The sequence below is a fragment of the Cinclus cinclus genome, chromosome 2, assembly GCF_963662255.1.
Source record: "Cinclus cinclus chromosome 2, bCinCin1.1, whole genome shotgun sequence".
NCBI lineage: Eukaryota > Metazoa > Chordata > Aves > Passeriformes > Cinclidae > Cinclus > Cinclus cinclus.
This window is the reverse complement of record NC_085047.1, coordinates 14,707,484-14,836,512: the sequence shown is the minus strand read 5'-3', so window position 1 is coordinate 14,836,512 and position 129,029 is coordinate 14,707,484. Positions and strand designations below refer to the sequence as shown.

The window sequence follows — 129,029 nt, the reverse complement described above, 5'->3', positions numbered from 1 at the left end:
TTGGCTTTACCCAGAGGACTTGTCAGGGGAGGCTTTCTGGCCCTGAGACACAGCAAGCTCAGGAAACCTGGAGATAATGCATTCCTCACTATTCCCTCAGATTTCTCTCTTATTTGTCTCCACAAAAAGACATTTTTAAAGATGCTGGAACTGTGAGCTTAGACACTGCTGTGCTGGTCAGACGTTGAAACAAGCAGCAGGGATGTTCTTCCCCCTACATAAACGTGTAAATGACCAAGTTTGAAATGCCTTAATGCCTCAACAAGAAAATGTGTAGGGATCCTGTACCTGTGGAGGAATAGCCCCAAGTAACAGCACGGGCTTGGGCTAATCTGCTGGACAGCAGCTGTGCTGATAAGAACATGAAGGACATGGCAGTCTTGGTGGGGGACAAGTTAACCATGATCCAGCAGTGCCCTTGTGGCCAGGAGGGCCAAATCTATCCTGGGATGCCTTGTGAAGAGTGTGGCCAGCAGGTCAGTGGAGGTGATCCTTCCCCTCTACTTGGTCAAAGTGAGGCCATATCTGGAGTGCTGCATCTAGTCCTGGGCTCCTCAGCACAAGGAGCTACTGGAGAGGGGCCAGTGGAGGCCACAAGGCAATGTAGCCCCCCATGCTGCTACCAAAACCTTGCCATGCAAACTCAATACAACCTGCCACCCTGTTACTCTCATCTGTAGAGGGAATGCTGCAGTACCCTGAAGCAAACAGACCCCTTTTAAGGCGGTTTGATTTTTTTCAAAAAAAGAACTGAGAAGCAATATGCTCAGCCTGTTGCCTTGGGAGCAGTAAGTAATTCTCTGACTAAAGAAAGGCGGCAGGTCAAGGAAAATACATGGGCTGGAGAGTATGAGAGTTTTCCCTGATCCCAGCATTGGGATGACTCATTTTTGAGATGGGGTGGGGACAGAGCTGCAAAGATTGATATATCTTTAGGCAAGTGGGGAGCACCTGAAAGTGGAGCTTCCCTTCAAGAGCTTAGGAGAGAGTACATACTTCCAGGGATCACATGCAAAAACCAAAGACAGAGGGTAGACTGCTGCTGGCAGCTACCACAGCCAGAAGCCACATGCCCTCTCAGGCAGGGAATGGTATTTTGCTTTGGGAATGGGCTGGGCAGAGAGGAGCAGTGACCCTCCTATCCCTTACAGCCTGCGTGTGCTCTTCCCTGGCATGCTGACTCTCCAAAGAGCTGATCACTTCACAAACAATTCCAAAGGGAAGGGGAATTAGGGGGTTGACCTTATCTGGCTAACAGATGTCCAACCCATCATTCTTTCAGTCCCCTTCCTCAACAGGGCATGGGGAGAAAAGATGAAAAATCTCAAGGGCCAAGATAAGGACAAGGGGATCACTTACCAGTTACATGGACAAGCAGTAATATAATTTATTGATGGTTGAAATATAATTGGATTATGAAGAACAAAGCCAAAAATTAGAACAACTCTTCCCCCACCGTTTGTTCCCAGGATCAACTTTACTCCTTCATCCCCAACTCCTCTTCCTCCTCCCTCTCCAAGTGGTGGAGAGGAACAGGGAATGTGGGGCTGCAGTCAGTCCTTAATGGCTTCACTTTGCCACTCCTTTCTCCCTACAGTCTCTCTCACTGCTCCAGCATGGGCTGTCCATGGGCTGCAATCCCGCAGGAAACACCCACCTGCTGTGGCATGGCATTTCCCATGAAATCGGGTGTGTGGAGCACAGCACATGCACTTCCTCTCCTAGGGATGCTGCACATTTACCTTTATCTCAGAGCACTTCAGAGAGGTGACAAAAGCCTCTGAGAAGTCCAGATCAAGGTTTTCTTGGTAAAGTATTTCCGCTTTTGGAAAACAAGAAAGAGATGTCATTGGGAAAGAAAAAGTGTCCAAATCCATATATTTTTTTTCAGAAAATAAAACTTCTGTTAGCAAAACCCTAATTATGACTAAAAGCTCTGCCAATATTGATGCTGTCATGGAAAATTTTCTTCTTTGCATTTTGGTCATGTCCTTTTATCCTCTAACTCAGAAGGATGAGGTATAAAATGTCTCTCACTCTGTACAGTCTTGAATAACTACCAGAGAGATGTATAATGAGGTTTATTTAGCAGACCCCTTTGTGCTTCAGATGTTTCCACAGCCAAGTGAGCACGTGGAATCCATCCATTTCACAGGAAGTCCATAATACCCACTTGAATTTCAAATGCACACTTAAGGAAAAAAATTGCACTGGATCTTCATAACTGCAGGGGACTTTGGAGGTGACAAACATGAGAAGACAAGTGGTTGTGTTATCATCAGGCATTAAGTGCCTTTGATGAGGTCTGGCAGTACACGGTGGTCCTTTACCTGTTGTGTCAAAATGTTGATTTTGGAGCTTTCCTGACCAGAAAAGAACAGCTGTAACAATGTATTGCAATTTTACTAACGAAGCAAACACACACTTGAGGCTGTAATTTTCACTAGCAACTCATTAATGCCTTTGGTAAAGTCTCATGCACAGTGCCAGGAGGGGATTAAATAGTAACTCAGAGTACAAGCAGAGGCTTGTTTGTGTACCTTCAAGGTGACCCATGTAGCTGCCAAGTTCCACATCAGAGTGAGGAGAAAAGAGAAAAGGAATAGCCAGGTAAGCTCAGTCATCTGTGCATCATTTTGTCAAGAGATTTCTGATGGCATCTCTTTATTTACAAAACTACTGATTTTTTCTTTCTCCTTGATGGTTTTCATGAGAGCTAGATATGGGAAAAACACTCTGTAGTGGGTTGACCACTGGCCAAACGCCAGCGCACTCACAAAAATCATCTTCTCGTCCTCCTCTGCTATAATTGGGCAGAGGAGGAGAAAAAATCCTGTTAAAATAAAGCTCACAGGGTTGATATAAGGACCAGGAGAAAGCAGTTTAGGGGCAAGACAGGCTCAAAACTTTAAAAGGTAAAAAGAAATCTTTATTAGCAGAATTAAAAGAGGAATGATAAGAACTAAAATGAACCTTCAGAACATCTTTCCTCCCCCTAGCCCCTCTTTCCTTCCCACCAGCAATGTAAAGAGATGAAATGTGAGATTTTGAGTCAGTTTACTACTTCTGAAAATAAATATTTCTTCATTTCACTTAGGGAAAGGAGTCTCTCATGCCATGCCACAGGAAACATGGCTAAACATTTCATGGCTAAACAATCCACCCGGCACCTGCTTGCATGTGGAATCCCTCCCATGGTCTGGCAGTCTTCCCACAATTACCATTTGTGGCCATTGCGGATAACGGGGTACAATTTTAAAGGGTGAGCTGTTCTTATATAGAAGCGAAGGGTCCTCTTCTTCTATCTCTGAAAGCAAAAGCTCTCCCTCTCTCTTCAAGTCAGATCACAGCTTTTTCAGCATCTACATTCTTCAGCTGTCACTGGCTGCGGGTGGGCGCTGCATCGAACACTTTACGAATTACAGGGAAATAGTCTGGTGTATTATAGTCTTCACCACCGTTTGTAGAGGAATTTCAGCTCCGAGGTCTGGAGCATCTCTTCTTCCTCCTCCCTCTTCACCGACTTTGGTGTTTCCATGTTGCTCTGCTCTCCTCCGATTCGGGAGAGAACTGGCTTCTGTAGGCTGGTCTGTTTTCAAGCTCTGTCAATTGAAAAGATTTTGTAGAGCCCTGCAGCGCTGAAAAGGTTAATCCCCTCCGTGCCTTGCACGGGGGAATCGCCTCTCGCTGTTGCTCACACGATCCCTGCCAGGCACTGCCCGTGGGGGGAGCGCTCCCGGGGCCGCCCGCGTTTTCCCAAGGCAGGCGAAAAGGAACATCCCGCGGTTTTTTCGTTCTTAAAATAGGATCCGTAGAGGCGTCTCCAGCCTTCCCAATCGGTTTAGCAGTGTGCCGATTCTCAGAGCCATCCATCCACTGCTTCCGTAGCTGATTTATTCCTCTTCACCAAAGACGGAATTAATAGAAAACCAGGACACACTCCTGTCATCTTCACGCACCCACGTGCCTCCCAGTGGGGCTGGGAGATGCGTGTGAAGGCAGGACACGGCTTCCACAGAGCACCCCGCCACAGAAGCAGCCAAGGGCACCTGCATTGCCCAGGTGCAGAGCCCCTTCTCAGGCTGAGGTCACTTCTTCCATTACCCTTGGCACTGCCTGAAAACCTGCTCTGTTTGCAGTCTGCAGAAATATTCCCTGGCTGCTGCCTGAGACCATGGCAGGGCTCTCCTGTATCAGTTGGAGGAAATGTTGTTAGGAGTTATTTCTTTGGCAACCTCTACTTATTGTCCTGTTTTCATGTGATTTACCATCTTTTAAGCATTATTCAATGGATGCTCATTTGATCTTGGTTACAAACCTTTACATCTAAATAATTTGTATCTTTCTTTTCACTAATATAAACAAATTCCAGAGCAGGTATCACAGCATAATAATTGTTATTAAATAGGTGGCTTGTGTGTGTAGGAGAATATTTCATTATGCCTTTAGCTTCTTTTTACTCTTAAGACAAAAGATGGAGGGATCAGACTATCCCACTGTCTTTAGGAAGCATGAGCAAAGATTTTGCTAAGAAGCCTCTACTCAGGCACTTGGCAGTAGGTTGCTAAGACAAAATATTTGGGTTTCTCTTCTTGGCATAGACAGGGGAAAGCTCAGAAGGCTTCAGGTACTTGCTGACTTTCACCCAGGCATCAAACTTGTCAGAAATAACAGGCTTGTAAGAAAACAAGGATAACCTTGCCTGGATATTGCTTTCTCTTTTAGGGTTGAATAGTGTTGTTATTGTTGCAGGCAGAATGGGAGCCTCAGACGAGGCTTATCAGGGAGACCCTCTCGTTGAGTCACAGGGTGTTCCCTTGATTGTTAGTCTTCAAAGATGAGCCTGGATGCAGCTAGATCCAATTCGAATCACAAAAGGATCAAAAGGATTATATAGATGCACTTGAACCTTTATATGACTTTGTTCCACATGACCAAGGATAGCAACTCAAATATATTTATATAAACAAAGCTTTATCATTACAATGGCTATTATTATCATAAAATATCTTAATCAAAATAATTTACTTCACAGTATAGGTAACTATAAGTGCTACTGTAGTGTACTATTTTTTAAGCAGCAGGAGACTGGTGTTTCACACCACTGTACTACCCAGTCACAGTTGAAGAGGAATAAGCTTCACCTTGACACCAGCAGCTCGAGCCTACAGAGAGGTTCAGCATGATTGCAGACACTGGTGGGAAGCCTCTGAAAATGGAAAATATCATAGTTTTTACAGAATTGAGGACCAATGTGGTGCTTGAAGGAAGTGGGGGGAGACTTTCTGCCTTGTTAAACAAAATGTTAGACTCCTGTGTCTCTAAATTACTGCTTATTGAGGCACTTCACTGAATCAGTCTCTGCAAATAGCTGTCCCACTTTAACTTCTCTCTAGGCACCCACCAACCCAGCCTCCTGCTCTGACTCTGAAGGCAGGAAGTAGCTGCCACTGGCTACTGAACTGTAGACTCCAGCATCATCACAGTGACATTTCATAATACAAAAATTAGCCTCAGTTTAAAATGGGGAGGGGGGAAGGAGAAAGCATCTGAGGAGAGAAGGATGTTTTTTCCTTCCAGTTGTTGTACACATGGCAGCATGGCACCCTCTAAAGCAGCATGAGCAGGACTTGGTGCCAACACACTGAGACAAACCACCTACCACTTCTCATGAAAATGGAATTGAGAAGTCTTCCCTCCAGCTGTCAAGCAACACCACTGGTCCAGTTACTGCAGTTCAAGTGTAATTTTAGCAGCTGCTGGCATTCCAGAGACATGGGCAGTGGTGACATACTAATGGCAAATATTGGTGTTGGCTGATCTTTAATTTCTCTTTTTAAATTACACCTTCAGTAAACTGAGAAAATAAAGTTTTAAGCATCAGGTCTAAGAGAGCTCAAGGCCTCAGCCCTTGAGCCACCTCTCAGGCACTGATCCCAGGGACACTGCTACTGGTGGCAAACACAAGCTGAGAAGGGTTTGTCAGATGCAGGTACATGCTTCTGTCCCCATGCAATCTTCTTTGCTGAGGTTTTACAGCAGCTTATGGGGACACAACACTGAACTGATCCTGAAAATAAACATATCAAAACAACTACAAGGATTGTTTTAAACAATCCGTCTATTCTAGGCAAATACTAGAAAAATGTAATCATAGGTTATGTCATATAAAATTGCTATGCGTGTTTTCCTACAAGGAAATTTTTTCAGAGAGAAATCAGAGTGCAGGGATTGAATTTAAACCTTTGGATGGATTGAAGTATATTGAGCCACTCACACATAAAGCAGAGATGTAAATTTAAGTTTTAGAATAAGCAAGCAAGTAAGTAAAAATAAGCTTTAAGTGCTTTAAAGAATAAAGGTCTTAGGTAGCAGTGTAGAAATGCAAGTTCTAGTGAAAGCTGAAAAAACATACATAGTGTTTCCATAGAGGCTTCAGGAACATAGTTTTAGACGAAATAAAACTATAGTAAGAATATTGCTGACATTTTTCAGATAAAACAAGATAGACCATATGCATCGTTTATACATAACCTGTCATGATAAAAATCTAGAATTCTAATAGGTTAAGAAGTAATGGTTTGAGTTTGTGTTTTTAGCTTGTTGGGCAATTTGTATATAAAAATCATGCATTGAGGAGAGATTTTGCTTTTGCTCTCGTTCTTGCTCTCTCGCTTTTCTTCTGTCCTCACCCCATCACCAACACCCAAGAAGAAGATAAGAGCTGTCACAACAACATTGGCCCTCCCAGGACCTCGACAGGAGCAGCTTCTACTTCTAATTAAGACTTTACTTCTATTTAGAACTCTACATGAAAAGCTTTAGCATGGACTTTAACGCTTGTGACTCTTTGCCTTTTGAAACTGATGTGCCTTTACAATAAACAACTTTATAGCAACTAACAGCTGCTTGGCTCTTTAAAGAAAACAACCACAACCCAACATGCCTGTGTGTTAATGCTTCTCCCTCCTGCAACCCCAGGACATGTTGTCTCTGTTCAGGAATGTCACTAGATTTTATAAAGAGTGCTGGTGATCTCTGGTGTGCTTGAATCTATTGTCAGAGTGACATCAGCTGGAAAATGCTGGTAGTGGAGCAACACGTGTTTTTTTAAGAAATATCTTTCCACCCAAAAGCAAGTTCCCCCCTACAGTGCCCAGAAAACCACCTCAGTTCTTCTGAAATAAAAAAAAAAATCCAAGAAAGTTGTAACTTTCCATGATCTGAAAGCAAGCAATTACCTCCCTCTTCAAGACCATTACTCAGATTAATACCCAGTGAAGTTGTATTTTAATTATTTCTTATCACTGTAAATTTTTCATAGATGAAATGAGCAAGAGCAAAGTGGAACACAGCAGTGCAGCTGAGACACGGACCTCAGCACAGTGGAGTTTTCTCTTTTAGTCATACAGGAATGAAGCTTTAGCATCAGCTCTTATGGGGGCTGGAGGTGACAGCAGTCATACTGGAACAGCTGGCTGCTGGGAATGTTTTTTTTTCCTGGTTCTTCTGGTGATAGTAATTGTATTTTAATTTACTATTAAGACTACAGGTTCCTCATTAAAAGGCAAAGCAGTTACAGAACAACACTAAGTCAATATGTTTGTAGTAATTGTTGTCACAGGCTGCCAACATGTATAACTATGCAAGAACTTAATGAGTTTCATATGATTAAGGCATAAAGCACAATTGTATTTCTTTCCTAAAGGTATCAAGAACTGATGTAGAGTACCATGGTGTTGGGGGTTAGTTCTCTCCCTTTTTTCCCCTCTGTGGAATTTTCCCCATTGTCATGCTAAGATACCTGTTCACTGGGCCCTGGTGACAAGGGGGAGGGGACGGGAGGGAAGAGGGAACCCCTCGAGATTCAAACAGCCAGAAGAGGAAGCGGAAGGCTGGGCCTCGGCCCATTTCCCCCGCGGAGTTCGGACGAGAAGGACGATCGCCGTCTGTGTCCCATCCCAGCGTTGGGAAACCACCATCGGACCCTGCCCGGCTGTCTTCTCGCTGTGAACTACCACCATCCAGCACTCTGCTGAGCACCAGGACCCACACCGTGAGCGGAGAGCTCTCTCTCCATCTCTCTCTCCCCCTGGGACAGCTCTGCCATCACCCCCAGCCCTCCTGCGGCTCTGCGGGACCCGCCCGCCCCCAGCACCGGGAACTGCAGCTCAGGGAAAAGGTGCCTGCAGCCAAAAAACACTGGGACTGAGTTACTGTTCTGTTTGTGGGTAATTTCATAGCTGTTGTTGTTCTTGTTTGTCGTGTTAGATACACTAGTAAAGAACTGTTATTCCTACCCCCATATCTTTGCCTGAGAGCTCTCTTAATTCCAATATTATAATAATCGGAAGAATCACTTTTTTTTTCAGTCCAAGGGGAAGCTTCTGCTTTCCTTGGCAAACACCTGTCCTTCAAACCAGGACAGATTTTGGCCACCCAACGTGCGGCCCGAGGGCATTGAGAGAAAAGGGTGAAAAAGGAATAACAGTTCTTGAGTTACCTCAGTTTTGTGTTAGGTGGCATCATGTTGTCCAGCTTACCGTGGTTTGGGCTCCATGTGGCCACAGCTTTATCTCTCCCATTTGCAATCCCTTACTTGAACATGGGTCCTATAACTCAGGCTGCTGTAACTATTATCCAGTTCCTTTTGTGGGCTGATAACGTGAGAAATTCATGGATTTTTAACTTCCTCTGGAAGGTGGGCACATGGATTCGGAGCTATCACACTCTAACTGTATGTTTTTGGGGTTACTTTAATAATGGTACATACTGTGAGGATATGACACCAGGGAAAATTTTGTCCCAACCCCTTACACAGTTTTTTGGGTCTGCTCCACCAGCTTTTGAGGGGTTCAAATCTCTTCTAAGCAGTAATGATATCATACAGTGGCTGACATTGCTAATAGGCCTTGTAAACCTGTTCTATTTAACATTCCGAGATGAGGGGAGATTGACTTGGATGACAACCCTGATACGTCCCCCAAGGAATAGGGATCCTGCCCCAGAGCCTGGCCCTGCCCCAGAGCCTGGCTCTGCCCCAGAGACTAAGGATTCTGTCCCAGAGCCTGACTCTGCCCCTGCCCCAGAGACTAAGGATTCTGCCCCAGAGACTAAGGATTCTGCCCCAGAGGTTAAGGATGTTGCCCCTGAGCCTGATTCTGCCCCAGAGCTCACCTCAGAAAAGAACCATCCAGAGTGGGTGGGGTTTCTAGTGAAGGAGATGGGCCAAATGCTGAAGGAGGGAGTACCTTTCCCCAGCTTTTGAGAAACTCTCCCCCTGCCTTAAAGAGGGAGAACCTGATGGTGCAGCAGTGGAACCCACAGATATTACATCTCTCCAGGCTCCAGCTGAACTGCAAGGGCACTCACAGCCAGCAGTAGTTGCCCCTGTGGAAACTAGAAAGTCTAAGGTGAAAACAAAGCACCTGGATAATAATGATCAGAAAGCAGGGCCCTCACAACCAGCAGGGGAGCCAGAGGTTGAGATCGGCACAGAGTCCCTGTCATACGAGAGTCTCCGTAATCTTCGTAAAGATGTTGTACGAAGGGGCCGTGAGGCTTTTACAACGTGGTTACTGTGGGTCTGGGACCTTATGGGTACAGGTGTGCAGCTGGATGGTACTGAGGCAAGGAATTTGGGACCCCTAACCCAGGACTCAGGTGTGGATCACATATTCGTAAGGGAACCAGGCCCCCTTTCCCTCTGGGAGCGGCTTTTAATGAGTGTAAGAGAGAGGTTTGTCCATAGAGAGAGCAGGAGCACCACCATAGAATGCGCTGGAAGACCGCTGAGGAGGGGATCCAACAGCTGAGAGAAGTGGCAGTACTGGAGATACTCTTTGGGAGGGGTGGACAACATGACAATGACCCCAACAAGGTCAGGTGCACAGGGCAGATGTTGTGGAATCTGGCACACCTGGGGCCATCTCAATACACCACATTCATTGCAGCCATTAATGCTGACACCAACCACGAGACAGTGGGTTCTGTTGCCAATAGGCTCAGGAATTTTGAGAGTATAATGAACGGCCCAATGCAGGCTCAGGTCTCTGCCGTGATTAGGGAACTCAAAGAGGAGATGAGAGAGATGAGGGAGGAGATGAAGAAGATCAGTACAGCACCAGTGCAAGTCACAGATGCCAGAATTAGAGCCCAACGCCCCCCAGCTAGGGATAGAGGGTACACCCCACGAGCTGACCTGTGGTTCTTTCTGCGTGACCATGGGGAAGACATGAGGAGGTGGGATGGGAAACCCACTTCTGCCCTGGCAGCGCGGGTGCGTCAACTCAGGGAGGGAAACACTAACCAAAAGAGCTCCATTAAAGTGAAGGTAGCCTCAACTTCCCATAACCAAGATGCAGGGTACTACAAAAGGGAGGATGATTTGTCAGATCCCCTTGAGGGAACCTCCAACATGTATGCCCAGGAAGGAAATAATAACCAGTGCTAGAGGGGCCCTGCCTCTAGCCAGGGAGAGGCACGGGAAAACCGGGTCTTTTGGACGGTGTGGACCCGATGGCCTGGCACATCAGAGCCACAAAAACATAGGGCATTAGTTGACACTGGTTCACAGGTCACCCTAATACCATCAGTACATGTGGGGGAAGAGCCTGTTCCTATTGCTGGGGTGACAGGGGGATCACAGGAATTGACTTTGCTGGAGGCTGAGGTGAGCCTGACTGGGAAGGAGTGGCAGAAGCATCCAATTGTGACTGGCCCAGAGGCACCGTGTATTCTAGGTATAGACTTCCTGAGGAATGGCTATTACAAAGACCCAAAGGGACTCGGGTGGGCTTTTGGAATAGCTGCTGTAGAGGCAGAAAACATTAAGCAATTGAACACCTTGCTTGGACTGTCAGAGAACCCATCTGTAGTGGGACTCCTGAAGGTGAAGGAGCAGCAAGTGCCAATTGCCACCTCGACAGTGCACCACAGGCAGTACAGGACAAATCGAGATGACGTGATCCCCATCCACAAGATGATCCGTGAGCTGGAGGGCCAAGGGGTGGTCAGCAGAACCCACTCACCCTTCAACAGCCCCATCTGGCCTGTGCGCAAGTCTGACGGAGAATGGAGATTGACTGTGGACTATCGTGCATTGAATGAAGTGACTCCACCGCTGAGCGCTGCCGTGCCGGACATGCTGGAACTCCAGTACGAGCTGGAGTCCAAGGCAGCAAAGTGGTACGCCACCATTGACATTGCCAATGCATTTTTCTCCATTCCTCTGGCAGCAGAGTGCAGGCCTCAGTTTGCTTTCACCTGGAGGGGCGTGCAGTACACCTGGAACCGACTGCCCCAGGGGTGGAAACACAGCTCCACCATCTGCCATGGACTGATCCAGACTGCACTGGAAAAGGGTGAAGCTCCAGAACATCTGCAATACATTGATGACATCATTGTGTGGGGGAACACGGCAATGGAAGTATTTGAGAAAGGAGAAAAGATCATCCAGATTCTGCTGGGAGCCGGTTTTGCCATCAAGAGGAGCAAAGTCAAAGGTCCTGCCCGAGAGATCCAGTTCCTGGGAGTAAAGTGGCAAGATGGGCGGCGCCAAATCCCCACTGAGGTCATCAATAAGATCACCGCAATGTCTCCACCAGCCAACAAGAAGGAAACACAAGCTTTCCTAGGTGCCATAGGCTTTTGGAGAATGCACATTCCTGAGTACAGCCAGATCGTGAGCCCTCTCTACCTGGTCACCCGGAAGAAGAACGAATTCCACTGGGGCCCTGAGCAGCAGCAAGCCTTTGCCCAGATCAAGCAGGAGATTGCTCATGCTGTAGCCCTCGGCCCAGTCAGGACGGGACCAGAGGTGAAGAATGTGCTCTACTCTGCAGCTGGGAACAAGGGCTTGTCCTGGAGCCTTTGGCAGAAGGTACCTGGTGAGACCCGAGGCCGACCTCTGGGATTCTGGAGCCAAAGTTACAGAGGGTCTGAAGCCAACTACACCCCAACAGAGAAGGAGATCTTGGCTGCTTATGAAGGAGTTCAAGCTGCCTCAGAGGTGATTGGCACAGAAGCACAGCTCCTCCTGGCACCCTGACTACCAGTGATGGGGTGGATGTTTAAAGGGAAGGTCCCCTCTACCCACCACGCCACCGATGCCACATGGAGCAAGTGGATTGCCCTCATCACACAGCGCGCCTGTATCGGAAACCCAAATCGCCCTGGGATTTTGGAAATAATTACAAACTGGCCAGAAGGTGAAAATTTTGGTCTTGCCGATGAAGAGGAGCAAGAACAAGTGACCCGGGCTGATGAAGCCCCGCCATACAACCAACTGCCAGCAGATGAAACTCGCTACGCTCTTTTCACTGACGGTTCCTGTCGCATCGTGGGGATGAACCGGAAGTGGAAAGCAGCCGTATGGAGCCCCACACGACAGGTTGCACAAGCTACTGAAGGAGAAGGTGGATCAAGTCAACTTGCTGAACTCAAAGCTGTTCAGCTGGCCTTGGACATTGCTGAAAGAGAGAAGTGGCCAAAGCTTTACCTTTACACTGATTCATGGATGGTAGCCAATGCTCTGTGGGGTTGGTTGGAAAGATGGAAAAAAGCTAACTGGCAACGTAGGGGAAAACCAATCTGGGCTGCTGATGAGTGGAAAGACATTGCCAGTCGGGTAGAGAAGCTACCCGTAAAGGTCCGTCATGTAGATGCCCATGTCCCCAAGAGTCGGGCTAATGAGGAGCACCAACACAATGAGCAAGTAGATCAGGCTGCAAGGATAGAGGTGTCACAGATAGACTTAGACTGGCAACACAAGGGAGAATTGTTCCTGGCTCGATGGGCCCACGATGCCTCAGGTCACCAAGGCAGAGATGCTACCTATAAGTGGGCACGAGACCGAGGGGTGGATCTCACCATGGACAGTATTTCCCAGGTTATCCATGACTGTGAGACGTGTGCTGCCATCAAGCAAGCCAAGCGAGTGAAGCCCCTCTGGTATGGGGGGCGGTGGTCCAAATATAAGTATGGGGAGGCCTGGCAGATTGACTACATCACACTGCCTCAGACACGCCAAGGCAAGCGCTACGTGCTGACCATGGTGGAAGCCACCACTGGATGGTTGGAGACCTACCCTGTGCCTCACGCCACTGCCCGCAACAGCATCCTGGGCCTGGAAAAACAAGTCCTTTGGAGACATGGTACCCCTGAGAGAATTGAGTCAGACAATGGGACTCATTTCAAGAACAGCCTCATAAGCACCTGGGCCAGAGAACACGGCATCGAGTGGGTGTACCACATTCCTTATCACGCACCAGCGGCTGGGAAAGTGGAACGGTGCAATGGGCTGCTTAAAACCACCTTGAAGGCACTGGGTGGGGGGACTTTCAAAAACTGGGAGATTAATCTACCAAAGGCCACATGGTTAGTGAACACCAGAGGTTCCACTAATCGTGCAGGCCCTGCCCAGTCTGAGCCCTTGAGAACACCAGATGGGGACAAGGTTCCAGTGGTGCACATGAGAGGTATGCTAGGAAAAACTGTTTGGGTGAACCCTGCCTCCAGCAAAGACAATCCAATTCGGGGGGTGGTTTTTGCTCAAGGGCCAGGGTGTACCTGGTGGGTGATGCAAAGGGATGGAAAGACCCGATGCATACCCCAAGGAGACCTTGTTTTAGGGTGAACTACCTACAATACTGTGCCTGTATCTGTAACTGTATGGATGTCTATAATTTGAAGATTTTTAATTTGATTTAGCGTGATGGTAGGGGAAAATTCGGGGTGGATAATGTTGGGGGTTGGTTCTCTCCCTTTTTTTCCTCTGTGGAATTTTCCCCATTGTCATGCTAAGATACCTGTTCACTGGGCCCTGGTGACAAGGGGGAGGGGACGGGAGGGAAGAGTGAAACCCCTCGAGATTCAAACAGCCAGAAGAGGAAGCGGAAGGCTGGGCCTCGGCCCATTTTCCCCGCGGAGTTCGGACGGGAAGGACGATCGCTGCCTCTCCTCCATCCCAGCGTCGGGAAACCACCATCGGACCCTGCCCGGCTGTCTTCTCGCTGTGAACTACCACCATCCAGCACTCTACTGATCACCGGGACCAACACCGTGAGCGGAGGGTTCTCTCTCTCCATCTCTCTCTCCCCCTGGGACAGCTCTGCCATCACCCCAGCCCTCCTGCGGCTCTGCGGGACCCGCCCGCCCCCAGCACCGGGAACTGCAGCTCAGGGAAAAGGTGCCTGCAGCCAAAAAACACTGGGACTGAGTTACTGTTCTGTTTGTGGGTAATTTCATAGCTGTTGTTGTTCTTGTTTGTCTTGTTATATATACTAGTAAAGAACTGTTATTCCTACCCCCATATCTTTGCCTGAGAGCTCTCTTAATTCCAAAATTATAATAATCGGAAGAATCACATTTTTTTTTTCAGTCTAAAGGGAAGCTTCTGCTTTCCTTGGCAAACACCTGTCTTTCAAACCAGGACACATGGACAATTCTAGAATGCACAGATGAGTGGGAAATGTATTAGGATTTCTTCTTTGACAAGAAAGAATGCATATTGTATTTCTGAATGTGTGATAGGTGCGGGTGGTGGCTCAGATCAGCATTGAAAACAGGTTTCTTTTCCTTGGGGCAGGAGACTATTTATTAATTCTTTTTAGCCAAAAATCTCTATAGGTACAGCTGAGCTCATCTTTTGGGAAAGAAGCTGTATGAGATCTTGCTTGGTAATATCTATGTTTGCTTCTCTTACACCTGTTACTGGTTTGCTGAACCACTAAAACCAGTGTTTTAATTAAGATTTTGTTTAATGACTAAAGATTTACAGTTCCAGCAAGTGACAGGCATTTTTTAATTGTCTAAGTTAAGCCTTGCAAAGGGAAGTTGCCTCTTTTCCGTACAGAAAACTAATTGCCCTGAAGGGCATAAAGAAAAAATGCATTTTCTAGAAACAAGCTCATTTAAAAGATGATGAAAATATCACCTGAAAACCAGTCTGCACATACAGCATGTCTTTTGGAAGAAAGGAAAAAGCTGAGCTACCCAGGAGAGAGTGACTTCTGGACTTTGGCACAAATGCCCCTTGGCATAAAGGCAGGTGCTGAGCTAGCACACTCCCTGAGACCACTGGCAGAAAAAAGGAATTCTTTTGTCTGCTGTACTTCCACTTCATTGAAGACTTTCAAAGGTCATACAAGTAAAAGGAAGGAGAAAAGTGCTCCTTAAATAAAGTAAATAGCTCCAGTAATTCCCAAATTATTTATGAGTAATATTGAGCTGGTATGAAGTTTGCGAGTTTCTCTGCAGTGGACAAATTTTATTTTGTTCCTGGTTGAAACAAAATTGTCATCAGTAGCTCAAGCAATGGAAAAGGGTAGAGCATTACAGTATACCTTCCTAGTGAGAGCTCCTATGTATTGGTTTGCCTCAGCCTGGTTTCTGGAATCCACAGAGGTGGTTCCTGTGATAAGCTGCTGGGAGCTTCCACCAAGCCTGCCAGAGCCAGGGGCTGATGGCTCTGAAGATGGACATGGTGCTGGACAAAACTGTGCTAATGAGAGAGGCTGGTAATGTCCCTGTGATAACATATTTAAGAAGGAAATCAAAACAAAGTCACAAAGCTTTTGCTTCTAGCCAGAGAAGAGGAGGAGAGAACATGCGAGGGAAATGACACAGAGACACCAAGGTCAGTGGAGAAGGAGGGGCAGGAGGTGCTCCAGGTGTCAGAGCTGAGATTCCTCTGCAGCCCATCGTGATGACCACGGTGAAGCAGCTGTGCCCCTGCAGCCCATGGGGATCCATGGGGGATGCTGAGATCCACCCACAGCCCATGAGGGATCCATGGGGGATGCTGAGATCCACCCACAGCCCATGGGGATCCATGGGGATGCAGAGATCCACCCACAGCCCGTGGGGATCCATGGGGATGCAGAGATCCACCCACAGCCCATGGGGATCCATGGGGGATGCTGAGATCCACCCACAGCCCATGAGGGATCCATGGGAGATGCTGAGATCCATCCACAGCCCATGGGGATCCATGGGGGATGCTGAGATCCATCCACAGCCCATGGGGATCCATGGAGGATGCAGAGATCCATCCACAGCCCATGGGGATCCATGGAGAATGCAGAGATCCACCCACAGCCCATGAGGGAGGTGCCCGTGCTGGAGCAGGTGGATGCCTGGAGGAGGCTGTGATCCAGTGGGAGACCCAGAGGAGAGAGGGGGCTCCTGCTTCCAGGCTGGAGCAGCCTGTGGTTTTAGGACTGCACCCTGTGGATGAATGACCCGTGCCACAGCAGTTCTGGGAGGAATGTTTGTCCATGGAAGGGACTCATGCCACAGCAGTTTTGGGAGGACTGTCTGCCTGTGGGGGTAATTCACGCTGCAGCAGGTCTGGTTTGGCTGCTGCTCATGAGAGTGGACTCACATTGGAGAATTTCACAGAGAACTGTCTCTGGTGGGACGGACCCCATGGTCTCACAGGGGATGGACTCCTCTCTCTGAGCAGTGGAAGAAGATCTGGGGTGATGAACTGACCAAAACCCCCATGCCCTGTCTCCCTGTGGTGTTACTGGGAAAGAGAGAGGGGCTGGGGGGGAGGGGAAGGTGTTCTAAGGGCTTATTTTACTTCTCATTATCCTCCTCTGAGTCTGTTAATAATAAATTCACTTTGTAACTAAAGCTGAGCCTGTTTTGCCCTTGAAGTCTTTTCTCCTGGTTCTTAACTCAGGAATCCTTCATTAACTTTTTCTTTTCTTTTCCCTCCTCTGCCCAGCTGTGCCAAGGGAGGGTGAGCGAGCAACTCTCATGGGTACCTGGCATTGGGCCAGTGTCAAACCATGACATCCTATGTCATCACGAGGCCAAATAGAGTTAAAAAAAATGAAATACAAGATTCCCCAGCAGGCAGAGGCTTCAAGATCAAAATCCTTAAATAGGAAATTTAAAATGCTTAATTGAATAACACTGTAATACAATAGCCTGTTGGAAGCTGCTCCCCAGAATCACTGCTTACAAGACATATCTGTTAGCTGATACTGAAAACAATTCTGCATAGGACACCCAAAGTTTAATAAGGGTAGGTTTTTCAGACCCTTCACTGAAACTCTGATAATGTGAGATGACATGTTTCTAGATGTGCACTAATGAAAATGCTAAGAGGAAAAACTGCATTTATCCATTTCCTTCCCAGCCCAAGGGGATAATCAATGCCAGTTGCTTCGATCAGCAGCTGGTGAGGATAAAACCAAGAACTACCCTGACACCATCTGGTTTAGTTAGAAAGGTTCTGGGAGAGAGGGAGCCAAGAGAAGACAGTCCCTTGGCACACCAGGCTGCTCCAACCTACAGCTCCAGCTCTGAGTTTTTCTCATAGCTACTTTAGCTGAATCAGACAATTATTTGCTTCCCTGCACTTTTGTTTCTCAGTGATGGCTCTGTTTTCATTCCCTCTGGCTTGCCTGCACCTTCAGCCAATGTCAGTGCTTTACCCACATTTATTATTACCTGCAGTCTATTTAATAGCTCCTCCAGCCTGACAGGTGGCATTTCAGAACAGCTTTTCTCCTCTAATGAGAAAGTTTTATTTCTTCCCTCCATTTGCTCTTTTCAGACAGGTCTTAAGAATAAACAAAAAATTAAAGCACTCACCCATTTCAGCTTTCTCTACAGCACGAAGTCAAAAGCACTATCTGATCAAGCAAACTTGAAGGGACACCCCTTGCCCTGTATATATATGTATTTATGTATTTTTATAAACTTGCGACAGCATTTTTCTGTCAGGACATATTCAGTCCCTCAACACAAATCAGTCTTGGACAACACCCCTTGATTACCTGGGCAGAACACCCAGGCAAATGTCATCTATCCTCTTTCTACCTACCAAAATGGTCTAGTCTGCCTTCTGGTCTAAGGCAAAACTCTATTGCCACCTGTCTGGTTTTGATAACATGAATTCATATTGCTATTTCCAGCTTAATGCCAGTTTAGCATCCTAAACCAGCTATGGGTACAGTACTGTGCTCTGTCTGGTTACCACCTCTCGTTGAAGAACTAACCTTTTGACAAAATATTACAGGAGCAACAATTAAACTGACTGTTGAAACCTGTTTTCTAAAATAATTGAGGCTTTTCCATCCTGACACAAGCAGGCCCAGGAATAACAGCTCCTTGTTTTTTTACCAGCTTCTGCAGCTGAGCAAAGCTCAGCAATTGGCCAGTCTACATCATCATGCTGTCTGTTGCAAAAAGGCTGAATTACACTTTACTTTCCTAGCTGGGCACACTAATTTGGGCATGGTGCACTGGCCCAGCTCTTCAGTTTCACAGAACTTGTGTTTAGTGCTCCTAACACTTTAGATGTAACTGACCCATTGGTTGAGCAAGAAAGACACAAATTTCTCCATAAAAACTGCTCTACTCTGTAGCTATCCCCCCGGGTGATTTTTTTTTTTGTTGTTGTTTTAATTTGTACAAATCTCACTTTAAGCTTGATGAATTATGCCTGAGGATAAGTTCAAGCTCCTGTTACAGCTTCTAGTTCCTTTTTGGGTACAGTTCAGATCACCTTGTTAATTTATGGTTGTTAGCCAAACTGCTTCCCAATTGGTTCTGCCTCCCTCAGCTCTTTACACAGGACAAGGGCCAGCAACAACTCGAGTTTCACAGTGAGCTCTGACTGTCCCTAACCTCTCACTGCTCTCACTGGGGATATCAAAGTGGGTACTACAGATTTTGACATGAGGCATTTTCTCTGAAGCCCAAAAGGCTGGCACGCCCTAGGATGTGGGAATAACACAGCTCTGAGTTTCTAGAATAAAACACTGCTTTCATGGAAGAAAAAAAACAAATTATCTTTTCTATCCTAACCCTGTAGTTTAAAGAACTGCACCCTGCAGGTGTCTAATAAATGCCTAGTAATTTCAATGAATCTCATCTCTTGCATTCTCACTTTTCTAGACTCACTTTTTCCATGCACGGTTTCAAACTTTCACCCTGACAAGATTTGTATAAAGCACGCTGGTTTCTCACTGTCTTCTGTAGCTGCAGGTTTATGCAAACCAGTTCCTATGAAGCAGTTCCTGCAGAGTCCTTGAAAATGAGAATATTGAAAAACCAAAGCTCACAAGGATGAAGGGGGAAGCTGCTAACTCACATTATTTCATCCTAAATTATGTTTCCCTAACAGGGAGAAATTTCAAACAAATAATAAATCTTCTAAGAAACAGGTTTTTTTGTGCCATCTATGTTTGCTTCCATTATAATCAGTAATTGATTATACTCATATATAATTCACGGAATTTGCTTTTTGTCCACTGAGATGGGGGTATTCTACCCTGACTAGTGAATTCTGAAAGGTAGGTCCCATAGGACTAGAAATATGGCTCTTAAAAGCTAATTTCACACATTTAGGTTAAAAGGCAGGTTGCAGAAGTAAGAAAAAATAAGTGAATCTCAAGATTTCAGACCTATTATGGATGGACAGTGTAAGTTTTTTATTATGTGAGCTCACTTAGATCATTGGTAACAAATACGTGAAGTAATTCAATAGACAAAATCAAACATTTCCACAAGTTTTCACACTCCCCAAAGCTGTGCTAAACTAAACGAACATTTTCTCTGGTTTTTTTTCTGAACAACTATTTCAACTCCTGTAACATGAAAATTACCATAAACTTTTTTTTTAAAACTATTTTATGCCCAGCAACTGTTTCAGAAGTCAAGCACTGCTGGACTATGAAAAACTAGTGCCCTGTAGGGAGTTTCAGCTTTTTCTGGTAATAATTATTTGCATGAGGATTCCAATTATTTCTTCATAGTTATCTTCTCTTTTAAACTGACAATTTCAATTAATTGGCTGGACAAGTAAGTTGTTTAAAACTATGATCAATTACTTCTTTGGATTCTTTCTTTTCCATCACAGCTGGTTACAGTGACACCACCTACAAAGAGAAGTTACATGGACATTGTGTGCCACAAACCACAAAAAGAACATCCAATTCCTCTATCTCTTCAAAGGAAATGAGAACTGTTCTGTGGCTTCCAGACCCATCTTCTGATGCAACTCCCATTAGAACCATTTCATTTTGGTTTTCAGAAGCCCAGTTTTACAAATAAAATTTGTTTCTCCCTCCTCAGCATCTTTAAACCTTTTCAAGGTTTCAAGCTATAAATCAGTAAGATGTCAATACTCTAAAATTACAAGATGGTAAAATTTCAGTTTGGTGCGTGATTAGATTCTGTGGGCTCCAACCATGAAATAATGAGGCAAAATGTAATGGAGTAATAATGTATCTAATGCACAGGGTTCCATGTTACAACCCTCAAAACCAATAAATCACTAATTCCCTTCCCTTAATTAATTTCTTGTTTAGCATAAGTCATATTAAGAATTACTTTTCCAAAAGAAAAAAAATTAAACAGTATCAACCCAAGTATATTTTAACAGTCCTGATATAGCAATATTAAATCCACAACCTTTAAGAATATGTATGATCTTGAAGAACAAGACACCCCAGTCCATTCAGTAAAAACATTCCCCACAAACCTGTATTGATGGACCATATAACAATTTCTTGATCAGGCAGTAGAGCCCCACCTCAGCTTATCTTGATTAAGAAAGACACTGCAACCTGTTAGTTGTAATTCCCTACATTGTTTCAGTACTAATTTCTGTATGATAGGAATCCCAAAAGAAACTTACACTGGATATATACTATTATCTAGAAGCCCAAATAATAGGTCCTCCATTAATATGATACTGGAACACTTGCAAGTGAGCATTAAAATCATAGACTCATTTAAGTTGGAAAAGACTTCTAAGATCATCAAGTCCAACAAGTTACTGAAATGTCTGAAAACCAGTATTTGCAGTCCATTACATGTTGTTGCTGCTAAGCTAAACATAAACATTTTGAAATCAAGTGATGTGGTAGGTTTAAAGATGACAAAATATTTCAGTCTTGAATTTGGCAGTCCAGATGGAGGAGTTCAGAAGTACAATGAGAATATTTTTAAACTGTGTCTCAGTAGAAATAAAGTAAGAGCAGTGCAATCAGAATTTTATCTTGATTTTTAACATGGACAGTACTAGCAGTTTTGTTAGCAGAGCCACATGAAGTAAATGGGGTCACCTGCAGGAATGAAATGTCCAAAGTTTACAGGTCAGCATGAACCTTTCTGACTTAAACACTGCTAAAAGCATAAACTGGATCATTTTACAGGGCTCCATTCTGTCCCGCTACTGAGTTTTCATCACTTGTTTAATCTAAGCACCATTCTGAGATTTACAGTTAAAATTATAAAAAAAGCTGCTACAGAAATAAAGGACACTGAGTCAGTTCAAAAGTAGAAACACATAGTCAAAGATGCATCTTCAGAATATAAGCTGAGTTTGCCTTCTTTCTGTACTGAGCTTCTGACTTTAAGAGAAAAGAGAATAAAGGGCAGGTATTCATCTTTGAACTGCTTGTCCCTGAAAGACATTACAAATGTCTGAAAAATTAAGAAGGCAAATTAGCTATATAACATTTTTATTTTACTATATTGACATTTTATGCACAAATACTTTATCAGAGTAAAAATAGAAAATAATTGTTTTGTGTAAAATTACATAAAAAAAGCAAACCACAAAAGAAATATGTAATTATTAGCAGAGTATAAGTGTCTTTATTTAAAGAGTAAAAAGTATGCAAAAACCCTTCTGTTTTACAAAAATTGGGAATATTCTGTTTTCCTCCTGGCAGCAACAGCAAATCCTTTGACAGTATATTCTACATATTTTCTTTTACTGAAGACATCAAGTTAGTCACAGATCTCTCCCTCAACTACAGAGAGTGTGATAGTAATTTTATACTGCTTGAAAGGTTCTTTCTTTACTAATTAGAACCCGGTGGAAAAGCAGATGGAGCCACAACAGAGAACTCCAAGGAGCATCACTCCTACTGAAAGGCAGCAAAGCAACAACAGGATCTAATCATAAAGGGTGGGAGCAGAAGTTTCCCCCACGGGACTTACCATGTAACAAGGAGAGATAGGGGAATGAAGCATTGATACCACTTTTCAATTTTGTTGTGTGTTTACCCACAGTCCCCTTTGATCTAGAAAGCCGCTATTTAAGCTTCTTTTCATTCTGTATTTTAACTAAAAAGGCCTCTCAAGAACTCTGCTAACTACAACTAGTGACTTGTACTGGACTTGTGTTTAGTCACAGAATGTTGTTACGTGCAGAATTGCTGCCCTCAAATACCAGCTTCACATAATTCTTGGTCAGCAAACCTGCATCTCCTGCACAAGCCACCTCCAACACTTGCCAATCAGTGACATCAACTGTAACAGCAAGAAAAGGGGTGATGTTGACCTTTTGTGACAGATATATTTACATTCTTTGCTCAGGGCTTACAATTATTATTAAAAGCAAAATTACATCAGCATGCTCAGCAGATGGGAGTGTTGTAAGAACTCAAGGATGAAAGCAACAGCAAGACTAACCAAAAGAATCCAGCAAAAACTCTTTGATTTTATAATCACGTCAGTGATGAAAAAACACAAGTTAGAACTATATGCAAGACATCCAGTCAAGCAAAAACTATCTGCAGATGAGCATCCACCTACAAAAAGCCTTGTCCTCAACACATCTTTAGGGTACACACAAGTCTGTAGGCCTGCTGCCTACAAGTGTAACCATTGCTGCTTGGCTCAAGAGCAGCAGCCCAGTGCTCTCACTGCTCAGCACAAACACACTTTATGTCCAGAACCCCACTGTTCAAGGACTTTGGATTTAAGGTTTAAGAGTAGCTCAATCCCCAACAGAATTAAAGGTCTTTCTTTGCAATTGTTAAGTGTTACCAGAGGGGGTTTAATTTATGAAAAGTTGGTTAGCATCAATGGTGACATAGCAATTATGCTGTTTGTTAACATGAGGAGGCAAAAGCAACCCCCAAATCATACCGTTCTCAGACATGAAAAGAAGGAGTCTAACAGGCACCACTACAGAAACTCAGAAGCTGAAGCCTACTTTTTACTGCATAGGTAAGTTTGCAAGAAGCACTGAGTAGCTCAGAATTCAGGATACATCCCAACTATTTCTGACTCTTCTTCCAGACTTCAAATTGCACCCAGCGCTGGAGCATGCATTTGGCTTAAGAAGCTTCAAAAATATCACTTGAAGTTCACAGAGAATTTAATTTTAAATAAAAAGTACCTCTTCGTAGTTAATATACCTTAGACTGTACAATGATTGGGAAATTAAACTTCAGTTCTCTGTCAAACTATTTCCAATTTGCTTTCTCTTCCTAACCAGGGACTACTGACTGTGATTAACTTAAGTCTTCGGACACTAAGGTTGACTACTATGCAGGTATAAGCACCTTGCAGAACACAGCATTAATACTTCCCACCATAACAATATACTCTTTGGGTGAGGGCTGTTTTTTCAAGTTTTTTAATTACCTGATGGGGGATGGCAGTGGGGGAAGAAGTTCGCCTTTGCTTTCTGCAAAATGGCTAATACCAACTACATATTTCAAGACAGGTATTTGCCCTCGTATATGTATAGAATGTGTATATTACAATGAAATACTCATAACTGGCTTTTCACCTAAGCCATATCTAAACCTGGATCTCCTCCTTCAGCACTGATCTCCAGTTAACTCTAGTCTTAAGTTTCCTTTGCTTTTAAACACAGAAGCGACTTTAAGAACTTGATGCTTTGTAACACTTGTCTTTCAACTCCACTTGATTAACAGAGTAACAAATACATTGTAAACTTAGAAAGCATCAAATGCCATTTGGTAGTTCAGCAGAGAACAAAAGACTGAAAAAGGCTGCATTCACAGAACTGGTCAGCCTGGGGACTACAGGGACTTCATTTTTGTTAAAAGTGTTGCAGAAATTATTTTGCACAGCTTGTGGTCACAGTGCTGAGTGGCTCCACCTCTCACTAGCTGCAGAAGTTGGGGTGATCCCTTTACTTACGTTGAAATATATGCTGTTAAAAGATCCAAATTTATGCGAGTCTGAGTTCTTTATAGAAACCCATGCTCTACAATGTACGGTCAAGAAACAAAAGATGTTTCCAATTGTGATAAAGGTAAGAGCACCAACTGCTCTGGTTATAGAGGAAAGGCCTCAGGCTCCCACTTACAGGTCCCAGTGCTTAATTATCTTTCTCTGCTTGCAGGGATGCTGTAGCCAGTGCCACTGCTGTGACTGGCTGTGCAATGCCATGGAGCTGCATCTTGGCCAGTTTCTTCTGCTCGCACTCCGTGACCAAGCGGTTCAGCTCTGCTGCGCTGTACCCAATCAGAGTCTTCAAGTCACACACAAATTTGTACACAAACCTCTTGCCTTGCACCTTGCAGATCATGTCTCCATCATAGTAATACCTGCAAAATAGAAATCGGCAACAGAGAGTTTCAACATCTGTAATTTTCATATGCATCCATTACTTACTTAAGGTCACTAGAGGCTAAAATATTCTTCTTTTTCTCATTGAGATTCTCATAATTTCATATACGAAGATATTGTTTAGGCATTTTCTTGAGAAAAGGGAAGTGTTGAAAATTGTCTCTGTACCTTAGTATATTAAGGAGAAACAAAATACAGTAATTATTTTACAGGACACTGGAAGCACCAGTTCAGGAATAAGTCGTAGAGCAGTTTAAAAACAGCTTGGCAGGGAACACGTCTTGTATATGGTGCTTTGCCTTAATAAGAAAATACTGTCTTTCCCCTTATTATTGTCCTTTGCTTTGCTTTTCTGAAGAAAAAATATTAATGCTGGAAACAGGTTGAAAATTACCAAGCAGTTTTTATGATATGAAGGCCGCTATTCTCCCCATACTGTCTTCAAAGATGGAAATAGAACTATAAAGGCATGGGTTGGATTTTTGGGGTTTAGTCAGTTTAGTCTATGTTTGTTTGTTTTCATTGGGGTTTTTTTGGTTGCTTTGTTGGGGTTTTTTGTTATAATTCATATGCTGACAAAACTACATCTTTGCCTTTATTTACAACTAAAAGTGAGTTCTCTAACTATAAATATCTTTGCTATTGTGTGACAAAAGAATTATCAGATTGGGCAGAAATACAGTGAGATAACACGGTCTACATGAACCCCCCCTTACTCCAGAGACAGTTTAGGTTACAGCAATAAAACAGAAATAAGAATTTTGAAGTTCTGTTGCTGTTCTTCTCTCACTACAAGCTTCAATAGAATGCGTATCACATTTCTCATTAAGGAAACTTAAGTGACTGGGATGTAACTTGCATTTGATGAGCTTGACAAGCTTGTATATATTTGGAAAATAATAAAAATTCAACCAACACAACCCACACGATATAATTTCCTCAAAACCATCATGCAAATGTAGAACAAATGAACACAGATTTCGTGACTGTCTAAAACTCAAGCCTGTGACAAGTTCATAAAGCAAAGATGATTCTTGTTCACCAGCAAAATTAAGTCAATTAAAAGACAAATTTCTGAGTCTCAGCTCTAAGGGAAAAGAGGTAAGTAACTAGAATCCAAGCAAATTCTTCAGACATCTCAAGTTCCGGAAAAAAAAAGCATTTCAATTTCTTACTTTTGAGGGTCAGGATCAAAGCAGAAGTACCAAAGGCAGATGAGAGACAGGCTGTGTCTCTCAAACAATGTTGGATACTGAGATCATGCAAGAAGCCACAGAGGTCTCTCATGGAGTACAGGAAGTGTCAGAATAGCTTATTATTGCTCTGGGTGTAAAGATAGTGTGGTTTGTTTGCTAAAGCTCTCATGAGTTTATGACATACAATTATAAAAAAGCTTCCTTTTCAGTCCTTCTACTCACTCTACCCCTCAAACTACCACCTGCCTCTCTCAACTCCTGTTTCCTTCTCTGCAACTCTACTTATTCTTGGCTGCTACTACAGCTTCCACCCAGCAATTCTCCATGACAGCTCTGTCCTCCAAAACATCTCAGCACCAGCTGAAGGAACTGCTGTGGAATGGTGTCCAGCACTTCCAGCCTCTCACCGAGGTTTAGTCGTTGTGGGTTGAATGAACTCTGTAACCATGAGGGTGGGATGATAACTTATGTTCAGCTTTGAAGTAGAGTCTTGTACTACTGGGCAGAATTGGGGAAGGATGAGCAATGTGTGTGAAAAAATACAGAGAGCTATAAATAAATAAAATTAAATACCCATGCAAGTTCTCAAAGTTACCCAGAACATAAAAGTTTCAAAGTTCCAAGACACACGGAAACTTTGTTTCAGAAGAATACAGGAGATTAATTATTTTTCTTCAAGTCTCACCTCCCTACCGGATAACTAAACAGACCTGGATTTTTAGAACACTTACCAGGATATGTATAATAAAAAAAAAGTTGCTCTTCCCTTTCTGCCCCTCTGCCCTAGTTTCTATATGCCTGCTTTTCCTACAGCTGGGCAGAAGAGCCAGCATGTTTCTCAATAATACCAACAAAATTTCCTGTACTAATCAATAACTGACGCAGCGATTTCAATACATTAGTAAACAAAACACATAAGCATTTATTAAACTTTAGCTTGGCAACACTGTTTATCACAGGAGTAGCAAGAGGCATTAAATATCCCTTCAGACATTAAACTGTTAGAAAACATGCCAATATTGATGCAGCTGCCAAAATGACACCACTTTCAGGAAATGTGATTTCTGTAATTCTGTGACTAAAATATAAATGCAAAACTTTTCTAATAGTGATTTATGCACATTGGTGTTTAATATCCCACTGATAAGAACATTATTCCAAAGTTCTTCGGCTGCCTTTGGCATCTTCTGTGGAGCTTGTTGATGAAACCTGAAAACATCAGCATGGTTTACATAACTTTTATGTATCAGAAGGTTTTTCACATATGCCTTTAGTACATAGACTCAGAGATACACATAGGCTGGAAACATAGGAATGGTATTGGAACAATACAAGCTAGGGAAGAGCTCTACTGGAAAGGTCCTGTTTTGGGCAGGAGATTCATCCAGAAACCTGCAGCCCCTCTAACCCAAGAGAGTCTGTGATCCTATGGAAAAAATCAACATTCTAATTAATATATAAATAATGCAAGAACAGCCATGTAAGACTGGACTAAAGATCCATCTAGAACACGAACAGATTCCAAAAACAGACTGAAACCTAACACCTAAGGAAAATGAGAGTAAGCATCTACCAATGCTTCTCCTTGCTTTTAGTGACCTGAGGCTCAGGAACTCTTAGAAGTTGCATCTTTCAATACCTAATACCTTTCAAAATATTTTTTCATTAAACTTTCCATTTGTCTGTCAAACACATAAAATAATTCTGGCATCCACAATACTGGTGCCTAAGGAAGTTATAAGACAAACAAAAGGATATAGTTTAGCTGTGTATCTTGTGCCTGTCAAATGTTAATTAAATCCTCCCTAAAAGGGTAAAGAAAGCCAGAATATGATAATTTACCATCATTCCTTACAGAGGTATTTTTAAATAGAAGTTGATATTTTTATACAATGCTAGAGGGGTTTACTTCAAAAAAAAAAAAAAAAAACAACCTACCAAGCAAACAAAATGCATTCAGAAGTGAAAATGCTAGTAAGTAAAAAACAGACTTCAATCAAAATTCAACTTCACTCATACAAAAAATTTCTGCTTGAATAATTTGCAGGATTAGGCAAAAAAAGAAATCTTTCTTGAAAACAAATCAAGAGAAACATATTTAATGATATCAGAATAAGAAATCAAAAGTTCACTCTCAATGAATTTTCAAATTATTCCAAAGACTAAAATAATCAGGGAAAAGTAGTCTAAAATTTAGGTACTTGCATTCCTCCCCCTCCTCAAGTACCTCACAGTGAATCAATAACACAAGTCCCTTTTATCAATGTCAAACTACAATATCACAATGTAATTCCAGTGAAGACACTGAAACACTTTAATTTCTTCAGATCCCCGTGATGCTGGAATTGCGACTATTGAAACATAGCTGTCAACTGTATTTTTCAATTTAAGATCCACACAATAAGAGCAATGAAATGAAACAGTTATTATTTGGAGTTAGAAAAGGTTCTTAACTACTGGTTAGAAAACCATTAACAATTACAGAGTAGTATCTGCTTTATTCCATAACAAGAACAAGAAGAACACAGAATGCAGAGCATAAAAATAAGTTAGTAATTCACATATTTCTGTACCTTTCACCAATAATCAATATTGTTTGGCATGCTACTAAAACCATAAATATTGAAGATAAATAAAAAAGAGTCATATTTCTGGAAGTGAGTGACCCAAATTAATGAGCTTGAAAAAAATCTATTTTCAAGAAGTTATTCTACTAGCTTCATTAAAAATGAAAATAAAAAAAAAAAATACAAAACAACAAAACAAAGGCAAGAAGCCCAGAAAACACCTCTCCCCTAAGACTAGCAGGATCTCATTGCAAGGACCAGCTTCAGAACATTTGGTTACACCTTTGCTAAAAAAGCTGCAAGTTTTGCATTATGTTAATTAAAAATGAAGTAGCCAAATTAAAGCAAATCATACCCCATGAGTTCCTCAAGTTCCTTACCTCAAAGCCCGACTAAGCTTCTCATAGTTCATTGTGGGCTTGTTCTTGCGTTGTCCCCATTTCTGTGCAACCAGTTCAGGTTGATTCAATTTAAACTCTCCTTCATCACCAACCCAAGAAATACAGTCCCGAGCATCTTTGTCAGTGAGAAGTTCTAATAAAAACTGCCACAGCTGGATCTGGCCGTTGTTCCCTGTTAAAAAAGGAATAGCAGGTTTCAATTCAACTTGTCCTTTTTATATTGCACTCATGGCTAAAAACTTGCAACAAACATATTAAAGCAGACCAGCACAGACTATATCATGAAAGGAAAACTTCCACTTAATTAATCTTTTCTAGCGATTCTTTCGCAAACACTTCCCTGTCACAAAGTAATCAGTACACATTTTTATTAAAAAAAAGATGAATACAGGAAAAAATTAATCAAGATTTCACATAAATCTTCCCCTAGAATTTAAGAAAACCCAACCCCCCAACATAATTATTTAGATGCATATCTGTCTTTAAAACAGAATAGATTTAGCAAGAGCTGCTTATTCCTTTTCACACACACACATATGTATAATAGAAGCTGTTTTTAGAAAAAAATTTGGTCTCAAATTTTCAACATGAAATACGAGAAACACACAAGAAACCCCCAAACTTCAGCTTACATCAGTGTAGCATCTTTCACATCCAATCACTAAGATTTCTTTCTAACTCAAGTACCCACAGCTCAATTCCTAAATTCTCAACGAGGTACAGAGAGCAGATCTGATGACTAAAGAGAGAAACAGAGTATTCCTCACTAATGTCAGCCAATAAAACCTTGGCCTTAAAATTCTGAAGGACATCATTAGAGGCCTTTATAGAGTCTACAACAAATAAAAAGTTAAGGAGGAAGAGAAGGAAGGATTTAACAGAAAAATTCATAACATTAAAGAGAAGCAGAACAAAAACGACTGCAAGAAAAAATAAAGAAATTAATAATCTAGGAGTATGTACAAATAACAGTAATTCCAAAATAAAACTGCAAATTTAGTGCACAGTTTTCCAGACAAGTATTCATTTAACTAAACAAGAAAAATGAAACTTTATCAATTTTGAAGTCATCAGACCGGGGAAAAACAGAGGAGTGCAACAGACAGTGTGAGTAGCAGCTAGGCTACATTTTACAACAGGAGTTTATTTTCTTCCGCTTCTGCAAGTAGAAAAAAGTTAAAAGCTTGAATAAACGCTATACAGTGGTTTGAGAGGACAGACTGTTAAGTGATAGGGAAATCTATGCATTTTATTTGCTGCAGGCTGGAAAAACTGCAGCATCATATTGACATGGTGCTTGTGTGAGCTGACCAGCCTGCTGGGGCTGCCTCTGCTTACCTCAGATCTTTGTACTCATGGCTCCCTTCACACCACACAGACTCCTACAAACCTCACATTTGGAGCTACAAAGACGTGTTTCACCAAACAGTAATTCAAACTAATGGGTCAGTGTTCAGTGCATTAGCATGTAAAAATAATGGAGGCAATACCTGTTCTGTTCCCAGGGGAACTCCTATCTTCCCCAGAGATCCTTGGAGCTCTCTGTACTTTAGCTGCCTTTGCACTGCTGTTTATCACTTTGATGGTGGTTGGGGTAGCAGGCTGTACAGATGCTGGTATAATCTGCACAGCTGTAGAGCAGAGAATGTTGCAGAACATCAATTATAAATTGCTGGCACAGAAATAGGCATATTTTATTTATTACCTGTATTATCATAACATCTATAAGCTAGATTTTTTCCTTTGCTAAAAAGCCACACTGCATTAAGTCACAATGCTAACAATAATTTTAAGACCTCTTTACCTCTTATATGAAAATTGTAGTTTTAGACTCATTGCAGAAGTGCCACATTACAGATAAAACACCAGCTTTAGTTTATCATGTGCATTACATGCTTCCACAAAAAGATCCCAAACTCTCTCAAGCCCTTGTTTTCATCTTCACGCTGTTCCCACATGATCTGCCCTAATGCACTTTTCTCTACAGTCACTGCACAACCTCCATGCCTAATATTCAAACAGCAAACACCTTTTATTGCAATAGTGTTGCAGGATGCTGATGACCCACTCAAGCTGGCTTTAATTAGACACAACCATAGGATGTAATAAACAGTCTATCTAATTAACATACAAGATGCTTATAAGTCTTCTGAAAATTGATTCATTTTAATAATTGATGACACTGCTTAGCTGAAAGAATGAGCTTCAAATAACTGGAAAGTTAACTTTAATGTATTATTTCTAATACTGGTTTCTAAGCAAGTCATCTCTTCCACAGAACCCTTCAGTTTTCGAAAACACTTTTTTATTTGAAATTAATATTTAAATAGATCAATTCATTAATGCAATATATAACCTAAAGCCCTGAAACAACTAAAAACCTCAAATATGTATCCTAGATAGCTTATTTCAAGAAAGTGGAAAATCTACCATCCAAAATGAAAGTTATAAACTTCCATAGCTCAGGTGAAACACTACCTTTCAGCCAGTAACAAAATATAGACAAAATCAATGTTATGTTTTGAAGTTTAAAATATATCCTCCTCCCTTCCTCAAGGAAAAATACTCTCTTGAGTGATTTTCCATATGTTGTACTATCATACTGCTGAACCACAGCACAGTGTTAAACCTGCAAACAGGGAATTATGTGAATTAACGCTGACAGAAATACTTACGCTGATCAATTGTAACAGTTGCTATTTCTCCAGAGTGTTCTTGGCTAGCCAACACATCTACAAATTGGAAAAAAACCCAGCAGTTTCATATTTAACCAGCAAATAAGAAGTCATCTGAAGATCAAAAACTTTAATATTTCATAGAGAAAAAGAGATAAAAATTTGGTATCAGTCTGCAAGAGACATGTATAGCTCCTGGTCTTACAAGTGGAGGCATTTAACATCTGTCATTCAATTTTTAGAAGGGTGTACCTGGAAAATTTCCACTACCTTATCTGTTCTCCATCCCCAAAAACCTTCAGCTATATTTTGTAAATGAACACAGAAATAGTTATTAGTCTGGCAAGTTATATCCAAGCATGGTACACCTGAAATTCACATATACGTTACTGTATTCTGCACATACAATGCATCACTTAGCAGCTGTACCATCTAAGGATTTCACCTCCTGGGCTTAATGATGTACACTTCAGTATGACACAGAAATGCACATTTAATAACTCACAATGTTTAATTATAGAACTAACAAATTCAGTAGATGCACAAACTATGAAGCTTTATAAAAAACAAAGGTGGAATAATCATTCACTACCTTCTACCAGTTATGAGGTTTGATAAAAGACAGGCAGTGTTTAGTATGCAGATGATGTTTTATGGCAGCAGGTATTGTAATACCTCCTTTTATCTTATATTGATATCCTCATTTTTACCCCCAACACCGAGTAAAAGAAAAATGACTGCTCATAATTGATTTCATAGTTCAAGAAAAAAGTCTAAAGAAAAAAACCAAACTGCCATACACTTTCGAAGAAGCTCCAGGTGGCTCCAGAGGATTTCTCCCCGTGGGACACGCTGGAAGAAATCTTCTTGGTTGAGGTTGCAGAGGTCCCGCCCAGGAATGCTGAGTGCATTGAGGTCGATGTCAGTCATGCTGAACTCCTTCATCACCCACACCACCCAGTGGAGCACCTGGTCTGTCGACCACTGAACTGGGTCTGGAAAAGATGGATGAAACTACAAATCACCTCATCATACACTGCAGGGTTCCTCCTCGATTATACAATAACTTAAAAAGCCCAACATCAAGGAGCAGAGTTACTGAGACAAAAATCTGCCTGGAAAGTCAGTGACTGCACTTAAAAGGGTGATGGAATGGTGTGGGTTGGTGGGGTGATGGAAAGAATGATTTTCTTTAGAGAAAATTTTGACATCAGAACTATGCTTGAAATATTGAGACACACAAAAAAAAAATCTTCTTCCACAGGTCTTTAGCTTTGACTCTTAATATCAACACATCCTGTGTTCTGAAAGGATTCAACAAATAATTTTAGACTATAATGTAGAAACTAAGGGCACCTTACTTCAGCCCAAGTCCTTGTAATGTCTACTCAGAAAACATTTAAAATGTAATTCTTTCTAGGAGAGTAATTTAGCACATTCTTTTGATATCATGAGAACACTATTATTCGTAATCCACAGATCTCTGTCAGAATGAACTAATATGACCTTCCTGAAAAATCTGCACTCCTATGGCCCACAAATCATTAAACTTTTAAAACCACAGTTGTAAGTTATAGGGTTTTCTTAAAGAATCAACATTATTAAAGTTTATTTAAACTATTACTCAATATAACAACATTGGTTTAAGCAGTTTTTTTCTAATATTAATGTGATAGCATGATGAAAAGTATTAGTCTGCTTCTGATAATACCTCACTTTTTTCCAAACATGCCTCATCAAATCCCTGATTATCAACAGACATAACATGAGGAAACTATTTTTGAAGCTTAACAATGAGAAAATTAGAAAGCAATGAAAAAGCCCTTGCTGTAGTTATCAAAAATAGGCTCAAAATATTGGAAAGCTACGTGTCCTGCAAAGACCTGGGACTTGACTGGAATTCTTAAACCCTTCCAAACATCCCCCTTGCCAAATACATTCCAGCTTTACAGCTCACATAAACAGCTTCCTGAATATGCCTTGACAGTACATTTCTGCCAATCATAAGAAGCAACTCAGCTAGATAATCTCCCAAACATGATATAAGTCTACATCCCACAGTTCCAGTTCAATCTTAAAAAACATCTCTGAATGTCTGTTTAAGCCAACATTAAAAAAGCAACCTGCAAAGTAACAACACTAGCTCAAAAAAAGATTATCATCTAGAAGAATATTTATTTTCAGTTCTGAATCATCTTCCTCCAGTATGATGAAGTCCAGTACAGCTTCTCATACAAAATCTGATTTAACAGAATGTTCAGCATCCTCCAGTCCATGAACAATTTGTTTCAGCAACTTTACAGGCAATGCCCCAATACCGAGTCTGTTCAATTCCTGAAGAGCTTTATCACTAACACATACATTTTTAAAGAGGGCAGGAAGGAAAGTGCTTTCTAAAAACTGCATTGACAAGGTAGTTATGGCATGAAAGCACTCATTTAATGAAACTATTATGAGCATTCATTTTACTTCTCCTTGGTTTTTAGATCAGGTACTAGGAAAAAATTCTTCACTGTGAGGGTGGTGAGGCTCTGGCACAGTGCTCAGAGAAGCTGTGGCTGCCCCATCCCTGGATGTATTTGAGGCCAAACTAGAAGGTGCTTGGTGCAACCTGGTCTAGTGGAAGTCGTCCCCTCCAATGGCCAGGGATTGGAACTAGATGGTCTTTAAGGTCCCCTCCAATCCAGGCCATTCCATGATTCTACAATTCTTTCATGAAGATTATTTGCACTGCACTAACCCATACCACAGGTTTCCTTCACTGAGGTCCTTGAGCACCAAGCCCAGACAGAACACAAGAGCCCAGTCCCAGCTGAACACACCCATATTACCCCAAGTAAAATGTGCACTATTACCATAAGGTATTCCAAGGCGCTCCTGCTCCTTCCGGTAGCCTTCCAGGGCTGCAGCCCATCGTGTCACTTGCTCAGATGTTTCATCTGAAATTGTAGCAATATGTTTTGTTCCATCCAAGGTTATCACTTGAGCTTCCTCAACAAGGTGAGCTTCAGCTTCTGCATGATGAGCATCTGGATCAATCACAACCTCCACAGTCTCCACAGGCTTCACGATTTCCAGGATGTTCAACTTGGGCTCTATCCCTAAACATGGAAACAACATAAAACTTAAAGACAGTAATGCAAATATGACAAAAACATTGTTTTAAAGCTTTCTGATTAGTAGGGTTAGCAAACACAGGAAAGAAGTAGGACACAAAACTGTCATTAAATTTCTGTGAGTGTCCTAAATTAGAATGACATACTCTATTATAGACCATATACTTTAGTAAGGTGAATAACAAAGCTGTCCCTCCTTCTTCCCCCAGCTTCCTGTTCTATTTAAGCGATCTATTTCACAGATCTTGAACAGAATGTTCAGCATGTGAGCATAAAGTACAGGTATTTTGGCCTGTAAGAAATATAACAAATAGAAAACCCCAAAGTAAATAGAAAAAGCAACTTCCAAAAGGACCCAGAACAAGTATCCAGCTTTACTCCAACCATAAGGCATTTCTTTCAGCTTTTACAATACTTCCCTAGTATCTCTAGGGTCTACACAGACCAGTTAACATTTTCTTTTAGCACTCTGCAGCAGGCACTGTGTTAAAGAGAAAGTTAAAAGAAACCTAGAAAATTCTTCACATTTTAGGCTTCACCAGCTATTCATGTTTTGGCTTTATGTCTGTCATTTCAGATATTAGATCACGGAGCTAGCAAGATACCTTTGTATCTATTCTGCAGCAAGAAAGAACACATTCACTAATGCTTCGCATCACCACCTTCTCTGGTGTCTTTCGAGGTATTTTGTCCATCTGGTACCTCACCAACTTTCAGACATTGCACAGAAGATTTTTCAAAATTATTTCAATTTTTGTGACATGCAATTTTCATCATTATGTCAGCAACCACACTTATTTTAAGAGATTTTTATCAAACATATTTTCACATTAAAAAAGAATCTTTACAATTCTGTTTTATCATGAGCTGGAAAACCTTGACTATGGTGAAGCTGATGAAAGTAGGGTTCACAGAACATCATATGGCCATAGTAACTTCAGTATCTTGTACCATAAAGATATTACTTTGTGTCCTTCCTGTCTAATCTGTACTAAAGCATAGCATGAGATGGGTCTGCAGGTTAACAGTCTTCAATTCTAAATCCACAATCCAGTCATAGTTTGTGAAGGAAAACTTATGGAGTATGTACCTATATAAAAAGTAAGAAAAAACAAGTCTTTTTCAGACAAGTATTCCTCTAGATTTTAAAAGGCATTCAGCTTGAAAAAACATTAGGGATGGAACAAACATTACAAAGACCCTAGACTACAAAACTCAGCAATGTGAAATCAATGACGTGAAAACAGATGTTGATAACCAGTAAGTGGCTGATTAGATGAAGAAGCAAACATGAAGAAAAAGGAAACAGATACCTTACTTAGGAGAGCGTTTTATCTAGGCCATGAAAAATTAACATGCACAATACAGGCTTCTTTCAAAATCATACAAAAATGGGTAAGGGAAGCCACTAACGGTTAAGATTCTATTTTTGATCTTCAAAAAAGAAAGTAAAGAAAAAAGCTTCTAGAGAGGTACAGTTCATTATTGCTCAACAAAATAATTCACTGTGTGTCATAAAACTAGATGTCAAAAGAACTTTGTGCTTTATCCACAATACCAACATGGAGATCAAAGCAATGAGTCTCTGTAGAGAAAACACCTTGTAAGTAAAAATGTGAATTAGCACTCTGCCATCTAACTTTCTGCAACACTAGATTGACATTAATTCACTGGGTTTGTCTGCATCTCTCCTCACATCTCTTCTCCCTTTACCGACTGCATAAGAGAGAAATAGTTCCTGATTCCCATTCCTCCAACCAGACAAAATGAGCTAGGGCAAGGCAAAGCATCGTAAGTCTTACTAGTAAAATGAAAAAAATAGGAATGGTATTTTATCTACTGTAGAATGAAATGCTGTAAAAGAACTACACTCAAGTTCAACTGTAGAGGAAGATCTATATTTCACCTGTTGTCTTTGAATTTAAAGCCAGCTGATTAAAATTTGGTAGAACATTTGAACTAACATAGCAAATTTGCTTTCAAGAAATAAGAGAGTCCAATCCACCACAAGGATTAGCATCGCTGATTACTCCCAGCTGAATTCTGTATGTTACACAAGTAAGGGAAAAATAAACATAAGTAAATTGAAAATCTCTCAAAACCTCATTCATGCAAGTAAAATATGAAGATGGAGTAAGAAGTTGTTTTTCCCCATCTCAAAGGGGTACAGTGGTCAAGAGTAACAAGTCCATTTTCATGTTAGTGATCCAAATTATCTTCCTTTTGTTTATATGCATGCTATTTATCTTCTGATATTCTACCCTGCCATATTTTACATGCCTTCAACAAACAGATTTCTTATAAGTTGCTTAAGTATCAATGCCTGAAAAACAACACTGAGAAGTGCTCCAAAGTGACACAGAAGTACTTAATATTCAAGTGTTTATTTTAAGACAGGAGGTGGGGAGGGAGAGGGACAAAGTGAGGAAGAGAAGGTGTGATGGGGGCAGAGAGCAAGAAGCTCCTTGTACTATGTGTTTATGAACCTCAGTTTTACATTAAAGGGAAAAAAACAAAATACGGGAAGAACATGGAAGATAATACTAAAGATATTAATCACTCATATCCTTTTGAAAATGGAAGTCTGAGTACTGAGTACTAGAAGTTACTGGGCATGAATTAAGAGCAGTTATTTTAGTTCCCTGAAAGATATTTCCATTCTATTTTATAAGCAGAAAGGTAGCAGTACACTTCCCATTACATATGGGGAACTGAGGACTCAATCTAGCACTAGTCACCTGACACTTAGCATTAAATGCAAATTGTGTCCTACTGAAGCCTGTTAATACAAAGCAGAAAAGTTTTCTTCTGTTTAATCTACAATGAAGCCACAAGGAAACAAAAAGTCATCCCCAAATTTTGCTTATTTGCTTTGCTGATGTAACTCAAAATAGATAACTTATGTATTCTTGTACGAACTTGTCCCTGTTTAAAAATTCAGAAATAACCACCTGTAGCTCCTCCTACAGCCCAATATGTACTTTGTCTTGAAAGAGTGGTGGCTGTCCTTCCACTTAAGAGGTATGGAGAGGGCAAAGCAGAAAACTAGGACAAAAAGCAAAACAGTGAAGCTGCTAGTTCCTGAGAATTTGGCAAGGGGAAATCCTGTCATACCAAATAAGACAAACTGCCCCAACAAATCTGTATCCAATTGGTTAATGTTTCTCTTACACAATGGTTTATTCTGACTTCCCATCTGAAGAAAACAGACAATAGACAGTGATCATGGACTTTGATAAGGATTTTCAGTTAGCTACATTTCAAAATGTACTTTCGAAATGTAATTGTTCCTACAGCACACAAGGTCACTCACCTCACAGGGATGAAACTGTCACCTACCTACACAAAAATCTTTTGCCTGTGTTGATACTCGGTCTGATATGAGTAACTACTCAACCTTGAGGAAAACCTCATACTGTAACTCAACGAAGAGGTGTTTGTGTTCTGGATTTGTGTTTAATTTTGTTGCTTATAAAAATGATATGAAATTCCTTTAAAAACATTTCAAATAGCATTAGTCCGTGACACTTATTTTAACTTTACTACTTAAAACTACAGTATACAAAGAAAAAGACATTCTGAAGTTCTGTGACCATTCATTGATTTTCTCAATTTTACTGCTAGGAAGAGGAGATTAGGTTTGCTCACAAGTATTCCAGTAATATTAGTTTATCCATACAACAAATGTAACTGCTTACCTTGCCTTGATATTACTTGCACACTGAGTTGTACTGTTCCATCTGTTTTCACTCCTTGATCAAAAAGGCTTCGATCTGGGTCCAGCTTGATAAAAGCATTAAAAATTAAAAAAAATAAAAAATAAAAACATGTATTAGTCTCATATTTAAAATAAACCTTTTCTCCTTTAAACTTCAGAAACATTTGGTGCCCATGGCAAATTTTCTGAATTAGTATGCAAATATTTTTAGTACTGTGTAGACATACTACATAATAGAAAAAATTTGATCGTATTTGAAACTTGCCATGCTATTCTATTTAAGATATTTTCACCTACAGGGACATTTTTTGACCTGAAAAAAGCAATGCAATATGGGAGGTACCTTCACTACCTGAAAACTATCTACAGTTCCTTCTCTAAATTTTTAACACCTTCATAAAAAGTCTTATCGTTATAACAATATTCTCCTGCTGTTTTTGGAAAAGCCACAGATATCTGTAACTTCAAATAAAATATGTTGCTAAATGAAATGCAAAACAATTATACTGTATAACATGTGGCAATGCCTGCAAAAATAGGGGGGGATCTCTTGAGTAATGCTTTGCTACCTCTATACCTCAGTAATAAAGAAAGCTCATTTAGATTCAAAACATTATACTTATGGAAGATCCAGCAGCAACAAATGATGTGGGCTACCTCAAGACAAAGTAGTATGGTCATCACCCTGTTTCTTCTTTCACTTCCAAGGTGGTTTCTTAACTTCACATCAGGAACTCCAAGAATATTTTAATTGTATTCACACTGAACTAGCGTGTATATATTAAATGGTCTGATGATAATGAACCTGACATGAAATTAAACTCTTAATTGTAGTCAATATTTCACATTAAGCATGAATTCCACAGACAATGGAAAAAAGGGGAAAAAGCATGTAAAACACGTCTCCATTATGAAGTTAAATCTTACATAACCTTTCAATTTACCTGGATATCTTGGAGACAAATCTCGTGTGCATCCAAGGAACATTGCAGTCTGGGTTCCAGCAACTTCTTAAGATTTCCAATGGGTTCACTGATGTCAATAGCCTGACTCACAAATTCTGCGGTGGTGTAGGTTTGCTCAACAATGCTTAAATAGCAAATTAATATAATAAATCACTACCTACATGATAATACAGCAGATATAGGAAAGCTTAATAAAAGTTAGAATTAAACTATATAAAAAGTAATACTGAGTCTGAAATCTTAATATCATGCAGCATTAATTTGAATACTCTTCATTTGAGAGCCGATTGCTAAACTGGGTTCTCATTAATTTTAGAGTTGTATAACTCTTCTTTCACCCTGTCACCACTAAAAAGCTCAGGTAAATACCAAGATTCAGATCACCTTTTTCAAGAGAGTAAACCATGGTTAGCATATTATATATTGTTAACTTGCATGTAGAATAAAGTAATTTTATTTGCTTTGCCTGGACTGTATTTAAAAGATATTCAAGTTAAAAGCAAACATAGAAACTTAACAGACAGGGAAAACAGAAGGAAAAAAATGCTCACACTCACATATAGCAACTTTCCATGTATTTTCACCAGTCACCACAAGAATAACAAGCTTAACACGTAAAAGGGACAACCAGAAGGAAGTAGAGCAACATGGAGCCTTGAAGGAACTATGTATGAGTCACATGATAAGGTTGTCCTGCATTACAACAATGACAGTATTGGCACAGGCATTCAGAAATGACACTGTTATGGGACTCATGCTATAACAACGACCTTACACAGTTGAGCTCTCTTAATTTAGACAGAAGGAAACCAGAACGTACACAGATTTAGTCTGTAAGTGGTAAAAATACACCAGGAACTTAGAACAATAAGAAACAAGTAAGTGGCTTTGAATCATTTCTTCAGAGTAGGTTCTAAAAGAGTAGCTATCCTAACCAGCCTCAGTGTTTTCTACCTGTCAGAGACTGAAACGTTATGGTTTTTGGCTTAAACATCTTTAAGAAGGACTTTTGCCTGTTACAGCAAAAGCGGGGGGGGGGGAACAAGAGCTGCATGGAAGACCACTGCACCCTGAACGGGCCTCCTGACTGAGGCCCTCGACTGCAAGTTAATAGAGATAAGATAACTTGAGCCTAGTCTGGGCTGAGGGAAAAGAATACATTCACAAGAGGATTAAGCCCAGCACATTTCAGGTGGAAGCCACAGCCCCAGGTTTCTCTGTTGCCAGGCTCACACAGTTCCCTGTACCAAACGAGGGAAGGAGAGGTGGCACAGCCTCTGGCCAGATGCAGTGAACACCCATCCTCCACTGGGCAGACTGGTCCAGCTGTGGGGCCTCCCACCCCTGGAAGGACACATCTGTGTGAGGGACAACAGAGGGGGTGTCATGGCCCTTTTTTATCAAAGGCTCCCCAAAGGGGTCCCCAGACCCTGCACCAGAGCACTGCAGCTGATCTTACATGGTGTAACAGATCCACAGCCTTGCAAGGGACAGTGTTTAACTGGTCCCCCCCAGGGAGGTACCTGTGTGCTCCCACCTGCCCAAATGGATATTATTTAACTGGTCCCCCCCAGGGAGGTACCTGTGTGCTCCCACCTGCCCAAATGGATATTAATCCATGGGATTCTCTGCTTTTCAGCAGGGACCCTCACCACCAAGACCACCAGAAGGAGGGAAGCAGTGAGATGTCATTGGGACCCTTGGAAGGGTGATATGATCTACTTAATACTGACCACTCTCCCTGACCTTCTTTTTCTCTTTATTTTTTCTTTCTTTTCTCTTTACCTCTTCTAGTATTAAATAAAATGTATCAATTTTTTGGTATCAACATCCAACCTCATTTGGTTTTAATCAAGTTTTGGGGTTCGATCTGTTTTATTCACAGAGGATTAGTTTTCTTTCCTCTTCTGTGCTTAGACCAGATTGCAACACTACCCCACACATTAACTGATGCTCTGAGCTTCCAAACACAGTAGTGAAAATTAGAAGGGAAGCATTGGAAACTAAAAATCCAGGTTGACGTAATTAAATCAGAGGGTAACCTACCTCAGTAGGTACGGTTTCAATGGCCCTAACAACAATACAGTTGATATTGAGCATCATTTCTGCTCTGTTAAAAACAAATCATCCTGTATAAATCCTGTATAATAGTAAAGCAAAGGACTGGAGATATAGAAAGGCCCACCTCAATTACAGAAGGATCCACTAAAGTTGAAAGGTTTGCAGCAAACACACAGATAGACTACTACAGACATGAACATAGGAAAAATAAAGTACTAATAATGTAGCAAGAGATAACCAAAACAGTTTGGGATTCAGATAACTAAGGCTGAGGTTGACAACACTATACTGATTTCTTATAGTGGCTACATTTTAACTTCTGGAAAACTGCCATTTAATTAGACAAGAAACAGAAAAACTAATTACCTAATTAATTGCTGCCTAAGGATCCCAAAAAGCAAAGACAGTATGTACCTTTCTTCAGTGCATTCCTGTTTCTCAGTTCCATCAATTTCAATTTCTATCAGCTCCTCTGCTTCCCTCTTAGTCATGGCTGCAATGTCTCAAGAACAGAACTACAAACAGAAAAGAATTTTTTTTTGGTGTAAATCACAGACCAACAAGACTAGACAATGTTTTATGTCCTATCACATATTTTTAAATCAAATACCAGAATAGCCTTTTAAAGCCAAGAATTCATCTAAAAAAATAAACCCAAAAGCTAATACAGATTTCACAAAATATATTACTATACCTGTCTTCAAACAAATGTTCTAGAAGCAAATATGGGACTATTAATCCATCTGCACGGAGCCCAAAGCCTGATTCTCTTGGAGGTACCCAAATTTAAGTAATTTTTGTTGTTGTTGCTACAGACCACCTATAGCAAAGCACATCTGAAAATTCAAACTAACTTCCTAGCATGGCTGAAAGAGACTTATAAATTTAAGCAGCATTTTGCACTAAATGCTGCAGGAGGCAGTTAGGGAGAAGATCCATTATTTCTTCACAGGTAAATAAAGTCAAATACAAAGTGCTGACTATCCCATTTTTCCACCCATGCCTCTCACAGGTGAAGAGTTGATGACATGAGCACAATAAACCTATCTTGTGAAGTCCCAAACTAAAGCAGGATGTTAGTAATGAAAGGAAAAGCTATTCTGTGATGACATTCTCACTAACACTGCAGATTTTCATGCCCTGTAGAATAGAACACTGGAGTCTGTTGGGAACATAAGTGGGAAACAAAGAATTACAGCATTTTGGTCTGTAAAGACATAGTTTGTCTGTTATTACTGTTTTTCAGTAATCAGCAGATATACCATATATGAAATACATATGATAAAAAACAAGCCAAATTATATTAACAGTTTGCAATAAATAACATTATGAACTCACAACAAAAGAAGCAGGAAATAGAAGTACAGAGGGAAAAAAAAAACCACTGGAGAAAAAGCAAAAGATGAGTACTATTTAAATATCCAAAATAGAACAGAGATTTCCAAGATTTCCATCCTGGAATCATCCTTTCCCAGGTACTACTTCATCTCAAACCCAACTGTTAGCTCAAGTATCTACTGAAGACAATATAATAAGGATAAGACCTCTCAGAAGTAATGGTAACCAACTATGTTTTACAGCTGCTACATAACCTGTCTAAAGAAATTCAAACTATTAATCATCTCCTCCAAAAACTATTTTGTAAGATCAGTAATGAATAAATCAAGTGCTCCACGTGGTTCCTTTTGTAAGAAGCTACCTTCCTACCAAGGTTAGGAAGTAAAAAATCACCTTATCAATATCTCACCACTAGAAGCAAACCCAGAATATGTTCACAGATCTGGCTCCCTGAAAATCTCCAAAGGGCCAGTGCAGTATCCACTGAATAGCGCCCCAAGAGTCCAATTCCTGTATCACTTAATCTTGCATATTATTCTCATGATAAATGGGAAAGACTGAAACACAACTTCTGAAGAATGCAGACAGACTTAAATATCCAAATGCACTGACACCTCCATGGTTACAGGTGATCTGTCAGACTGCTAAAAAATATTTCAAAACCAAGATTCTGAGCAATGTCTCTTACTGAAAATTCCCGAAGAAGCAAACTGGTATGATAAAAAAGGGGTCAGTGTCTTTTCTGTATTAGCAACCAGATTAAAAACACAAAACAAAGGTAAATTGTCTTTTTTTTTTTTTTTTTTTTTTTTTTTTGTCATGAAGGGAGTTTACCAGTAAGGTCACAAAGGGGTTGGGCTGGGATTTCTGTTCTTTGACATATTCATATGTTATTCACTGAGAAAATAGCTCAAACTTACAGAAATAACTCACCATCTTGGTAGATTTTTGGCAGAAAATACTCAAAAATGCAGAGTGAGAAAATATTACTTCCCATAGTAACAGTATGGAATTAGGTAAGACATTTAGAAGTCCCTATGGACTGGACTCCAAACTGGCAGCTGGACTAGTAATTGTTCACTGCCCCTTCAAAGGCAGTTCATGGTTGAATCTCTCAGGCTTTACTATATTTTTGGACCCTTGGAGGGGCAGGAAAGAGCAACCCAGGCACAAAGAGCAGGTGCACAAAGAGCAGGTGCACAAAGAGGAAGAAAGATGGCTCTGCTGAGCACAGATACAAAGATGGGAGATGGGTATAAAGAGTAACAACATAATGTAAACACATAAATTCACTAAAGTTCATAGAAGCCTAAAGGGGGAAACTATTCAGTCTTCCCTACGCTAGCATAAAGAGACTTATGATATAAATATTTCACATGAAGTCTAGCAGTTTGTTCCTACAGGATGATGCAGAGTTTGAAAGAGAACATAGGTTCAGATGGGACTGAGCTACCTGACCCTTCCCTGAAGGCTACTGAGAGACAAGAAGGTTCAAAGAGTCTGGCTTGCCTGGAGGGTTCATGTGGCAGGAACACTGCAACAGCAGCATTTGTTCAAAGGAGCATAAAAACTGTGGTTGATTCCCGGAAGGTTCAGCCTATGGGTTTCTGCTTGTTCCTACTTTTTCCTTCAACCTAACAAGCTCCAAGACTTACCTGTTAGCCAAGAAGAAATCTGACCTCCACTAACATACAAGAATGCACTTGTCAACAGAGTCCTTCTCCCTTCTGTGACAGCCCAGTGCTACTCCAGTATCTTTTACAGTAAGGAGAGTAGCCCCTTTGTTCTGATTAAGATGTATCTCTTCCCTAGAACACAAGGAGTTAATCAAGGAATGAGCCCACTGTGAAATGGGCACAAACTCTCTGAGTGGAATTATGTTTGCTATGCCACCAGGTAATCATGAAATTGAATACAGTTCTGGAGCTCATATACATCATCAGCTGATACTGAAGCCCAGACACTGGAGTTATCTGTGTGCCAGAGAAGCTTTGGCGTGTGCAGCACATGGCTCCTATCTATTTGTATTATCCAAATTATAAATGCCAACAATAAGGCAGATAACAAAGCAGATAGCTTGTCCATTGCAGGTCAGCTTTTACAACTCATGAGTCAGTTCAGTTTTATGATGGAGATAATGGAGCACTGAACAGGGTGGGGGGAAATCACACAAGATTTGATGTGATTATCTTCCCTATTAACAGCTTGAAGTGAGAAAATGAAGCGAAACTGGGAGCTGTGGCTGTGCAGCATGTACCTGCTCGAGCACTAGGAAGCAAACTATGCAAGATCATGGGATCAATTAGATTGGAAAAGACCTTCAAGATCATTATGACTGAACACCACATCAACTAGAGCATGGCACTAAGTGCCACATCCAGTCTTTAACACATCCAGGGATGGTGATTCCACCACCTCCCTGGGCTGCCTGTTCCAATGTCTAATCACCCTTTCAGTGAAGAAATTCCTCTTCGTTTCCAACCTAAACCTCCCCTGGCACAGCTTAAGACTCTTATTACCAGTTTGCGGAGGAGTAGAGCCCGACCCCCACCTGGATGCATCCTCGTATCCGGGAATTTTAAAGAGAGATGGGGTACTCTCCGGGGCTCCTTTTCCCGGGGATGCGTCCCCCCAGCTCCTCCTCATCAGAGCTGAACTCCAGACCCTCTCCCAGCTCCGCTGCCTTACTCTCGACTCGCTCCAGCCCCTCTACGCCCTTCTCAGAAAGAGGGGCCCAGAACAGGACACATCACTCGAGGGGCTTCTCACCACTGCAAGGGGAGAACCACAGGACGCCACATCCTGTCACGTTTTCACCCAAAACAAGGTTTTTACAAGCGGGTATAAATTTTCAGGCGCCGGGGAGGCCCCGCGAGCCCCGCGCCGGGAGTACTCGAGCCTGGATCCCGGGGACCCTTCCCCGCCACCGCCGAGACGCCACCTTCCCGTGGGCCCCGCTTCCCGCGGCGCCTCCGCCTCGTTGTTTGAACCCGAAACGGAAATAGGACCGCGGAGCCGCCAGGGGAGAAACGGAAACAAAACACGGGCCGGGCCGCGCTCACCCGCCGCCGCCACCGTCCGTCCGTCCGTCCGCCCGCCCAGCCACACCGACACGTCCCGCCGTCCGTCCGCGTCCGGGAACTCCCCCAGCTCCGGGTCCAGGACCAGCTCCGGGAGCGGGTCCAGGAGCGCGCTGCGCCAGGCTCGGAGCGGCGCGCAGGCCCAGCGCGGGGAGAGCGCGCCACACCGCCGCGCCCCCGCACGAACTACAGCTCCCAGCGGCCCCCGCGCGGCAACTACGGCTCCCGGCAGCTCCCGCGGCTCCGGAAGGCCCTGAGGCGCTTCCCTTCGCTTGGAAGTGGCTGTGTGCGGGCACGGTGGGTGCTCGGCTGCCCCGGGGCTCTTCCCGCGCTACCCCAGGTCCCGGCGGGCGCTGTGTGTGGGGATGGGGGAGCCCCGGGTGTGCGCGGCGGGAGGGGAGGGGGGCTGGTGTGGTGCTTCCCGGCGCGCACCGCGAGGGGCCGAGCGGGGGGGCGGTGGTTTGGCCAAGGTGACTCTGGGGAGCTTTGCTGGGTTGACATTGTCACCTTCTTTCCTACTTAAAACAACGCGAAGAGCGGAATTCGCGGTTTGTCTGGGTTGCTCTGTCGCGGTTCCGTACCGATCGGGCCGCGGAGCTGCACCCGTGGGATCACGGTGCCCTCGGGTTCGGTGGCTGCTGGAATTTCCCCTCCCCCAATGGTCTTTTAAATAACCTTTGAATACCTCTCTGCTTTAAAGTTCAGCTCCAAAGTACATTTTTCTTTCTTCTTTATGCACTTATCTTATTAATATATTAATGGAAGGAAATATCTTTTAAATATTTTTTTCTGACTTCAGCTCCAAGCTATTTTTTCCCCTGCTTTTTAAAATGCGTTGATTATATAGCTGTGGCTAATTCTTTATTGCTGGCTTGGTGTTTTTTATTAAAGGCTAAAGCAGCGTGCCATCATGATCCTGCGACAGATCTTGCGGCTTTCCTCCCTTTTCCGCTCCGCTGTGTCCATTCACGCGCGCAGGAACATCGGGCTCTCTGCGATTGTCTTCAACAAGACCAAAGAACTCGACCCGGTTCAGAAGCTCTTCTTGGACAAGATCAGAGAGTACAACACGAAGAGCAAGTAAGTAACGGAAGCTGTCCTAAGGAGGGGGCTGATGGCAGAAGGGAAAAATCTGTTGATTTTGACATAAAAACATCAGACGTGTAATGTTTGGTTTTTGACAATTCGATAGTTTTGTAGGCTGGTCTGTAAATATTTAAGGTGTGTTTTCCTGCAACACTTAGTGTTGGTTTCACTAGTGGGAATGCTTGTTCTTGCGTATGTATTTGAAAATATAAGTTTTTTTTCCCTTAAGAAAGAAAAAAATCTGATGTAATTTTTTTCTTGGGCAGTTAGGACACACAGTTACGTTCTCTTCCACACTGTATGAATGTTAATTTTTTTCCATCTACATGCTCTATATAGGGGGGGAAAAGCCAAACTAACTTTTTTTTTTTTTTTTTTTTTTGGCTGGAGAAGACAGTTATTTTGTACTCTTGTTTCCAGAAGCTGAATGGAAATAGCCTCCAAAAGCAATTGAGAATTAATGGAATTATCAGGATGGTTCATTTAACATCTTCAGTTAAAAAGTAGTTCTTTCAAATGAAATCTTAGATTCTTGTAATGTTTGAACGAACTACTGCCCAGGAAACTAAAGCTATTGTAATTCTGTGTAATTTATTCTTGGGAAGTATTCCTGGGATGGAATAAGATGCTTCTTAGCTCTATTGGTGGAAGATGTGTGTATCCTTACCTACAAACCCATCTGTGTAGGGAGGCAAATGTTTGGTGGTTTTACCAATGCTCAGCATGGATCCTGTGCTCTTACAACTGAGTGCTGGCAAACTAAAGAGTTACTGTTTTAGTTATCTGGTGTTTGAATCCCAAGAAGCTCCTGTTGTGGTGGTTTTTTTGCTTCTTTAGCATTCAAAATGCATTCTCTTGGCAAGAACAGTTAAGATTTGCTAATTGAGATAATTAATTCAGAGATAGAATAGGTGCAAATCACAATTTTGTTAGGAATTCACACCTGGAACAAATAAAACTAAAAGCCCTGAGAGCCTCCATACTCATCAGTGTTTTTTGCCTCATAAGACCATCCTCTGTCTTAAAAGGCTTGGATTTTCATCCCTGATAGTTGGAGTTTCATCACTGATAGCAGAAAAAATTTACCCTGAGAATCTTGTTTATGTGTAAGGTAAGGAGGTCCTAAGGTGTTATATCTTGAGTTTTGGAAGTATTTTAAACTGTTTCCTTTGGCTGGTTGTTGAAAAGGTTTTACTTCCTAAGTGGGCTTGAAAGCGTTGAATTTTCCAAGTGAAATGTTAGAACTGAGTTGGTAATCACAACTTTTAATATTTATTAGGCAAGCTGGAGGACCTGTTGATGCAGGACCCGACTTTCAAAAAGACATTGATGAATCCCTTGCAAGACTCCAACGGGCATATGGTGAGGGAGATCTTACGAAGTTTCCAGAATTTAAATTTGAGGGTGAGTTTTGTGTAAAATGCTCTCTGGGAATCTTATGTTTTTGCACAGTTCACATGTGTTTCCATGTGATTCCTGTTTTGATTCTTTGCCTTTTCCATTGGAGATGTGGTCTTCCTTATACTAACGATTAACAAAACTTGCAGTCAGATTGGGCTATCTTAGTTGTCCTTCAGACACCCCAAAGAAAGAGCTCTAATAGAAATAGCCTAGGGTCTGTATTTTTCTCACCTTGCAAAAGATACCAGTATACTACAATGTGTCTTAACATTGTTCATACTGTGATTTTTTTTGATTTTGTAAGCTCCTCTGGAAAGCTACTGATTTCAGAAAACAAACATAGGACTTAACTTCCTTACTTATGAGTATTTTGTGGCTAAATTATATTAAACTTCTTCAGCTATCTGGATATGACTTCTGTTTAACTGCTCTAGGTTTGTTTTAGCATGGAAGGGCACACAGCATGAGGCTTGGTAGGTATCTGGCAGCCAGCCAAGGCCAAGCCACCATAGTCAACAACTTGTAGTTCTGATCAGACTGTCTGGGACTTCTAATTTGGACTAGGAGCACACCTGAAATAATTTTGGCAGGAATACTACTGAGGCTTAGCCTTTATACATAAGTCCCTCAAGGTGAAAAAGGCCTGTCTCCAGCCTAGTTACTTTTTACTGCTGCCCACATTTAATCAGTAAGTGGGGGTGTAGACTGTAATGTACTGCTTTAGCTTGCCCACGTAATGGCTAGTTTTCTTTGAATTACTAATTAATTGTGGCATTTGAAGATGGAATAAAAAGAGACTAATAGGAATTTCCTCTTTCCCATTCCTCTTGTAGAGCCCAAGTTTGAGGAGACTCCGAAGTGATCTCTGCAGCTTGTACACTGAACAGCGATGTACAGCCATGGAGTTGATGAACGTGGCACAGTTGTAATTTAATAAATGTAATGCTTCAGTTTGGTTTCAGTGGTGTGAAGAAGCTCTTAACTGCATGGTGAGCGTAGCTAGCTGTGATCATCAACTCTTACTTGGCAGAGGCAGCTGAGTAGTGCTGCTCAATGTTAACTGCAAAACTCCTTTGTGTGCTATGTTTTAATACTTAGATTTTATAACACTCATAATAATATACAGGAAGGAACTATTTGTTCTGTTGAGTTTATCCAAAAAGCTTCTACAGAAAAAAAAATTCACAAGCCTTGAGCCTTAAGCCTGTAGCAAAGCCCTACAGTAGTGATGGAGCTGCACAGCCAAAAGCATAGGCACAAATGCCCTAATTCTACACTGCATTAATGAACACAGAGGTGATGAAGTTAATCTTCCAGAAGAAACTGAAATCTGTGAAAGAGGTTTTGCAACTCAACAGTTGACACAAACACTTCAGCTTCTGCAGAGCTGTTTATTTATAATAATTATTATCTGAGAAACTACATAAGCACTTCAGCAGTTAGAGTCTGCATACTACAGTTTGATTTGTCTTTACATGATTTTTCTTTAAAATGAATCTATGTATGCAGCCTACAGACAGAGAGAGACTTCCACATTAAACAGTTAAACACTGCATGAGCTTTAATTACAGGAAGATTCATTTTGTCAGCATAGTGAGTTTACTTCTGCACAGCTACACACTTTGAAATTTTATCACATTTGCCAAAATCATCTCTAAGTCCTAGTAAATCAGAATTGCATGAGAAATTGAGCTCCTGACAATGGCTGAGACCAAGTAGTGAGGTCATCTGTGAAGGTTATTTGAGTACGTTGTTCCAAGCTGCAAGAGTGAATCTTGTATTGCTACATGTACATATGAACAAAATGAGAAGCTTTCACACAGAACTAAATTGAATATACAAGTTAATTTCTCTTTTAAGTTTTTTGGGGGGTTGGTTTCTTTTTGAAATGCCATTACAGCTAGGTTGACTAAATATTGGCACTTTCTGCATGTAAGACATGGAAACAATATTTACAGAACAGAGGTTAAAAGATCCCTTGGTGTTGTGGTTTAACGCCAGCTGGCAACTAAGCATCCCATGGTTTCTGGCTCACTCTCTGTCCCCTCCCGCTACTGTAGCAAAGGGAATTGGAAATAAAACTCATGGGTTGAGATAAAGCAGTTAAATAATTGAACCAAAGTAATAATAAGGGAAGGGAGGGAGGGAGAACCTGAGAAGCACAGGTGATGCAGAGCCCAAGTGCTCATCACTGCTTGCTGACTGATGCCCAATATGTTATCCAGCAGCAACTGGCCTCTCCCATCCAACTTCCCCCCAGTTTATATACTAGGCATGGTATTATAGATCCCTTTGGCTAGTTCAGGTCAGGGTCCCGGCCCTGCTCCCTCATGGCTTTAGCACCTCACTAGCAGAGCATCAGACCCTGAAAAGTCTCTGACTCAGAGTAAGCACTGCTGAGCAACAACTGAAACATTAGTGACACTGTTCTTGTGCTAATTAAAAAAACCCCAGCTCTGTACCAGCTACTAGGAAGAAAATTCACTCCCAGCTGAAACCCAGAAAGTACCAGCTGCTTATTCCATACCATTTGTGCCATGCCAGACCCACACTTCCTGATACACCACCACCTTTCCTGTCTTTTTACAGATGCACACACAGATACCAGTTCCTTTATTTATAGACAATCCCCATAGAAGTGTACTGAATTCATTTAGTCCATGACTTCTGGCTTATGACAGTGGTGACTTATGACTGTCATGAACAGTCTTTCAGGGCAGGAAAGAGGCTGTCTGGTGTTGGACTGTTGCATGTTGAAGCCAGTTCTGACTCCATCACTGCTCTGCTTGTCCAGTTACATCCAAGTTCATTGTTAACATGGCAGTTTAAGGGGAGTTGGGTTCAGATCCCCAAAGCTGGAGGGGTGGAGACAGGCACCATGAGGTGCCCAGTGCAATGGTGGGCATGCTGCTGACAGAGAAGTGCTAATACATAGTATTATATGGCAATTAACATCACACAATTCACTGGGTATTCAGTCAAATCCACTCAATGCACAAACCAGGCTCGCCCATCCAAGTGTTCCCAGGTCCTTGAGCAAAAGCAGTCTCATAGATGAGTTTGCTTTTGCCCAAGGCAGGAATAACTCATACTGTCTTCTGCTGCACATTTTTGATGTGCAGTACAAGAACTTTATTCCCTTCTACAGTAAAAGCTTTGATTGAGCAGGGCCAGCCCTCTTGGCAGGTCTTTTAGTACTGACTCACCAGGTGGCCTTTGCCAATGTGCATCCCAGTGTTTGAAGGTTCCCCCCTGCCCAATGCTGTCAGTGTAGTCTAACAGTCCATTGGACCATTTGGTTTTCTCAGCTGGTACATGATAAAATATACCCACTAAATGCCATGTGCTTTCGCCCAAGCATCTGAGTGTTTTCCAAGTACTTCTAGTTTAATCTGTTCAAAGGCTTGGTGTTGCTCAGGGCCCCATGTGAAATCATTCTTCTGAGTCACTTGATAAAAAGGACTTACAACCAGACTAGTTTGGAATATCTATTTTCAAAAAAACCCCACAACATCTAAGAGAGCTTACTTTTTGAAGAAATGGATTAGAATTTCTTTCCGTAGGATCAGGAGTAAATTCAGCCCTTCCACTCTGCCTGGGAAAACATCCACTGGAGACAAGGACTAGCAGCTTTCCTGGAAGAACCCCCATATGGGATTGTTTTCCTTACAATTCATACACCCATGTCTCTAGGGTCAAGGTAGATCTTCCATCCCAAGTCTTCATGCCCCCTCCATGGCCTCTCAGCTAAACCTACAGGGTATCCCATGGTGTCTACCTTCCATATCCTCCCTCTTCAGCCAACATTTACTGTCATTAGCATGGGTCTGTAGCGGTGGGGAATAGAACATATCCTCTTTGAACTGCTGAAACTCCTTGGACAGTTTATCTGATAAGTTTCTCCACAGATGAGATGAGAGAAGTAGAGAGGTTGTCTTCAAATTCCCAGAGATTGCAAGCCACTGCATCCACAGATGGTGGTATGATGTCCTTCCAGATTAACATTGCCAGTGGGTTGGTGTGTGCTCTTGGTACGCTCTACAAACTTCCCCCACATGGGTCATGGGCAGAGGAATTGGTTTGGATTTGTGAGGAACTTTGTATTGTTGAAATAATCTCTAGCACAGCTAATCCCTTCGAGTATTGGATATCTTTCCACTTGCCTGGTGACATGTAACATCATTCTTGTTGGAAGGACACCTTTCCTTCAGGCTTGACAGTCAATTCAAGAGGCTGAGTACTTGTGTCTCTCTTGCAATCACCTTGTCAATGCCAGCTTTCGTAGAAAGTGATTCCTACCTTCTGATTCCAATCCATTAGCCCAGGTGGTAGTATGCTCATCAGGACAACAACTGAAATATTTATGTGTGTCCTGCAGCTCACTTAGGAGTAAGGATTGAGTGGTTGCCTCTTTTTGGCCTGTCACTGAAGTTTGTATAGACACAGTATGTGTTGGTGGTAGCCACCGATCTTTTCTTAACCCTAAACAAGGCCTGCACCATATCCAACAACATACTGATTATTACCAAAAGGATCAGGTTGGTTTCAAGGGTAGTTACAGGATATGCCAAGTCTTTAAATTTCTCAAATACTACTGTAATCATCCTGGAGGGGAAGGAAGGTGTTTTTCCCATGGGTTGGCTCTCTGAGGGTGAAAGGCAGTAGATGTAACTGTGGATAGTTTCCACCAGATGGCTCCCAAAGGACGGTGGGGACACACACGCCAGGCAGGCTCATGACCAGCCGTTCTATCGTATCACAAGCCAGTACAACACGGAACAACACAGTGATAACCTTAGCCCAGGCCTAGAGCAAATGAATCAATATGGTGACCAGCAGCTATTAAACCAATACAATGAAGGCTTATAACAAACTTGTTTTAACATGCTCAGTCAGATCTGTTTTTATCTCAACCTTTTGAGTCCCACATTGGGTGACAAAAAGGACTGCTCATCCCATATGGCTGCTTGCTCACTGTCCTCACCCCAGCCCAGTGGGAGAACTGGGAAAGAAAAGTAAAACCAGTAGGTTGAGAGAACAACAGTTTAATAATTGAAACAAAATAAAATAAGATAATAATGACAATAATAACAACCATAGAGAGAGAGCAAAAAATGAGAGAGGAGTAAATCCCAAGAAAGACAAGTGATGCGCGACAGTTTCTTACTACCCACTGACCAATGTCCAGCTGTTCCCCAGCAGCAGTTCACTCCTCCTGGCCAGCTTCCCCAGTTTTTCCCCATTCCCCACTGGGCATGATGTTCTGGTGTAGAGGTGGTCACCAAGCACCAAGCCTGCTTGAGTTCCAGAAGTCTTTGGACAATGTTCTCAGGCACATGGTGTGATTTTTGGGGTGTTCTGTGCAGGGCCAGGAGTTGGACTTCATTATCCTGATGGATCCCTTCCAATTCAGCTTATTCTATGATTCTGTGATTCTATGCATATCCCTTTGGACAGCTCAGATCAGCTGTCCCAGCTGTGCTCTGTCCCCGCTTCTTTTGCACCTCCTCACTGGAAGACCATGGGAATCTGAGGGCTCCTTGACTTGGAATAAGCACTATTCAGCAGCAACTAAAACATCAGTGTGTTACCAACTTCATTCTCATATTAAATTCAAAACACAGCTACTATGAAGAAAATTATCCCAGCTGAAACCAGGACACTGATACTTTTGTATAACAAGTAGTCATTTGATGTCCCTCACAGAGGCTGAAATCTTCTAAATAACAAAGGACTTGGTATGCTTGAAATCCTAAATGAAGCAAACAAGATAATGTAAATGATAGTTCAAAGATTTTAAGCAGGTTAATATTTAGTGTACATTTCAGCAGAAACAAAGTCATTCAGCTTGTCAAGAAATGTGTCTGATGCACTGTTATTAAATCTTTATTCTTTTCTGGGACAGGAGTTCTACAAAATGCACTCTACACAGAAGTAGTAACCTATTCATAAATACAGGATCAAATAGCTCTATTCAGTGTCTGATTTTTGAGTGCATTAATAATGATAAACAGATAATACAGCTTTTCAAAGCTTTATCCTTCTCATTCAGAGCAAACAGGTAGCTGGTCTCAGGAAGTTCCTTATATACATACATACTAGGTCAAGGAATAATCTTACGCAATTCAGTGTGTTTTGTTTTGATTAAGGAAATGGTGGTGTTTCAGGGATCTTTTAAGGTTACATCAGTGTTATTCATGCTACTTAAACTCCTAATGTCCTTAAACTGTAAATAGTGATATTAAGTCACTCCTAGTTGAAGTTTTACTTAGAACTCTATTCTTTTTGCACCAATCTGAAAAGCTGGAGCGATGTAGTTGTAGTTAAAGACCTTGAGCCCACTCAAGGAAGTGGGAGTGGAAGCAGTACATTCAGTTTCCATATATAGTCAAGTCTTTTGACCCACATTATTGTTAGAAGAGTTAGGGCCCAATCTTTCTCTCATTGCAGTCTTGGACTGTGTCTCATTTAATCAATATGTACAAGAAGATGCAAAGTATGGAGCAAGGTGCTGTAGTTGTGTGGCACTTGTGACTGTGCAATAGGAAGCTGTAAATGCAGACAGAGATAAAGTGTCTCCAGGTACTGGTGCCAGGCATGGCACGACAAGAGTGAGGAGTTCGTGTACATGTGCAAAGATATTGCAGATCTAAGGAACTCTGAAGATATCTAAATCTTTTAAAACAAACTAGTGAACACAAAAGACTTGCCTTTTCACTTGTAGATTGATAGTTTGTCTTCTTTCTGTTAACAGAGCAGGAAAGAAATATAGGTTAAATAGCGACTTTCCCAGTGTTGGGTTTACCCCTTTGGGAGCCTTATACATGAATGCGTTTTTCCAGATTTCCAGCAATCCTCAGGGTTTTTCCCCCTCCTCTTAGAAAAAACGTACAATAACAAATCCATTGAATGATTTTAGACATCAGTCATTATCTCATAAAGCACTGCCAAACACCTTCTCTAGCTTGTCTTTTCAAGTCTTCCAGTTACACTTTTTGTCTAGCTCATGGCCAGAACTAAAATAACTTGAGGAATTCTGACTTGCCTCTAAGAAATATGACCAAAATAAATACATATCAAAGGAATAGACCAGGCACTGTCAGAAAGTTTCCACCAGTTATATTTTTACAAAACACTTCCTGAAATAACCTGTAGATATGGATATGAGAGCAGTTCAGTTTGGTTCTGATTGTCTTTGGTCTAGTTTGAAGAGGAGACACATGAATGCCTATAGCTGAGTTAGGGGTGTAAGCTATAACTATGTAAAAATACACATCTCTGTGTATTTACCACAGGAGTGTAATGATTCACTTTCTAACCAGCACAATGGTTTCTAATAATGAAACCAGTTAGTGTGTAGGATCAGGTTTATCTCAGTGTCAAGAAAGCTATTGCACAAGAATCATGTTAGAAAGACTGTAAAAAATCATTACAGTTACTAAATCATCTGAAATGTAAATGAAGTTTGCAGTGATTTATGTACTAGCGTCAAGATACTTACTGGGAAGAGCTTTCCTCTGAAAAAGAAAGAAAGAAAGAAAAAGAATTACCACAAGAACAGTTTCCTTAGCTGATTTAAAGTTCTTTGAAATAGTTATTCCTAGAATATTCAGCTCTTCAATTTCTAGAAGTTTCTGAACCAAATGCCTCTTTTTGGTGTAGTGAGTTTAGGCAGAAGAAAGATTAGGTTGCTTTCAAGGGCAAATGAAGCTCCAGGTGAACTCTAACGAGCATCTCTGTAGCCTCTGGTAATTTCAGGCAGCTGACCTTTTCAGATCCCTGTGTTTGGCATCCGTTGCTGCTGTGCTCAACCCTACAGGTACCAATGCAAAGGCTACAGAAAAGGTTGCTGGGTGTCAAGCTTTATGCAGCAATCCCTAAAAGCAAATTTTTTCCATGACCCAGAGGAAGAAGAGAGTTAATTTAGTTTTCCTTTCATCAGAACTTAGCTGATCAGGCAGTGTAGACTAAAATTGATTTGTTTTTATGTTGTCTTTCTTAGGCATGCCTTATCAAAACTAGGGTGGAGAGGTTCCAGCAACCAGAGTCTAGCTCATTGCTTTCCCTAGGTTGTTGTCTGGTAGCCTTAATCAACTGCACATACATCTCCATGTCATTTTCAAAGTACCTTTTATAGTAGATGTTGGCAGAATAAAAATGTCTGCACAAAATGTTCCTGTTTTAATACTCTCCAGCTTTAGTACCATGGAGTTAAAACCTTCATGGAAAGGAGGACATGTCATCAGAAACCTAAAATTGTGGAACAGTTTGGGTAGGAAGGGACCTTAAAGATCACCTAGTTCCAACTCCCTTCCATGAGCAGGGACACCTTCCACTAGATCAGGTTGCTCAGAACTTTCACCAACCTGCCCTTGAACACTTCTGGGGATGAGGTATCCACAACTTCTCTAGGCAAGAGTGTTATGGAAACTCTGCTAAATAAAGACATTGTTTGACACAAGGAAGGAGTGACTTTGTTCTACTTACTTGCAAAGTAGCCCTTTTTTTGGGCGTAGAATACTCCAAGGCCACACAGTACCATCACCAGAGCCACAAATACTACAGCCACAATGATAGCGCTTACATTAAGGTCATCTGTAATTATAAAGCACAAGTCCTATGTTCTAAATGGTAAAAAATTTCCACTGTCTGGATTTTTCCCTAATTACCACAGGCATTTTTTGTATCTATAGGTGGTCTTTGGTCCAAGATGCATGAAGTTAATTACTAACACTTAAATTTATTTAACCAGTAAAAAAGCTCTAATGTGCCCCACCCACTTTTAACAGAAGTGCTTGGTACCCATCAACTAGTTAGTTTGGGTCAAAAGCAAGGAAAGAATAAGAAGGACCAAGGGATACATACTCCTCATCATACTTACCCCAGATAAGTATTACCCAAGTCATAAGTCTCTGAGGAAAAATATCTTTAAATCTTTGTAAGTGTTAAAGCAAATTTTTTCATATAGTTAATTTGCTTAACACAACTGAAACAGCTGATGGCAATTGGGTTCCACTTCTAAAGAGCTCTTCAAATGAGTTATTTGAAATGCAATGATTTTTAAAATTTTTAAATAGCGAGGTTTTTAAAATACAACACAATAAAGCTGAGTTGCCTGAAAATAAACTCTACACTAGGCTACTGAAATATTTGGCCATTTTTATTTTGAAGATGGTGTTTTGAGTTCAACCAGGACAAAGACCACAACCATATCCTAATACAATCACTAAGAGCTTCAGACTATCATCCATTTAAAAACAAAACAAAACAAAATCATCATCAAGCAGGAATATTTTCATAGGTCTTTGTTATGTTTCTAATTACTTATTTGGTTTTCAACGTCAAGCATATGTTAATATATGGTTGACATTTTTACTCCAAAACTATCAATTTTTGTGCAATTTAGGCTGACAGCAATTTAAGACTTGGTGTGTATTTTCACAGCAATTCTTTCTCAGTAGCTTGAGGAAGATTTGGTCATAATCTACCAGGAATGCATTAAAACCCCTGACACAATGATTTTCATGTAAGTTCCAAGAAAGCGCCGTATGGAACTCTGCAGTTCCATGTGCTGCTTTACGGGACACTTGGACAGGATATTCTCTGCAGTAGTTATTAGGAATCTTTACCACTTGCTTTCCCATGATATCTGCAAGAACCAGTTGTATATTTAGTAAAAACCTTCACGCATTTTGGGTTATTACAGGCTGTTACATTAAGATTTCCCATGAATGAATCCCAAAAGGGAGGCTTTATGTAAAGAAAACACCCCAGTGGACTGGCACGCTCTTCTGTAAGACTTCCACAAAAGCATTTGGAAATATTAACATTCTCATATGGCTGATGCTCTTCTGTGAAGTTCAGTGTTTAGCAATCGTAAAGCTAATTACTGGGATAAGGAACGTATTATTTCTCCTGCCCCCAAATGCCATAACCAAATAAAAAGATTTAATTCCATCTGGTCTTAGCTTCTTAGTTGCACTATGCAATTACATCAATCCCACTGCAAGACTGTTTTCCACAATTCATTTCTTTAACACATACCAACTTGCATTCGCTTCACTGAGCATTTCTGGGATAATCCAATCCCATTGGAGGCTTCACAGAAATACTCTCCCGTGTCATTCTTTGTAACTGTATTAAACAGCTGTTAAGAAAGAGTCCAAAACCATTATCAGAACAGGGAAAAAAAATTCCTGTAGGATAGAAATTTAGACATGTCAATGTGTAGATTTGTTTGTTTTAAACAAATGAAACCAAACAAACCCTGATGGCAAGTAAAACATTCCAGTCCATTTCAACCTTGTAACATATCCCTAGTCAAATTCCCTGGTCCTTCTACTTGTTGTTGCAAAGAAGTTCCTTTAGATTGACATTTAATTCAGTGGAGTGTATCTACAAGGAAATTAATTTTCAGTGGATCAGAACTTTCCAATAATGTCTACTTTTAAAAATGTGCTCTTATTTTAGAATACCTGCAATCAAACAGTTTGTTCATTTTATCAAAACAACCCCATTAATTGTTCCTTCAAAAAACCTGACACATACTACTTCCAATGCATTGCAAGCTTAAATTTTTCAAAAGTAGAGTTGTTTGGGTGGTTCTCAACCCTCCAAAAATGCACTTTATGTCTTCTTCCAACAGAGAAATGCTAAACCATGGTATTTATCAAATACTACTACTGTAAAAATTAAAATGAGGAAGTGAGACTGTAGCAGGACATCTCCCCTGCCACAGAAGAGCTTATCTGTTTCTTGTTAGTTGGTGTAATAACTCAGAGCATCTTGCTCTCACATGAGCCTTGGTGAAGTAACTCAATCAGGACAGTTTGTATTGTAGTGAATAATTTCATCACTATGGGATTGATGCTTTCATCTGACAGTAAACATCTTGCTGTGAAAGCAGATATGGAAAGAAAATCTGGAATTTCTGACTGACATACATGTCACTTTACAAATTATGAAAGGTATACCATGTTTTGACAAAGCAGAAATCTTCTGCACATTCCCTGGAAATATGTGGGGTGTTTTCCCCAAAGTCAGGACGCCACTTTGTGGTTACTCTCCTGGGGGCTGAGTGAAAGGACTCTGTGTACACTATCAGCAGTCTGGTGGTAAGTTACACTGACTCCTAATCTATACTATTTCTATGCTAGCTATAATATAGCTACCTTAATGTCATGCACTGTTTTATGTTAGTTACTAGCAGTTATTTTATTTTATACTGTGTAATAAGTTACTGTTTAAGGCCTCTTGTCTGTTAACCTTCTGCCAATTCAGTAACACATTTTATACCTGTCCATTCTTAAGAACTTGCGAGCCAAATTGATTTAGTTGCAGGTCACCTAAATAGAGCTGCTGCCAAAAATCTAAACCTAAGGCAGGGCTTGTCTAAAGCTATCACTTGATCCATAACAGAGACAGCTAGAGACTGACCTCATGTCAATTCCAGTGTTTCTAATTTTTTAGTCATTAGACTTGTTAACTATTTGTTTTTAATGCATGCCATACTTTGATATTTTCAAAAGTAATTAGTAAGTTTGAGTAGTCCAGCTGATTTCCGTAATGTGTTGAAGGATCCTCAGAATATCTGAATGCTTAGTCATACTTCAGTTTCTATGTTTGATTTTACACAAGAGTAGTGTTCTCAGAACTCTCCAGAAAAATCTCAGCTCCCTAAGTAGCATCAAGTTCTTTTGAAAGAGCAGCTAATGGGGGAAGATTCAAAGAGAGACAGCCAGTTCTGAAGGAAAGAAAAAAAAAACCAAACCAACATCATAACCCACAAAACAAACTACAACTAAAACGAAGAACTAAGCTTACTTACAGTCCCAGTCCTGGATGGGAACTTGTAAATGGCACTGGATTGCACAGATTCTGTGCTGCCCTAAGTGCTACACTCCCCCTGAAGGGTATGAAGCTACTATTCCAAATTTTAAGGTTCTATCAAATATAGCTCTGTTGCCATACTGAAACCTCATTCTCACCTGGCACTAGTTTACCAGCTGACAACCTGGCACTAGTTTACCAGCTGACAAATTAAAATTTGTCATGTATTTCTAGATTCTCAGTTATCACTACTGCAGCCTTGCACCTCACCCAATTTGTGTGTATCACTCAATGTCAATGGTTTTTCACTGGTTTGAGACAGTTCTTCTGTCACTTCTACATTTCTCAGCACATTTCAGCATGACATTGACCTCCAACAAAGACCTTGTGAATTTTTGGATTCAGACTCCTGTGAATCATTGTACTGAACAGTAAATTTGGTCTCCTTGATAGCTGTGCCTATGACAGAATTGTTTATACACTTACCAGAGTGCCAGACTTTTTATTCATGGTGTAAGTTATGTTTGCTTCTCTAGCACTGCCTGTTCCTGTCTTCTCCAGCAAGGGAACACCATTCTTGTACCACTGGTACTCAGATGGAGGGGAGCCCTCAGTTTCCTTGCAGCTCATCTGCACAACCGTTCCTGTCATGGCAGAGCTGGGCACCTCACACACTGGAGTAGTTGGAGCAACTGGACAGTGAAATTGCACTTGTTACACACGTACTTATACTGTCCACATGTGTCAAAGACTGAAATAGTTCATGCCTCAAACGCTGATACAAAGTTTTGCCCATTACAACAAAAACTTTATAAGAAAGTTACAAGCAAAGAAGCTTCCCTGAAGATATCTGACTGGGATTTTGGACTGAAAGTCAAACTGCTGAGATTAGATAAAGGGAAAACCCATTCTTCAATCACCTGGAACAAGCAGGTCAAAAAGGTAAAGAATGTGAGCCAAACTCAGTAGCCATGCCAAGAATCATCTCTGGATTGCTTTGGGGTGAGGGACATGTGAGAGCCTCCAGACCCATTTGCTGGAGGCAGGTTTACACAGATTTCCCCCCCAGCCAAGGTGGGGAGAGGAAGTTTTGGCATGTTTCAGGGGCAGTGAACACCCATCCTCCCTTACACAAACCACTCCAGCTGTGGAACCCCCAACCCCACAGGACACATCCATGGGACATTACCATGAGGAGCAGCTGAGGGGGTGCCTTAATCCATCAAAGACCCCCCCAAAGTGCTCTCCAGAGTCATTCCTGAAGCCTTGCACCACAGGACTGCACGTGATGCAACAAACCCAAAGTCTGCTGTAAGAGACAATGGCAAACTGCCCCTGCCACCCCAGGGAGGTGCCTGGGTTTTCCTACCCAGCCTGAACTACATTGGCCCATTGGATTCTGTGCTTTCAGGGGAGACCTTCACCACCAAGAAGACCAGCTGGAAAGGATCAATGAAACATCACTGGGATTCACAGAGTGGTATTTTCCTTATTCTGTCCCTGTTACTCTCTTTCTGTCCCTCCCACCTATTTTCTATTTCTCTCTCTCACACACATATATATTTACTATAAAATAAACCTCATACTGCTGTCACTGGCATATGGTCTTGTTTGCACCTTAACTCAGGCAGGGGCATTTCTAAGAACATTAGTAATGGGATCATGACAACATGACAACAGGCTGACAGTCATTGTGAGGAGGTAAGCACCTGTGCACATTTGATAACTACCACATCAATGAAATGAAGTGCAGGAGAAGGTCTAGAAGGCACAATCCTGCTACTGAGAGCACAGTAAAATTTATGAGTTGCTAAAAATGAAAGAGGTGCTTACTGCCAGCCACCCCCCCACCATATGCTGTGTCATCCTGTCTCCAATCTGTGCACTTCCATCCAACCCCAGAGAGTTTGTTTCACTTCTTTTCTTGTATGGAACCTCTTGTTCAGAGATGGGCTAACTTGAAATCTGTAGTTCAGCAATTGCCCCCTTTCCTGCCCTGGTATTTAAAAACTGAAGTGAGGAAGAAGAAAAAAAGAGGTTTTGTATTAAAAGGAGTCAATTTTTGAGAAGTGATTGTCAGAAAGATTACCTGAGACATTGGCAGCCATCATAGGCACTTTGTAAACTCCAGTCTGAGGACCGACCAAAACCAATTGGTTACTACATTCCAGTTTAAATTAAAAATGAACATTCCCCCACACAGATGCAGGGGAACAGTTTGTTCCTTCTCCTATGAAGATGAATGTCTCTTTTCTGATTTTTAATATATGAACAGAAAAGAAACACAATTTTTTATTTTTTGGTACTTAACATTATATAGCAGAAAAATAATGGTGAAGAGGCATCCATGGGACATTAAAAGAACAACTGATGCCTTAATTAGTATTGATAGTTTTGCTTGGTTGATTTTAAGATAAAAAGCAGAAATAAAACCAAGTGAAACACTAATTCACATTAATTTTCAAAAAGTTTTGTAAGCAACAGATGCCTCCTCTTCCCCGCCCTTTCTGCTTTGGCCTTGAAGATTTCAATTTTAAATTAAGAAGCCACATTAAAAACAAAACAAAACAAAACAAAACAAAAAAACAGATAAGTTGTTGAGAAAGTAGAAGAAAGAAGTAATAGTGGGGTTCCCTTGTTGTTGGTGCTCATCAGAAGTTCATGCATTTATCATCCTTTATGAAGAACTTAGAGACTTAATATATAAAAGATCATTTATTATGACTTTTAATAGGACAAATATAGAATCTACAAAAGCAAGTATTTTCCTTTGTCCCTGTATAGCTGAAAAAAGGAAAACTATTGGCCTCTACCACTCATCCAGTGGGACAAATACCAAACCAAATATGAGAACAATGTGCTCAGTATTCACTTTTCCATCCATTCTCTAACTGGGAAAGAAAAACAAGACCCACAAAGAACAACTGCTCCCCAGCAGGAACCACCATTTCTCCTGTAAATAAAGTCCACCGATTGCCAGCTCTCTGGCTGTCATTGCACAAAAAAACTCTCTCCTTCCAAAACCAGGAGGAGACTGTAGCATATTGGAACAAACTTTCACTTATGAATATTTGATTAGTGTTGACAGATGCTGACTTTCCAGTGCCAAACACCATGATCATCTTATCCAGATTCTCTGTCACTGAGCGATTTCAGTTTTGAGAACTGAAACTCACTTTGATACAATAAAGCCCTAGATGTCCCTTTCTAATGCAAGTGCGACTTTTACCAAGCTGTTTTGTGGTGCTGTAGAATGTTCATGTGCAAGTGTGTTTATAAACACAGCCCGAAGAAGACCCAGAAACCCCACAGTCACACACTATGTGGACAACCCTACCTTCAACGTCCCAACACCCCATCACCCAGTTTCCTTAAATAGCCTAAGTAATAAAGTTTTATTTACCCAATACTGTGAGAGTTATAGTAGCCTCTCCCAGGTGTTGCCCCTCTTCACTCTTGGCACTGATTTCACAGCGGTAGGTCCCAGAATCCCTTCTTGTCACATTCCTAATTCGGATTCCTGTATTCAGCATCTCTGCTCTGCCCCGAAGATCACCTTTAGGGAGAAAGAACAGACAGAGAGGTTTCTGCTCTTTGCTTATAGAATCGTAGAATCACAGAATGGTTTGGATTAAAAGGGACTTTGAAGATCATCTTGTTCCACCCCCACTACCATGGGCAGGGACACCTTCCACTAGATCAGGTTGTTGCAAGCCCCATCCAACCTGGCTTTGAACACTTCCAGGGATGGGGCAGCCACGATTTCTCGGGGCAATCTGTGCCAGTGCCTCACTACCCTCACAGGGAAGAATTTCCTTTGTATATTTCCTCTATATATCTAACCTAAATTTCCTCTCTTTCAGTCTGAAGCAAATATCTATGGCTCCTTAGCTTATTCTGAAATAATGTGCAATATATTGATATTTTACATCACATTGTACGTGAAACTATTGCTCATTTGTTCAGTGTTAGTTACCTGTCAGCAAAGAGCAACATGTAATCCCCTTCTCAAGACAGTATGAACATTCCATTTAGTCCAAAAAACCACCCTCAATTCAAAAAACCTCCATCTACCATACATTATCCAGTTGGAAGATGGAATGCATTTTTCTGCAGGTGTTTCAAGAAAATATGTGTTAGAGTAGTGAGGTGACTGAAAGACATCCCTTTCCACTGGAGACATGGCAATCACTAACTTAATTACCTTAAAGAAAAAGTTGTGAGTGAGACCACAACAGAGTATTTGACCTTTTAACTTGGCAAGAAAAACTTGATGGATATAGCAAAGATAGTGCCATCAGACTTCTTGCAAGTAAGTTTTTTTAATTCTACAGCTTACTATAAAAAGTTACATGCACACACAACCACTAGTTTCAGTGTTTCTCTAAATTAAAGATATGCAGAAAAAAAACAAGTTCATCAATAAGGTCAACACTTTGCAAGTTCTACAAACTAACAAAGTTTCTGTGCTTTTATTTTACTTCTCAACCTCCATTTCTTGTGTACAATATAACAGAGACCCATATATTCTCCAACGCACAAAGCTGAGGAAAGTCCTTTTTAGAACATGCAAAGAGAAGTTCTGCTTCTGAAACAAATACAAATAATTTAAAATATACCGCTGAGTTTATATTTTATGTATATAAAAATGCTGAATTATTCATATCCAAGCCTCCTGCTTTACAGGAGGCTTCAGAAACCTCTTTTCAAAACAGGAGTGCAGAGCCTGCAGTAGTTTAGGGGAGTTTACATCCACATGTAATTTTATCGTTGAAAAATCCCAAGGAATCTACAGTACCACTTTTCTTGGTCTTGAATTTTATTATATTTCATTAAAAGGTAACTAATAATTGACAATTTTATAAACAAATGCCTTTTTTTTTTCCCAGAGAAGAATTCTTTTTCTCAGCTCTTCTATATGAGCAGTAAAGAGCCTTCTTGTTCAGTCGTATTCTTGGTGTTGTTCCCCAAGAAAGAGTCAATAGCTGTGCTAGAGAATGACATGTTAAACCCTCTGCTTGTAGTGCTGTACCTGTAAATTCACTGTTGTAGTAGACAAATGAGACTCCTTGAGGCTGGATTTTCTTCCACTCTATTCTTAAACTCATCCCTTTCGAAAATTTGTGTTTGCAACTAAGAATAGCCTCTACAGGAAAGAAAAAAAAAAAAAGAAGACAAAAGGGAAAATTAGAGATTTTAGTATTGTGTTGGTACACATTCGGGTTCCATGAAATTCATATCCCCCCTTTAAAAGAACTTGTACAGTCAGCAATTGCCAGATCTACTTCTCAAAGTGACACTTCTCCAGATTTACACAAATACAGTGGGGAAAAAGAAACCAGTAATTTTTCTGCACTTCAGTGGCCTTTGGGTCAAATTTCAGATACTGGGGATTAAATATTCCTGTACTGGATCGGGTTTATTACTTTCCCCATCCAACATGGGAATATCTAATTAATCAATTACATTCTTTACTACTACCTTCATTTTAGTTTAAACATTTTTGAGCAGATCCCCCCTAAAAAGGGGTGATCACTCTGACCCTGTTATCAACATACTATTTATTGAATTACCATTCTGAATTCAGTATCAATATTTTTTCTGTTTAAATGTATAACTTAATTGAGATGGAAAATACTCCAGTTAAAGAATAAAGAAACAAATTAAACAGTTGAAAAAACAAATGCAGTATAGACCTTGTTACCTGTAAGCTGCTCATTTTCCAATATAGGCCACAGTATCTGGAGCAAAAGCCTTTACAGTTTTGACAAGGTCTAGCTTTCATGACACAAACATGGACAGCTCAAACATAATCAACCATCATCCTCCTTTCCAGTCTAAACAAATGGGGCTGGAAGACAATTAAGAGCTATTGACAGATCTACTCCCTTACCCTTCAGGTCTGTTTTCCTAGGTCTGCTCTGAAAAGAAACAAAAACCCAGACTGGTAGCCTTGGTGATATCTCAGGGGAAAAAATATCCAGACTTGAAAGAAGAATTGAGGCAGGAGGGCATTCCTTGCCAGAAACATGTTACACATGCACTGGCCTTTTTGAAAAACATACTGTGCACTCAGGAAGTCTGAGGTTCCTGACTTCAGGTTGAGTGTATGGGTGGAGGCTTCCTGAATCTTAAGATTTGCTAGTTTCCTTTCCATTTTGTTTTTGTATCCTTCTAACAAAGAAAACCCATCATTCAAGCTCAGTTTGCTTTTGCTACTGGCCCTGTGACAGTTGGCTTGTCAAATGAGCTGGTCTCTGTTAGCTGACACAGAGGCAGCTCAGCTGAAGTGTTCTCAGCTGAACAAGTCACCTCTGTCTTGAATGAGCTGCCCCTTCCTTGCATGCCATGTGTTCTTGTTTCAGAAAAAAGCCCCTAGCACTGATGCCCACCCACTAATCTTATTTGGAGAAAAGGAATGGATAGAAGAAAGGGAATGTGCTCAGAAGAGAGACAACATAATAAAATCGTCCTTAGTTATAGCTCCTGTCTCCCACTTTTTCCCATAGTAATGGAGTCAGGGAGAGGTATTTTCCAGAGCAGGTGTACTTGACTTGCATTAAGGCAGGCCCACAGGATACTGTGCACCAGCACTGGTACTGCCAGGCCTGCAGGGAACACCCTCTGGAATCTTGGAGAGTTCTGCACAATGTGTCATTTGGATTTACATCTGGTCTGGAGGCTATCATTGGTAGAATTATAGAAGATCTCAAATTGGAAGGAACCCTAAGGAGAAGGGAGCCCAACCCCCTGCTCCTTGCAGAACTACCTAAAACTAAACCATGAATGGGAGTGTCACTGAGACGCTCCTTGAGCTTGGTGCCAAGATCACTTCCCTGGGGAGCCTGTTCCAGTGCCTGACCATCCTCCTCTACCGTAACAGGAGTTAGAGGAGAAAAGGAAAATGCATTCCAGACCAGCAGCACTCAGTGGAATAACTATATCTATCAGCCCTGCCATCCCTTAGTGCTGCTACACATGGAGAGCTTGGCTTGGCATCTGGGCTGTGCTAAACTGATTTCATTCAATGTACAAATAACAAAATAACAAAATGCAAGCCATACACCATATAAAAAGACAGAACCTAACCAAGCCTTAATATTACCTGAAGCATTTCTCTCAGCTTTTGCCTGCCTTGAGCTCTAAAAGTATTCTGTCATGAGAATATGTAACAGAAGTCCAGATGACAGCTTTAGAGACCTCTAAGATATTTGATTATTACCTCAAGAAGCTGAATAAGGGTTAAAGCTCAAAAATCAGTTTATTTCAATCCCAAAGTCCCACCTTGCTCCACTCCAAATTCAAAAAACAAACCCACATAACCCACAAACCTCACACTACAGTATACCCCTTTCTCATTTACCCAGCAAACAAATTTTCCTCTTTGCCTCTCTAAGTTCTCCACCCCATTATTGGAAATAATTTGCCATCTTATATATGACATATACATATATAACTATGTAGATAGCCATTAAATTATTGTTACTTATAATTAGCTATCTTATATTTGTTCTCTCTAGTTCCTCACTTTTCTGTCTTGTAAGATACTCAATGTTTCTCTTTTCCATCAGCTCCCGTAATATAGTGTGGAACGAAACCAGGCTGAAGCTACAGGACTGACAAGCAAGTCATAGAACCATAGAGCAGGTGAGGTTGAAAAAGATCGCTGGGGAGCACCTAGTTCAACCCCACCTCGAGTAAGAGAAAAAGGGAATAAGACCAAGATAAACAGAAAAAGTGGAGAGAGTAGGCAAAAGGCCCCTCAGGAAAGAGGAAGACAACCTCAATAGCTGCACAGCTTCTCTGTATGTAGTTTGCATGTATTGTATATATATTAAAAATTATCACAACATTGCTCATACTGTACCCTTAAACTCTTCTGCTTTTACATTTTTGATATCAGTTTCAATGGAGATTCCAGACACATCAGGATCTGCAAGGGGACAGCAAAAAAAAAAGACAATTCAGCAATAAACATTTGTGATTGTATATGTACTTCAGCAGCTACAAGCAGTATTTTTGAGACCTCCTCACACTGTACAAGTTAGACATTGCCGATGAGAAAGAGTACAAACTAAGAGCTAGAACAGGGCTGGCTTTGAACAGTTCATATTTTTTCTCCAGGCTCTGGCATCTGTAAAAAATAAGTAATATTTCTTTTTTACAACAGCATAATGATATTTACATGTAAGACGTTCCATATAAACAGTAAATGTTTTATACTGGGGTAATGTCTCAGTCTGTTTGTAACTGGGGAGACATCTATTAATCCATAAGTGTATTTTTCACTACATTCTTATTACAAGGCATGCATGTTTGCTGAAGAATACCACTTACAGATTCTACAGGGTAAAAATCACGTACAGTAACAGGCAATTATCTCAAATTCTTGTTGAAATGGGAAGAAAGATAATCAAAATTTAGCTGGTTTTAACTCAGAGAGAAAAAAAAATCCCCATACACTCTTGGATATCTCATTGTCATGTTCCACTAAGGGAGTTCTTTTAAAACAGATGGCTGAGGATGGAATTAAGTGAAACGTGGCGAGTATTATATCTGAGAACAATTTCTTGGTAAATGAAAGATGGAAAAGATGTTGCCCTACTAAGGAAGAATAGAAAGGACAGAAAAGGAACAAGGAGAAGGAAAAAGAATGGGCAGAGAAAGAGAGAGGGGACGACGGAGAGGAAAAAGGGGTGTTACCATCGGAACTCCAGAGTGTGCAGTCGACACAGCTGGCAGGAGGTGTGAACACGTGCCCTGCCAGGAGAGCCTTTGCAGCTCTTGGAGCAAAGGCAGAGCTCCTGCACCAGCGGGCAGCCAGACACCAGGAGAGCGGGTACTTGGGAAGGAGGTGCAGAGCCCTGGAGAGGGTCATGGTGGAGATGGTGGGGACAGGCTGGATCAGCAAGGCACAGCTGGAAGCAGGTGGCTCAGGCAGGAGCAAGGCAGGCAGGGAGACGAAGCAAAAAGGGCATTGGGCAGGAATGCAGGTAGGGAGGAATGCAGGTAGGGAGGATAGGTGACAGCTGGAGCATGTGAAGGAGATGGAGTGGTAGGGCAGGACACTGGAAGTGGTCAGCAAGTGTCCAGCCAGGGAGAGGGAGAGCAAGAGAGTGAGGGCAAGCAAGGGCCAGTGAAGGCAAAAACAGGGGCAAAAGAACCAGTCAGGGCAAAATGACAAAAAGCTCTGAAGCTTGTGCCACGGTTACTTTCATACCCCCTGGCTCCTCCCAAGGTCTGCAATGCTGACAGAAGATTGTTAGCCCAGTCCAAAATTCCACTGCAGTCCTTTTTGCTTTCACCAGCTGATTGGAGAACCTCTCTGGAGGTCACTGTCCTTAGTGGTCTCCTACTGACTGCCTATTGTATGTGAGATGTGAGATGGCTGCCAGGCAAAGCCTTCTGAGAAACAGGCCTTTCCATCTTCTCCTAGCTGCCTCCTGCAGGTAACACTTGCACAGCCTCTCCCCCCACACCTCTGGTAATTTCAAACAATATTGAGACAGAACTCAAAATTAAATTAGTTCCTCATATTTGTGTATTGAGAACACTGAAATTCCAGAGAGAACAAGTGAAATAACCACTAGACTTACATCAACCCCCACTCAGCTCCCAGGAGTTGGTCACAGGTATTACAATTAATCCATGTCAGGCTAGCAAGTGCTTAACAACAGCAGAACACAATTCTTCACACAGGTCTGCTTATTTTTTTCCCCAAAATCATCTCAAGTTCCCTTGGTTTGGGGCTACTTTTGAAGACAGCATGGACATTTCTAACAGAGTCCATTTCCTCCATCTGCATCAGCCAATTGAACAATTCCTATAGCAGGTATGGCCAAGAACTTAGAACCTGTTTCCATCAACATTTAGAAACTTACCTTGGTGAAAAACAATCTTTTGACTGACAGAAACTAGGAAAATAGCAAGATTAGTCTTTCTTAAGCACACAGACCTCCTTCTTCCATCCCTAAATAATTAATTTCCCTTTCCCATGATTAATGGGGGAAGAACTGCACACATCTGAGCAGATGAATATCTAGTCTTGACCTGAGGAGACAAATTACCAATCTCTTGATTCTTATGTGTTTCTTTTTACAGTTCATTACTTCTGTTGAAGTTAGTGCTTCACTTCTGCCTTGAGTGAGTCCATCTGGGCTTTAATTGCTCAAAGTTTACATGCCAATTTCTTTGTTCCAAGATACCATCATAGAATCTTAGAATGGTTTGTGCTGGAAGGGATCTTTAAAGGTCATCTAGTTCAAGCTCCCTGCAAATGAGCAGGAACATCTTCAACATGAGTAGGTTGCTCAGAGCCCTATCCAGCCTGACCTTGAATGTTTCCAGGGATGGGGGATCCACTCTATCTTTGGGTAATGTGCGCCAGTGTTTCACCACTCTCAATGTAAAAACATTCTTCCTTATATCTAGTTTGAATCAACCTTCTTGTAGTTTAAGCCATTACCCCTTAGCCCTAACCCACAATAGGCCCTACTAAAGTTTATCCACATCTTTCATTTAAAAGTTCCCTATAAGTACTGAAAGGCTGCAATAAGGAGTTCCCAGAGCCTTCTTTTTCACAGGGTGAACAACCCAAATTTTCTCAGTTTTCACAGGAGAGGTATCACATTCCCATGATCATTTTAGTGGACCTCTGTGCTGGCTCCAGCAGGTCCCTGTCCTTGCTGTGCTGGGAGCCCAGAGCTGGATGCAGCCCTGCAGGTGGGGTCTCAGCAGAGCGGGGCAGAGGGGCAGAATCCCCTCCCTGCCCTGCTGCCCACGGGGCTCTGGATGCAGCCCAGCACACGGGGGGTTCTGGGCTCCCAGAGCACACGGCCGGGCCATGGCCACCTCTCACCCACCAGCACCCCCAAGTCCCTCTCCCAGGGCTGCTCTGGATCTGCTCATCCCCAGCCTGGATTGGTACCAGGGCTTAGCCTGACCCAGGCACAGCACCTTGAACTCAGTCTTTTTAAACCTCATGATATTCCCTTGGACCAGTACTTGAGCTAGTCCAGGTCCTTCTGGATGACAATCCCATCCTTCAAGTGTAGCAACAGCACCACTCATTTGGTGTCAACTGCAAATCTGCTGAGGGTGCACTCGATCCCTTTGTCTATGTCAATAATGAAGACATTAAACGGCACTGATGCCATACACCATAGTACTCTATCACAGTTTTCTTCTCAATTAAAGATCCTTCCTCATGCTTTAAGTTGGGCACAACAGAGGGAATTATTCATTCATTCTGTTCCTATGGCCTTTTTCCTCCTTAATTTTCTAGGGTTTTTTCCAGCATCTTTTAAAAAATACAAATTACAGTTCTACTGGTATCTAAAACCACTGTCTCTGAGTCGTGGAGCAATACTCAGAATTGGTATCTGAGACCTCGGCACTGTAGCAAGAGTTCAGTTATTTGTTCACTGTATATTGTGGTGGGTTGACCTTGGGTGGCTGCCGGACACTCACATAGCTGCTCTCTCACTCCTCCTCCTCAACATGACCAGGGAGAAAATAAGATTAAAAAGCACATGGGTCAAGAGAAAGAGTTTAGTTAGCAGTTACCATCACAGGCAGAACAGACTAAACTTAGGAAAAAATAACTAAGAGTACTGCTGGTTTAAAATAGAGTAAATGCAGTAGTTGTGGGGATGATCTCTCTGCTGCTCCTTCCTCCACATGCTCTTCCCTACTCCAGCATGGGTTGCTTTCTATAGGTCATAGTTTCTGCCAGGAGCCTGCTCCAACATGGATTCTCTGTGGTGCTTTCTAGCTATCTCACATCCTCTTTGAAATACATGTCCAACAATTCTTGTGTCTAAAAGAACACAGCCTCACACCAGAGTGTAAAGTGAATTTTCATGTGTGCACATTACCAAAAGATCCAAACTGTGTGTAGCTATCCTGTGTGTAATATGTTTCAATTTTATCAACTTCATGTTACCCCAAAAAGAGTTACAATCAGAAATTCTTAATATGAAATAAGTAAGACATGAAGAATTCTAGCAATGATATTTCTGTACTCTGAGAATACTGAAATAGCAAAAAAATATTTGGACTACAAATAGCACATAGAAATTTTTTCCACCCCTCCAAGAAAGAAAACTTTCCTACTGAACTTTAAAAAAAAAGTAATTTAAAAAATCCTCTATATAAGCCCCCTCACACCCTGTTGAAACTGGAGGAGGAAACAATTTCTCCACCCCCTCCCAAAACAATCATTACTCCTGCAAATCCACACACATAGCCCAGCTCCTTGCTGTTGTTCAGGCTTGGTCTGCAATAGCCTGAAGTCAGTAAATAATTTTCTTTTTAACCTATTAGGTCCTATTTAGATTTATGGGAAAAAATTAACCTGTGACTTTTACCCAAAGCATGTTTCTAGAACAATATCCCTCTTCCCCTTCTTTCCCTGTATTCTAGATGCCAATAGTTAACAAATCACATTTATCTATTGAAATAACATCTTCCTTTGTGATGGGGAAGAGATTTTTATTCTGAGACTCTGACAGCAGCTAAGGCTTGATAGCATTTCAAAAAGAAGCTTTTCTAGGTCTCCAATGTGTGGATAAAACCATTTATAAATTATTGGCACATCAGCCTCTTCTGTTGGACACAAAACAGCTTAAGTACATGCAATTCACCACTGAGTTACATTCACTGTTTCATGGGCCTGGTAATTTCTTTCCTTCTCATTAATACAGGTATCATGCAGCTCACTGTCATGATCAAAATATTCACAGAATATGAAGCCACGAGAGGAAAACACATTTTATAACTTCTGGGGCAGGACCATGGTATTTACTTTTCACTATGGAAGTCATTATAGAAATACTTTGCATGCTTTTTATTGGGTGTTAGTGTTGGGGGTTGGTTCTCTCCCTTTTCCCTCTGTGGAATTTTCCCCATTGTCATGCTAAGATACCTGTTGACTGGGCCCTGGTGACAAGGGGGAGGGGACAGGAGGGAAGAGGGAACCCCTCGAGATTCAAACAGCCAGAAGAGGAAGCTGAAGGCTGGGTCTCGGCCCATTTCCCCCGCGGAGTTCGGACGAGAAGGGACCAGCGTCGGGAGCCATCCTCACTGCTGTTGGATCCTGCCCGGCTGTCTTCTCGCTGTGAACTACCACCATCCAGCACTCTGCTGAGCACCAGGACCCACACCGTGAGCGGAGAGCTCTCTCTCCATCTCTCTCTCCCCCTGGGACAGCTCTGCCATCACCCCCAGCCCTCCTGCGGCTCTGCGGGACCTGCCCGCCCCCAGCACCGGGAACTGCAGCTCAGGGAAAAGGTGCCTGCAGCCAAAAAACACTGGGACTGAGTTACTGTTCTGTTTGTGGGTAATTTCATAGCTGTTGTTGTTCTTGTTTGTCGTGTTAGATACACTAGTAAAGAACTGTTATTCCTATCCCCATATCTTTGCCTGAGAGCTCTCTTAATTCCAAAATTATAATAATCGGAAGGAAGGAAGGAAAAGGAAGGAAGGAAGGAAAAGGAAGGAAGGAAGGAAGGAAGGAAGGAAGGAAGGAAGGAAGGAAGGAAGGAAGGAAGGAAGGAAGGAAGGAAGGAAGGAAGGAAGGAAGGAAGGAAGGGGAAGGAAGGAAAAGGAAGGAAGGAAGGAAAAGGAAGGAAGGAAAAGGAAGGAAGGAAAAGGAAGGAAGGAAAAGGAAGGAAGGAAAAGGAAGGAAGGAAGGAAAAGGAAGGAAGGAAAAGGAAGGAAGGAAAAGGAAGGAAGGAAAAGGAAGGAAGGAAAAGGAAGGAAGGAAAAGGAAGGAAGGAAAAGGAAGGAAGGAAAAGGAAGGAAGGAAAAGGAAGGAAGGAAAAGGAAAGAAGGAAAAGGAAAGAAGGAAAAGGAAGGAAGGAAAAGGAAGGAAGGAAAAGGAAGGAAGGAAGAAAAAGGAAGGAAGAAAAAGGAAGGAAGGAAGGAAAAGGAAGGAAGGAAAAGGAAGGAGGGAAAAGGAAGGAGGGAAAAGGAAAGAAGGAAAAGGAAAGAAGGAAAAGGAAAGAAGGAAAAGGAAAGAAGGAAAAGGAAAGAAGGAAAAGGAAGGAAGGAAAAGGAAGGAAGGAAAAGGAAGGAAGGAAGAAAAAGGAAGGAAGAAAAAGGAAGGAAGGAAGGAAAAGGAAGGAAGGAAAAGGAAGGAGGGAAAAGGAAGGAGGGAAAAGGAAGGAAGGAAAAGGAAGGAAGGAAAAGGAAGGAAGGAAAAGGAAGGAAGGAAAAGGAAGGAAGGAAAAGGAAGGAAAAGGAAGGATTCCAGGAAAAGGAAGGAAGGATTCCAGGAAAAGGAAGGAAGGATTCCAGGAAGGAAGGAAGGATCACATTTTTTTTTCAGTCCAAAAGGAAGCTTCTGCTTTCCTTAGCAAACACCTGTCTTTCAAACTAGGACAGTTAGAATGCATGAAGATTTTATTATACAATACAATTAAGTAAAAATATGAGAAAGAGGGGGAGAAAGGGAGAGAGAAGTTCAACATACACACAGCCCTCCTCCTCATACATACACATGACCCTTTTCAAGAAGCCGTAGAGTTCAAACAGTAATGTAAGGTGGTGCAGAGACAGCTGACTATATTAAAACCATTACATATTCTGATCAAGCAGAAAGAGAAAAGCTAGAGCATCTCTTCCCTTAGATGTCCTTCAAGAAATGCCTTCACCAAACATTCAGAATCCAAATCTTCATCTTCAGATTTTAATTCACCACATAAAAAGCAATAGTGAAAAGATGTCATATTACTGTACCAGTTAACCTTTTATTCAGGCTGCCTTTTAAAGACCAGGAAAAAAAAAAAAAAGCTGCTTAACTATGCTTGTTTAGAAATAAACTCCAGAAAAACACACTTTCCTTTTAATAAACACTCACAGATGTAAACTGAAACTGCTAGCTGGATGAATCATTAAGGGAAAATATATTAGTCAAATCAAATCAAAAGAAACTGTGCCTGGAGGAAATTACATGAGAACAGAATCAAAACAAAGTTATAAGTACAAGAGAAAAAGCCGTCCTGAATTTGTTTTGCCAAGTTCTAAACAACAGGTGGTCTAATGCAAAGTTTAACAAAGGGTTTCTGAGGATACTGTAAATTTAGGAAGTCCAACATCTCAAGAATAAAGCCAATTCTCTTTCTGAAGCCCCTGAAAGAGAACAGGAAACCAGACATCTGTTTGGTGTTAGCATCCTTCAGACGTGACCACTTCAGGGTAAAGCCTCAGTGACACGATTAGGTGTGCAGATACAAACTTCTAAGCCATGGAACTACCTACCACAAGGCACTCAGGTGATCCCCAGAGTTTTGCCATTGTCACACCATTTAAGCACACCTGGTTTGGCTCCCTTTCTGCCATATTTCCTAGCAGAAGTAGCCCCATAAAAGGGGAAAGAAAACTGCCAACCTTTGCACAGGATTAGTTATGAATTATCAAAAAACACCCTAACTAGAAACTCCCATTCTTCTTAGTAGTCCAAGATCTGGTGGCTACAACTCAAAGTCTACCAACCCTGCTTACAGTGGCATCAGCAGGCTGGACCATGTTAACTCTGATAGTTGTTGACAGGCATCCAGGGCTTAGACCCACCACTCTTCCCCATCCTTGCTCCTGTCAGGGTCCATGTTAAGCAGCCTTCCCCTTCCATCAGTTCTGCTTGGTGAATGCCAACATCCAGCAAGCATGCTGGAGAGAGACTGGGAGTATTCACAGCCTCTGCTGGAGTCTCCTGAGCTACCCAAAGCCCTTAGCTCACCTCTGAAACTGGTGATTTAGGGAGAGAAGGGAGGGAAGGGAAATGTGGAGGACAGAGAGAGTGACCAATATTAACAATGACATCCCATTTTTTCCCTCTATCTGGTCTTCTTGGTGGTGAGTCTCCCCCACCGAAAAGCAGAGAATCCCATGGATTAATATCCATTTGTGCAGGTGGGAGCACACAGGTACCTCCCTGGGGGGGACCAGTTAAACACTGTCCCTTGCAAGGCTGTGGATCTGTTACACCATGTAATATCAGATGCAGTGCTCTGGTGCAGGGTCTGGGGACCCCTTTGGGGAGCCTTTGATAAAAAAGGGCCATGACACCCCCTCTGTTGTCCCTCACACAGATGTGTCCTTCCAGGGGTGGGAGGCCCCACAGCTGGACCAGTCTGCCCAGTGGAGGATGGGTGTTCACTGCATCTGGCCAGAGACTGTGCCACCTTTCCTTCCCTCGTTTGGTACAGGGAACTGTGTGAGCCTGGCAGCAGAAAAACCTGGGGCTGTAGCCTCCACCCCAAAGGTGCTGGGCTGGGCCCTGTCATGGATGCTCTTCCAGATACTTAAAATAATAATGTCATTTTATTCCAATTTGCATTAGGTGGAAAGATATGTATATATATATTTCCTTTACACTTCAGGTTTCAGGCAGGAGGTCCATCCAGGTTGGCCTTTGATGGTACAGTGTTGTTATACACCTTTGCTATAATAGGCAAAAGTCCTTCATAAAGATATTTAAGCCATAAACCATAACATTTTGGTCTCCAACAAGGTCCTTTCAATCCAAACCGTTCTGTGACCCTGTGATTAAATTAACAACATAAACATGGCATTAAGACCTCAAATTTTGAAAAAGAGCTTGAGGAAGTTATCCCACATCAATGGGGGGGAGACGAAATAGGCAAAAGAAACTCAATTTCAGTCACTCAGTTACCTTAAGTTACAAAATTTCTTGAATCTGAAAGAATAGTAATAGAACAAGATTTACTTTGGGCAGAGGTTATCTGATTCACAAATAAAACCCTCGCATATATTCAGCCACAGAAAACAAATCAAGGAGTGTGAATGGAGGGTCTGCAGGGCAAGAACAATAAGCCAATCTCAAGCCAGATGTGAGGAGCAAGTTTGTATTTAATAAGCATGGTGTACTGCATAAAGGATGTTAGCCTAAGTGAGAAGGCACAGGTTCTGGCTGGACAGCTAAAGGGGTCTAAACCACAAAAGGAACTTGAAGAGCTTCTCAGCTACACCATTACTTATGTGACAGGTGTCAGCAGTCACGTTTCAAAACTGCATGACTTAAATACAGCATGTTTTGCTGTAGAGAGCTTTCCCTCCCCTTATTTGTACAAGACCTCACCTAATTCCTGACAGATTTTTTTTATTCATGGTAAAATGGACTAGGTTTTTGGAAGAAGGAAAGACCAGGGGCAGAAGGACGCAAACAGTTAAATCCACTATTTGCTTTGGCTTCTCTTTTGGAAGAGTAACTACTACAAAATTAAAATTCCATCTTTACAGCTGACACACACGAAACTGACTTTGCCCCATCCCCAGCAAAACCAAAATAAATTCTCCAAAAGCAGTTTACCTGCTTCTAGCCCAGGCTCAGAACCGTACAGAATGGAGTAAAGCACAGAACGGTTGGGATTGGAAGTGAGACGAAAGCTAATGTCTTTATAAACAACTGGATGGGTGAAGGTATGGGTGTTCCATCTTTGAAATGAGTGTTAATGTCTCTACTAATTTTGGGCAGCAGGTTTGTTGCAGAGCCCTGACACCTTGGCTCCTGAAACAGAAAAGGGAGTCCTTATCTTGAGGCACAAGCCTGAGTTTCTGAACTTTGGTGTAAAACAACAGCATCAAGGGAGGAATATGTGACAAGTAATATGGGAAGGCTGCACCTTCCTAATACCTCAGGCAATGGGGAAAGGAGGAGGGCAACATGTGGCTGGGAGTTTAGGATAAAAGGAGGCTGTGCCCTCTGAAACCTGGAGAGAGGAAACCCCATGGGCCTGTGCCTTGGTGGACTCTCTTCATTTATTCAAATAAAGTTGAAAGACTTCTGTCTCCTTTTTGGACATAAACCTCTGGTATTTGTGGAATTTTCCTGACAGAAGAGACATTTGGAGCTCATCTAGTCCAAATCCTCTGCTACCTCAGTCACCTAGAATAGGTAGCAGAGTTTGGAATATCTCCAGAGAAGAAGACTTCAGTCTCTCTGGGCAATCTGTGCTTGTGTTCTGTCACCTTCACAATAAACCAGTTTTTCCTTATTCAGATGAAGCTGCCTGTTTTCCAGTTTGTGCCCTCTGCCCTTTGTCCTGTCTCCAGACACCACTTAAAAGAGTCCCATGCTCTTGACATACCCTTTAAAGATATTTGTATATTTGCATGCATTCATAGAATCCCAGGATGGGTCAAGTTGGAAGGGACCACAGTGGATCACCTGTTTCAACCTCCCTGCCCAAGCAGGATCATCCCAAAGCACATGGCACAGGATTGCATCCAGATGGTTCTGAAATACCTCAAGTGAGGGAGACTCCATGTTGTCTCCAGGTGATCTGTTCCAGTTCTTGGTCACTGCACAGGTAAAGTTCTTCCTCCTGTTCAGGTTCATCCATTTCTGCCCCTTGCCTCTTGTCCCATTGCTGGGCACCACAGAGCAGAGCCTGGTCCATGCTCTGACCCCTCCCTGCAGGCACTGACAGACATTGATGAGGTTCTCTCTCAGCTGTCTCTTCTTGAGGCTGAACAGCCCCAGCTCCCTCAGCTTTTCCTCTTAAGAGAGATGCTCCAGTCCTTTAATCATCTCTGTAACCTCCACTGGACCCACTCCAGGAACTCCATGCCTCTCTTGTCCAGAGGAGCCCAAAACTGGACATAGCACTCCAGAGGTGTCTCCCCACGGCTGACCAGAGGGGCAGGATCACCTCCTTTGATTTGCTGGCAATGATCTTCCAAATACACACCAGGATCCCATTGGCCTTCAGTGAGGATGCAATTTAAATTTTTATTTATACCTCGACTTTGTCCAGGTTTTATGTTATAAACCCATTTTCTGACACGGGATGAAGAATTACTACAGGGGCTGTACATGTCCAGGGAGCCTCAACATGTGCCACATGCAACTTGGACTTGTAAAGGGGGCAGAGACCACAGGCATAACAGGCTCTAAGGGCACAACAGGAACAGTTTGTTCTCCACCAAGACCCCCAGGTCCTTTCCACACAGCTGCTTCCCAGCAGATCAACCTTTACTAGTACGTGGGACTCTATACTTGCCTTTTCTGAACCTCATTAAGTTCCTCTCTGCCCAACTTTCTGCCTTGTCTAATCCACCACTCCAGCTGCTCTCCCGAGCAGAGGTATACATTTGAGACTGACAATGAAGCCAGCATCTGGATGATAGGTCAATTAGGTATATGACACAAAATTTAAAGGTTTTGCTGGGAAGTCAGCAAACGCTCTTCACCTTTTTTAATAAAACAGCTCAAGAACAAAAGCAGTCAAATTATTAAAAAAATATATATATATCTACAGATACTCAAATAAGACAAACCCATCAAGTTCTAACGTCTCCTGCCTGCAGGTCTTCTGCAGCAACAAAGCAAGGTGCCACCCTAAAATGCACTTTAGGGGAGGTTCTCCCTGGTCAAGTACTAGTTTCAGAGGAAAAAGAAACCAAAATCCCAAAGCAAACCAACCAAAAACCCCCAACCACAACCAACCAAAACTTAAGTTAAACTGACAGATTTTAAATGGGCGCTCAGTTTGAAATAGATTTCCTCTGTTGCAACAGGGTGCAGTAGATATTTTTTTCCTGTTTTTAGATGATTAGTCCAATTAAAAAGTGAAGGTATTTAAGTTACTAACATATCTATACTGGACATACTAGTTTAAGTAGCATGCCTGGAAAATAGGATTAACTCAGGAAAAATGTTCTGCACATGAAAGTCTATATATACAAGAACTGGCTGTCCCCCTCCTCTTTCTCTGTTCACATAGCTTTCAAAAGCTTTGAACGAACTTTAAAGATATTTAGATGCTTCTAGAGACATAATTTTATTATTTTCTCAAAAAAAATCAGTGCATTCTCACAACAGCTATGTAAGTTACAAAGCCACTGCATTCTTTGACAACTGGCAAAGCCTTTGTTGAACAGTTTTCTCTCCCTTTTCCCCCTTAAAAAAAAAAAACAGCTAATAATCTGGACACAACTGGAAAATGAACAAGAACTACATGTAGATTTACTAATTACATATCCAGAGCCTAATACAAAACCTATTATTTTTACTTAAATATAGCATAAACTGAAAAATAATCCTTTCCACTCATCTTTACAGAAAGTAGGTTTTAAGCAGCTTCAGTAACTGTGTTTATAGTGGAAATCATATGAGAAACAGAATGCAGAACAGCATTTTCATTCAGCTAGGAGTTATTTAAAGAGAGTTTTTAAAGGAGTTATTTTCCAGAAACTGACTATGAGCAGGAATTCTACCTGAAGTAAAAGCTGGTGTTGGATGATTTGAGTCTCACAGGGACAAGAAGCTCCTGTGGTAAATGCCACAACTACAGAGCAGACCAAGCAAGAGATTTTTATTTATAATGCCAACCTAAGAATGACTTAATCCTCAGCTTTGTGGGTACTGTTTAGTGAAATCTGGAAAGCCAGCACATCCGTCACGGTGTCTTTATTCTTAACTTTCAAGTTAAGAAAAAAAAAAAATCCTGAAAGTAAAAGTAACAAAAGACTCAAGTTTTCAGAGCCAATTATCTAAAGTTATCAGTCTGAGTCCTAAGAATTTAATGTCACGTTAATGATTAATTTCATTTCAGAGCCCCAAGGACAGTTTACTCTGGAAACATAAAATTTGAAGTGCTTCTAGAGAAAAAAGTGGAAAGGAAAAAAAAAAATCAAGTGGCACAGGGCAAGAGAGCAAGAGATTATTTAGGTCAGCCTTTCTGAAAAACTGAACACAAAAGCACAGTTTTAGATAAACTCAACAGCTTCCTAAGTGCTTTCAGTAGTCCCCAACACTGAAAGAGTACTGCATGACAGGGAGAAAGGCTAAGGAAAAATTATAATTTAATGTTTTATAATTAATCAAAATGCAAAATTTAATTCCCTTCAATGTTTATATTGCCTCCTTTTCTACTGACACAGAAGAGAGGAAGGGTTTGAATGCACAGAATGTGCAACTTGCAAAGGTTCAATGTAGCATGGAGTTTATTCCAACAGAGACATCACAGAAAACATATGCTGTTAGCCAAATAAATATTTATAGCTCACACTTTCACAAGTCTCAAAACACCAGTACTTCCTCCTCTTGTCTCCATGGCAATTCAGAGGGAGCTTCTGCAAATGGGGGATGGGGGTTTAAACTAGTCAGGCTCTCAGAAAAAGCCTATTTTCCAGCCATCTCCTGGTCCTGCTCAGCAATGGTTTCTACAGCAACTCATTGGCAGCTCAAAGACAGCTTGTAAATGCAATGAGAGCCTATAGCTGCTTCAGCTGTTGCCTATTTTAAGATGCATTGAGATGCTGAGGACATGTGTCTAGTGCCATCATGTTTCAAAAGACTAAGTGAATAGGCCATTGGTGTACAAGCCCCTTACCACTGCTGTCCCACCCCCCTCATTCCACACAGTGCAGAGCTGAACAAACAAATTCCCCTTTGCATTTCTAGGGGTAACAATCCAGCAGAAACACTTGCCTATGCAAACACCTAGAGAAACTGCGTAATGTTATTAAATTTGCAAAACAAAGCTTGGTACCCAGTGCAAACCAGCACGTTCCTCTGAAGTCAATAGCACCAAGATTGATTTACATCAACTGTAAAATCAGCTCTGAAACACAAGAGAGTTGGGAAACCAGAAGAAATAAATAATACCCCACCACTGCCCAAAAGGACACAACCATTCTGGCCCACAATTTGTGACCAAGATCTTTGAAGTCTCCTACAACCTTCAAGTGACTTTTGCTGGAATCGCCAAACAATTTGGAAAGAATAAACACTTTCATGAAGTCACCTCATTTATAAACCTATAAATACACCCATTATTTATCTTAAAATCCTGAAAACAGATTTAGTTTACTTTCAAAGTGTATCAACCAGTATTAGTTACAATTCCAGTGAACTCCATATGAAATTGGAGTCCTTGCTCATTTGGAAGCAGTGAAGTCAAGTTCCCTTACTGTTGGAGCATGTTTCCAGATGCTTAGGAATAACAACTTGACAGTAAAATTTAAACTTTTTCTAAGTAAATACATTGGTAAAGTGAGGAAATGTCTCAGCCTATAGTTAATTCTATTAATTTAAGCTGGAACCAAATTTCTTGTGCATCACAGAATCATGTAATGATTTGGGTTTAAAAAAACCATAAAGGTCATCCAGTTTCAATTTGTCTGCCATTCCCAGTCCCTCTCAAATGGGTCTTCTCAGCACTTTTTTGATTAATCTCGATATTTCTACAAAACACACTGCAGAGGATGAGTACATACAACACTGTATTAAGTTCTGGCTTCTAAAGGTATAGGAGTAGATAACTAACCAGAATTGTGCACAGCAAATGTCTCAGCAGGCAGGAGAGGTAATTTTGCCACAGACGAATGTCTCATTTGCAGCAAAGCATAATGACCAAAACCAAGTCAGCATTGTCACCTTATAGCCCACAATGTCCCCCCAATGAAAGAGATAAAACATCTGAAATACTTCAAATTTTTAAAAACCCCATTCTCCCTGAAGCAAACATTGACCTAGAATACACTTCTATATGTAAGGCACGTAACTCCTTGAGGTGAGTTTTTAAAAAGAGCTTTACATATGCTTTTTCTCAAATTTTGCTGACTTTGGGACGCACTACCATGACTTCATTCTACTTAGCATGCTCATAAAAAAAAAAAAAAGTCAAAAAAGTCTTTCCAACACTGGTAGGATGATCTTTAAATATTCAGCAGGGGTCTTGTGCAATGCTTTATGAATTTAGGATTTCTGAGATATTTCCAGTAACTGGGGGTGGTGGCTTCACTTGTGTAAATGTCACTTGAACCATGAAGTTTAGGATTGCATCCTATTGAGCGATAGACAGCACTGAACTTAGTTTTGAAACGTTTTGTCCTCCAGACTTAAGACCAGGTTCTTTGCTAATATGAGCAGGGAACATGATGACCAGTTCTCACAGCTAAAAGCATATGGTGAGCTCTTCCTAACAGTCCAAATGCAATAGCCAAATTGCTCATTCCATTTTCGTTTACAAATTTTTACATTGCCAAGGTTGCTTAATAATCCCTTTCTGACAGATGCAACTAACAGTCATGTTTGATGACAAGTACCTTCAATCAACATTGTAGTTTATAGTATGAATGCATATTTTTAACTTTAATTCTACAGACCTCTAATAGATAATTTAGTTGTTTAATACCAAATTTTATAGAAACATCTTCTGGCACATTTGAACGAGACTGAAGGCACTCTAATTCCATTAAAGCTAACACTTGCCAAGAGAAGCTACAGAAAACAGATGTTTTTCACACTCAAAGGAGAAGGTTAATTAGAAGAAATCCTCCGGAAGGTAGAGCTAAGAACAATAGGTCACAGTATAAGAAGTGCCAAGTTTTCCTTAAAGGGGACGAAGAAAATTTAAAAAACCCAACTACAAAATACTACAGTCTTCATCACATTAAAAGCTACACAAGCAAAGCAACATCCAGGTATTCAGATTAGAAAACATTAGAACAACACTGTAAAGTTACACAGGAAACAAGAATAAACAAACTCTATATACCTTATCTATTTTAAAAATCAACCATAAATTTTAACTCAGTGATCATCACAACTTTCCACAGGAAAGATGTTTCAGGAGCCACATCCTCAAGAGTATTTCCCTGATGAAACATTGTGAAGCTTTGAATCAGAAGAAGGGAAAGCTCAATACATGAGCCAATATTCGCAGTTCAGGGGTTTGCTCCTTCATATAATGGAATTTGATGATCTTGTCTGCAGGTACTTACACTAAGCTGTTTCACTGTTGCAAAAATTGGCTTAGAGTGATTTATTATGCTAGTATATTCCACAATCCTCTGCTCTGTGCTCAAAAATGGTATTGTATCTTTAAAATCCTGTACCCCAAGACCTGGAGTATGCGGGGGACCCGGAAGATGAAGAGTTTTACTTTTGCACGAGCATTTTTAAAAGCTCCCTGCCCAGGTTTTTCATAGCTCTGTGCAGCGTGGGTTTTGCTGGGCTGGTTTGGTTGTCGGCCCAGGAAAAAGCTTTTCCTTTCCTTGGCTCGGAGAAGCTGCAGTAGTGGTCTTTGGGCTACCTTAAGGCAAACCGAGCAGCTCCTTGAGGGAGCCCATGGACATTGTGCCAGCAGGAGCAGAGCTGCCCCACTCCAACACAAACCACTGAGAACCACGCCGAACTGGGAAGAAAACACACCTAAAAGGCTCCAGCCCAGCTGATCTAACTGCTGTACTTTGTCGTGGGGAGAAGGTTGATGCCAGGTGAGCCACCAGGCCTCCATCTGCTGCTGGAGCTGCTCTGCCAAAACTCCTGCCTTCCCAAGAGGGAAGATGATGCCATCTTGCATTACGTGTTGAGACCGAGTAATCTCTGGCATTTTGGGTCTTTGTTCCAGTGTGTGGGGGGTGAAGTCTAGCAGTTTGATACCTAGAAGTTATTTACTTCTTTTCTTTCCTTGTGGGCATTCTGTTTGTTAATAAACTGCTGTGCATTTTTTTTTTTTTTCATTTTCATCTATTAGTATTCATTTCCCATTGCTGGAAAGGGATTGTAGGAACTCAGAGGAGGCAACTCATTCAATGGTATTCTCCTTTAAATTGTCTCAAACTGAGACAAAAATGAAACAAAAAAAAAGATGTCAGCAATCCTGCAATTCTGTAAAAACACAAAAAAATATTTTTAAAGCCATGATTTATTTTTTTTTAGCGTAAACCATATATAATTAAGGATTCTGTCCCCTGGGTTACTACTATCTCCAGCACAACTTCTGTGCTTAAAAGTCAGATGATTAAAACGGCTGTCTGCAATATCTCTATAACACATATAATATCATCAATTTAATTGTTCAATACCAAATTACGTAGAAACATCTTCTGGCACATTTGAACAAAACTGAAGCCACTCTAATTCCATGAAGGTTAACACATGCCTAGAGAAGCTAGAATAAACAGATGTTTTTCACACTCAAAGGAGAAGGTTGATTAGAAGAAATCAATATTACATTTCTAGAATATTTGTTAGAGTCAATAGATCAACATATTTTATTAAGCTATGCCTGCCATACAAGCATATATGCTGCTTTAAGCTATTACTTGATCATCTACTTTGCCTAGTTCTGCCTGTATTCCCTTTATAATGAACTGCTCATGGCATATTCATGCTCTAGAAACTTGTGTGACAAAATTATTGCTTAAAGTTTCCTTTAGAAGTCAGAATCATTAAGGTTGGAAAAGACCTCCAAGACATCAAGTCCAACCTGTGACCCATCCTTACCTTGTCTCTCAGACCAGAGCACTGAGTGCCATGTCCAGTCATTCTTTGGGCACCTACAGACAGTGGACTCCACCACCTCCCTGGGCATCCCATTCCAATGCTTGACATCTCTTCTCAAGAAGAATTCCTTCCCAATGTCCAACCTGAATGTTCCCTGACACAACTTGAGGCCATTTCTCATTGTCCTGTCACTTGTTCCTTGGGAGAAGAGCCTGATCCCACCCTCCTACACCCTCCTTTCAGGGAGCTGTATAGAGTGATAAATTGCCCCCTGAACCTCCTTTCCTCCAGGGTGAAAATTCCCAGCTTCCTCAGCTGCTCCTCATCAGACTTGTGCTCCAGACCCTTCCCAAGTTCTGTTGCTCTTCTCTGGACATGCTCCAGCAGTTCCCTGTCTTTCTTGCAGTGAAGGCCCAGAACTGGACATAGAAGTTGAGGTGTGGCCTCACCAGCACCCAGGACAGGGGGATAATCATTGCCCTGGTCCTGATAATATTAAGACAAATAATACCACTTTGACTGAAGAGCAGTCCAAGGACAATACTGGAAACAGCTTATTCAGGCAGATGCACATCAGCATAAACACTGTGATCACAAGGAACCCAAACATAAAATAAGTTCTTCAGAGTTCAGCTCTAAGTTCACAGAACAATTTTGTTTTAATAAGAGGATCTAGGTACATTTGCAGATTTATTCCCACTGCTGTTGCAGGCTGAATGTATTGCAATGAGTCTGGATGGTACAGAGCATCAGCAGAGCTATGAGTGGCCAAGAAATCAGGAAAGAGAACAAGATGGGTTGTTGAATAATACATTACTACCAGCATTTCTCTTCCCAAAGAGAAACTCGTCACCACCTCAGTCAAAGTTCAACAGTTTTGCTGAAACAGCCTTGAAAAAATAAGAAAGAACCTTTGAAAAATAAGCTTGTAAGTTTTGATTGTTTATGTTTATAAGTGCCAGGTATTGTTTTAGGGAAGAAATGGAATAGATTCTTTACAGGACAAAACTAATTACTCTTATACAGGAAAGATTATCCACTTCAGAGTTCACAGATATGTAATGCAGCTCTTCATAGCCAAGTCTACACATCTTCTATTTAAACAGTCTAATTTTATAACAAGGCCTCTTGTCCCATTTATCCACAAAATTTTCTTGTAGACTATGTGTCCAGCCAGCACGTGCATCCCATCCCCCAGCAGAGGCAGCTTAAGAATGAACTGTCTACCCTTCAGTCAACACAACTGGGAATCTAAAATAATCAGATATTTTTTACATGCAAGATTTCACCAGGTGTCCAAAAAGGTACAGAGGTTTCAAATACAGCATACAGATGCAGGATTGCAGCTTAAACAGCAACATAAATCAGTAGAAAACTTTTCCCATTTCAAAACTGATGGTGTTGAAGTTACTAGTATCTACACTGAATATACTGTTTAAATAGTGCGCCTTGAGACAGGGTTAGCTCAGTAAATATGTTCTGCACCTGAAAGTCTGTACATAGAAGAAGTGGCTGTCCCCCTCCTCTTTCTCTGTTCACATAGCTTTCAAAAGCTTTGAATAAACTTTAAATATGTGCAAGTGCTTATACAGGCATCACTTCATTCTTCTCTCACAAAAAGCAGTCCTCCCAACAGCTACTTATATTAGAAAGCAAATGTCTTTCAGCAACTGGGCAAAGTCTCTGTAGCACTGTTTTCCCCTCCCTTCTAACCCATTAGAAAGGTGGCCCAGAATTTAAACACAACAGGAAAGCAAGTAGTAACTGTGTGTGGATTGTTCTTGTTTTGAAGACTCAGCTAGAGATACAACTGGAATATAAATGAAATAAGAAACAGTGTGCAGTGGCAATGAAAAAGCAGAGCTGAAAAATATTTTAGTCAGTCTCTACAAATATTACTGATTCCCTGTTGACAAGCTTCCCCAGATAACTTTTCATCCCCCAAACCATTATTTATTGAGTCTGAAGACAAGTGCTATAAGAACATTAACTTCTGCAAATACCCCTGAGCCATCATTTCAACAACATTTCACTGAACACAGAGAATCATTCCATTTATTCTTTATGCCTAATACATTTCAGAAAATCTCTGTATCACGTGATTCAAACAACACTACCTGATGTCCATGACTTAGGTCTTGTTAAGGAAAAGGGGGAAAAGAAACCAAGACAATTGACTTAGAAATGGAATTATGTGAAGGCTTCCTAGACTGGCAAGTAACAAAACCATAAACTACTTCAGCCTGAAAGGCCACTTTTTGATATCTAACCATACTACAGGTGCATCTCCCTACTTTACCTCTTCTCCCAGGAACCAGCTTGGATGTTACCAGAAAATTTGGATTGTCTCAATGTCTCTACTTTACTAGTCATTCTAATAATACAACAGCATCATCTAAATCTTATGAGCACTTGCTACTACCTATCTGTTCCAATCCCTCAGCTTTTTTGCATTTTCAGGTGCCCTATTGCTCTATTCCAATATTGAAATGCTCATTTTCCTTACAAAAACCTCTCAAATGATTACAAGAGTTTCATGATTCAGTGACTCACATTATTACACCAGGGAGGACCATTATGCTGGTGAACAGAGGGCCACAGCACCATTCATTTCAAGGTACAAATAATAATCAAACACTGACTAAAAATAAAATATTTACCTCTCACATGAAAATATTTACTGACATTTAAATGAAAAGCTACGGAGGTTTCTTGCAGGGTAAAGACATTTTTGCACAAACTCTTCCACCATCTAAACATTGCTATTAACTGACTTTTAATTGGGCTTTATGTGGACATTACAGCATAAAGAAAGAAAAAGAAGGAAAAAAGAGATCTACCCTACCTTTCAAGGGGAACCATGTGATACATAGCTGTTCTTGAAGAAAAAAAGTGGACAGAGACAACCATCTAACCCCCCAGTAAACCAGTAACACAACAAAAGAAACTCAACCCAGCAACATAAATCACATGTTTTTGTTTCTGAACAGTGCTAAGAAGATATTAAAGATGTTGCTCTTTGATATTCTAATACTTTGGGTTTAGAGATAATCCCTTTCTGTTTAATCATTCCTACAAGTGTTGCAAACATCTGAAACAAGACTGAGTTGTTTTATGTGCAGCATAAATTTCTGACTGGAAACTTATAAGTTTCAAGCATTTAAACAATAGGCATTTATCTGATAAAAGTTATTTAGAATATACCTCCTTCCAGATCTTGTTCCACCCCCTCTGCCATGGGCAGGGACACATTCCACTAGACCAGGTTGCTCCAAGCCCCATCCAGCCTGGCCTTGAACACTTCCAGGGATGAGGCAGCCACAGCTGCTCTGGGCAACCTGTGCCAGGGCCTCACTGTCCTCAGAGGGAAGCACTGCAGGGAATCCTTGCCAGCAGTGCTCCTATGTCCTGCCACACCAAAGCCATTAATTCCCATCCCCACCTATTTATTTAGGCAGGGAATCAGACTGCCCAAATATAGAATACTGCCTTTAGTTATTAAATAACTTGGACAGCTTGCTTGAATTGCAGTTTCAGAAGTGTTCAGCACCACTGTTTTGGACAGTATCAAAACTGAATCAAAGTCCTGTCACACTTCCCAAAATCCCAGTCAATCTAGCTAAGGGGTACATTAAACAAGAGACCCAAACAAGCCAGGAATTTAAGACAGTATTTCTCTCCTTTGTCAGTGACCTCCTCGATGACTGGAGAAAGGACAGAAAAATCAGCTCAGGTGGCCCAATAGTCTAAAGTGAAAAGAATCTATATTTACTTTTAAGACCATTTTATGGAAACAATAAGGGTACTAGAGCACAAAAGTGACCAAGAGCATGCACCTAAACACACCAATGCATTCTACAGATATAGTTTTAGAGATGTTTTTTGTCTTGGTTTGAAACACAGGTGCCTGCCAAACAAGGCAGGAACCTCCCTTCTTTGAATGGAAAATATGACCCCCCTTCCCTCCAAGTTATTATAACTTCAAAATTACAGGGGTTTTTAGGTAAAGATATCACTTTCCCCTGGGTGCAGTTCCAGGCACAGCCAGCAGGGGCGCTGGTGGCTCCCGGCCGGGCAGGGCAGGTGCGATGATTCCCCCACCTTTTCTCCCAAGACACCCGAGCAGATGGGTGAGAGTCCTTTCCAGGGAGGTTGGGTGTTGAAAAGGTACCAGTACAACACCACTCTTATGAGCAAAGGCTCACCCACGGTAGGAGAATCTCATGGCATCTCTGCCCTTCCCAAGAGAAAGGCCTCCAGCTAAGAGGGTGGTCAACTGCACCCTTCCCCCTCCTCCTCCCTCCTCTCAGCCACATCTTTCATAAGTATCATTGTTATAATCTCTTAGGCAGCAAATGGAAGAAAGCTCCCTGAGAGAAAGAAAAAAATATAAAAGGAAAACTCTTAACCTCCAACATTCTTTTACTTGTTTTTGCCAGCTTCTAGAAGGCTTCAGTTGTGAGCCAGGGCCTCCAGAGACAAGTACCGTCTATATATTCCAGTGGCAAAACTGCCGTCTCACTCACATAATAGGCATTCAAATGCTGGTTTTCTGCATATATTTTCTTCCTATTTTTTACAAGTATACCAAGCACAAATGCTTGTCCAACTCTAACAAACATAAACAAGTCCTTAGCATAACACCCCCAAGATTGTCTCCCAGTTCATACTGGGCACTTTCTGCAGGCTGAGATACCCTCATTTTGGTTTGTAGATTATATTCATTTGAGCCAAAGTAACTTCTCAGGAATTTTCCATCACTATCTCCAAATAATATATTAGAAGTTTCTGAACAACAAATATAGTTTATTTTCTTAAAATTATCTATTATCAAAACAACCATATAATACATTATTTTTCCATCTAGACAATAATATGTTTTGTGTCCCTTTGAATCTGATCCAGTGGTTTGGATGAGGTCAAAAGCATTTTCAATCCTTAAGATGTTAATCTACCTAAGAGCTATGAAATATATCTATTGAAACTTCATACTTGTAGGGTCTGTTCTTTCCAGCTCAAATCTGACCATTTTGTACCTCTTTAAACAATCAGAATCAAGCTGTAGCTATTTCAATTCAAGTTTTCCAAGTTTTCCCAACTGTCCTGGTTAACCAACCCCCAACACCAACTCTTACTAAAAACTGCAAAGTTTTGAACTTTTTAAAAGCAATCATTCAGAAAGGTTCATTACCAGATTTTTTTTTTCACATTTTCCCCTGCAAATAATCTGGGGAAAATTGGATGCCTGCTTTAATTTTTATTAACCAGAAAGGTTTAGAGACTTACTAGTGGTTTAACAACTACAACTGTTCTATGACTTGCTCTTGTTCAGAAATTGCCATTTTCCCCTTCTTTCTCCAAAAGCTCCTTCACCTCCCACTGTGTTAGAAGCCAATAAGTGAACAGGACCAGATGTTCAGCTGCCAAGCTTTCTTTCTGCCTGGTTTAAGATATTTTATGGAAGAACTTGAGTGCTTGATGATATATTGTGAGCACAGAGGTGACATGACTAATTGGAGTCCTCCAGGAAAAATGTGACTTTGGAAATACAGGTGAGAGCAAGCACTGGCAATCATCCAGATGCTTCTCCAGCCTCATCTGCTGTCTCATTCCTTAAAATACATATTCTATTCTCTGAAAAACACCAGCATTTAGATGAAGGAAACAAATAATTTGTCTTGATTACAAGACACCATAATATTTGCTTTAAGCTTCCTAAAGTGGAATTACAGCACAATCACAGTGCTTTGAGGAAGACGTGACAGGCTTTTCTGCAGCAATGTTTTGCTAAAACTGATGGCTCTTTCAAAAGTACTGGGGATGGGAGAAAACATACCAGAAAGTAAAACTGTAACGAAGTTAGTTTAATAAAAGTGGGGTGGGAGTGGTGGGAGCTAACTGGGTGAGCTAACCAGGATAGAATGAATGACTTGAAACAGCTTCCACATAACATTTCCCTCAGTTTCCGTTAAAGTGCTCACCCCATGGTACTGAACTAGAACTGAACTAGACAGAAAGAGCTTGTAAACAATCTCTTCTCCCACATATAGGCAATACTACCACAAAGTTATGGTGGAGAAAAAAACCCAGCAAAACAAGAAAAAACAGCAATAAGACATCTCACTGTACACATCCACAAGGACACTATTTTATGCAAATTTTGTTTTGCTTGATATAATTATATAACTTCAAGTGAACTTCAAGGGAGTTTAGCCATTCCATATGGCCCTGGCGAAGAGTCTGCCAAAGGACAAATACAAATGTCTACCTTGGGCTTCAATTGCTTTAATATACAAGATATTTATATTGCAATGTGGACAGTACTGGCTGTGTGCACATTTCTAAGTAACCTTCTTTTACATAAGCATTTGCACTGGAGTCACCTCTAGCATTTCTAAGGGAAAGTATGACACTAAGCCTTATTTTATGAAAAGTGCTCCTGAAAGGGTTCAGCATGTGCAGGGAACAAGTGTCTTCAGAAGTGCTCCAACACAATGATTATATTTTCAGGGTTGATGGACTGATTCTAAGTAGATCATACCAGATGGAAACTTTTACATCCCAGCTGCAGAACTGTATTACTAGTTGTTCCTGGCTCTCTAAAAGCACCACCAAACTAAATCTAATCCCCCTTGAACAAAGGAAGCTTGCTTACTGCTACTGCAGAAGGTTCACATGCATGTCACTGTCTATCTTCAGTGAAGAAACACAACTATTATTTACTCATGTGAACTTACGAGGAAACTGAATTTTCTTAACATCAGATGCACAAGAAGATTAGGTTCTCCCATATTTCACAAGAGGACTTCTCCCCAGTGACCACCAGCACTTGAGAAGAAACTAAAGCACCTGGGGCACCCTGGGAGGAAGGGTAAGTGCCAGCTCTAATGTTTTCAGCTCACTTCTTTAAAAACAGGTCTGCACACACAAATAACATTTGGAGTTAGTCAGCGAACACAGACAAGCTTGGTAGCTCTAAATCATGAAAGATTAAACCACATGTTCTGTCAAATCAATCAACTGAAAAGATGATTGTCAAAATTCAACAGCTTCTGTATTCTCACCAAATCATTTGCACTGGCATTAGCCCGTTTCTGAAGCAGAACCTGGCAGCTAGTGAGACAGGCTGCAGCAGGAATTACAAGTATAATACAGGAAACAATCACATAAATATCTTTGTGTAATTCAGTTAAATAGCCAATGGGAAGACCTCATCCAGCCTTAATTAGATCTGCTAATCACAGTGGTAGTTTTAACTTGCATTATGAATGCCAGATGCCCTATGATATTCACAGTTACCAGAAATATGTATCCTACAACATGAACAAAGAATTGTTGCAACTTTAAAACTGAGAAAACAGGACCCTTCAGAGACCAAGCAATAACAAAAGTAAGTACTTCTCTCATACACATCCACCTTAAAAAATAAACAAGGAATTGAAACTGTCTTGATGTAACATTTCCAGACATGTTTCTTGTCTCCTGAATACAGTGAGGGAAGACAGCCCCCCTCATTTTCTTTTTCATACATCCAATAGTAGTCTGTGAGGCCAGCAACCTAGAATGATATCGTGGGGCCTGCCAAGGAAGAGCTCTCTCTGCCTCCTCTCTGCTGGAGAGACACAGAACAGCAACACTTCTGGCCAAGCCCTCCCAGGAATAGAGAGCCCCTTCTAAGCAGCATGACCACATTTAAGGAAAACAGCGTGACTTGTTAAAATTCAGCAAAAGACATGATTTCTGAGAGACACGCCACTAATTCACAGCCAGTTTCTTCTGAGCCCCGAGTACCAAAGCAAGAGGGTGAAATTGTAAAGATCATTAAATAAGCTAGAGAGAAGCATGCATCCCTTTTAAAGACAGAAACAGTCTTTCCCACCATGTCAATTTCTATCAGTTTTAGAAGCATCTGGGTATCTTGTGCAGTCTCACCACAGCCATAAATGAAAAAATGTTAAGCTGAAGATTAGAATCAAACTTTTTTTTTGTACTCAGTTTTCATTTTTTGTTTATATATTAGCAGTTTTTTCTCCTACAGCTTATGTTGGACTGTCTAAGAGCCTGAACCTTGAGCAGCCTTCAGCAAGGAAATACTGCTTCTCACCTTAACCAGCAACAGAATGAACATTCAATTGATGCCTCTTCTTCCAGTCCTCCTCCAAAACCAGGCTGCTTTATAGCATTATGCTGAACAGATTTTACTAGAGAAGTATGTAGTTTTACAAATTTATGAAGTCCCATCTCCCCTGAATATGGCCTAATTTAGAAATCAGTTCCTACCAAGCTAATCCAGCAAACAAAGAGGGTTCAACAAAAGGGTTCAGCAAAACACTGAGGGTTGACAGTAGTCTCAATTTTGAGTACATCACTTGTGTATCACTGATGGTCAAGAAAACATGGTTTAAACACTTCCACTGTCAATTCCCACAGCAATGCAGTCATGCTTTATGATTTCTTGTCAGGATTGCGGGAGAAAGAAACAAAAGGCTTCTTTGGTCTCGAATCTCTATCTGAGTGAAAGATTTCTGAGAAATAAGGAGTGGGGTTTTCTTAAGCAAAAATAAACAAATAAACAAAATATCACCTTATTTACTGCTCAAACTACCCCAGTGAGCTTTATCAAATATTTAGGTAAGACTACCATTTCTTGCCTCTGCATTGTCCTCACACATGCACACACACTATACTGCATTTGCTTCCAGCATTACCAGCTGAAGTTTAATTTCAATGTGCATTAATATTAAGAAAAATCACACCTAGATGCTTCACAGAAAGGCTATTTGGTCAGTACATGTTACCTCCTCCCATGAAGTCATGATGGTTAATAATAATTTATGTACATATTCTGTCTTGCCAACAGAGCTTATGCTGTGGAACCTTTTACAACTTTCAGATGTCAGTTTCAGAAGCTTGCACTGAGAGTGAACATGATTAAAGACCCCCACTGCCTTACTCTCCCCTAAATTAAAGGTGGAAGGGAGGATTAGCTCAAAGAAGCTACAATTTCTGCAGGTCATGAATATTTCTTAGCAAGTTCTCAATGAAAAACAATCCAAATCTCATCTACCTTGGTTATGCTGATGCTCTTTGACCAACTTATACAGGTTTTAATTCCTGCAGCTCAACTACCAAGAAAGTTCTCTACACCTGCTCCAGAATATAACAACGGAACTGCAGAATCATTTAGGCTGGAAAAGACTTCTAAGATCATTGAGTCCAACCTTTGGCCAGTCACCCCCTTCACAACTAGACCAGGGCACTGAGTGCCATGTCCAGCTGCTTCTTGAACACTTCCAGGGACAGTGACCATACTACCTCCCTAAGAGCCAAATCATTCCAATGATTTACAGCCTTTTCCATGTTCTTCCTGATGTCCTTCTCTGACTCAGCCTGAGGCTGTGTCCTCTTGCCACATTGTTGGTTGCCTGGGAGAAGAGGCTGACCCCTATGCTGCTTGTGAGGTATCAAGCACTACTTCTTCTTCCTCACTAGTTTCTGCCCATTCCCCACCTTCTCCAGAGCACGTGGGTCCTACATAAGAGACTGATCAGCCCATATGCCTGACTTGGACACCAGAGTTACTCAGCTTTCCCGTTAACTCACTTCAGCCACAGGAGCAGCAGCAGACTTCAGGTTGCCTGGATTTCTTCTGGCTCTCACAAACAATAGGCATTTGCACACCCACGCACCTACAGTCCCTTTCTTTATGAAAAGACTTCTTATCAGCACCTTGCTTGTAAACTTTTTTTCCACCTAGTGTTTCTTTGGAACTGGGACAGGAAGGGAAAAAAAAAAAAAGCCCACCAAGAAGAAACCTCCAAGTCTGATAACAATGTAAGCACCAGAGTTTGCTGCACTGTACTGCACCCTCTACAATTTTCTTTGCAAAGTCAGCACTGCCAACAGACAGCTAACCAGAAGGCTGAGCAGCCTGAACACACTGAAACCTGTCACCAAAAAACAAAACAAAACAAAAAAACCCCACCAGTTTCACCTGCTCAGATATATCATCCAATTAAGAAGGAATGAAGTAAAAAAAACCAACCAAACAAAACATATTTATTATTATTAGTTTCTATGTAAATGATAATTTCTGCACTAGCTAGTCATTTAATAGCCCAACACTTCCATAACATCTTGTAGGAGAAAAAAAGAGAGGAAAAGAAAAATTTCCAAGCCAAAGCCCTATCAGACATGCATAACAACTTCAAGTATCTCCACTGCAGAACTCTGGAGAAGAAGGGAGTTTGCCCACACGGAGCTTTCTGTTAGGTAATGTTCTATTAAGAGGAATGAAAGGCAAACCTCCAAATATACCCAGCATCAGTACTATGGATGTTGAACCTCTCTAATGGATTGAGAACCCATGCTGGGTTGGTCCCAGGTGGTCATTTCATGACAAGACTGTGCTACATAAACATTTTCAAAACACTATTTTCACATACAGCCCTCTCCCCAAAACATCAGTAAGACACAAGAAGCATAGAACAGGAGCACTGTAAGATGTGATCTGAAAGTGACAGCCTTATCACGACTGGCACTAACACTGTTGATTCAGTGGTTCTCTGCAGGTATGTGGCCTCATGATCTCCTTTTGCCTATTATTTACATGTAACTTCCAGCTGGGGAATCTTTGTCCAACTTATTCTAACCTAACCCTCTTGCGTTTAAGGAGTTAGTACCAGAAAAAACACTGGAAACGCAAGTCTGCTTAGAAGACGCAGCATCCAGTGCCGGCAGCAGAAAACGCGCTCTCGGCCTCTCGTTCATTCACCTTGCAAAGGCCCCCAAGAAGAACAAACTGTGCAGCCCGCATCCTAAAGTTTGCACGGCGACAGGCAGCCGCTGACTCGCACCCAACCAGGCGGGTCTTAAACAGGTTAAATCTGTGCGGAAACAAGGGACACATGGAAAGAATCAGCGCACAGCACCCCCTGGCCCCGGCTGTGGCGGGGGATGCGCTCCTTCACGTTTCTCTCCTGGAGACGCGACTTGGCTCCTCTCGCTCCGGGATGAGAGAGAAGAAGCGACAGCTCCAGGAGCCATCCCCCTCAACACACCCGCACACAGATACAGACAGAAACACAGACACACAGAGAGAGATTTCGCGGGGACCGTCCCCCCCACAGCCCGGCGCCGTAGCGGGTCGGGGAGCCCGGGGAGGTGCCCGAGGCGGCGGATCGCGATAGCCCCGCGGGACAGGGACGCGGCCACTTACAGCTGAGAGCCCCCAGGCACAGGAGGAGCAGCAGGCTGCCGCTGCCTCTCGCCATCTTCCCGCGGCGGCGGCGCGGGGCGGTGCCCGGCGGGCCGGGGGCTCAGCGCCCGCGGAGCTGCCACAGTCACCGAACGCGCCCCGACTCCTCGCAGCCCGGAGCCGCCCCGAACTTTTAACGCGTCCGAGGAGGCGTCTCCCCGCTCCAAACGCAGGAGCCGGGGCTGGACGCGGGGATGTGCCCTGGCCGCTCGCCCGCCCGCCTTGGAGCGGGGAGCCGCGGCTGGCAGAGATTCCGGGAGCATCCCTCTCCTCTGCAGCCCCCGCAATGCCCCGCGCATCCCGGGGGCTGTTTTGTGTTGGGACCAGCAGCTCTCCTCTCCGTTTTGTTGATTTATTTGTTTGTGTTTAAGCTGGGACATCTTCATAAGCTCAAGGACATTTGTTGCAACGGAATAAACTTTTCGTTAGGTTTAATTCCTCAAAGAAGAGCGCTGTCCCCGTTGGCGCGCTTCCCTCAGGCAAACCCCCCCAGGGAGGAAGTTGCGATAATGGGGCGAAATCACGGAACGAGCATTTGGGTATTCCGGCTAAGAAAAAAAAAAGTCATGTGAGGGTGAGGCGCTGTTTTAAGGCGAAAGAAGTCACAGTGACTCCTTGTGCCTCTCTGTACAGCTGGCCTGGACAGAATCCCACCTACAGCAGGAGGTGGGTCTCACGGTGACCTTCAAAACATTTTCTGTTACTATTTTATACCAGACTCGTAGAGTTTTTTGGTTAAATATACAGGTGGTGTAATGGTCCCTTAAATTTATGAATCAAGGAGAATTACTCATCGTGACAGCTAAGAGTGTATCTGAATAGTTTCCAATGACATCTTAAAAATGCATTACTACTGATGTAAAGCAGTTCTATAACAAGAAAAGTATCACAAGTTTGTTTTTTTTTGGTAATCAGAACAGCAATGTTGGCTATATTTTGTTAGAGGGCAACAAAATGAGGCAAGATAACTTATAAATAAAATCTCTAACAGCTATTTATTGCAGAGCAAGGAAGTAGGATGTCATGATGCTCTTCACGGCAAAATCTTCTCAGTTTATTTTTCACGTGGAAAAAATACATAAAGAACATAAGTAATATTTCTTTTAAAAATCTGCATACATTTATGTATGTATGTATGTCCACTATATATTACTGATATGATGCCATGCATTTAATAAAATCAGAACTGTCCCACTGAAAACAGGAAAGTTTTTTGTGTGTCCTAGCACATCATAGCTTTAGGTATGTACAAAGGCTCATTGATTTCAGTAGGACTGCTTTACTATTTAGTCAGACAATGATGGAAATGTTGTTTTGATATAACATTTAAATATATGGCAAGAGTCTGGTGGAAAAATTATAAACATTGGGAAGGTTAAGAAATGGCAGTATGGAATTAAATTAAATGATAGGCAACAGGATGTTATTTATACTGATGGTTGATGAAAAACTAACATGGCCCAGCCGTGTGCTCTGGGAGCCCAGAACCCCCCGTGTGCTGGGCTGCATCCAGAGCCCCGTGGGCAGCAGGGCAGGGAGGGGATTCTGCCCCTCTGCCCCGCTCTGCTGAGACCCCACCTGCAGGGCTGCATCCAGCTCTGGGCTCCCAGCACAGCAAGGACAGGGACCTGCTGGAGCCAGCACAGAGGAGGCACCGAGGGGATCAGAGGGATGGAGCAGCTCTGCTGTGGGGAAAGGATGGGAGAATTGGGACAGTTCATCCTGGAAAAGAGAAGGTTGCATGGACAACTCACAGCAGCTTTCCAGTATCTGAAGGGAGGCAGGAGAGGGACTCTTCATCAGAAAATGCAGTGACAGGTCAAGGAGTAATGGGATCGAAATGAAACAGGGAAAAGTTAGGTTACACATATGGAAGAAATTGTTTACAGTGAGCATGATGACACAGGTTGCCCAGAGCAGCTGTGGTTGCCTGATGCCTGGAAGTGTTCAAGGCCAGACTGGGTGGGGCTCTGAGTGACCTGGTCTAGTGAAAGGTGTCCCTGCCTATGGCAGGGGGTGGAATGATATGGACTTTAAGGTTCCAACCTAAAGCTTTCTGTGATTCTGTGATTCATTAATACAGCTCTTATACTATAGTAAATCCATTAAAATGAAAAGGTTTTATACAAGCATGAGGTCAGACTGAAGTTCCTTTTTTCTATTCACTGTTTCATTTCTCTTGCAAGTGAAGGAAATTCCTAGTTCACAGGATTGTTTATCCTACATTTCTCTGACTTTTTCTAGTACAGTTCATAGTTTCTTTCCACTCCCTTCTTTTATTTCAGCAATGACTAGATCATGGTTTCCCACTTGCTTTATATATATGCAGGAAACACCAGCAATTAAATGTTAGTATTTTGAAGGCATTTAGAGAAGTATTGGAAAACTGGTTCTAATACATATAGTTCAGTTAATATATACATTTTTTTATCTATGTACTTTGCTCAACAATGGTAACCTTAAAACTATTGTTAAATACTTTGTTAGAAGAGCACAAGACTGCTTTCCATATTTTCTGTCTTTTAAAGTTGAATGTAGTAGAAATGTTTTCATTAAATAACACAGAGTCCAAAAATGGAAGAATTTGTTCGAGATGCTGAGTTTAACACTTATTCTTGGAGAACTTTCCATAGACACTCCTTTTTAGAATAATAAAAATAGTCTATAATTAACATGTGCACACAAAATGCCAGTCAAGAATAGCTATCTTATTTTGTGATAGCTGTTCTAGTCAAGTTCTTTGTATAGAAAAGCCTTGAAAAATTGAGTGCAATTGCAACATGATTTCAAGATTTGGACATTTTGTAGCAATCCCAGGAGTTAATGAAATGAAAGACTGTGCTCATTTTATTAGACTATATTTTAGATAAATCTATATTCTTACATTGCAATGGAATTCTTCCTCTTTTAAATGAAATGTGAAGTGCTGATGATAATCTGTTCTAATAATAAGAATTTATCTCTTTTATTATTGAACATCACTGTGTTATGGTAGAACTTTTAGAGTTCTTAGAAATGCCTCTGCTCAAATTAAGGTGCAAACAAGGCCATATGCCAAAGTCAATAATATGGGTTTTATTTAATAGTAAATATAGGAGAGGGAGAGGGAGAGAGAGAAAAGCAGAAATAGAAAAGAGGTGGGGGGACAGAACGAAAGTGACAGAGACAGATCAAAGAAAATATCATCATTGTGTAAATTCCAATGACATTCTGTTGACCCTCTCCAGCTGGTCTTCTTGGTGGCGAAGGTCCCCTCCCTAAAAGCATAGAATCCAATGGATTAATACACACTCAGGCCAGGCCAGTTGGGAATGCCCAGGTACCTCCCCCAGAGGGGGGGCAGTCTCTTGCAGCAGACTCTGGACCTGTTGCATTATTTTGCATCACATGCAATGCTGTGGTGCAAGGGCTCTGTGGAGCACTTTGGGGGTCTTTGATGGATTATGACACCCCCTCAGCTGCCTCTCAGGGAATGTCCTGTGGATGTGGCCTGTGGTGATGGGGGTTTCAGAGCTGGGCTGGTTTGTGTGAGGGAGGATGGGTGTCCACTGCCTCTGACCAGAGGTTACACCACAGACATGAAACCTCCTCCCCCTGCCTCATTTCGGGGGTAGTCTGTGTAAACCTGGCCTCTGTGGGCTGTGGTCTCCCCCACCCCAAACCCAGCCAGGGATGATTCTCAGCACAGCTGCTGGCTTTGGCTTTCTTGTGGATGCATTTCCTTCCCTCAGCCTTGTTGGTTTCTCCCTAGACATGAGATGATTGAATATAATATTGCCTTTATCTTACCTAGGCAGCTTAACTCAAAGTGCAAAGTTCCAGTCAAGCACCTTCAAGGAGGGGCGGGTTTCTGTGGTTGTGTTTATAGAGTTTTTGCTATAATGGGCAAAACTCCTTCATAACAATGTTTAAGGCATGAACCACTTCAGTCCCTGATGCACTGTTCTCCTCACCTAAAGAAAAAACTGTTTTGAAAAATAATTTGTAAAAATTCTGTGAAACACCATAAGCCTCTGACTCTTCACTTGGGAAACATTTTATCTTTCCTAGCTGTAAGATGCTGAAAGTGAATAAAGAGAAATTAGGTTATATTAAGAAAATCCTCCTTTTGGTGACTCCTCCATTCAAAATATGTTTTATTTTGCAGGGGGAACAAAATTTCTCTAGATCAATTCTTCTACAATTTGTGTGCTGATTTCTAGATTAGCTTTGATGTAAAATAACAAGAACAAAAGAAAAATAGTAACACAAATTAGAACTGGTAAATTCAGTTGCAAAGGTGTTGCCATGTAGATACTCAAATACCTATCACAGACAGATTAGCAAGGAAGATGACCGTGATTTCTCTTCTCAAAAATCTACATAGAAGAGGGGCAAAAGCAGTGCAGTCCATGAAGAGACACAGCTGTTTAATTAGCACCTTGAAGAGTAAGAAGTTAATTTCTATGGAATCTCTTCTCTATTATGACTTACACATGCCAGACTAGAAGATAGTTGCAGGAGAGATAATGAATGTTCATCCTTGCACTACCATTAAAAAAACTTTAGAAAAATAAAAATAACTTTTTAGAAAAAGATTAATGAAAGGCAATGTTTCCCTAGTATGTCACATTCAGGGATACCTCAAATTTACTCATTGAATTTAAGTAGATTAAATAATGCAACTTTCATTCTATGTTAAGAAAAGCACATATTTTTTATCCTCTTGATAGGCAGGTAGTATAAATGTGTGATGATCTGGGGCTGGCAGTTCTCTTGTTTAAAGAATGAAACACCAGTGAAAGCATAAAGGATTACAGTTCTGTGTCGTTTTCCTTTTTTCTTCCTGTGCTTCTTCATGATTGCTTTTTAAATGTTTTAGTGTCTCTTGGTTTGTCTATAATAGAAGATAACCAGCAAGTTTGCTGATAACTTTTCCTGGTAATGATAAAAGCAGCAGTGGGGAAGATGTAGAATATGAAGCCACAAAGGGAGAAAATGAAAGACACAGGAAAAAAAAAGCATTCCGGTGCATAAGCATGACTATCATTCTTTATATGGACAGCTGAGACCTTACTGTTATTGGAATTTACATGGTTCAGGCCTTGATCAAGAAGACACCTTTGAATATTTTTCCATATTTAACAAAGAAGAAACAGATTTTTTCACATTTCTAAAAAGAGAAACGTTATGTTTGAGGTGGCCAGAGATGCCATTTGAGATTTGGTGCCATAGCCTGTGCATAAGGTCTCTGCACACATCTTTTTTTCTAAGCACACTAAATTGTTATCACATATATTTGCTCTAATGATGCTGAACACAGTAGCCCACAGCTGTAGTGACCATTCTGATGCGATTCCAGGCATAGCTATGGGGCAAGTTGATGGAAAATTATTTTGTAAAACTGCTAAACCATATTCCATTTAATTTAGTTCAACTGCCAATACGCATATTTTATAATCTCTGTCACAAATATTTTTTCTGAAATCCATTGATTGATGTACTATGTCTTTTTTTGTGCAGCTTTGACTGCCAGCCTGCAACATATTGAATCTATCAGCTTGAAAGCCTTGCCCTTTCAGCAGCCATGTGTAAGTGTGTGGACTGGCTGATAGTTCAAATTTAAGGGACACTTTTTTTTCTTCTGCTAATTTTGTTATCACCGCACCTGTTTTTTCACAATGTTCTGGGGTATTGCTTTAATGGCTGTCCACTCCCCTGGTTACAGAAGGCTTTGTCTCCTCTTGACTTCTGTGGCATTTTATTATTTTTTATACCTGCTTCATGTGAATTGTTTTAACTCATATCTGGGGAAAAAATGTAATTTATATCACAGATTATCTGCTTGTTTTGTACTTTGAAACTAAAATCTGTGAGCAAGTACAGTTTTGATAAAAGAAGCAAAAAGAGATTTTCAGATATGCTTTGTTTTTCTCCAAGCTGTCATTGATGACTGTTTAAAGACAGAGCATGCCATGGATTAGTTGCCTGATTGTAATGCAATGGACTAGAGTACTGTAATAGAACACTGTATTGCTATTAGACTATTAAAATATTCCATACCTAATGGGACTGCCAAACTTGAGCCAAGAAGGCCACAAAATATGACGGTAGAACAAGTAAAGAGCAATACAAGTTATTTGTTCTCAGTAGCTTTTTTCAGTGAAACCCCCTACACCCCACCTTCATTTTCTGGAATGTCTTGTATGATTTTATCTGTGAATTGAAAAGTACAGAATCAATGCCTTTTTCTTTTTTTTCAACTGAGCTTGCAAGATTACTGCCACTGAGTAGGCAGCTCGGTAACAATCAAAGGTACATTTCTAAAAAATAACATCACATAGGAGGGTATTGTAGGACACAATTCAGCCTAAGCAACAGTGGACAATGCATTAGCCATGATGCTGTTGGTGGAGAATTCAGAATTATTTTGCCACAGTGTTCATAATGGTTTACTGCTCACTAGATAAAAAAAAATGCCTGGATGGCAGAGCCCAGAGAGTTCTGGTGACTGGTGCTAAATCCGGTTGGCAACTGGTCACAAGTGGTGTCCCCAGGGCACAGTACTGGGGGGACAATATTGACAACCCTGTTTCATATCTTTGTAATTGTCTGGACAAGAGGATTGAGTGCATCCCCAGTCAGTTGCAAACAACACCAAGTTGGGTGGGAGTGTTGATCTGCTGGAGGGCAGGAAGGGTCTGCAAGAGGGAGCTGGACAGGCTAGATAAATGGGCTGAGGCCAGTGCTCTGAGGTTTAACCAGGCCAATTACTAGGTCCTGCCCTTAGGTCACAACAACCCCCTGCAGGACAGGCTAGGGCAGAGTGGCTGGAAAGCAGGAAAATGATGTGGGGGTTCTGGTTACAGTAGCTGAACATGAGCCAGCACATGCCCAGCTGGCTAACAAAGCCAATGGCACCTGGCTTGGGTCAGAAAAAGTATGGCCAGCAGGAACAGGGCAGTGACCCTTCCCTGCACTCAGCACTGATGAGGCCACATCTCAATCCTGTGGTCAGTTCTGGGCCCCTTAATTCAGGAAGGACATTGATGTGCTGGAACATGTCCAGAAGGGCAACGAAGCTGGGGAAAGGGTCTGGAGCTCAAGTCTGATGAGAGGTGGCTGAGGAACCTGGAGTTGTTTGGCCTGGAGAAAAGAAGGCTCAGGTGGAATCTTATCATTCTCTACAACTACCTCACAGGATGGTGTAGCCAGATTGATCTCTACTCCCAAGTAGCAAGTGACAGGACAGGAAAAAATGGTCTTAAGTCATGCCAGGGGAGGTTCAAGTTGGATATTACAAAAAAAATATTGCCAGAGAAAGGGCTGTAAAGCATAGAAACAGGCTGCACAGGGAAGTGGTGGAAGTGTTCAGAAAATGAGTAGATGTGGTACTTTGTGATAAGGTTTAGTAGACATGGTGGTATTCAGTTAAAGATTGGACTTGATGGTCTTGGAAATATTTTCCAGCCTTAATGATTCCATGATTCTATAATTCTATATATGTTGTGTTATTAAGAACACACCTCTTAAGATGTAGCTACACTGCATGTTGTCTTACAAGGGTGTTGCTGCCATGGATTACTGCTCTCACTTTGCTTGTGTGTAGAAATTAGTATAAGAAATAATGTGAATCATATGAATAAAACATTATCTTTCAGCAGTACTGATCCTGTAATTTGTATCACTTCAGTGACCTTGCATTCAGTGCCTTGTACAGTGCTGCTACAGTTGCTTACCTAGAGCATGAGCAGTGAGAAACAGCCAAGAATGGCAAAGGGAGGCACAGGAATTTTTAAGCCAATTTTACTTTTGAAGCAATCTTTAAGTGAGCTCAGAGATGGCTTTGGGACTATGAGAGTGATAAATAGTCATGGTTTGTTGCTTACACGCTCCTATTGGGTCACATACCATGGCATAAGAGCAATTACAGGGTTCCTGTTGCTTCAGAGGGAAACCTTGTATTTTCTGACTATTATAAAATTATTAATAGACATGGTTTTCCTGAAAGTTAAAGGGCTTTATGAAGACTAGTAGGTTGAAATTATTCTTGGACAGTTCTGTTAGCCATCTCTTCATTTTCATTTTCATTTTCTTCCTTTGGGCATTGGGGGATCAATAGCTGGGCTGCCCACGCTCCTTTGGATGCAGCCCAGGACACAATTGGTTTTCTGGGATATGAGCACTCACTGCTGGCTCATGCTCAGTTTTTCATCAACCATCACCCCTAAGTCCTACACAAAGCTGCTCTCTATGAACCCTGGGTGAAATTTTCAGCACCTTCGGATGTATTTTGGTTTTCTCTGGGCAGTACAGCTTTGCACTGTTGGCCAAGAGTTACCAAAGGGCAGATGATCTTGCTTCTCTCTATAGTCTTCAGTGTGTTACAAAATTTATAAATCTATTTATAAAATCTACATTGTGCTTCCAGAGCTACAGCAAACAAGCAAAAGGAGGGAGCAGATATCCTACCATCACTTTTTCTGAAGATTCAGCTGAATAAAAAGTTGCAAATACTTGTACAAAAGAAGGTCTAGAGATCAGGAAGCACAGTTTAAAACAGATACATATAATAAAGTGTGCACTATTAAGTAGGACTTTACTCTTTTTCAATACTCCCTCAGAGTGACAGAACAGGGTTGTTTCTGTCTCTCATTTGCTGAACATTCTGCATTTATCTACTTATAGAGTAAGTGTTCTTTTTATACCCTACACTAGTAACCTTGTTTTACTTATGTTTTTCTAACCATTTAAACCAAACTGATGATGTCATGTGATCATCGACTACATGATTACTTGAGTTAATAGGAGAAATGGTGTAGGTGAGCTGTAATTACGCAAATATTAGCATCATCCTAAATAACTTGCATTTAACTAATTTTTAAAAGGAGAAAGCAGAATGACTACCTTGCTGAATTCTTAACCTATCAAATAATGTAACGAAAGGCACAAACAGCTACCATACACCCCTGGTTTTATGGATGAGAGCCCAGGTAAAGAGGGAAGCCAATGCCAGGTACCAAACCAAACAGACCCAGCTGTCCCACTGCTCCACAGATGTGTTTCTGCAGTGGAAAATTCCATGTCTTTTATTTTTTTTATGCTGAGTTTAATTACATGCTTTAGTTCTTAATTACACTAATTCAGTGTAACTATCTGACATTGGCTTCATGATGGTCATTTATATCATTGCCAGCTGAGGATTGCGATGAAGACCATCATCAGCTAAATTGTCAAGCATCAAAACGAACTCTTGAATTATTTCACAAATTTATTGCTTTAATGTGAACTGTGGTTTTCCTACATGGGCAGCAGCTAGTTTCTGCTTGTGTTCAATCTTTTGGAGAGGAAGGATGGTTGGGAGGTGTGAGGGGTTGGCCTTGACTGGATACCAAGTGCTCCCCAAAACCACTTTATCACTCCCCTCCTCACCTGGACAGGGAAGAGAAAATATAGTGTAAGGCTTGCAGGCTGAGAGATCACTCACAAGTGACCAGCACCTACAAACCACACTAATCTGAGGAAAGTTAATTTAATTTATTGACAAATCAGAGTAGAGAAGTGAGAAATAAAACCAAGTCTTCCCTCATCTCTCCCTTGTTGCCTGGGTTCAACTTCACTCCTGATTTCTCTTCCTCCTCCCCTCCTCAGTGGTGTAGGAGGATGGGGAAATAGGGCTGCAGTCAGTTTGTCACACATTGTCTCTGCTGCTGGTCACTCCTCATGAGGAGGACTCACTCTTCTTCAGTGTGGGCAGTGTAACCTCTGCTCTGGAGCATGTTCTCTGTCTCCATCTGCACTGACCTTGGGGTCTGCAGAGCTAATCCTCTCACATAACCTCAGTCCTTCCTTACCTGCCTACAATTGCTGCTGAAGAGTAACTTTTTTCCCTTCTTAAATCTGTTATCCTTGAGCACTACCACTATTGGTGATGGTTTACCTTGGCCAGCAGTGGGTCTTAGATCCAGCTGGCATTGGCTCTACTGGATATCCAGAAAGTTTCTGGCAGCTTCTCACATAAAAAAACTGGGGTGCTCCCCCATAGCCCCCTGCTCAATTTCCCAAAGCCTAGCCATGCAACCCCAGTGCAGGTGGGCAGTGTTAGTGAAGTGGAACAGGTGGCAAGTAGTGGAGGTACAACATTCTGGGATGATGTTCCTGCCTAAAGTAATGCTCAGAACTACTTTGCAGGGCACTGGTCAGGGTGCCAGGACTATCAGAGCTCACAGAGTGTTTGGACAATGCTCTCAGAATCACAGAATCATAGAGTGGCTCAGGTTGGAAGGCACTACCTGATCCAACCTCTCTGCCCAAGTAGGATCATCCCAGAGCACATGGCACAGGATTGTGTCCAGATGGATGTGGAATATCTCCAGTGAGGGAGACTCCAGAACATCTCTGAGGAAAACCTCTCTGTGTGATTCCACAACACCTGTCTCAGGCACATGGTGGTGGGGTTCCTGCAGCTGTCCTGTGCAGGGCCAGGAACTGGACTGCTATCATAGTTACAGATTCACAGAATGGTTTGGGTTGGGATGGACCTTGAAGATCATCTCCTTGCCATGGACAGTGACACCATTCACTAGACCAAGCCCCATCCAACCTGGCCTTGAACACTTCCAGGGATGAAGCAGCCAGTTTCTCTGGGCAACCTGTGCCAGGGCCTCACCACCCTCACAGGGAAGAATTTTTTCTTTACATCTAATCTAAGCCTACTCTCTTTCAGTCGAGGCCATTTTCTCTTCTTCTGTCACTACAAGCTCTGGCAAATAGTCTTGCTTCTCTTTTGTGTAAGTTTTCTTCAGGTGCTAGAAGGCTGCAACTGAGCTGCCCTAAAAGCCTTCTCTTTTCCATGCTCGACAATCCCAATTCTCCCAGCCTTTCTCCACAGCAGAGCTGCTCCATCCCTCTGATCCCCTCGGTGCCTCCTCTGTGCTGGCTCCAGCAGGTCCCTGTCCTTGCTGTGCTGGGAGCCCAGAGCTGGATGCAGCCCTGCAGGTGGGGTCTCAGCAGAGCGGGGCAGAGGGGCAGAATCCCCTCCCTGCCCTGCTGCCCACGGGGCTCTGGATGCAGCCCAGCACACGGGGGGTTCTGGGCTCCCAGAGCACACGGCCGGGCCATGGCCACCTCTCACCCACGAGGATGAGACCCTCCGATGACCGCTGCGGGTCCCTTCTAACACAGAATACATTCTGTGGCTCTGAGTCGTGCCGGGGCCGCTGAAGGGAGCGGGGGCAGCCCGGCCCAGGAGGCTCCTCCCGGCCGGCCGAGCAGCGGCGGAACCGCGCGGCTGCTGCCGCTGTTTCCGGCGGAGCCCGGGGAGGAGGCACCGGGGCCGAGAGAGCATGGCGGGGCCGTGGGCCGGCCGAGGGCTGCGGGCCGGGAGCCGTGAGTGTGGGAGGGGGCCGGAGGGAGCTGGGATTGCGGAGGGAGCCGGGATTGCGGAGGGAGCCGGAGGGAGCTGGGATTGTGGAGGGAGCCGGGACTGCGGGAGGGAGCCGGCGGCCGCGAGTGCGGGGCCGGGCCGAGCTCGGGCTCGTACTGAGGCGGTGCTTTCAGGGGCTGGGGTGCCCTTATTAGGCCGCGGGGGAGTTGGCCTGCCTGAGGGAAGGGGCTTTGCAGCCATGGAGCGACATGAACCTTTGCATAGACCCACAGGGTTGGAAGGGACTTCTGGAGATCATGCAGTCCAAGCCCCCTGCCAGGGCAGGGTCACCACGAGCGGGTGACACAGGAACGTGTCCAGGTGGATTTGGAATGTCTCCAGGGAGAGCGGCCCCACACCCTCGCAGAGTTTATTCCAGTGCTCTGCCCGTCTCCATGGAAAGAAATTCTTCCTCATGCTGAAGTGAAACTTCTTGTGTTTTAGTTTATGGCCATTGCTGGTTGCCACTGAAGGGAGTCTGGCACCAACCTCTTGGCACCCGCCTTTGAGGTACTTATATGTATTAATGAGATCTCCTCTCAGTCTTCTGTACAAACTAAACAAGCCCGGCTCCCACAGTTTCTCCTCATAAGAGAGATGCTTGGGACCTCTCACCATCTTTTTTGACCACTTTTGTTGCCTCAGGTCTCCTGTTGAGACTTTCTGCAGGCAGTGCAGGGGCCCAGCATGGTCACTTGCTGGAGCTGCAGAAGTGCTACCTTGTACATATTGAGACAGACAGGTGGGTTATTGGTAGTGTTGTAGAAACCAGCACCTTATAAAGGGGCTTTGAAAACTCAGCATGGGTCACAGAATGGCTGAGGTTGGAAGGGACCACAGTAGGTCATCTAGTCCAGCCTCTGCTCAAGTAGGATCATCCCAGAGCACATGGCACAGGATTGCATCCAGATGGTTCTGAAATATCTCCAGTTAGGGAGACTCCATACCATCTCTGGGTGATGTGTTCCCGTGCTTGGTCACTGTACAGGAAAGTTCTTCCTCATGTTCATGTGGAATTTCCCATTCATCTATTCCTGCCCCTTGTTTCTTGTCCCATTGCTGGGCATCACAGAGCAGAGCCTGGTCCATGCTCTGACCCCTCCCTGCAGGCACTGACAGACACTGATGAGGTTCTCTCTCAGCTGTCTCTTCTTGAAGCTGAACAGCCCCAGCTCCCTCAGCCTTTCCTCATGAGAGGGATGCTCTGCTGGACCCACCCCAGGATTGCTTACTCAGTCTCTCTTCTGTCACCAGGGTACATCTCCACACCAGCTTTCTCTCAGCTGACACCTGATGAGGTGGTTCGGATGCGTAACGAGCTCTTCACCAAAGAGAAAGAGAGGCAGTTGTCTCTTCACCCACGGATTGAGAAAATTGAAGTAAAATACACTGGGAAGTCGCACTCTGGCACTGTGTTTGTTATGAACAAGGCTCTGTCTACTCCATACAACTGTGCCATGCGTAAGTGGATGGACTTCTGAACTAGCCCCTCATGGTGAATGTTGTGCTGCCAATTGAAATAGAAACAGTTAATTTTTGGAGGCTTTTTTCACAGTTCATCCTTTCAAGTAATTTACAAATATGAAACTTGCAGCTGTTAGAAATGCAGCAGTCTGAACTGCTGATCCTGAGAAATACGGTTAATAACTAATTCTTTAGGGATTTTTTACTTTCTGTAGATTTAAGTGAATGGCATTGCAAGAACTCTGTTCTGGCTTTTGTGGATGGTGAGATCTGGGACATGTACAGACCCCTGACCAAATCATGTGAAATTCAGTTCCTTACCTTCAAAGATGAAGATCCAGAGGAAGTAAACAAGGTAAGTTACTATCTTGTTCCATTGTAGGTGGCCCTGGTTCTCTGTGCCTTCTCTCATTGCAGGTGGCCCTAATTATGACCACTTGATTCTGTGCACCTTGCAGTTCCATGACTGTCTGCTTCCTTGAACTTTGTTGTCATTAAAGTTCAGACATTTTCAATGTCTTTTTAATGGTGCATCATGGCTATCATTAGCTGGACCAGTATGTGGGCTGGGTCAGTTGTTGGGTTTCCTTTCAATTATTGTGTTATTGTATTATTTCAGATTTAAATATCTCCAGAGTTACATCTGGCTTGCATTCTAAGTGTAGTTTTGGTTTTATTTATTTAATTTTGTTTGGAGAATCATCTTTGAATAGAAGTTTAAATACAAAGAAAGCAATCATAGAATCGTGGAAAAGCTTGGGTTGGAAGGGATGTTAGAAACTCATCCAGTTCCATCCCCTGCCATGGAGAGGGATACCTTCTACTAGACCAGGTTGCTCATAGCCCTGTCCAATCTGGCTTTGAACACTTCCAGGAGTAGAATGCTTCGGTTTGTGCATCATCCGGTTAAGTTTTGGCTTTTTTTTTTTTTTTTAATAATTAGCTTCTAGGCAATAAATCTATGTTCTGAAATTCTCTTTGCAGGCCTATTGGCGTTCCTGTGCCATGATCATGGCAAGTGTGCTAAAGCGGGCGTTCAAGGATGAATACTCAGTCAACCTAGTTAAAGCTCCAGAAGTGCCAGGTGATAAAAGTGTTTTATAATGATTGTCTTTTGCTGATTCTCAAGTCAGTGTTTAATAACCAAACTTAGGAAAAAATCAGAGGCTCTTTTTCCAATGATTGGTGGTGCTTAGCATTGATAGGTGTAGTACATGCTGTTGTAGTAGCCTTTAATTTTTTTATAACCACACTAAATAAACTGTAATCAATGTTGAGAAAATTGGTCTGTGTGGCCACTGGGTTTCAGACCACTTAGGATTTCACAGCTGAAATGAGTAACTAAACCTCTGTATTGTGAAGCGACATGAGCAAGATTTCTAGACATGATTCCAGCTGTGGAATTTGCTCTAATAACTGCATAACCTTGTCCAGCACTTGAGTAACTAAAAATGATAATGTCTGCACCAAACTGGAGGATTACTGATGTACAGACAGGCTTAGTAACAACTTCTGTTCCTCTGTGATCTGATTTAAGATTTAGAAAGGTGAGCAAATGCACAAGAGAAGAGGTTGTTTTAATAACAAAACCTGCATAATTATTAATTTAATATATGAGAAGGTTGGTTGGTGGTCATATGGAGTGCTATAACTGCTTCTCTTTTTAGGAATTTTAGCATTTAGCATTGTGATTAACAAGTAAAGGTAAATATTTCAGCTCTACCGGAATCTGGAATAATCTTGGATATACTCAGCTTTCTCATTATACTGCATGTGTAGAAATAGTGTGACCTTACTGGGTTCATCGATTTGATTTCTAAATACCCGTAACTCAATATACAAAAAAGTTTGTTTGACAGTTCTAACAACTGTCAGGGAAATCTGTGTTGCCTTCACCAGAAATTTGTGTCATGAATAAACAGCTCTAATATTGCCTGATTTCTCTATGCAAGAAATTCCTCTTTGTAATTTAATAGCTCACATTTTATGAGGCATACAACTGAAAAGTGGTGAAGTATTTTTGAAGTGAGTGATTTTGGTTTCTTTCTGCAGTGTTAGATGCAGTTTTCTGAAACAGTGTTATTTATTCCCCTCTTTATTGGGATTCTGTTATACTGACGTTGCATTAAAATTCCTTTCAAATTACTTTCTCATTTAGCGAAATGAAATTAAAACAACACAAGTTCAATCTGCCATTTTATAGTATAATGAGAGCTGAAAGCTTTTTTTTTTATGGTGAGTTTCTAGAGATAATCCTGTTTTTCTTTTTTTTCTCACTCATTTTGTTGTAAGAATATAGTATGATTGTGATATACATACTTTGTTACAAACATGAATGTTTTTATTTTTGGATTGGAATTGCAGTGATGTCTGGAGCTTTCTGTTATGATGTAGTTTTGGACAATAAGCTGAATGACTGGAAACCAACAAACGTAAGCACTTTCCAAACTTAAACCCAAAAAGTTCTATAGCTTGTGTTCTTGTCCAGTTCTTTTTTAATATGGGAGAAGAGACAGAGCTTTTTTCCCCTTTTTGTTAGTGCACATTTGGAGTAGTGTTTGGGAGCTGGTCTCTGCATTTACCACACACTGGTGCTATGGCAGAGTGCTCACAGATATCCTTTCAGACAAAAATAAACCTTGTGCTGTCTTCCACATGCATTCAGGCTTTAGGTCTGTGGAGCTAGAGGAAATTCTAGTCTGAAGTGCAAGTTCAGAAACAGTTGATGGGGCCATTGAGACCTCAGTGCCATTTTTGTTACTGTATACATCTGTTCCACCTCAGATGCTCTTGCCTGGTACTGTAGATGCAGCCACAGTCTTTGTGTGAGAAGAGTCCCTGAAAATGAAAGTGTGTATAAGGCATATTTTCCAGATGGTTTACAGCAGAATCAGTTTGTTGTTGAATAAAATCTCTGAGCACATTCAGCTGCAGCTCTCCTTAATAGCTTGCTTATGTTCCATGCTCTGCAGTAAATCTAATAATCTGAATGCTCTAAATATCAGAACCATTTGAGATCACAGTTGTTTTACCCATTTGGTGCCCATTCTCGTTTTTGTGCCCAAGAACTAGCAGAGGTGTGTATGACTAACAAAGAAATATTGGTACAATTCAAAATTTTTCTTCAATATGATCTTGTAGCTGAAGTAATTTAGTTAGAAATCTTTTCTACATGACATTTTAAGTGTAATTTCACCTCATAACAATTTCTTATTTATGAGTAAATCCAAATTACGCAGAACCTCAGATTCTGGTCCAAGGTGACCATTGTTTTATGTATTAAATATTCAGTACCTTTTTCTTTGCTTTGATCTATCACAATAGGGCTTATTTATAGGTGAAGACACCACTCTTCAAGAGTGAAAACAAGATATATAGGTGACTGTTTAACAATAGCAAGACTGTGTGTAGTACCATGTGGGGAAAACCTGGGCAGTTTAATTAATATATATTGTTTCTGATGGACAAATGCCTGTTGATTTGGCTGGACATTGAATCTGTCCATTAAAACAGTGATGAGCTGTAGTGCTCTTATGATAATAGTAATACACTCCAACAGTTATGTTACTGCATTTAGGCTTTATAGTAGATGATCTTTGTTGTTTTGATTAATATTTAGTGTTTGCTGTGCTTTATCTGTTCACTACAGCTGTGAAAAGGTGGTTACACTTTTTATGCCCTCTTTTTAGGACAACTTCTCTTCTCTTTCAAGGGATGCCAAAAAGTTAATCCATCAAGACCTGCCCTTTGAAACGCTGCATGTTGAAGCAAAAGTAGCACGTGAAATGTTTCAGCATAATGTGTGAGTGTCTGAATTTGCCTTTCTTTCAAATTAGAAATCAAGTCAAATCTCTGCTTGGTTTTATAAATCTAAAATAAGATGTCACAGGTGAAGTAAGAAGGTACTTTTCTACTGCACTGAATGAGCCTGCCTCCATTCTCTTTCCATCAACTTAGTTCTTACTGTTTTCTCCAGAGGCCAATACTAGGCACCTTTACTGGATGTAGTTTTGTGACAAACTGAAAGACTGAGACTTTTGTTCACTAGCAAGCTTCAAGATTCCACTACTATTAAATTGAAACTCTGGTGGTTAGCCTTGACATCATAGCCTTTGCAGAAAGGCTTCCATATTTAAAGAAATTTGCATTTTTTGTGTCCTGGTATCTTCAAATGAAGATTTAATGAAATGCAGTTTTTGAACTCTGCAGGGGAAAAATGGGTAAAATACTTTGGTCTGTGCTATTAAAAAAGGTTTGTTCAAAATCTCCTGTCTTCTTTGCTGAAAAAAAATACTTCAGCCATATTTCTGGTCCACAGCTTTTTGGCAGCTAGCTGGAGAGATGTAGGGGGAAAATGATAAATAATTCATCATTTTGTGAACCAAAATTAAACTATGATGAAGCTGAAGTTGCAAAATAGCAGATTTTTAGCTTTATGCTGAAGGTGATTTTAATGTGACGTGGATCATCATCTCCACTTTGTTGGCTGCATTGGCAACAGGTGGGAGCTGACTTTTGAATACTTAGGTATTGTGTATAGAAAGCACAGAGAAAAGAGCTGTTGAGGGCTACACATTGCATAAAATCAGTGTAGGTGGCCTCATCGTGTCTTCTAGTCTTACAGGTGACTTGAAACACTCTTATTTGTAGTAGTAGGTCCATTGTACCTTTCTGAATAAAACTCTGCTGTGGGAGCATGGCCCTCTTATAAAATATGCACAGGATAGACTGGAATAGATGTTTCAGTGGGAAGGGACCTACAACCATCTAGTTCAGGTGCCTGACTGATGTGGGGCTGAAAAGTTACAGCAAGATACTAAAGGCACTGCCTCTTTATCAGTGACAGTTTTGGGGCATCAACCACCCCCCCAGGAAGCCTGTTGAGTGTTTGAGCACCATTTCCTAAGGAAATGCTTCCTAGTGTCCAGTTTGAACCACCTCCCACCCAGCACAGCATTGGACCATTCCCAAACATCCTGTCTCAGAATCCCATGTTGACTGTGCCTGATGATTGCTTTGTTTTTAAAGTGCCTTCCAGTAGTGCACAGTAAAATCTCTGTCATTTCTCCATGAACTGAGGTTAACTGACAGGTCTGTTAATTAAGCATGTCAGTATGTGTTGTCATTAGGAATTTAAACCAGTCTCAAAGCTCACATAAATACAAGCAAGATTTTTAGGAATTTTAAATGAATTAAATTAATTTCTGAAGTGTTCTTATAAGAGCTAGGTGTTAAAGGTGTTGATTTTAAAAACAATTCTTTTTCTTGTCCAGATACAAAATGGAGATGATAGAAAGAAAAGCTTCTCAGAATATGGAAGGAATTGTACCGTTACATAGGTAAGCAAAACTGAACTCCCATTCTGTAATGATTTACTGGAGCATTTGGGTATACTGCAAGTACTCTCTGCTAGTGAGAAGAGCAAGTTACTTGTGATGGTTTTAAATTTAAAGATCACTTGTATTCTTTACTGTCTGTGATCTGTCTTAAGACTCTTGGTGTGGTTTTTTGCTTGGTTTTCTTAATACAGCCATTATTTTGTGATACTTTGTGATACTATGTTTCTATTTCTTGCTACATTAAGGGTGGTAAGCACCAGAGAAATCTTACTGCCTTCAGTACTTTTACATGAAAATTAAATAAATCTTGGAGCTTGACAGGCTGAATAAAATACAAACCACATACTGGTTTGAAAACAAGAATTAGCATTGTATAAGGGATTTTTCTTTCCAAGTTGTCAATACCTTCCTAACTTGCAAGCTAGTGTTTTGTAGTGCTCGAGATGAGAATAGAACAGCATTCTGGGGATACAGTGTAAAATACAGAGTTCTTAATCTGGAGGCAGGAGGCTTGTATTGCATCTCAGGCAGTTCTCTATCTTAGGCTATTCAGTTTTGTAGATGTCTAAAGAATTCCTAATTTGTTTTTGTGGTCCATATCTGTCTAAAGGACCGGATGTCTTTGCAGTGGTGGTTCATGACATTTTAGAACAATGTTGTGTCATTCGTTCCTTCCTCACACTCTGATTTGCTCAATAAAGGGGAAAATGGGCTTACCTATTGCCTTCTGGGAAAAGTTCATTCTCAGTGTTTCTTTGCTATACTATGCTGTCTCTCTTTTCTTAATTGATTTTCAGTTTTCCAAAAACTGGAAAGGGAAATAACTGTGCAGGTTGTAAACATTGTACTGTGGAAAACAGGTGACAAATCTTTTTCTGGTGAATGACAGTTACCCAGTTTTAGTGCCAACATGGCATCAAAGATTTTTTTTAAACCTAAGATCCTTTCCTGGGCTTGAGGTCTAAATTTCCTAAGTCATTTAGGGAAATTGTGTGACCTATAATTTTGGTTTAGGAAACTTAAAAATGCTGAGCTGGAGACTTGTTTAGGGATTTGTGTGGATTTTCTTTCTGTTGATTGAAATTTGCTAATCAAAAAATAAAACCTAATCTCCTTTTATTTAGCTCCAAATATATTTGATATATAAGATGGGATTTTTTTCATCCCTCCAGGTTTGGTGACTTTGTAGACATTAGTGAAGGTCCTCATATTCCAAGGACAGGTTTCTGTTTCCAGTATGAGATAACAGCAGCCCATAATCTTCGGACTGACCAGTCTGGATTGATAAGGAGATTCCAGGGTGTGTCCTTACCAGGCCATTTGAAGGTAAGTAATCAATTTTGCACAGATTTTCCTTCTTTAAGTTAGAGCATTTTGCCCATGTTCCCATCTTTGCTCGGTGCTGCATTGGTAGCTAAATGGAATTCATAGTTGAGAGCTGTAGAAAGGAAGACCCCTGCTGATGGCTGTGTTGGATATTTGGGGTTCATTTACCTGAAACTGTTGTGGATGTGCAGTCAGAACTATAAAAGTTTGCATGAGAGGGCCCATGATGTTATTTTTCAGTAAGGAAAGTGTTGTTTCAGTTGTATAATTTCTGTGTGGATATTTCATTCTGCTTGCCTAAGTTGTGCATGCCAGTCTTCTGACATCAAGGCTACTGATAGTGTTTCAAAGAGCAGAGCTTTATATTTATGCTCATGATAAGTATATCATTCAAAGGATTTCATGACACTGAAGTAAAATATAGCAACAACAAAAAGTAGTCCTAGCTCTAGTGAGTCTTAAACAAAAGCTTTGCAGAACTGAAGGTGGAGGTAGTAGTCTTTATTCCTGTTCCTGTTGACTTACATGATTTTGACCTTGTGGTCTACCACATGTGCTGTTGTCTTAGTTGGAGAAGTTTTCAAGGGTTTCTCAGCTCATCCCTGTGTTCCCTTCCTAAGCATAATTCCCATTTTTGCCAATTAACTCCTCAAGGATTCCACACAGTGGATGAATCATAGAACCATGGAATGGTTAGAAGGGACCTTAAAGTTCGTACAGCTCCAAATCCCCTTTCATGAGCAGGGGCACCTTCCACTGGACCAGGTTGCTCAGTGCTCCATTCAGTCTGGCCATGAACGCTCCCAGGAGTGGGGCATGTGATGGGTGGACATTTGTTTAAGTTGCCCAAATAAATAGAGGCAGATTGGACACCAAAATTGTAAGTTGTAGCATTTGAACTGGGCATTATTATGGTTTTGTGCCGTCATTTCTATACATTTGTCAGAATCTGTTCTGTGATGAGATTTTTTTTTACCTCTGTTAACATCATTTAATGCCATTTCACGCAGGCTCACCACACTGTGTGGCACAAACTGCTGGAAAGATCAAAGAGGCTGGTAAGTCTCCCTGATGGTGAAGTACAGGTTACCAAATTCAAAGGTATCTTCTGATTGAGGACAATTTGAATGATTAGAGGTAGGTAGTATACTCAAGAACATATCTTTAGGAATGGAAATATTGGCAGGTGAATGGAAATCAGAAATCTAACTGCTTGCTTATTAGAGGACATGGTAGCACTGTTTCTGAGGTCTGTTATTAAAATGCATTGTGCCATTCAAAAAAAAATCATATACTGTTTGTTTGATATAATTTGTCCAATTAAAATATTCTAAGGTGAATGGAACTACAAAATATAACTCACATATAACCAAATAAACACTATCAAGACATGTTTAAACATAGGAAGTCTTTGTAAGAATTAAAGAGCAGCTCTTTTAGAGCTTTCAGATCAATAATTTTACTTATTTGTTTGGCAAAAGACAGAAAAAAAGTCCTTCATGTCTTTTGAAACTTGTTAGCCAAGGATATGTTCTGAGACTGCCCCGTGGCATCTTCCCCGAACTTAGTTTGAATATTGTTGTCCTTCATGTTTAATTTTGAAGAAGATAGTAGTCTTTGTAGGTTGTGCTTTCTTGTTACACTGACAGTATGAGGGGAGGATTTTCAGGGTCAAGGAGAGTGAAATAATTTTTTAAAATGTAATAAAATTGATAACTTTCTGCAGGTCACTGAAGAAGAATATTTGGAAGCAGCAGCAGCAGCACAGTGTCCTGAGGCAAAAGATGGACTTGAAGAAGGAAAAACTGTATCAGTTTAAGTTGAACCTCTAAATGTACATAATAAAATGTGTATTTTTACATGACTTGTTTGTGATTCATACAAAAATGTCTTGGGTAATTAATTTGAATTCTGTGACCTAAATCATAGATAAGTATAGACACAGGTATACATGAGATGTTTCTGTCCACTCTAAAGATTTCCTTAAAGAAATAAAGGGCGGGGGGAGGGAAGATAGTTTTTTATCTGCAATAACTTGCAAGTTGCCCCGTCCTTACCTTGACAGCAGTAATTGCATGTGTCCGTCCATATGTTGTTGCCTACTGCAACTGAAAGTTGAGACAAATAGTATCTTAAGACACCCATAAAGGTGTAATTTCCATTGCTTTACCAATACAAAAATAGCAGATTGTAAAAGCCTGAAAGTTCCTGGAGTTTAATGATTTTTTTCTGCTGCACAAGTGCTGCAGTTAAAGATCATTTTCCAGAATAATTCCAAGAATGTAGTTCATTACTTGCATCCCCAAGCATAGTAAGATTTATTATGCATTTTCTTTCTTTGATATTTAAATATGGTGACTTCAATTAAATTTCACAAGGGGGTTTTGCAGGATGATGTTTTCTGACATTTTGTATTTTCATCCCTAACTCATTAGAACTCTTCTCATTATACCAGAGGTAATTTTTACTACTTTTTGCAAGTGCAAATATTTTCTCAGAATTTAATTCCAATTATTATTTTTACCATTAACTGCATCACATGGATCCTAATCAGATGACACCACAGTTTTGTGAGAGCAGGCTAGTAGTTCAGTAGTTCAGCCCATGTCTTTTCAGGATACTTGGAAAACTGATGGGGTTTTTTTCTTCTTGATTAATATTGCAGAGGACTTTTTATAATGGTATCAGATGCTTATTTTTTAAAAAAATAAGATTGTTGATTCAAAGTTTACCTTCAAATTATCACATATACATTTACACATTCTATATATTTTCATTAAATTGAACTTGCCAGAGTGTACTTTGGCTTTGGATCTGTTGTTCTGGTGCTGTTGAAGAAGCAGGCATTGGTTCTTGTCTTAAGAAAGACAAAAATTTGCTGTTTGTTTTGTTTTTTTGGGTTTTGTTGTGGTTTTCTTTCAGTTTTGCTTGGTTGGCTGGTTGATTTTTGGTTGTTTAATGCACTACTTGCCATCTTTGATTAACCCAAGACTGGTGAAATTTTGCCATCTGAATTTTGGGATCCAATCCAGGTGGTCTGTTTTGAATCTTAAGCTTCTTGTATTACAGCCTGGCGAGTCCCCTGATGTCTGCTTGCTATTTTGGATATCCAGAATTCCTTCTGGATTCCACCAGCTGCAGAGGAAGGTGAGCTTAGGAATGTACCTTTTTTAACCCCAGCTGGAATTTCAGAGCATTTCTGGTATGTTCCTTTCTGGGGGGCTGGGGAGAGGTGTTTTTTTGTTTGTTTGTTTTTTGTTTCTTTGTTATATTTGGGGTTTGAGATTTTTTGGTTGGAGGAGCAGGTAAGTTGCCACACAGATGAATCCCCACAAAAGGAACTTCTGCCAAGTGCACGACAATATTGAAAATGCTGTTGAGGTCTGTAGCAGACCCTTCCCTGCAGGTCTGTGCATAAAAAGGTGGAAGCTCAAACTTCTACAGAACTCTCTGCTAATCTCAAATCTTGATTTCCATGAGGTCCAGAAGACAGGTCTTCCTTAGGCTGAGATGCAGCTGGAAGATGCCCCTGAGAGGCACCAGGATTCTCATGGAGCACTGTAACATTTAAGAGAACTGGGCAATAGTGTTCACTTCTTTCTCACCATAGCACATTTTGAAATAGGAATGTAGATTCAAATCTATTCTGCCAAAATGGGATTCAGAGCCACATGTGCAGGGAATAGCATCTGTGTTATCTGGGGGGGATGCCTCACGGTATTTTCAGTATTCCCTGCCTGATCTGTGTTAAGTGACATCACTGCTAGGAAAGTCCTGAACATTACTTGGATGAGTGTGAGAACAAATGGAAGCAGCGCTCAGTTCCTCCAGCAGCCACAGAGCAGCAGGGAGATACGACCCTGAACTCAAGGCCATTTATTTTACCATTGACTGTTGGTGCATGAAATGCTGAAATTGTCTGCTGACAGGGCTGTTGCAGCAGCTGGGTTATAGTGGTGCTTCCTTTCTCTTTTTGACTTAGGTTTTCTGAACTTCAGCTGAACTGCAGGGTGGTTCCAGCCTGGCTGGCTCTCTGGGGCTGTGCTCTGAAACATACCTGCAGCTATCACTGTCCCAAACATAAAGGTGTGGGGTAATATAAAATACCAAAATGGGTATGGCCAAGCTCTCACTGAGTGTGGATTCTGGATGTTTGTGCACTCTTGTGCCTACCCTGGGGCCTGGCCCAATCTTCTCTGTTGGAAATAGTCAGAAGACACCATCACTGATCAGTTCAAAAACAGACAAGAAAGTAGATAGCTGAATGCTGCAGGAAACTGCAGGGATTAGGGGTGGATAGATGGGCAAAAGACACTGCAGGAATTAGCCAATTCCTCTTCTTGGCTATTTCTTTTTATTAAATTTGTTTGAAAGAGGAAATTTTTACTTGGCAACAGAACCAGCTCAAAGTAAGGAAAACTCTAGGAGGACACAATGCTGCAAAGTGGATAAAAAGGAGGGCAGGATCACTTAGGCCAACATACATGAGCAGAAGATGATGCTGGCCAGATTCTGATGAGGAATAAATAAGAATATTTTTATGGTGAAAGTGGTGAGACACTGGAACGTGATGTTCAGAGAACTTGTGAGTACCTCAGCCTTGGAAATGGAGCTTAGTGCATCTTGGACTAGTGGGAAGTGTCCCTGCCTGTGGCAGGGCTGTTGGAAAAGATGATATTTAAAGGCTCTTCAAACCCAGCTCTTTCCAGGATTTTATGATGACAGGAGACAAAACAAGAACTGAAGCCTTCTTCCTTGTTGCACATCTCAGTAGTAGTTTCATGTCTTCTTACAGTAGAGTTGTTCTCCTGCATCTTGTTTGAAAGAGTTGAAACTTTTGATTTTTCCCTTTTGTTTACTGGTTTTATATATATAAAAAAAATAAAATCCTGTATTAAGGTTGCTACATAGTGTCTTAATTCTAAGAGGTGGCAGTAGGAAGGTTGAACAGTTCCAGCTGACACATATAACCAACTGAGAATTTTTTTTCCAAAGAAATATTCTGTATTTCATGTAATCATGGATTTTGGAGATAGAAAAGTCCACTGGGATATAACAGAAGGAATTAAATGCTAAGAAGGAGTTGTTTTTTTTCTTACCAGGCAGAAAAGCTCTTCCCTGGGAAATTGAACACGTGCAGGTGATGAAAACACCCAATCATCAGTAGACATCAAGTCTTTTCATGGCAGCAGCCAAAACAATTTTCCCTTTCTATTTTAACTTCTATCAAGGACTAATCTTCTACTGCATTTGGTAACTTATCTAGCACTATCCCACTCAGCACAGTACTTTGTTATATTTGAAGGCAATGAATTTGCTACATTTATTTTATTAGTTTTTACAGATAAAGGAACTTGGCAGCATAAAGGCATTTGATTGGAAGAGTTGACAGTGGGTATTTCTTGAAGAACACCAGCCATCTGAAAATGGTAATGCTATCATGCTGTGGCTTTTCACAAGATTGAACCCCAGTCATGGACAGCATTAACATTTTTCCAGAGTGAAAATAAAGCCTATTACTTTAGTATCTGCTAATTTAATATCTACAACCTAACTTTTTCTGCTTTTCTGAGGAATCAGCTATGCAGAAAGAATATACATAATTGCTCTATTATTGGACCATATTTATAATTGCTATCTATTACTTAAGTTTGCAAGTTACTCATGTTTTAAAGAGAGAAAATGTGAGGGAACAAATACTTCATTTTTATGGTGTGCCTGTGAATGAGGACGGCAAGTGGAAAGATCTGTTTTCTTCCTTAAGACACCTTCTATTGAAATGTGTGTGTACAGGATAGATGCTCTAGGATCATCTTTGCTTCAGCAAGCCAATGCTGCTGAATGTGGCCTCAAATGGACAGGGAAATCAAACTGACCTTCAGTGTCACCGAAGAAATGAGATTTTCTCTCGACTCTCCTCTCTTGTGCCACAGTTTTCTTCCTGCTTTTAAAGCCATTTCCTCTGGAAAATTAATAGGATACCAAAATACGCTGCACCACTTTGAAAATTCCCTCCCAGAGCTACGGCTCTGACTTTGGAAGGGATAAAAGTGGCTTTTCCTTTTTGGTGGTTATGGTTCCCCAGCTATATGCATCCTGGAGGAGCCATTTAACTTAGACCCTGGTTTGGAAAACATTTATGCTGTGCAGCTGTTCTGTCTGAGTGCAAAAATCACATTCAGTGAGACTCTTTGTAAAGGACATTTGTTTTTATGAGACCATTGATTTGTAAGTTTCTGTGGTCTTGAGTGCTCTGTGATCATTCCTTGTACTGGGGATTCACTGGCAGAACACAGATAACAGAAAGAGATGTTTATATTGATGTAGCACAAACATTAACCATATTTCTTAAATAATGGTGAGTACTTTCAGTTTTTTAGTTTTCCCATTTGTTCTCCCAGCAAATTAATGTTTCATAGCTAAGCTATTCCCCAGGTAGATTTAAGTAGGGATAAGAGAGAGTTTTAGGGACAGGTTCTGTCACTCAGGTTTTGTGACTGAATATTCAGGAGCTATTTTGACCTTCCACAAAATAAATATAACAATACTTCCCTATTTCTCTACAATTTTCTAAGACTTCTAAAAGTTTGAAATGCAGAGGCAATGCTAAAGTAAACTGAAGGTATTTTCATTTTCTCCTAATGACCCATTGACCCATTTCTCCTAAAGAACTGACAATGGAATCTCAAAGAAACATTTTCTGTCTGTTTTTCTCTTACAACACAATTCTGTAGAAATTAATAGAAGTCGTACATGCCAAAAGTTTAATCCATAATTTTTCTTTACTAAATAAAATGAAGAAATTAAATATTTGGTTAGGAAGTAAAACCAAAAGTGCTAAAAAGCGAGAAAGCAAAACCCAGGTTGTTGTGTTCAAAATGTTGCACATCCAACATCCTAGTAAGGACTTGCTAATACGCAAAGCTGCTATTTTATCTCTGCTTTTCCAGCCTCTATACCTAGCAAGCATTCTAGCAAGCATGCCTGTATGCAGAACAACTTGTCTTTTTACACGTAGAGCCGTGGCTTTTCCCAGCATAGCACCGACTGATTCATGATTTCTGTTCTCCTCCCACAGCAACAGTTGGTTCCTTGTGAATTCTGGTAAGAGGCATGGTACAGTGTTAATGCTAACATGTAGGAGTCAGTCATAGGTAAAAACCCCTATCACGATTAGCATTAACAACATACAGCCAGTAGAAGAACTCCAGAGGATGGAGTATGAGACATAAAAGCACTGGGTTTTCCCCTTGACTTACCTAAAGAAAAGAAGAAGAAGAAAAAAATGAAATACATATCAAGAAATTATGGTAGAGGACGGAGAGACATCAGAGAGAGAATTGCAGTTAAACACACAGGAACTATCTGCTGTACATTTAAACCCAGTCAAACTTAAAATTGTTTTAGCTAGAGAGAGACAACCAGAGTGCATTGAGCAGAGTGCATTGTGCTTGCTGTGAGCAGGAAGAATACAAATTGCAGCTTGGTCTTGCTTAATTTTGCATTCCTTTAGATACCAGTTGATGAAGGCTTCTAATATAAGCCTAGTTCCTCAAAATATTTTAAACTCCCAAAAAAACAAAACAAAAAATGTCTTGATATATTCTGATTTAAGTAATTAAAAGTGCCTCTTGGGAGAGCTGACTCTTTAGCAGGATGTGAGAAACGGAGCTAAAACACAGTCATAGTTTCATCAGTATGCAAGGTTTATGATTAGGCAACAAATATTCCTTTGGAATCTGGTATAAATGAGCAGAAAGAAAACCTGTTGGACAGATTTAGTTGCTGGTCTAGAATCCATATGCAGGGCTCCTACACCCTTGTGCCAGTAGGTTAGAATGAGATTAATGAATATAATTGTCTGTGTTGAACTGTTGCTAATTGCTTCACAATATTAACCAGTCCATTAACTGATGCTTTGAGCATAAAATTAATGTGCTGAATCTTTTTGACCAAAGTTGAACACTTTTATACTTCTTTCAGCTGATTATCAGTTCTCCTCTGGAAACAAACAAGGAGATACAGTTTTAGAAATCAGCAATTTCAAAAATCTGCAAAGAAATCACATAATGAAATAGAAATACATTCAGTAAAAGCAAGGGTAGAAAATCATCATTATATATTAAACTACCTGATTTATTTTTACAATTTTCAGTTACTTACATCAGTAATAAGGGTTGAATTGTGGAGATAGTCTTTCCAAGCAGATTTAAAAAGGCCTAAGTGATGCCGTTTTAGTTCTCTGCTATGTATGTCTTGATTGAAATATATTTTTCTTTATCCATCCTTCTGAAATAAAGTATCACCTCCTGTGCAGAGTTCATAAATAGTTGAATCTTGTTTGTTTTCTCTTTGGTCTCCCAGTAACCACTTACAAAAACAACAACCACCTTTCTGTTGTTTAATCAAAAAAGTAACAAGAAAGCCCGTATAAGAAATGAGACATTTTATATGAGACAGTTTTGGAGATCTTTTTTTGTATGTAAATTTAAAGAAACTGATGTACTTTTATAACTTCCCTACTGTTACCAACACATGTTTTAAGAGGAAGTTAAAATGTCATAGTAAGAGTGTGATCTAATTTAGAGATTTTTGGGAAATTACCTTTCACATTGTTCCACTCTAAATGAAACCAGCCTCATACATGGCTGCAGTATGTGAGTGGCTAGCAAAAATTCCAAGGTGAATATAAAATTTTGGTAGGCAGAAAAAAGAAGTTTAAAAATTTCCAAACCTCAGGTTCAAAGTGATGATTCAGAGCTCTGGTGAATGTTCAGAGTAAACTCCTACTAGAGTTGGGCGAAGAGAGCTGTGGTGTAGGATTTGCATTTGTGGGCAGTGAAGTGAACAGTTTTTAAACCTGTGATAAAATGTTCATGGTATGTGTGTGTAGGGTGAGGGACACAGGCCAGGGGAGGAGGTTAGAATATCCAAGTTAAGGTATCAATTTTTGGGTTATTTTTTGTTTTAGGAAGAAAGCAAACCAGTAATTCCTGTGAATAAAAGGCTATTGTCTTACATATACACACACACACACATATATATATATAATATACATATACATTATATACATTATATTCATTCTGAATTGAACCTTCTTTGAGCAGGGCTTTGAGTTTGATGATCTTTAGAGAATATTTTTAACCTAAATTATTCTTGAATTCAATTATTGTGCTTTCAATGTCTCTAAGTCCCTAAATCCTTATTCACTTGATGTCACCCAGTAGGCATGCATATGTATGAAGGGCTCAATGCAAAACATCAGTTCCTTTTCTGGAAACACTAAATTTGCCTTCATTAAGCTTTGGATAAGGATCACTTTAGGCAGTAGGACAAGAGCTTTCATACCAAAAGCTTCGGTCACCTCCAAGTCTACTGCCCCTAGAATATTTGTAGAATATGTTTGTTAATTTGCTTTCTCTTAAATGTATTCCAGGTTGCTCTCCTTTACACCATGCATCCAAACTCTATTTCATGTCTGAAATGGGTTTTGCTAAAAAGCAAATGTTTTTATCTGTGGTTTGCAGCAGCCATTTGTGGTTGACAGTAGTTTTCAGTCTGCCTGTGTTCAGACTTGGAGAAGGGATGGTTTTGTAACTGATCACTTGAATAATCTAATAATTGTTTCTCTAAAGAAGTTGAATGAGTGCTGTACTTGCCCATGACAACTTCCAGCAGTTTTGTTGGGCAGTGGTAGAAGTGAGAGATTTTTTACTCTAGAGCCAGCCCTTCCCAGCAAAAGGAAAAGGCCATAACCACAGATGAGAATTTGCTCTGGGGCTTTTCTAGTGCCATGGTCTTGGATTTACGTAATGGAATAGTTTTGTCTAGGCTGCTATACTTGCATTTCAGTTTTGGATTTAAAAGCTGCATAGCACCTCCAACACTGCAAACTGTTTGCTTCTGTGTGCTAAGGGCAGAAATACAAATCATGCTTTATCAGGAAGTGGTGAGAAATGACACGTGTTTCCTCTTGCTGAACTTTTGTAACAGCCTTTGTACAGCTGTCAGGTTTCCTTTACGTTAACAAATACCTGTATTGCTCCCTGCTGTCTTCTCAAGCAGCTCTAAACATGTGGCCTTGACATCAGTGGAAACAGTGACCATCTACTCATGTTTAAATATAATGAAATAAAATCCCCTGTTATTTCCCTTGCAACATTAATAAAGAAAAAGTTCGTAAGATCTTGTGTGACTTTCCTCTTCCCTTTTCCAGCACTGTCTTTCTTCCCCTATAATCAAAACATTTATCCTTCCTATCTTATCTGCTGACCTCTGGTCATTAGGTCCCATCCATCTCATCTGCTTCTCTCTTCCTTCATCTGTTGCAGTGACCTCAGATAGCTGTGTGTTTTATTTTCATTTGCAGAACTTACATCTGCTGTGTATTTTATTTTCATTTGCAGACTTATATCTGCTTTCACTGAAATTGCCTCCATGGAAGCTGTCCAATTAAAAAGTCAGATTCCCTTCGTAAGAATCATCACAAGTGTAGTTCAAAGTACTTAGTTGAACTGTGACGAATGCTTCTTTCCCACTTGTACATTTGGACATTTTTTATATGGTACCTCAAGGTTCTGAGGGGACTTTTGGTAGTCCACTGAAGGATTACTAGCTCATTAGTCTGGTTATGTGAATCTTAGCCAGTTTTGCCTCTCCAGTTCCAATGACCAAATTCTTATTTACTTGTTGCCAAACTGGAGGTGCTCCTTTATCACAAATCTGGGATAAAATTCAACCTTTTGTCCCTAGGTTGATAGGAGGAAGACATGCAAGCTTTGGTAGTACTTCCCAATATAATTTTTTTTAATGAAAGCTATGTGCAGCTTTGGAAAATAATGCCAACTCTGCAAAATTCAGTGGCCAGTTTAGAAAGATAAAAGATGTTCTCCAAACAGCAAAAAGAATTTAGAATTTAGATGGTGCTTAGGGTTGTGCTGTCACCTCTACAAAGTCCTTTTCTGGTGGGAGGAAAGACAGTTCACCAAGACCAAAAATCTGCAGTGCTCATATATGAGTGTGTAGACTCACTGTCATGTTGGAGGAGTCAAACTGGGATAGAACCCAAGCCTGATGTTTTGGTAGTGTGTAAGAGTGTCTTTTGAATTTTTATTCTCCTGCAATCATGGAAAAACCCACTTTTTGTAAAAAATAGGACCAAAATGGAATGTACCAGTTTCAAAGATTTTTTAGCTTTGAATAGCAGAAGTCTAATTTTGACTGAAAGAGAATTAGAGTTAATACACTTAACAATTCTATTAATGTTTTAATCACCTACAAAAGGCTGTTATACATGAACAATACACAACCATCCATTTTCAGATACCCTATTTACATTTTCAGGAGCTTTTTAAGTCTTCTCATCTAATTTCTCAGAAAGAGGAGCTATTATTTAAAAAATATTTTAAAAAAATACTGAATCCAGGTTTTTAAGATACTGGGAGAGCTCCAAAGATGTGTACATAGATAGACAATGCTATTCTCTGGTGAAAACTTTCCTGTGTAATAAAACATGTCTTCACTTTGTGGCTCAAGTAGCTGGATAATCTATTTTTTAAATACTAACTTTCAGTTACTTTGCTTGCTCCTTTGTAAATTAAAAAGTGACATATTAAAATATATTAGAATATATTATTAATCTTAGATATTTGATGCCAAAATTTGAATCCAGAGCAAAATTTATCATCAAATAAAACCTTAGAGTTTTGGCCAGACAGGCCTTAATGCTGAGCATGGAGCTCCTGTTTGTTGATATGATTAGGGATTTCAAGAAAGCTACGTTGAGTTCTTATATCAGCATTTGAATCATGTTAATTTTAAAAAGAATTAAAACCAACCATAGCAAATTATGCAATGGGTATATTTCAGAGAAGGAATTTCTCTGCTGCTCATTTATGAAACGAGGACCAAAGCTTGACACATTATACAAAACTACTTCTTTGATCAAAATTTAAAAAGTCACACTGGTTTATACAGTTACTTTTCCACACCTCAAAATGCCTCTGGCAGGCTGTGGGCAAGTCAATAACTGCAGGTGCATCATGAAACTCTTCCACGTAGGCAATGAAATGCTGTAGAAATCCTATTCCATGTCGCATGGTCTTCTAAACTGTTGACCTCAGAACAAAAGGAGGAGAGCATGAGCTAACATGCAGCATGCAGGCTCCTTTCCTGCATGTGCTGTCCCAGCAGATAAATGAGGTCACCATGAAGGTGAATTCAAAGACGGCAAGGGGACTGCCTTTGCATTCTCTGGAGGCTGTGTTAGTCTGGATGGATGGATGGAGGCATATTCCATCAGGATGCCTGCTAGAGTATTTCTGCGTGTGTGAAGAATTTGAAGTTTAGTCTCCCTGTCTCTAGAGTGCTCTAAGCCCTGCCCTGGGGCCCCTCCCTGGGCCTTGTCCCGTCTCCTTTAGCACACAAGCCTCTAATTTAAAAAAAAATTGTGCGCGCAAAAATAAACAAACACCAAAGAACCAAGCTGAAAAACCTACCTGCTATGAGGCAGTGTCTTTACACAGAGATACAAGCAAAACCAATGCAGCAAGAAGGCCACAGACTTCCTTTGTTCCATCTCACAGGTTAACCATGATCACTCAGCTTGGCTTTTTTTTTTTTCCTTTTAGAGAGAGAGAGAGAGCAACAGAGAGATACAGAGAAAGAAAGTAAATGAAAAATAAGGCAGGAGCAGTTGCCACAGAGATGTGTTGGTCTGGCTGGTCTCCTGATATCCCTTCAGCATGAGTTAGGTGAAGAAAGCCAGCTCCAAACAACTTGAGACCCTTTATAAGTCATGAAGGTGACTCATAACTAACCGCCTTGCCTTGCCTTGCTTTTAGTAAATCCCCCGCTTTCCTTTTCTTAGAACAGAGCTTAAAAAAAAAAAAAGAAGAAGAAAAAGTAGAGAAACCCCAAGGAAAACAGAAAACTCCAAACAAATTGAGGATTTAAAAAAAATGCACCATGTACTTTCCTTCCCTCGGATGTCTTGACATCAGCCTTTGAACTGAGTAATAATAATAAATGCAAATGATTGTTTAGTGGTGCTGGTACACTTAAACAGGTTGCTGTTATGTTGTGGGAGAGGATTCATGCCAGTATCTTCTGACTGAAGAGGGGGTTCACTGTGGTGAGGTGTTTCTTACTTTGTCAGTATTACTTTTTCATCCAGGGCTGTTC

The 129,029-nt window shown here is 41.1% G+C and overlaps 4 protein-coding genes across 6 annotated transcripts; 2 read left to right on the top strand and 2 right to left on the bottom strand.

Moving 5' to 3' along the window:
* Positions 1 to 20,821: 20,821 nt before the first annotated feature.
* GABPA (GA binding protein transcription factor subunit alpha) lies at positions 20,822 to 45,637 on the bottom strand. Of its 2 annotated transcripts, XM_062515339.1 has the most exons (11): positions 45,463 to 45,637; positions 41,477 to 41,577; positions 38,981 to 39,125; positions 38,017 to 38,101; positions 34,058 to 34,303; positions 32,003 to 32,197; positions 31,203 to 31,259; positions 30,018 to 30,158; positions 28,507 to 28,699; positions 24,101 to 24,341; positions 20,822 to 21,089 (listed from the first exon to the last, which is right to left on the bottom strand). In XM_062515339.1, the coding sequence occupies exons 2-10, from the start codon at positions 41,551 to 41,553 to the stop codon at positions 24,113 to 24,115; spliced, it is 1,368 nt and encodes a 455-aa protein (XP_062371323.1). In that variant the 5' UTR covers positions 41,554 to 41,577; positions 45,463 to 45,637; the 3' UTR covers positions 20,822 to 21,089; positions 24,101 to 24,112. The 2 variants fall into 2 exon arrangements, with proteins under 2 accessions (XP_062371323.1, XP_062371322.1); XM_062515338.1 differs by lacking the exon at positions 20,822 to 21,089 and having other exon boundaries at positions 21,599 to 24,341.
* An 84-nt stretch (positions 45,638 to 45,721) lies between these two features.
* Positions 45,722 to 48,928, top strand: ATP5PF (ATP synthase peripheral stalk subunit F6). Of its 2 annotated transcripts, none has more exons than XM_062511692.1 (4): positions 45,722 to 45,777; positions 46,372 to 46,560; positions 47,846 to 47,970; positions 48,801 to 48,928. In XM_062511692.1, exons 2-4 carry the CDS (start codon positions 46,391 to 46,393, stop codon positions 48,827 to 48,829), a joined length of 324 nt encoding a protein of 107 aa, XP_062367676.1. In that variant the 5' UTR covers positions 45,722 to 45,777; positions 46,372 to 46,390; the 3' UTR covers positions 48,830 to 48,928. The 2 variants fall into 2 exon arrangements, with proteins under 2 accessions (XP_062367676.1, XP_062367668.1); XM_062511684.1 differs by having other exon boundaries at positions 45,738 to 45,820.
* A 4,758-nt stretch (positions 48,929 to 53,686) lies between these two features.
* JAM2 (junctional adhesion molecule 2) lies at positions 53,687 to 68,674 on the bottom strand. Its single transcript, XM_062510800.1, has 10 exons — positions 68,500 to 68,674; positions 67,664 to 67,729; positions 64,829 to 64,942; positions 63,200 to 63,352; positions 60,283 to 60,488; positions 58,012 to 58,114; positions 56,455 to 56,562; positions 55,469 to 55,484; positions 54,678 to 54,711; positions 53,687 to 53,719 (listed from the first exon to the last, which is right to left on the bottom strand). The coding sequence occupies exons 1-10, from the start codon at positions 68,672 to 68,674 to the stop codon at positions 53,687 to 53,689; spliced, it is 1,008 nt and encodes a 335-aa protein (XP_062366784.1).
* Positions 68,675 to 107,624: 38,950 nt separating this feature from the next.
* MRPL39 (mitochondrial ribosomal protein L39) lies at positions 107,625 to 117,702 on the top strand. Its single transcript, XM_062511671.1, has 10 exons — positions 107,625 to 107,681; positions 108,973 to 109,179; positions 109,398 to 109,537; positions 110,167 to 110,266; positions 111,547 to 111,614; positions 112,872 to 112,984; positions 114,456 to 114,521; positions 115,694 to 115,847; positions 116,858 to 116,905; positions 117,574 to 117,702. The coding sequence occupies exons 1-10, from the start codon at positions 107,639 to 107,641 to the stop codon at positions 117,664 to 117,666; spliced, it is 1,032 nt and encodes a 343-aa protein (XP_062367655.1). The 5' UTR covers positions 107,625 to 107,638; the 3' UTR covers positions 117,667 to 117,702.
* Positions 117,703 to 129,029: the final 11,327 nt, after the last annotated feature.

Excerpts from the sequence above, each read along its gene's own strand:
- GABPA (XM_062515339.1), bottom strand. The coding sequence starts at position 41,553 with ATGACTAAGAGGGAAGCAGAGGAGCTGATAGAAATTGAAATTGATGGA. Across the intron at positions 34,304-38,016 it reads GCAAGTAATATCAAGGCAAG|GGATAGAGCCCAAGTTGAAC; the intron begins GTAAGCAGTTAC and ends TTCCATGTTTAG. Across the intron at positions 24,342-28,506 it reads AAGCTTAGTCGGGCTTTGAG|GTATTACTATGATGGAGACA; the intron begins GTAAGGAACTTG and ends TCTATTTTGCAG.
- ATP5PF (XM_062511692.1), top strand. The coding sequence starts at position 46,391 with ATGATCCTGCGACAGATCTTGCGGCTTTCCTCCCTTTTCCGCTCCGCT. Across the intron at positions 46,561-47,845 it reads GAGTACAACACGAAGAGCAA|GCAAGCTGGAGGACCTGTTG; the intron begins GTAAGTAACGGA and ends AATATTTATTAG. Across the intron at positions 47,971-48,800 it reads TCCAGAATTTAAATTTGAGG|AGCCCAAGTTTGAGGAGACT; the intron begins GTGAGTTTTGTG and ends TTCCTCTTGTAG.
- JAM2 (XM_062510800.1), bottom strand. The coding sequence starts at position 68,674 with ATGACCCTCTCCAGGGCTCTGCACCTCCTTCCCAAGTACCCGCTCTCC. Across the intron at positions 63,353-64,828 it reads CTACAACAGTGAATTTACAG|GTGATCTTCGGGGCAGAGCA; the intron begins GTACAGCACTAC and ends TTCTCCCTAAAG. Across the intron at positions 56,563-58,011 it reads AGTGAAGCGAATGCAAGTTG|ATGACCTTAATGTAAGCGCT; the intron begins GTATGTGTTAAA and ends TTATAATTACAG.
- MRPL39 (XM_062511671.1), top strand. The coding sequence starts at position 107,639 with ATGGCGGGGCCGTGGGCCGGCCGAGGGCTGCGGGCCGGGAGCC. Across the intron at positions 109,180-109,397 it reads TCCATACAACTGTGCCATGC|ATTTAAGTGAATGGCATTGC; the intron begins GTAAGTGGATGG and ends TACTTTCTGTAG. Across the intron at positions 109,538-110,166 it reads ATCCAGAGGAAGTAAACAAG|GCCTATTGGCGTTCCTGTGC; the intron begins GTAAGTTACTAT and ends TTCTCTTTGCAG.